At 43.0% G+C, this 104,689-nt stretch overlaps 1 protein-coding gene across 9 annotated transcripts; it reads left to right on the top strand.

Annotated features, from left to right (window-relative positions):
* Positions 1-4,022: 4,022 nt before the first annotated feature.
* MKX (mohawk homeobox) lies at positions 4,023-52,967 on the top strand. 9 transcript variants are annotated; one of them, XM_054060361.1, is made up of 8 exons: positions 4,023-4,337; positions 5,080-5,303; positions 7,651-7,810; positions 14,442-14,595; positions 15,775-16,110; positions 27,960-28,021; positions 50,199-50,232; positions 50,347-52,967. In XM_054060361.1, the coding sequence occupies exons 2-8, from the start codon at positions 5,122-5,124 to the stop codon at positions 50,526-50,528; spliced, it is 1,110 nt and encodes a 369-aa protein (XP_053916336.1). In that variant the 5' UTR covers positions 4,023-4,337; positions 5,080-5,121; the 3' UTR covers positions 50,529-52,967. The 9 variants fall into 9 exon arrangements, with proteins under 9 accessions (XP_053916336.1, XP_053916333.1, XP_053916339.1 ...); XM_054060358.1 differs by having other exon boundaries at positions 5,075-5,303; XM_054060364.1 differs by having other exon boundaries at positions 5,075-5,303; positions 50,342-52,967.
* The last annotated feature ends 51,722 nt before the right edge of the window (positions 52,968-104,689 follow it).

Raw genomic sequence — 104,689 nt, 5'->3', positions numbered from 1 at the left:
TCTCCATGTGCCGTGCTACAGCCCAGGCTCTGGGTTTCATTGCCAAGCTGAGCTAGTAGCCAGATGACAAAATATTATGCATCATAGTCCACTCTACCACCCACACCATGCCCTCAGTCTACTCTTTTCTACGCACAAACCATATGCAACCCCAGCTGTAGTTTTGTGGATGAGAAGAGCTAGCTAGACCTTTACACAACATGCTCTCCTGCATTTGTAGAGAATCTGGTGCAGTTCTCATTTTTGTTTTTCTCATCAAGCGATGTCTGTTCCACCTTTCTGCAGCATTCAGCAGCCTGCAGGCAGCAGACCAGGTCCCTTTATGAATGCCTTTCTTGGATGTAAATGATCCGAATTATGCTGACCACTATGCTGGAGTTACAGTCTATGATTTTGTCTCAGTCTACACTTGCTGGACCTGCAGGTGAAACCAAGATTTGGTTAATGGTCACATCTGCCAGGCTTCAAGACGTCCTCCTAACAGCCTCCCCACTCCACCTTCTGGTGTTGTTGCCCTCCTTGCTCCCCACAGTCTTTGGCCTTGTGGTTTGACGGTATTTCCTGTAGTAGTGCTACCAGCACCACCCGTCACAGCACCACCAGCCACCCTGCTTTGGAGGTGGTCACAGATGTTGGTGGTGTGTTTTCTTCCTGCATACGTTTCCATTTCAGCACACACTCAGACCAACTCCTCCAAACCAAATACCCATAAAGAAGAGAAATAAGCACACATTTTATCTTTCAGGTGCTCTTTCACTGCTGTTGAGAAACCTTCCAAAGCTCCTTTCTCCACAGCCGTTTGCATGCAAAAAGGCCTGTAATTAAGTGGCTACTTGAAAGCCTGTCTTTGCTTTCTAGTAGGCCCGACACAATTATCTCCTCTATTAGATGTCAGATGCACAGTATGATAACCCTGTTGCTTCCAAGGATGGAGCACTAAGTCCCTCTTGCTCTAAGCCAGGGGTTATTCTAGGCATTGGTCCTGTGAAATGTTCAGAGGGGAGAGTTCTTCCTCCTTCCTTAGGATCATACGTAACAATACTCCCTATTACAAGATTTAACTTCACTCCTACTTTATTTCACTCTAGTGCTTTGGGGGTTGCCAGGCTAAGCAGGAACATCCCTGCTAAGGCTGTGGCTCTGCCAGCTGTGCCTGCCCACAGAAGCAGAGCAAACCTCTTGAGGCATCATTTCAGAGAACATGGTTAAGCAGGTTCATCCTTGTCTATGTGTGCCTCAGGACTTTGCTTAGCACTGACCCAGCTACTGCCATGGGTGGCAACAGGTCTTTGCAGCTGCTCTCCCTGTGAGTGTAGTGGTTATTTTGTAGTAGAGATAACACTTCATTTTGCATAATCCTAAACAATTTCTCACCTACCCAGATTCTCAGGCCCTTCGACATACATGGCCGCAGTTATTTAGCCACCCAGCATGAGTGCAAAGTGTACCAGGGACGTGAGGAAATTCTTTGAATTTCAAACATATATGTTTACTGTGAAGGAATCTGCAGCTGGATGGGGGAGCTGTGAGAATGCAATGCCAAGGAAATGTTTGCTGAAAGCATTTAAAAAATAACCAGAGCACGAAGCATGAGACAAAAGCAACATTTTGCTGGGTGTTCAAATCAGAAATGAAGTCTGTATTTAGGAGCATAGATGGGACTCTACCAAACTGATTTTGGATGGCCGGGGAAGGAGGAGCAGGCTCCAGTCTGCCTCAGCAGTGCCAGCCAGGCTCTGCAGGCAGCTGCCCACCATGGGCAGCCAGGTTGGGGCTGCAGCCTCTCCACCAGCTGGAGTGGGGCTGGAACTGGGAAGCTCCATTGCTTGCAACCTCAGGAGCAAATTCTCCTCTCAGCCTGACAGTACAGTTGATTTTTTTCCTGCCTCCTCCAGTGAGACAGATTAGGCCCCAGAGCACCACTTTTAGGCTCGTTCTGCATGATATCCCTTGGAAGGGTGCCTTGCTGCCACTTTCTGGCATGCCAGCCTGGCCTGCTGGCTGTCTGAGGCTGGGCAAGCAGGCACAGCCTGAGAGAGGGATTTTGCAAGGACCAGCAAGAAGCTCTTTGCAGCTCCAGCCCAGCAGGTGCCCCATCTTTCCCTGCACCCCAAGCCCCTGACCCACTGCGGGATGAGTGGGAGCCTGGATGCTCCCATCAGCCGGTGCTGCATCATCCTCAGGAGAGCAGGCTGCAGGCTGCGGTATACAGCCAGCAGCTATTGACTTACTTACTTTTCTGTGCGTGGCTGGGTAAGTAACCTTAATTAAAAACATGAAGCCCACAGTTTGTATCACATTCACAATGTTAAACAAGCTCTGGAAATAGAAACCCTGTTTTCATTTAAGCTTTTCAACTGTGATCTAAGTAATAAAATATGGAGGGGGCGGGCATGTGTGAGATTTACATGTGATGATTTGGGAGTTCTCATTGCTTTAGAAGCTTGTAAGGTGCCGCAGTGCCAATTGCTCCTGCCGTTGCCTCACTGTGCTTGGCAGTGCCTGCCCCACACAGACTTTTGTTTTTTTCCAGAGCCGCTTTCCAAATGCTGATTTCTGCCCTCGGCTCTCGTTGTGATTTATTCTGGGTGTGGATGTGGGATCTGCCAGACCATCAGCAACTTGCTGCCCTGGATACCCAGGTCTGGTCAGCCAGGCAGCTGGGCACTGCGCACCCCTGCTGCTCCTGAGGATCATGGATGTGTCCTTGAGGAGAGGAACATACCCTGTCAATGCAAACAACAGTCCCGTAACCCCATAATCAAGCAACAGCATCACCAGAAGACAGAGAGGAGAATTACCTTTGCCTTCACAGTTTTTCCTGAGCCACCACGTAGGGGATGTACATCCATCCCATCACACCAGACAAGAGGGAGGGTTCTTCTGAGGGTACCTGCTCTGTACTGTGCCCGCGCATGGGCTGACCCTGCAGGGCCCACAGAAACCTGCCATGCTCCATCCCCTTTGGAGCTGGAGGCCAGAGCCTGCACCTGCCCAACCTGAAGGGATCAACGCTGCCATGCCAGAGGGACTAGGAGGGGAATGAGAAAACAGCAGGGCATATACTCATATGAGGCTGCGAAGGGTTGACATCACCTTCCTGTTTTGCTGAAGTGAGCAGGAGCCCTCAGGAGCTTGGTTTTGCTCAAACCCGTAGCTTTCTCAGTCTCATTTTGCTTGTAATATAATTCTAATAATAATTCCTCGATCACAAACAGTTCAGCAGGTCACGGCATTAATTACAGCTGCATGTTTTGCAGCAAGCCCCTAGTAAGCACATTAGCACAGACCAGGAGGTGTTTGTTTCACGGTGTCCCTCTATGTCCCCTTCCTCCTCTCCCCACCAGCTGTTTCTGAACTCTCCGGCCAGGGCACATACCGCAGGGGAGCATCTAACAGGCCTTTGCCCAAAGGCCAGCGGAAGCGCAGGATGCACAGGCTGCACAGAAGTCCTTTGCCCTTCCCAACTCCCCTCCTGGTTCCCTTCAGCAACCGGAGAAATTACATTCGGGTCGCTGCTCCCCGATGCCAGGGTGCTCGGCTTCCAGGGAGCCCTTCCCCAGCGCGTAGCTGCGTGACTTCGCGGAGCGGCCACGCCATCAGCGCCCGGGATGCAGGGATGCAGGGAGGGGTGAGGTCGCAGGAAGCACCCCACAGCGGGGCAGAAACAGTGCGGGACGGGGGCGCGGAGGGCGCGGGGGTGCCCAAGGCAGGAGAAGCAGCAGGTTCCTGCTCCCGCCCAGGCGCCGGGGACCTCAGCTCGTCTGGCCCCGCCGCTCCGTCGCCGCGGAGAACCGCGCACGCCCTCCGCGGTGTCCTCTCCGGCCCAGGAGGACGGGATGGGACGAGTCCCGGGTGACGGAGAGGTGAAGGGATAAAGCCGGCGGCGGCTATGGAGACTCGGGTCCTTTGCGCTCACGCTTGCGGGGACCAGGATGGGGCCAGGGAGCCGCCGGCGAAGCGAGGTGCCGCGGAGCGTGCGCGCACGGGGCCCGCGCCGCGCACGTCGCAGACGGCTGCTGCCCGTTCACCCGCGGCGGCCAAATAACGTCTGAATTACATCCTTGTAAATATTGACTGTGGCCATCTTCTTCGTTTCTGCGCACAGTAACCGGCCGGGCGGGCCGGGGCCGGGCTGGCTGCGCCGCAAGGCGGCGGGGGATGCGGGAGGCGTGGAGCGGCGGGGCCGGGGGGGCGAGGCACATCCCTGCGAGCGGCGGCACCCACCGGGATCGCAGCGACCGAGCATCGCCTCTCCGCGGGAGCGCGCCGAGGATGCTAAAAGGAGCGGGCTATCTCTCGGCTTGGACCGCGGTCTGATTTATCAACCTTGTAAGGTGGGGGCAAGACGGCGGGGCAGATGTTTCCTGGTCCAGCTTCATTAAACGCAGGCGCTAACGAGCGGCGGAGGGCTACAGCTGGGCACGACCGCGCCCCCGACGGGGGTCCCTCCCGCGGGCAGCGTGACCCCGAGCGGCGTCCTCAGCCGCCTTCCCCAGGGGGACGCCCCCCAGCACGCCGGGGACTGCCCAGCTCCGCGCTACCCTCCCCTTCGCCGTCCCTCCCCGCGCCGCCCTTGCGGGGCTGCCGGGTGCCCCGGTGCCCGCCCCGGGGACGGGGAACGGCGTCCCGGCAGCCTGAGTGGCTGCGCGGCGGCCGACCCTCCGGGCGCCGGCGCTGTGCGTTTGGTGGTCGTTAAAAACAATTTGTTTCCCTCCCCGTTTGGGGAGGGGGAAGGGGAAAATCGTTCCGGGGGAGGGGAGAGGAGGGAAAGGGAAAAGGGGGACAAAAAAAGGGAAGAGAGAGAGAGCGCAAGCGAGAGGGAAGCACCAAACACAACAGAAATCCCGCGCTCCCGACTATTGCGACACGGAGCGAGGAGCGCGGTGGAGGCTGGCGGCGAGGTGCAGAGGGGCCGGGCCGGGGCCGTGGGAGCGGATCGGGACCGGGGGCCGGGGGAGGGGCGGGCCGCCCCCCGCGGGTGGGCAGGCGGTGCCGGGGCTCGGGCTGCCCCCCCGCCCCGCCGGGCGGGTTTCGGCGCGGCTGCCCGGTGACCGCTGCCGCCTCCCCGCAGCGCAGAGCGAGCCCCCGCACCCCGGAGCCGGCGGCCAGCCCCCCACCATGAACACCATCGTCTTCAGCAAGCTCGGCGGCCAGGTGCTTTTCGAGGAGGACGCCAAGGAGCGGGAGCGGAGCGGACGGCCCTACGTGGGGGTGGTGGAGGGACCGCACCACGCCGAGGTGCTGCTCCCCGACAGCCCGTCCATCAAGGAGAGCCTCAGTCTGCGCAACCGGCGGACAGGGTATGCCCTGCGCGGAGCCCCTTCGGGGGGCGAGATGAGGTTCTGGATGGGTCCTCCCCCACGCCCCGGGTCCATACTCAGTGGGGACTTTGATTCCAGCTACGGTGCGAAATTCCGGCAATAGGTGATGGAGAGGCGTGCGATCGGGCTGGAATGTGCCGGACAGAGCGCTCCTGTCTTGCGGTATTTGACTTCCCCCCCTCCCTCTCCCCCTACAAACAAAAAGCGGAGAAGCGGGGCTTGTCCGTTTTGGCTGGGCGCTTCATGTAATTAAAACCCCCAAAACAGAGGCTGGAGGCGGAACGTGTGCAGCCCGGGCCGGTCCCGGTCCCCGCCGGCGGTGCCGGGGCAGCCGGTTCGCGGCTCGCAGCGCGCTGGGCGCAGGACGGGAAGGAGCTTCGCTGTCGGTGCTTTCCCTGGCATGGGATTTAAAATGGACTAGCTCGATGCCGGTCAAGGGCTGGGCAGGGTGATGCTAGGATCGGTTTTGCTAAAACGGCAGCTGAGGCTGAGCCGTCTGCGGCTGATTTTTTTTTGTGCCGGAGCAGGTGAAATAAGAGGTGATGAGAAAACGCGTTACCACCGGCGGGCGGTCAGTGTAGCTCGAAGGGTTCAGCTGGCGAGCGCGGATCAGACATTTCGGGTCAGTTTTACCAAGTAAAGACTTAAGGAGCACAGTCAGGCGACACCGAAACAGAGAAATCCCGAGGAGCTGTTGTTACTGCTGAATTTCCACCTTAACGATTGCATCAGCTCGTACTTTTAACGGCGGTGTTTGTAGGGCGCAGGTTATGTTCCATCGAAATGTCATTAGCCCATCACGGCAGAGCTGGATTGCCGAGGAGGCCCTGGACAAGCCCGTGGCCGCTCGGCGCGCCACATCCCGGATCTGCTCGGCTCGGCCCGGCTTTGCCCGGCACAGTTCGGCACGGCCCGGATCTGCCTGGCTTTGCCCGGCACGGCTCAGCATGGCCTGGATCTGCTCGGCTCGGCTTTGCTCGGCACAGCACGGCTCGGCCCGGCTTTTCCCGGCACAGCACGGCCCGGCTTTGCTCGGCACAGCACGGCATGGACCGGCCCGGCTCGGCTTTGTCCGGCACAGCACGGCCCGGATCTGCCTAGCTCGGCTTTGCTCGGCACAGCACGGCTCGGCCCGGCCCAGCTCAGCTTTTCCCGGCCCAGCACGGCCCGGATCTGCCTGGTTCGGCTTTGCTCGGCATAGGTCGGATCTGCCCGGCTTAGCCCGGCTCGGCTCGGCTCGGCCCGGCTTTGCCCGGCACAGCTGGGCTCGGCGCGGCGCCGTGGCGCCCCCTGCCGCCTCCGCCCGGAGCCTCCGCGCCGCCGGCCCCAGCCCGCCTCTAGGTTTTCCTTCTGATTCCCTTGAGGTTTTTCCCTCGCTTTTTATTTTTTAACCTTTTTTTTTTTTTTGTTTTAACAAACAAACCCCTCTTCACCCTCCCGTCCCCCCTGTCCCCCCAGCCGCGGGGCTCTGGGGACTGGCAAGCGGCACGCCCGCTCCTCCGGGAGCGCTCCTCGCCGCCGGCTCCGATCGGGAATCGACCCGGGAGCTGCTCGGTGCCGCGTATGCCTCTGAGCGTAACCAGCAGAGAAATCGGGGCGGAGGCGCCTGTCTCGGCTGGCCTCGGGGCAGCCCTGGCCCCTCTGGAAAGCCCCTCTGTAACCCACCGGCCGCTCGCCCCGCAGATGCCGAGCGCCGGGAGCATCGGGGCACTCGGCTGCTGCACCGACTGGAGTCCCCGCCCGCGGCATCATCGCGGCCAGCGAAGCCGGCTCCGAGCCCCGACCCGCTCTGCTGCCCCAGACCCTCAGCCGGGGAGTTCGGGGCCGGGGGCCGCAGCAATCCTCGAACACCGCGCGGGAAGGGTGCTCGACTCCCCCGGCAGGGACAGACCCGGGGCTGGGCGGGGTCTCCCCGGGATAGGGACAGACCCGGCAGGGACAGACCCGGGGCTGGTCAGGGTCCCCCGGGTAGAGATAGACCCGTCAGGGACAGACCCGGGGCTGGTCAGGGTCCCCCGGGTAGAGATAGACCCGTCAGGGACAGACCCGGGGCTGGTCAGGGTCCCCCGGGTAGAGATAGACCCGTCAGGGACAGACCCGGGGCTGGGCAGGGTCCCCCCGGATAGGGACAGACTCGTCAGGGACAGACCCGGGACTGGGCAGGGTCCCCCCGGGTAGAGATAGACCCGTCAGGGACAGACCCGGGGCTCGGTAGGGTCCCCCCGGCAGAGTCCCTCTTACCCGCAGCGGGGTCCCGGCGGTCGCGGTGCGGGCGGGGAGCCGGGCGGCTGCCGGCGCGGTGCTGAGCGCCCCTTCTCGGCGGCAGGGCGCGGCAGAGCGGCGGGAAGGTGCGGCACAAGCGGCAGGCGCTGCAGGACATGGCGCGGCCGCTCAAGCAGTGGCTCTACAAGCACCGCGACAACCCTTACCCCACCAAGACTGAGAAGATCCTGCTGGCCCTCGGCTCCCAGATGACCCTGGTGCAGGTAAGGGGCACCCGAACCTCCAGCGCCGGCGGCCGTTTTGGGGCGTTTCGTGAACGGGAGGGGCAGGGGCAGCATCAGCCGAGCTGAGGGGGCACCGGTGCAGCCGGCGAGTCCGGAGCTCGTCCTTCCCTCCCCAGGGAGCCCCTCCAGCGGGTCTGTGTTCCCCGAACAGGAATTCCCACGTGTGGGCTATCCTGGCTGGGGAATTGCTAAAGGCGATTGGCAAAAGGCGTGTGCTTTCCCTTCCCGGAAAAGAGGCCCTCGTCCTTTAATCTTGTTCAAAAAATACAGGGGAAATATTTTTGCTTAGTCTTTAAAAATATTCAGGTAAAAAAAAAAAACCCCAAGTAATACATTTCAGAGCAGAATAGGAATTGGTGAGGAAGTTGTTGGGAGCCAGAAAGGAAACAGTTTTATTGTTCTAATAATAATTGTCACCTGTTGCACAGACACAAGTGTTACCATGCACGCTGCGTACAGCGGCACAGCGTGCAGCAACTGTGCCTTTGCAGGAGTTACCATTACAGTGCAATTAGGCACCGGAGTAATTGTTTTGCTCTCCGGTAAAACTCCCCTGAAATGACTGGCAGTTTTGTTGCAGTAAGAGATGTAAAGTTGGCTGCAAACGTTTATAAATCTTACTTTTTTGTTCTCTTTGCCATCTGGCGCTCCATTGAAATAATGTGGTTAAATGCTGTCGGTTGTGAAGTGATGCTATCTCAGGTCTGGATGCTGCAAAGATTTATGCGTTGTGAATAATCTTATTTCCTTACTGGGAGCTACTGCTAGGTGCGTAAAATGAAATACATGTGTTTGCAGGATCGGGTTCTCAGCGCTCTGCCTAACAGATTATGTGTCGCTTTGCAAAGGACGTGAAAATATAAAAATAACATGAAGTATTAGAAAAAGAAGGTGGTAATTTAGCGTTATTATTTTGAGTGTTTCTTCAGAAAAGCCAATGCTATGAACTTCAATCTTAGTAACAGCAAAATGGGAAACTTTTACGCTTTAGTACCTCACTGTGAAACTATTGCACTAGAAAAAACACTTTAACTTTGACAAAAATAATATTAATGTCTCAGAAAATGCCAGTTATAACTGGAAGGTACAGTTAAAACAACTTCTCTTGCTTTTAAAAAATATACATGAAAGGTTTGCTCAGACTTTTAAAATACGATTACATAAACGCTGTCCATTCAATGCCACGATTCTGTGGGAGTAGTTTATTGGACTATGGCTTTTAAAATATTCCTGTATTTTTACATGATTTAAAACCTATATCCAGAATCCACATTGGGAGACTTTCATATTAATGATATCTTGAGGAGTTGTTCTCCTGTTCTTTTATAAATGCCACAGAATGGGCTAGGTGAAAAAATGTAGTGGGTTTTTGCATGGTTTCTCTTGTGGCAGCTTTGATAAATCCTGATGGGGACATGCTGTGTTAGCCTCTATAAAATCATCAAGTGAGCCATGGCCACTACTCCATAGAGTTTTACAATCTGCCTAAGGTGTAGAATAAAATTAAAAAGAACCATGGAGGGCTACATTTCTCTCTGTTAGATCCCCATGACTCCAGTGGATTTTCAGTGAAGCTGAACTTGACCAGCCTTATTTCCATGAACTGTAATATTTGACAGAGCTGTGCAAACCAGCACATCTATCTTTATTTACAGAAGCACAGCATCAAAAAGAAACCTCAGATGTTTCTTCCATGATTTGAGTGCATTGCTCTTTTAGTCCATGAATATGATAGCATCTGTACAACAGGTAAATACATATGTCTGGCACCAGCAGTCACTCCTCACCTCGGAAGAACAAAACAACACACACCCCACATCTACTTTTCAGATGCTCTGGAAGAAGACTGTAATCCAGATCAAAATTCTTTTTCTCTGAGAGTGCGAGAGAACGCGCCAGGCTGTGATCTGAGTCACACTGGGTACATCTGAAATAGCTTACCTGAAGGCTGTGCTCTTTTATCTGAGTGGGACAACGAAGAGCAGGCTCAGGACTGGGCTTCGGGCTCTGTTGGAAAACTTTTCTTCTGTCCCAGGAGAGGCACTTTGCAAAAGAGCATTAACTGGGGTCTCTTGTGATTGTTTTTCTAATCTAGTAACACCAGACGTTGTTGGAGAACCAGGAAACAGTCTATGATGTTTTTTCCGGGTTACATGCCTTCACATTTGCTGACCTGTCTCATATTTCCTACTCTTCTTCCATTTCTCAGTGCTGCCCTGCGGTGTTTGCTCTTGGTAGGAACATACGCTTGCCTCTCCTGTGGAGGCTGTTGTCTGCTGACAGCTATTACCTCTTCCCAGCATCCCTCATGTGCTGACACCTTGTCATTGGAAGCCCTAGGGAAGACAAAAGATACTGTTGAAAATCCCTTTGATTTTCCGCCAGAATGCCCTTTAGGGAATGAATGGTTGGGGGTTTTTTTTGGTTTTCACCTGACTGCTGACCTTAGAAAAAGTCTTCAGCAGCTGTCTGGAAGATGATGTTGGTCACAGTAATATTGATAATACAGCTGTAACTCTTCTCCATGTGCTTTTCTTTCATCTGATGAACCTTATTCCACCATCTACTGAAGGAGCTTTTGCAGTATTGTGCCATATATAAACCCAGTTCTCCCAGTTCTTATGTGAGGCAAGGAGATGAATGTCCAGCCCTGTTTTTCTACTGTAATTATTAGGACAGTATCTGCATGTTGCATCTTCCACAATTTTATTTTCATTAGTTTAAATGAATTTATTCTACCTCACTATTACTTTGGCTTAACTTCCTGTTCTTTGGTGCAATGGGACAGCAAAGAGGCTGTTGCAGCTGCATGTCCAACAGTACTGCAGAAGGAGCGTCAGTCTCTTTCAAGGAGGTAGGATTTCACAGAAATCATAAATCATCTTGTTTCTTAATAAGCAGTAGCAAAACCTGGGGCAGATTCTGAGCTGACTTATTCTTGAGCAGGCCAACAAGGTCTTCAAGAGTCCTCAAGGCAAATGTTATTGTAGCTTTCAATCCAACAGTCCAAAGTTTTCTGCTTCCACAACTGCCAAAGCAGGAAACTGAAAAAGCAATATAGTTTGAAAAGACATTTTATGTTTTACTTCAATTAGATTCCAATTCAGAATCCAATAATTTGTCCTATTAATGTGCTATAAATATGCTACATTTTTTGTTGTATTATTACTGCATTACTTGAGTTATTTTATTTTAAATTTTGGGTTAAATGTTATTGTGAAATAAAAAAGAAAAATGGCTGTATATTCCTTCCAGAAAGAATGGCCGTATTGTTGAATTTTTTTGCAGTACTAGAATTAATATATTGGTCGTGTGCTGCTGTGTATTTAGTAGTCTTCAGAATCATAAAGGCATATGTGGATTACTGGAGGAGGAGAGCTGCTTGGTTTCTGTCCCGTTTCTGAAACTTCGGCCACTCTGAAGCAGTGAAATGGAACAAATTACAATAAAATTGAAGAATCTCTTCAGAAGCAAAGCCACAGGATCAATATTTCATGATGCTGATCCAAGTACCTGATGCTCTCTGGGGATGACTGAGCTGCTGTAAAATACGAATGCTGGAAAGCACATCTATTGTCATTCTTATTGGATTTTGTCTTTTTTACTTCTTGAAGAACTACATGTTTGTTACTATACAAGAATCGTGAGGTTTATCATGAATTTTTTTCAAGATACTTAGTTCTTTGGGAGGTTTCTGAGATGAAGATTTTTCCCACTGGCTTGTATGCCAAGAATTATTTTTGAAGATTTTATTTTTTGAGGTCACAGTAGTGTAAGTTGGGTCCCTTGTAAAGGGTGGCTGGCTTTTGGCAGCTTAGGCTGCTTCTTTTTTGTAATAGCTTGACTGAGTGGTGGTGAAAACAGGCACTTGCAGTGAGTGGGATCTACAGCAGTAGGCATGCAACTTTTTAAAGACTTCATGAATACACAAGGTAACATTTGAGGCTTGTTGAAATTAGTGACAAAACTGTCCTTGGCTTAAAGGAGCCACGAACCGCCTGTAATAACCCAGGTGGTGGCTAGAGCTCAGTGAGCATGCTGTCTGGTGCAGCCTGTGGCCACACAGCCCCTTCCAGTCCACACTCCTGGAGGTTGGCCAAGACTGAAGAGTGGGAGAGATGTTAGATCTCTTTGTGTCTCAGAGATCAGAATTTTCCAGCAATATACACCAGTGCCTGAGAGCAGGTGAGCACCCAGAGATACCACACCATAGATTTAGCCTAAAAATCTCCCAAGTGGATTTACTTAACTTTTCCTTCAGCCTCAGTGTGCCTTGTAATTGCATTTGGGATAAGAGTTTCTGGAATGAGCGTGCTGCTTTGTGCTTCAGCAGAAAGCTTCTCTTGTAAATGCTGACTTCAGGTTCTTTCGTAATGATCAAATACTACTATTTCCTTCTCTCATAGCTGAAGACGTAAAATATGACTCATCTTTTCATATCGATATGCAGAAAGCAAAGCATTGGCAAGGGAAGAATGAGCCCAAAATAAACCAAAAGAACCATGCAAGAAATTAATTGCTTTTATGTATGAGTCACGTTATCTTTTCTGTACTTGGCATTTCACTGATGCAATATTTCAATGTGTAATGAAATAGAGCATAACGCAGTCTTTCTTGTGAGAGGCTGGAAAGCTGTCAGTTTTGTAAGATGCTGCAGTAACTGCTATAATATTCATTGGGACCTTGGACTGATCCATTTCTATTGTTACATACTTTGATATTTCAGAGTTGTACTAAATCACGCAGCAGCCAGGTGACTGCTGATTCAGCTGAGCAGTCTGGAGTGAGTTTGTTAACAGCAATAGAAAGTGGATGGATGCCAGCCCACCCTTTCTGGTTTACTATAATGATCACTGTGTCGATATGATGAATATAAACAAGTAACCTTGGAAGAGAATGGAAATTACTTACTCTTCTCTGCCAGCTACAGCTCTAGCCTGTCATAGTAAACTGCATGGTCTGTAAAGTTATGTCTTTGGCATCCGTGATCTGTATTTTCATTGGAACCCTGTTTGAAGTAAATGTGATTTTAAATAAAATCAAAGTTACAGGCTTAAGATACCACTGCTAAGTTCTAGGTGGGACTCTGAACTGAAGTTTTTCTTTTCCTTTAAGTAGTGTCAGTTAGTTTTGCTTTTCCTTTAAGTAGTGTCAGTTTTCTCATAGTCACCGTAGAAGAGATTATCAATCCAGAATAATTAGCCAAATACTTCTGTGCAATTTGTACAACCTTTGCTACATTAGAGAGATGGTAAAACTAGGTCCAAAATCCATCACTGAGGTCTAGAGTTTGGCTGTCTAGTAGGTGGGGTAGCATGTATTGATAAAGGATGTGTTAACTTGCTTTGCAGGTTAACGTAAATTAAATTGTATGATCATTCTCAGGTCGGAATATGACTGCAGTATTCTCCAGCTTCTTCTTTGTGCACTTTCACAACACAAATATGTGAGTGGGGCTATAGACTCCCAACATTCTTTACATTCTCCTTGGCAAGTAATGCTACTCTGCCTCCTTCTTGCAGAGGTCATGTCAAAATACACTTATTCCTGCGAGGAGTAGATAGCATTTTCAGACCTGATTTATCATTAAACAAATATTGTTAGAGTATAGGTAGCTTGCCTCTGCTCTTGCTTGTGTTAAGGTTATGGTAAGGCCACTCTGTCAGTATCAGTTTTTCCTATTTTATGTATATTTTAAGTTACAGTAGAATCAAGGCCGGTATTTTTGCAGGTATACTTTCTTGAAAAGTCGCTGCAAGCATATGCATCCTGTTCGGTGGTGTGATTAGCGCTCCTGGCACAGAAGACTGTACAGTGTCCTTCTGTTCCCGTGATACCTAAAGCACTGTGAAATCCTTGTCTTTGAGCTTGACTTTGTGATGACCCTGTATGCCAGAAGGACACTAATGTGTAACTGTTTTGCAGTGTCAAACTAGAAAATGCTCTGCAGCTGAGAAGGGAGCCAAGCTGCTTTCTTGTTTAGTAGTCACAGTGTGAGGAATCTGTATCTTCACTGCTTTTGAGGGTTTCAGCAAGAGAAGGAGTTCATAAAAGCTGCTGCTCTGTAGAGCAAGTGGTTGATTACTGCAGCAACTCAAAGTACATTTTATTCTATGTAAGACTTCACTTATCCCTACTGCCTGTCAGACTTGGAGTACCAATAATGCATGAGGGAGAGTTTGGACTTCCATGTGATCAAATTCAGAGTGGCTTTTTTCTGTTTAACAACCTTATTGTAAACTACATAAATGTCTCAGGTAAATTACCGAACATTAGCTCTATGTTTTAATATAGGGTGCAAGAGATGTATCAAAGGTTTGTATTGAAAGTTCAGGGCAGTACCTTAAAAAAAAAAATTCATATAAAATGAGTGCTTTGGGACACCTTAATAAAGACCTTGTTAGTAATGAGGGTTTCCTAAGACTTGGGAAGGGTGGAAAGCCTGAGCCCGCAACATTGTCTGAGGTTCCTTCTCTGCTGAGTGAAAATTTAGCATTTCCCTTGTTTGCCTGTTTTTGAGGGCATACATAAAACTCATGAAACCTTTGTGTGTTAGATTTGTTTATTTGTATATTTTTCAAGAGAAACTAATATGTTCATTTGCATGCAGGTGTCAAACTGGTTTGCCAATGCAAGACGCCGCCTGAAGAATACTGTCAGGCAACCAGATCTTAGCTGGGCTTTACGAATAAAACTGTACAACAAATACGTTCAGGGAAATGCTGAACGACTCAGTGTGAGCAGCGATGACTCATGCTCTGAAGGTTTGTTGATGCTCTTTGTATCAATTTTAAACTGATTTAAATAGGTTTAGAAAGTATCAGGTACCCTAAGTTAGCTCTGACTTCTCACTAAACACCCACAGTGGATCCACCTTTACTTTCTTGAATTAGGTGCTATTTTTGCTTCCCAGCTGCTGTGCAGCCTTGCAAAATGGGATTGTGTAATCAGGGTGATAGTCCGGCTGCATGTTATTTGGCTGTTTTGTATATCATTGTTACTAGAAAGAGAATTGTTAGTTCATTAGATTCTACAAGCCTATTAATTTAATCTGTATTCAAGTAAAAATTGATATTATTTGTTGATTTAAGGAAATGAGAAATCTCTTGGCTGTTACTTTCCTTGATGGAAGAGCTATAGCAATACCACATCATTAACAAGAGAATCCAATTAACTTCAGTGGGGCTTATTATATGTTAGACTGACCATTACTGTACTTATTTTATGTATTTTACCAGCAAGTATTTTCCTTAATATATGCACTGAAATTCTCTTTCTTATCAAAACTAACAAGTGTAGGATTTTTTTTTTCAATAGCACCCTATAATTTTTAATAGAATATTCGTAGTAACTATGTCTGTAGGTGCCTTCTTTTCAGTCAGTTGTGACATAGAGCTACATTGACAAGAACAAATCCTGCAGAATGCTGTCAGAAGTGTGTAGGTGAATTTTTAGAGGAACATGTTTCAATTTCTATTCAGTTTCAATTCTCATCATTCCAATTTTAGTTTGTACTCACTTTTCTTTGATTGGTTGCAGGACGATTAAAAGAATATAGTGTAAGCAAATACGCTTAAATGTGTCATAGTACTCAGAAAAAGCAAATTTCAAGTTATGATAGTAAAAATTCAGCTTATTCACACAGATTTTTAAAGGTTTGTCATTGATTTAAGGCTCTTCTCAGTTTCTTTCTACCTGACGTGTTGCTTATGAACAAATTAGACTCAGCAACTGTTTTTTGTAGTTTTGGAATAGCTGGAACATCCAAGAACCATGGGAACTACTGTGAGCAATGTGTGAAGAAAGTGAAAATCATTGTCTAATGTCTAAAGTTATTGTCTAGTTTTGGTCGTGTTTGTAGCAGTTTAAAACATATATAGAGAGCCTCTTGTTAAATATTAGTTATTCAATGTAGCACTGCGTCTTTGTTCTTTTGTTTCCAGATGGAGAAAATCCTCCAAGAAACCATATGAATGAAGGGGGATATAACAAACCAGTTCATCATACTGTAATCAAAACTGAAAGTTCAGTAATAAAACCAGGAGTGAGACCAGAAACAAGTGCCAATGAGGATTATGTGTCACCCCCCAAATACAAAAGCAGCTTATTGAATCGTTACCTAAATGACTCATTGAGACATGTCATGGCTACTAATGCAGCTATGATGGAAAAAACAAGGCAAAGGAATCACTCTGGTTCATTTAGTTCCAATGAATTTGAGGAGGAATTGGTGTCTCCTTCATCATCAGAGACAGAAGGCAACTTTGTCTACCGAACAGGTAAGGGATTCTTTCTGCATCATTACTAATACAGCCATCCTTGGTGGATGGTGTCACCTGGAGTGACTGTCACCTGACTGTTCCTTTTGTGAGAGTGGCTAACTCCTGTCCATACTTGCATTCACTGGGAAAGTTCTGCCTGCAGTATTGAAGTTAAATGCTGGTGCTGACTGCTGTTGAAGCTGGTTTGCTTTTTGAATGGAGCTGTGGGGCTGATTTTTAAATTACACCTACGGGTTGCTTTTGTCAGCACCAAGACAGGGCTAAAGAAGAGGAAAACTTGAGCATTTTATTACAACAAGAGAGAACTAGAGGAGGGCTAAAGCACTTCTTGGTCTCAGGCGAGAGGAAGAGGGGGGCTTTGAAATATTAAGGTGACTGTGGCACTTACATGAGCCATATGCTGCCCAATGAAGTGCACGTGAACACCTTCCCCTGTTGCATAGCATCTTTTCTGCCTCAAGTGTGCCTTCTGCAGTGAGAGGTCCTTTGGTGCTCATGCAGCTTTTGAGAATAAATGGATCAGTTCTGCATCACTCCAGATACAGTGTACTGAGCTAAGGGGCCACAGATGTGGCCATTAAATATCTTGGCTCTATTTTTTTGAAGACTTACGCATAATTTATTATTTTAATCTTATCAATAAAACCAGAAAAGCATGATTTACATAATCCACTGTGTTACTGGTCAGAGGAAGGCACATGGGACTGCCTGGATCATGCCAGTAAATTGCTGTAAATCAGGGCAAGATCAGGACTTACTCAGGTCCCTGTGGGGCAAGGAATGCTGAAAGGCTCATCTTGTGAACCTTGTTTTATATTTGTTTAGGGACATAAGGCAAAGGCTGTCCCCTTATCTGTGAAAAAAACCCCCGAAGTCTTGTGTCTGGAGCACTGAAGGTCTCCACCAGTGTCTCACAGTTTCCGCCCATCACAGCAGCCCTTTGCATTGTCCCAGGGCCTTTCTCAGGGGGGTGTTCTGCCAGGGACTGCGTGTGGGCAGCGTTGCATTTGGCATGGATAAATATTGATGTAAAGTACTGGAGGGCTTTGCACTAAAGTTAGTAGAGATTTAGATATTATACTTGGTTTCCCTTGGCTTCCCCAGCAGGCAGGTTCAGGTGTCCCTTGCCTCTGAACCCTCTCTAGTTTGTAACATTTGCCCTCTCCTTCCTGGTGCATTTCATGTGGGTTTTTTTATCCCTGTGGTGGGGCCACAAGGATTTCCGAAGGCTGAATGCTCTGGTTGGAGTAGAAGGACACTGGTGCATGCAGATTGTCAAGGGATGACCAAGGGGAGGAGTGAGGGCCCCATAGAGAAACGGGATCTCATGGAGAGCAAGAATAGTGCATGCACAATGAGTAAGTTTCAAAATTAACTCTCTCTGATCATTTAGCTTCTTTTCTTTTCAACATACCAAATGCGTTTGGTCTGCATTATGGGCGTGTTATCTGCCAAGTTTTATTTTTAAGTGAAAAGTTACTCAGGAACAGATGCAGCAGCTTTGATACGTAAACTTCTGTTTTTCTGTACTTTTATATCGTAACTTAAAAATGGACATAATGACTATTTAAAAATTGTAATGAATTTGTTACTGGATTAAATTCTTGTGAAGTTTCAAGCTGTACTGGAAAATATGGTCTTTAATGAGAAAGCTGAGACAGGCCCACTGGAACTGTGTGAGTTCAAAAGCTGGGCTGGAATGACTAAAAGTCTGTATATTTGTCCTTAAAGTTCATAACTGACATTCCTGGAACTCCTCTTGAGATCGTATTTAAGTCAGTTCTTAAGTATTTGTGTTAATGTTTTGAAATGTTGTGGCCTTAAATGAGAACACAGCAGCAGCTCTCAGCATATAGTTTTATTCTTTTTACACTGCAGACTAGCAGTATCCTGCTTATAGAAAGAAAAAGATATGTGCATGCATTACGTTATTTGGTATATCCTTATTATAAGTGTGCGCACAGTCAGGAAATAGTAAGTACAAACAGGTTTTTTTCAGCTGCAAGATTACAGTCACATTAATGATTTTCTGATAATGTTATAGCATGCAGGAATTGAACCAGTGACAAACAAAATAGTTTCAAGTTATCATCCATTCATGAAATCTGCTTACAAGTAGATGAAATTATCGAAATTATTGTTAGCTAGGAAGAGATAAATAAGGATATTTTGATTTTTACTGTCTTTTGCCTGTAATTTGAGTGTGCAAGATGGCAGTTATTAGTGCAGTCATGTAGCAGACCTGTATCTGTGTTCTCAAAAATAGCTGCAGTTCATTTTGCTTAAGCAGGATATGGCTGAGTGTATCACTCATACCTTCCTCAATGAAGCAAGTGTATTTTTAAGTGAGATTTCGCCACCTCCAAGGAGCTCCCCACTGCAGTTTTTTGTTAAGTAAAACAGCTATTTAGCACCAAGGGGTTGAAGCAGAATTGTGAAGTACCTACAAGACGTTTTAGTTTACAGAGACATTTTGAATAGTATTTCAAAAAGCACAGCATGAAAACTGATTGATATTTTGTTTTTGAGAAAGTTTGGCAAGATTGCTGTGCTCCTAGGAACACATAGTTATTCGTGTTGAATCAAATTCTTTATTATTCTTCCCTGGAAAAACAACTTTTTGTAGCAGATCATGAATAGAAAGCTTACTTACCACGTCTGGTTCATGTTGTGGGACAGACCCTGATTTCAGGTGCATCAGCGTGTTCGAAGTGACTTCACTCACCCAGTGCCCAGGTCAGCATGGCCATGAGTGTCTCAACACCTTTACCGAATTAACAGGGTACAAGTGCAGCATACAATGACAAAACCAAGAAATTGCAATTTAACGTTTGTAAGGAAAATGGGTTGTACAGTTTCCCATTTCAGCGATTAACATGCTTATAAACATGGGATCATATGCTGCTCTAGCTTCACGCAAGTGGGAAGTCCTGTGTACAGATTAAGGACAGGCTGTATAACTGACTGTCAGGAGAACAGCCTCACTTTATACCTCTGCATGATTATTATTGCAAGCTTGTGGGAAGCAGCTTTAGTGCTGGGGTGGGAGCAGCAAGCATCGATCCCAAGGCCCTCACAGGCACAGTGCCTGTGCTGCTCCATCCCACTCCAGCTGTGCAGCTCGGAGAGCCTGGGAGCTTCTACAAGCTGTGCGGCCCTCCAGCATGGGGAGGGATGGAGCAGCCAGAAAAGAGTACAGCCGCACTCGGATGTGTCACATATGTAAGCATTTCTGTCGTAAACTGATATGTGCGTGTATATAACGTGATATATGCGTATGTGTTATTTAAGGCAGAAAACTTCAGTTTGGATTAATCCTAGTGCAGGTATAATCTATAAATGTATGCAATTGGTCAAATATATATCTTAAACTGACCACTGAAAGGCTTGGTTCAGTGTTTTTGTTTACTTAAAAATCTGTGTTGGAGAACAAGTTCTTATTAACTCCTTGGCATGCTGTCATTCACAGCAGGTTCACTGTGTGACAGGAATAACTCAAACCAGACTCGCCTGTCTGTATTTGTTGTATGAACACATGCAGAAACAAGAGTCCAACTGCAACAAGCACTCCAGAAATCTGTAAGGAGAAGATCTAATAATGTTTACAGCAAGACTGGACTTAAATCTAAAGTGGTAATGTCAGCGTTTGGTTTACAGATCACTAAAATGCTGATTTTGTGATCACGCTGCACTGCTCTGCGAGCGCCCTGCTGTCAGTCACCTGTTGGAGCAAAATGTTCTGCATCAGTGTAGTACAAGGAAATGAAAAATCCCAGATTATTGGGATATTGCTGTGTGGTGAGCTGCATTTGGTGAACGAAAGCAGAAATTAAAATGAGAGAAAGAGAAATGAAATGGCAGGATGGAGTTTTCTAACTTTTTTCTGTAGGGAGGTTTCCATTGATTTCACTTTATATGTTACTTAGCACAGTACAAAAGCCAGAACAAATAAAAATAGTGAGGAAACTAAAGACTTGCAGGCCTGGAAAGGAGGGGGGCTTTTAAAATAACTCTTGAATGACTAGTTGATTTTTGAAAATGTTTGATCTCTATTCTCAGACGTTTATACTCTGGGCTGTGCTCTGTTTCTGATGTTTTCATTACTACTGCCTTTTTATTTCCCCTCACCTTCCTTTCTTTCTTTCATTTGGATCCTGCAAAGTTTGTGATTTATAAAGCATGGTCCTGGCTGTTGCAGCATACTGAGCACCTCTGATGACACCTTCAGCACACTGTAGGATCAGGCCCACGTTCATCCGAAGCACTAAAATGTGAGGCTATAGTAATGCACATGAGTATTATAGAGAGGCACGTGCAAGCTGCAGAACAGTGCTGTGATTTGTGTGGTCCTTGCCAACTTTTCCTCCCAATTTAACATTTTTAGAAATTAACATGTAATTTAAAAATGAGCTATAAAATTTAAAAGCATAATACGAACACAATGGAACCTGTTTTCAGAAACACCTCGAGGGACCTGCAAAAACTACCAGTACCTGTGACTTCTGCAAGTTTGATCTAAACAGTGCTGGAGACCTTGGGGATAGTTTAAAATAAATGGTAACCTGGGAGAGCTGAAGGAGGTCCTTGTTGCGGATCCAAATGTCGTCCAGAAGTGAAATGGAAAAGGGGAATGTCAAGTACAGTATTAAACACACACGGCAGCATAACTACAATTTGAAGGTTACACAGTTAAGATCATATTTCTGCAGGAATTTTATTATTACATGACCTGATTCATCAACACTGAAATAGCATGAATTCGAGAATTGAGGAGAGGATTGCATTTAATTTGCTGTTCTGTTGTTTTTTCTAAAGAAAGATTAAAAGGAAACGGCTTTATTACAGGGACAGTGTCAGGTTTAATATACCAGATGTGATAGACCAAAGTTGAGAATTTTTAAGATCGTGCCTGCTCCCTGCCAGTTAGGTTGGTTGTTCACTTTCTGCACATCTTTCAGTTTGAACTGCAAAAAGCAAATAAGCTGGTTTTTAGTTTCCTTTAGTTTCTTGGTTTCTCAGTATTTGAGCTGCGAAGGGAATGAGTCAGGATTATTTCTACGTGACCGTGGAAAACAATGCTTCATCAAAACTGAACCTTTTGTGGGAAGGCAGCAGTTTCAACCACTCTCAGGTAGGGGAATGATGGAAGAAGGTGTGGGTGGGCTGAGAGCATTGGTGGCACCCAGGGCACAGCGCCCTCCCAAAAGCCTGGCCACCCTGGAGCTGCCAGCGGTCAGGGAGGGCTTTGCCTGGAGCCAGCCCTGCCAGGAGGGGAAGTGGGACACCTGGCAATGTTGGCTTTTCTGAGCCATTTGTATCCACTCCCTGCTTCTAATGGTCAGTTCTGTGGGAAAAGAGAGTACTTGTTTTCTCACGGACGCAGGGTACAAACACTGTGCATCCTTGGTTTATCTGTTTGTTTTCAAATGCAAACGCCTATGAATGTTTGGGGCTTTTTTTTTTTAATCTCAAAATATTGAAGATTCCATAGATTGGGGTATACGCAGGTCAGTTGCGTTTCCAGTAGCAGTGTGTTTGTGGATATAATTTGAGTATAACTGTTATGGAGACCCCATGGAGCAGAGGAGGTGCATGTGAGCCTCTGCTGATTTTGCTTCTATTGATATGGCAAATTTTCTGTGTGTTTCACTAAAAACTAGCTCCGGCCATTTATTTGGGGGCAGAGGATTTTCTTCAAGTCAACTTGCTTCAGGGCAGTGTGTCTCGGGACTCCTAACAGCATTATCATCGCAGAAAATAAGACATTCTTTCATGAATGATTTGAAATGGGAAAGATGACAACATCTGACTGAAAAGTCAGAGACAAAAAAAAACAGGGAATCAGCCATTTTTCCATGGCCGCAGGTTGCTGCTGCCCGTGCCGGTGCAGCAACCCGCCTCTGTTCCTCCAAGACCATTAAAATTTTCCCAATGCAAATATTCACAACAGCAGCCAAAAAAGCAGTACACCTCTATGCTTGCCCAAGACCTCTCTCAGACACAGCAGGAAAAATGTATGGTGCTGTCACCAATCACTAACAACTATATATTTTAATACTCCTCTTCAGAGTTAGCCAATGCTGCGGGCCTCAGCAAGGGCTGTTCCCTGGCAAGCCTCGGGCCTCATTCATTTTAGAGAAGGTGTGTGTTCAAAGAGAAAGAAATATTTATCCCTATTTTCCCATTGTTCAAAATGTTTTCAGAATTATGCTTGGTCTTAAAACCTGGGGCCAGCCCAAATGTGAATGTTTCAGGAAATTATGTGCATGGAAAAGCACACCATCATAAATCAGACTGTTTTCCAGTTTTAGCTGTAGACTGCATGGCGAGTAATGAATATAATAGGGAAATTACTAAGAAAATTAGCAGTTAATTTTAGGAGTATTTAAAGAGTGTGTGAAATTCCAGATTGGGAAAACATTTAGTGAAATGGATGTGATTCGTTCTCCCCTTCCACTGCCTGAGCAGGATTTTCTCCATTAGCCAAATTTCTGTGCAGATCTCTTACAGCAGAAACATCAGACTTCCATGCTGTTTTGCAGCACTTCAGCTGGTGTGGCTTTTGCACTGATTCAGGGGATCTGCAGCCTTGAAAACAGTGACACCAGCACTGCAAGTAGTTTGTGTGTTGCAAAAGGAAGCACTACTCAAGCAAGGAGGACAGAGGAGGGCTCCAGGGGAGATAATGGAACACAATAACGCGGAAATCCACCAGCTTGAGTGGAGTAGCAGAAGGCCCTGGGCAGTGCAGCAGCCCGGTACGGAGCAGCGCAGCATCAGGCAAGAGCATGGGTGTGCATGGGTCATCCCATAGTCTGGCCACCCCACTCTGCGTTGTCGTGCATGCAGAGGGACACCTCCACTGCTGCCTTCCCCGATTACATTTCTTGGGGTACAGAGAAGGGTATGTCACTCTCTCCCCTACCTGGAGAACCCAACAGCAAAATGGAATTATCAGCTGTTTGTGCCAAAGAGAGGCCAGTGAGCATGAAAAATACGGTACAATTTTAAACACAAAAGAGAGAAAAAGAGGAATAAAACACAAGAGTATTTGCAAAGACAAGAAGTGCAGAGATGCTATCACCTTGTCAGGAGTGGCTTTGAAGTCACGCACCCAACGTCATGTATCACTGACTGGAAAGTACTTTTGAGTGCAAAGCTGTGGCTGGAGGCAGATCACCCCGGTGCTGGCTTTTGAGCAAGACTTGCATAGGCTCTGACACTGAAATGTGCCCATTCTGCTCCTCGGGGCTCACATGAGTCTCCAGCTGGCTCTGCCTCTGCAACAAGATGTCTACCCATGGCTCTTGCATAGAGGAGAAGGAGAAATTACAGGGGCAAAACCCTTCCTTTTCTTGCCCAGTGAATTGGTTTTTCAGATTAAATCTATGATCTCTTTCATGAGTAACCACTGCCTTTGGTGACATTTATTATCACACAAATCTCTGTAGTGCAGCAAAGTGTGACCAGGAGGGGAATGGGGTGCAGGAAAGTCGGGCACAGACGGGGCAGGGTAGTAGCAGGAAAGGGATGAGGGCTGGATTTTTCACATTATGAGGCAGTAAATTTAAAGGAATGGTGAGCCCATAAAAGTTTCACTTCTTTCTGGAAAAACATCTGAATTGAAACTTCATACCTGGCATGGGGTTCCTGTGTGTCCCTGTGTCCTTCCACTGCTGGGGAGAAATAATGCGACTTTGGGTAACATCGTGGTAGATTCTGCTTGCAGTGCAGTCTGTCGCCCATGCAGTGTTGCAGTGCTGCTGTTCGTGTTGCTGTAGTTAAGGCTGTACCTGTCTTTCCATTAGAATGCTTTTAATCCAAAGATTTATGACCCAGCTGTAAAAATTCAATCCAGACTGAAACTTGGCATCGGCAGTTTTCATTCTCCCATCTGTGGAAGGGATTTAAGCAGGTACATCCCAGTAATAACCATCCAAGTTAGGCTTGTAAATTTGGAGCATGATGACTGCTGAATAAAACTCAGTAGTCCAGGAGTTTCAAGTATTTTGTGCTCACGGTGAGACTAGTGGAAATTAGCTTGTTTGTATTCAGCCATGTAGCTCTAAATAAAGAAAATGTTTGGGCATTTTCTGTGTTTGCTTACATGTGCAAGCATATACATTTTCCTTATCATGACAATATTTTGATGTGGGTAGCAAACGCCTGAAACTGCAGGGTCTTGCTCCAAATCAGAGTTTGATCACTCCCACACTGGTGCAAACAGTAAAATTTATCTGTTGATCATAATAGAAAAAAAATAGGGAAATAAAAAGACCAGGTTGTTTTCTTTTGAGTGGGATTTTTGATTGGATCCTTCTTGAAAGATCTTCAGAACTTATTCAGTATTGAACTGCAGAATTAGTTTTATTCACTGTCACTTCCTCCCCTTTTAATTTTCTTCTCTAAAAAGCTACACACTGAATGTACCTGACCAGATAGACTAGTAATCTTATCTGATCCAGCAAATCCTATTTCCCTTTGCGGATTTGTGGTTTCTGAAAGTCATTCTGTAACTTAAAAAAATACTTTATGTGTTTAACTGACATTTTTTAGGACATTTGGTCATAATGTGAATACCAGAAACATAAAAGCAGTTTAGCAAGACCAGATTTCTGATCTTCTGTGCGTATTCACAGAGAAGCTTTTGGGAGGGTTTTGGCACAATCTGAGAGGTGGTCTGAAGGGATCTCCATGTGGACTAATGAGTTTATACCTAGCCACTCAGAAAACTTTATTCGGAAAATGTGGGGAACCTGTAGGTATTGTTTGTGTATGAGATTTTTGCCATCTTGATGGAGGAAGGGGAGTGCTCGTAAAAACACCTGTTCTGGAAAAACATCCCTCATCTCTGTCTGTAAAGTTCAATTTCTAATTATTCAAACCCAGAAAAGCAGAGTTGGATTCAGTTTTATTTAAACCACTTCACTCCAAACTTAAAAATTTGGGTCTGAAATACAACGGGGCAGATGTGGAAATTATCAGTGATTGCTAAAGACCATTTGAGATTTTCTATGCTTTATGGCATTAAATAGCCACTTTACGTCTGTTAAAGGAGAAATGTGTCCTAACAGTCAAAGCACACAGAAGGCTTGTGTAATATAAGTGAGTTTTATGTGAGCTACAAAAAAAAAAAAAAAAAAAAGGAGCAGGAGTTTAAAGCAGGAAAGTAAGTTGGAGAAGTAAACTGCAGTGTAGGAAATCTGGAAAAAGTAAAAACAATTCAAACAGAAAGAGATCAGATAAACAGCTACAGCCGGAACAGCTGTAAAGAAACACAAAAAGAGGTGAAGTGAAATTCCAACAAGCCATGAAATGTGTTTTCCTTAATTTTTCACAGTGGCCTTGGAACCTGGTGTTGGAGACTTTATCTCTGTTCTTTCACTGATGGCCAGAAGTTGAGGTTGTGATGACCAGATCGTTTGGTATGGCACTGACATTTAAAGTTAACAGGGATTGCCAAGACTCTCAGTTATGACACTAAAATATACCGCTATTTCTGGGGCCAATTTTCAGTCCCTCCCTCGTGTCTCCACATTGATTTAGGCAACAGATGCATGAAAAGCAAAGCAACATTCAAAATAATCCCTTAGCTGAAGCTGGGGGAAGGCTGGCTAGTGGGCTGTAGCCAAAATTCCTTAAATGTTACAATGTTTTACATTTCTAAATGTAAAAACTTTCTTTCCAGTGTGAGGTACCAGCCAAATGTCTTAGTTATGGTATCTCAGAGTGAAAACTGGCGTATGGCCTTGTGGTCATTTGTGGGTATTGACAGATTTACACCATTGAAGACCAAGTTCAATGTTGTCGGTTTCTCCATCTCTCCCTTACTTTGTCAGGCTCTTTTTCTCTGAGTTACTATTTGTCAGCTTAATTCCAGTTTGCTGGAAAAATGAAGGCTCGTCACGACCTGGCTCTTCAGGAGCAAATTGCCTCAAATTCTTCCTGCTAGCCAAGGTATTTTGTAATGCGTTGCAAAACAGCAGCAGGATTGCTCTCCTTGCACTAGATGTACTTTGTGGACTGGACACCGTGGGCAGTTATAATGAGCACTTGGTGTGCTGGAGAATTTGTCTCAGCCGTTGACTTCAGGGAGACTTTCATCCCAGGTCCCTGCTTTTCTGATTGCTCTTCCCACCCCAGGGAGTGGGGTCTGGCTTTGCCCCATTGTGGGCTGAGCTGTGAGGAGCCTGGACAGGAAGCAGATCCTGGAGCTCGTGTGCTAATTATGTGGTCTGCTTCCAAGTATTTATGACAGCTTTGCACAGGAGGGGTGGTGGATTCCCCTTGACATGGACACTGAAGGTCCACTGCTTTTCTCTCTGTCATGTTGTTTAGTTGGAATAGCTGTTGGTTGCTGCATTGCTAACTCATTTCCCCAGGATCGTCTTCAAATAAAAGCTTCTTCCACAAGGCAATGGCCTTTGTTCTTTTATCATGGCTACGGTGGTTGTAGCACTGTTGGTGCCAGCAGCGAAAGCAGTGTTGGTAAGAGCCTACTGTAGCCTGTGAGACCAACATAAGCTGGGGGATCATGGGTGCTAGGAGAATCCTGAAACCCTTTCCGGTGTACAATATCAGAATTGCAGTTGTTATGAGCTTCCTACATACTGAAATTCAGGAGTACAGGATGTTTAGAGACACTTTTTAAAGTGGGGAGAACCCCTGAAAAAAGCTGTCCTGCTCTGGCCACCTCCAGAGAGAGTAGTGGTATTTGTAAACCATACAGTCTTTTATTTATATATATATTCATATATACACACACATATACATATATTACTTCAGTGCTCTAGTACAATGTCTGGAATTCAAGCCTTCCCATTTTACAATTTACTTTACAAGTAAGTACTTGCTGTACTGCTTCAGCTCAGAGCTGTGCCGTAGTTCAGTATGACAGTAAACTTTGCAAAGATAAAGGAAAATGGGCTCCTAATTACATTGTCAAAAAATTATGAGGGATCTTTCTTTCAAATCCTCATTGAAGTGCTTACTCCAGCTTGCTCAGCAAAGCCCAAAATCCTGTTCATGGAGGCCAGCAGAGAAGGAGAGGATGACCTGCAGGTATTGATCCCAGTGATCTTTGGTTTATGCAAAGGCCTTTTTGGCTGGCTAAACCAAAGTGAAGACATGCTTGTTTAAATATTTTAAATTAATAAAAATGGCAGGTGACTTTATAAGCCTGTTTTCCTTTTAGCAGTCTCCCAGCATTTCTGCTGCTGTTTTTACTCGTTGACTAATGAGACTGTGAATGATAACGTCTCCTGGCTACAAGCACGCATGAGCATTAATTTGTGTTTTCTACATTTGTTATGGATCTATATAAAGAAAAAGTCATTAATATTTTTCAGTCCTTTGTACCTCATTCAATTTACTCACAGGTTCACATCCCTGATTCTCTGCCCTGTTACTTCAAAAGGGGCTAATAATTTTATCTGATGTCTGACTCAAAGTGTCTTAAGCTTCACCAGATAATCGATGGCCGGGCACTCAGATGTTTTCAAACCAAGCCTTTGGAAGTGCTTGGTGTAAGACAAAACAAAAATCCATTGTGCCAAAATCTGGTCTGTTTTTTGAGTGTTTTGGCCCCAGAGCACTTCATGGTTTGACACACAGTGTTCCTGTGTTTGCAAAGCTTTTCCAAACTTCATTTGGTGAACTCCAGCTGCTTTCAGTGGGATCTTTGCTCGCAGATCAAAGACTGTGACCCTCAGAGAATGTAAGTGCTCATACTTGGGTACTACTCTTCCTTCATTCCTTCCACAAAACAGGAAAAATACAGGCTTTATTCAGCCCCATGGTACTGCTGCACTTGCTGAGGTTTGAGAAACTCTGTCATCTGTCTGCAGGTGTCGTGGCCACTGGGAGAAACCCCTTCCCTGACCAGAGAAGCAGCAATACCCAGCCCAATGTAAGCCTGCCAAAACTCTCTCCTGCTTCGCGTCTGTGTCCTTTTTCTGTCCCATCCCAACAGCATCCAGGCAGCAGCTCCATGCTTCCCTTCCGGGACTGAAAATTCCTTAATGGACGGTGTGGGACATGGGTCTACCAGGGCAAACTTGGCCTGAGCTGGCGGCCTCTTCCCACGTTCACGCGTGGAGGGGCTGTGTCCCACCACATAACATCTGCTCCATATGAAAAAACAGCCCACAGCCTTGGCTGGGAAGAGGAGGTCTGGGTGAGCTGGGTGAAGGGGAGCAGAGGAGGGTTGGAGCAAGGTGTCTGAAATGGGTAGTGGGGAAAGGTGGGTTGCACTGCCCCTCAGTGTGCAAGGAATGTGTGTGCCGTGGGTTGTCCAGTAACAGGGCTCACCTTTGTCCTTGGCGAGCTCTGCTCCATCTGAGGATTTCATTCCTTCACCCCTGTATCTTTACAGATGGATTATGGGTTTAGGAAAGTCAAATGCCTCTAGATCACAGATATAGAGTAACTGTTTATAGAGGAGAGGAGGAGGGAGAAAATCAACAAATTCCTGTGATGTATTGTATGTCATCTGTGCGTGACACTCCAAGACCTTCAAATGCTTAAACTAAAGACCTAAATATAATTTAGTTAGTAAAAATATACCTTAGTTATATTAAAATGATAATAGTGGAACTTGGCAATAGAGCAGCTAATAAATACTACACTTCTGAAATGTGCCTGCAATCCAAGTACATGCTCTTTTACTGTGTAGTTAAAGCATGTGGCAGGACATGCTAGACCAAGATTTGCTTTTTGTCTTTCCAGTGGAAAACTAAAGTTCTTTGTTTAAGTGAAACCCATTGGGAATTTTTCTTAAGTAAAACAAGGAGCTGAAGATTTCCATTCCCTTTTGCCAACGTTTTTCCTCCTTCAAGCCAAATTATTGATTAACAGGGCATTAAATATCAAATACTGCCTTGTTATGTTCATACCCTTTTTTATTTAGGGTCCTTCAATACTTCCTCATTGGTGGTTCAAACAAAGCTGAATTAAAAGATAAGATACTTTATCAAGAAAACACTACCCCTTCTAAACCTTTTTGGCCTTGTAAAGATAACGGTCAATAATATGGAAGTCATTACATTTTCATAGTTAACCTACTCCTGATTTTTTAAAATAAAATATTATCTCTACTCCCTTAATATCTTTTTTCTTGAGCTTCGTTCTTTGCCTTCTTCATTAGCTGTCTCCATTTCGGTACCCTATAGCTTTGCCAGCAGAGCAGCCAAGTGAATGCTTGACCATATTTTTATCTGGCTCTAGCGAAACCGTGATCTGACAATAGAATACTTTTCTCTGGGTTTTCCTTCTTCCCTTGGGGAACCATACTTCAAGGGCAACCTGCTTGTCCAGCATATGAACATGTGGAAAATCCACTGCTATGCACTAATGATTTTCAGATGGGCAATTGTTGCTGAAAACCATCCCAAGAGCAGCAGCTTCTCCTTCGTAGCACCTAACCACTTTGGGATCGCATCGCTCATAGCTGATCTGAAATAAACCCTTTGCATTTATGTATAAGGTGGTGACATGTGCTGCATCACATATGTAGTAACAAATTTTCGGGAAAAAGGAGGGAAAAGTTACCATTGTGGTTCTTTTTTTGGCCATTGCAACACGCATCAATATCTGACACTTATTTTAGCTGGAAAACATAAATGTAGGAAAAAGTCAAGCTATGCCAAAGATCCACAACAGCAAGGCAGAAGCACCCTAAATATTGTCCACAAGTTAATGACTTTCAAACTCACATTTTAAATATTTACAAGGAGACTTGTCACGGTGCTGGGAGAAAGAAGAAGGAGTTTTAAATTTTAAATAATTTCTATTACGGTTCTTCTCAGAGCTGCATTCTTTTTAAACAGCTTTCACTTTTAATCTGTAATTAAAGCCAAAGTTTTCTTTTAATTTTAAAAGCTTGTCCTTGGACTAAAATAACGTGGAACATTTTTAAACATTGATCCAAGCTGCTGTAGATACATTTTATTTAAACCACAAAGCCTGCGGTTGTATTCCTTGCTTTGCCAGATCAGCCTACGAACTGTGAGTGTGGCAGTAGTGACTGTGAAGTCCTGGATGCTGCACTACCAGCGAGGAGGGTTGTTTTTCTGGAGTTGTTCCTCCCTTTGGGCCCTATTCATGAATGACTTAATCTCTGTGCATGATCAAATGTCATGCAAGTTACTGTGCACAGAAGAATTAAGGAATGCTTCTCTTCCCCACATTCTTTACACGGAATTGCTGTGCCTGCCCAGCAAGTAGTTGGAGAGTGGTAAGGTTGGGTAGCGAGCAGCAGTAAAACCACACACAAAAACCCACCAGAAGCAATACAAAAAGAAGGAGACAAAGAAAGCAGTAAACTTCGGAAGATTGGGTGCGCAAGTTGGATTGGGCTGTGCATAGGCAGTACCAGCTGCAGGGGGGAACCCGGCTTTTGACTTGGGGGTATTACAGGGATGATACATTCAACATAAAAACCAAAAGTTCTTCCCAGTATTTTCTCTGGAGCATTGACCATAAAGATGATTTCTAGTGTGTGTTTCCATTAGCTTGATATGTCTTGGAAAGCAAACATTTACTGGTTTGATGGGCAGATCTCAATAAGTTCGGGGAATCGGTGCTGCTTAGTCTTTTTGTCCTCTGGGCCTCATTGCTTCTGTGGTACAATTGTGTCTTTTCACAGGATATTAAACCACTTCCCTTCAACCAAGGTGGAGATTTCCCTTAGCTGTGATATTACTTACATGGGGCATGCAATACAAGGAACTTTTCTTGCAAATTTTTGTATTTTCTTAGAGATCCAGCAGAATACAGAGGGTGAAGCACTGTGTAACTGCCTCCCTATCTTTACCGACTTCTTCCTTGGCCTTTTAAGGTTCAACAGTGTTTTGTTTATATTAGGTGCCACTCAAGAGTGAAGAAAGGACTTATATTATCTGAGTTGTTTTTCTCATCACCGACACCCTGTGACCAACTGCAAGAAATTCTGTCTGTCTTTCCATTCCCTGGTGTGGGGACAGATTGCTATAGCAGGACCCTAATACAAAACAATGACTGGTAGCAAATGGGGAATAACTTGACTCAGGCCCTCAACTCCTCCAGCTGTCAGTGGAAGCTACACTTGTTTGTCCAAGGCAGTGACTGGAATAGTCATTTAGCTCTTTCTTGAGATGCTTTCCATCCCTTAAGTACTGACAGTGGACTTAAAAGATGCACCTTTCTTTTCAGGTAGGATATAGCTGGAGTATCATTCATTTTAGCTCTAGGAGGCGAGAGATAGTAGAAAGGATGTAGAGCAAAGGGAAAAAGGAAAACTCAGAGCCAGGTGGGAAAATAAGGAACAGGAAGTTTTGAAGACTGTATAGAGAAGAGAGTGCGGAGAGGGTGATCAAAGGGGAGCGCAGAATTGAGGACAAGAACAAAAAGGAAGAGAAAAGGGGAGAACAACAGAGGGGAAGGAAGAGCAAAGAAGAGAGATCCAGGGGGTGAAGATAAGAAAAGAAAAGGGAAAGCACAGAACGTTAGCATTTTTCACAGTTCAAAATGAGAAGTTTGACATTTCTCCCTTTCAAAGTGTTTGACAAACAAGGATAGATAAGCATTCAAGATATATATTTTACTGCTTTTCTTGGAAGGCACCTTTGAATCTAACCACTATGTCTTGGCATTTTTTTCCATGTTGCGCAGGCTAAGAGCAAATACACTTCCAGCAAAGGGTATGACCTTGCTTAGAATACAAAGCAAATTAATCCAAACTGTTGCTCACAACTCAGGGAAAACCAGAACTTAGTCTGGGACTGGGAAATACTCTTATTTCTGGAGGTGGGGGGTGTTTGTGGGGTGTGTGGTTATTAGTTTGCAAGTTTCTTGGTGCATCTGCAGTCCCTGACTAAGCTGGACACAAAAGTATAGAAGATTTTTATAGTTTGTCTTAATCATACCCAATCCAGACTTTGGTGAATCCCATCAAGATCTGTTTTGAAAACTGTAACTAGTTTTCAGGCTACTGTAAGACAGTTTGGTAAAATGTGGTAAAATGTAAACTTTACAGCACTCCTGGAAGTCTGAACTTCTGCCAGGTCTACTCCTTTCGGTAAATTTTGCAGATCAGATCTCCTATTTGAAAATTTTTCAAGTCATCATCTGTAAATTGCAGGCAGAAAGTCTTCATAGTTTATTGTAGGGTTGGCTGAGGGCAACGTTTGTGTGTGCCTCTGAGATGCGTGTCAGTCAGTAGCATAGAAAGGACATCACCTGGGATGGACCGATAATCTGATCCTGCATGGCAAATCATACATAAGGTTCGTATACATTATGCATATGGTTCATGATGTATATGAACCTTAAATATGTCATGCCAGATCAGATTATACATATAATTTTCAAGTTCAGCAAAAGGTTTTGTTTCTTTTCCCCCCATCATTTTTTAAAGAAACAGAATTTATCTGAATTAAAAACACGATTGGTGATGACGAGTGGGTGGTTCTGTTTACCCTGCCACATTATATAGTACCACTTTTACTCCTTGTTTGGATAGCAGTCACAAGACCCAGATATCAAGCTGTGAAAGTATTTTTCTTGCAGCAGCCTTTCTTTTTTTGGCAGGCAGTGGCTTTGGAGATGCCTTGCATTTTGTCATGTGATTGGACTGCTGATGAGGTTTCTGTGCTGCCTCATTTTCCTGGATTCCATCTCAATTAACTCTTTTTTGGGTTGCCATTGTTAGCGCACTTGTGAATGTGGAGGGGTTTGCATCATACTGTAATAAGCTCCTAGTACTTATTCTCTCTAAGAAAATAGCCCATAAAAGAGGAATTTGCTGTATTTGTTCCATGTGACTGAAATCTGTTTTCTGTACTGTCCACATCAAAACCAGGTTCTTTATTCACAGTAATATTCCCTCCTGCAACAAGGGAAAATGAGGGGAAATGACATCTAAAAATGTAAACACATAAACTAGTTCTTTGTAAACACATCTTAATTTTCTTTAAACTGAGTATTTAGATGTCAATGATAGAGAAGTTAGATATGTCTCACATATGGTTCCTATTGCATCAGAGGCTTTCTTAATTTTGGTATTCTAATTGAAAAGACATTTTAGAAAGCATGCTAACTTTACAGAAACTGTCTACCGTCTGACTCTGTCTGGTCTAGGTTTTATTCTTCCATCTATCACCATTCTCTGGAAACATCTTCCACTTTGAATGTATGGCAGTAACAATATCCCTCATGGGCTTTGAATTGCCCGTGATGATTCCAGTACTTGGTGTGGAAGTGTTCTTTGGGGTAGTTGATGTTAGGGAGCTGACAGGGGCTTAAACAGGAGAGAATTAGGAAGGGGGAAGGAAGGGGAATAGGGACTACGAATTATTGAAAGGTTTCTACCTTATTCCTGGATAATTTATAACACAAAATGCCTTCAGCTAAATAATACCTTTTAACTGGACAAAATTTTTATGCACATTAGACAAATGCTGCTTTAAAATGTAAGCTGTTTTATAAGCGTCATGAAATATATGCCTGCCTTGGATAAGGCAAAATTTGAGTTTGAAATCAAATATGTTTTCATTTTTCCTCCTATAAATAATAGACAGAAAACAATTCCATTTACATGAGAAATATGTACATTTGAAATAGAAAACACATTTGTATTTCAGGCAGTACCATTAGGTTTTCTCTCATTGTGGATATTAGCCGCAGGTGCATGCTCTACAGAGAGTTGAGCAGTACACATCTGCTTGCAGGTTGGGATGGGATGGGATATCTTGTGGAGCTAAGTTAGAGACCCTGCTCCAGCAGCACCCTGTGCCCTTTGCAGTGCAGGTGGTGGGCTCTGACCTGCTGCAGTCAGAGTACCAGATGTGCTACTGGCTTTGGTCTGAATTCTGTATAAATCCATGTTTCCAAGCATACAGAATATTTAACAATAAATTGCCTTTTTTTTTTAATTCACTAACGTATATAATGAAAAGTCCACAAAGGTCATAGAAGTCATTTATTAAATGCAAATACTTGGGTCCAAAAAACATTATGAATCATTTTGATGTTTTAAGTTTAGGATGCAGAGTAAGTTATTCCAAAAATAATAGTAGCCAAATGTCATTCCCTCCAAATGTTTGTGTAATATCTATTTATCTGTGGGCAGATGACTGCTATGTATAATCAGAGGCAGACTTTTGTCAAATTGAGACTAAGTAAACACAGCTGAACACAAGCAAGTTGGACTACAACTTTTTTTTTAGTTTTGCCAGCACTGTTATGACCTTGAAAATGAGTGTTCCTTCAGAGCAATCTGCTTTCAATACACAAGAGGTTTTAGTGTTTCAAATTAACAAGTGTTGATTAGAAATTTGTTCTGTTTAATATTTTTTTGTCTAAATAAATGAAAAATGTGTATTTGCCCAAAGGTGCAAAGCCCAGTGCTTTTTTTTTAAAAACGTACTGTGTGCATAAACATAGCATTTAGGCAGTTGATTATATACTACTACATATCTAGATACTGTTTTCATCATCCTTGGAAGAGTAGTACTTCATTTATAAATCCTGCCCATTTTCCTAAAACTTAATGTCCTACTGAACGTTTTCTACAGATTCTATTTTTCTCAGATGCAAAAAGAAATCCGTCTGATTTTATTGACAAACAAGAGTGCAATTTAAAACTTAGGGTTTTTTTACTGCCTTTACATTACCAGTCAATTGGAAAACATTTGCTCTTTTGAATTTAAAGGCAACAGCATTTGCTCTTTTCTTTAAAGGCATCATTTTGCTCTTTTGATTTTAAAGGCAAAAGCATTTTGCTTCTTGAGGAGGCTTTGGATGGAAGTCAAGTAGGAGTCCTGATCAAAAGTTTGTCTTTTAGCAATTGCAGTGAGTGAGTCCCATCCATGGGCAATATCTCTTGTTTCGAGGCACTTCTTTCAAAAGGTTTTTTTTTTTTCATTTTAAGTGCTGTACGTGGACCAACTTACATACCAGATTCAGGGGTAAGACACATGCACAGCATTGTGGTCAGGGAAGCTTTTCCAAAGTTGTGCCATGTACCCACAAGTCATACTTCCCAATTTTTCTTTTTTGGGGGCAGCAATTTCAGATTAACAAATTCTTAAAACAGAAGAATAGCAACAAGAATTAAGTGCTGGCAGCCAAGCACACACAGCACCTTGTACTTGATGGGTTGCTACAGCATAGCTTTGACTTCGCAAGCCAAGGAAGTTTTCTCTATCGTAGTAGCAAAAGTAAAATGAGGATGGAGTTAGAAATGGGGAGGAGGTGGCAGAGGAGGAAGATGATAGAAAAGAGGATGACATGACTGAGAAGCTGTTCTAATTGAGTATTGCAAACAGTGGATGTGCCTATACATTCCTGTATGTTCCTATACTTTCTTCTCTGTACCAAAATGCAGATTTCAGAAACAAAGCAGGAGATGCTGCTCCCAGGCCTGACTGAGCAGTGCAGCTTCTTAAAATTAACCAACATCACCTGGAGAAAGCTTTGATGGGTTTTTAGACAGTTTATTGCTTCCTCTGAGCAGCTCTTCCTTCGGGACTAAGGGTACAGACACTGCTGCTTCTTCTTCTGGGATTTCTGCTTCATCACAAAGGCTAATGAGGCTTGTAAAAATGAAAATAAAACCAGAATGTGCCAGGTGTCATCTAAGCCTACAGACTGGGCCTCGGGATGTTTGGAGAGTGCAAAGCAGGTACTAATTGCAAAGCTTAGGACCATCAAGCAGGACTTGGTGTGAGTTATAACAGCTTTACATTAGCCAGCTGTGTTTGAGTTGCGAGGGGAAGAAGAGAGCCTCACTGCACGGGTCCTACAGGTGGTCAACAGTCTTCAGAGTGCATTGAGCAGCCCTTAAGGTGCTCCTACCTGAGGTGGTAGTTGCCTAGGAACTGTTGTGAGGAGACTGTTTTTAAAAGGTCTGCTTAACCTTGAGTTGCGGTGGACGTTGTTGGTGTATGTCAGTGCTAGCTGAGTCCTGCCTATGGGTGAGCCACTTCTCAGCAGTGCTGTGAGGGGCTGGGTTTGTCAACACCTTGCTAGTTTGTTCATCTGAAGTAACATCGTTGGTGGCAGCCAACTAGGTAGCTTCTTGAATACCTCTAATACAATGTTTGCTGGTGGTGTAGTCTGCCCGCTGTGGCAGGAGGGTGGTGAGGAAAGCAGGCATTGTCCACTGGGATTTGTTGCATCTGCTTTGCAGACCATTTGCAGGTCTCCAGAAACTTAACAAACTGTGATGTATAGGCTGTTGCTCCACAAGAAAGCTTTGGCTCATAAGCAAAAGTAAAAACTCTTGCAAAATGAAACAAAAAGCTTTTATTGTTTTAAAAGTGGAAACAGAGGTAGTACTAATAATAGCAGCGAGTTAATTAGAGAACATGCAACATTTCAGTTCACAGAGCTTAAACCTTTATGTTGTGGCTGCCTGGCTTGTGTGGCTGCTCAGAGTCCTCCTCTCATCCTCTGTCCAAAGGCTCAAAACCTAGAGCTTGACTACGTTGGAGGGATCAGAGGATCTCAGTTCTTATTACTGTAATTATTCCCTAAAAAAAAAGGAATGTTGTCTATATCTGGAGCCATATCTTCCCATCTCATTGCTTCTCTCTACAGAAGGGGGAATTCAGGCTTTTATAATAATTCTTGAAAAGGAGATGGAGGTTACAAATCCATGATTGTTGCAGATGCTGCTTACCCATAGGAAAACATTTAAGCAGGTCAGGGATGACACAGAAGCAAATTACAGAAGTGTGAGTTACTCTGAGATAAAGTTAATGTAGTTGCTCCTTGAGTGAAAATTCCACAGTGATTTCGAACTGCATCTGTGTGAGGAATTGCATTTTATGAATGCAGCTATTTTCCATATTTTTATGCATATGTATGTAGCCGAATTTCCCACAACTGCAAATGCTGCTGAGTTAAGGGTTTGGGTTTTTTTTTTTTCAATTTATGGTAAGAGGCGGGAAGACTGGTTATTTATATGTGCTGTTAAAGCTTCTGAGTCTTTTTTTGACCTGCAGATGTTTCAAATTATTCAAAATTCACATTTTTGGAAGTGTGTCAGTTGATTTAGCCATAAATACCATATGGCTTTACCATAAATATGTATCTGTGTTTTAAGTCTGATATAGCAAACTGTTGGAGGAGAAAATTTCCTAATAGAAATCTCCTGACTTCCAGCAAAAGGTGAGCTAACGTAAAACAAATATGTAGTAAATATGACATTACTGTCTTCTGCACCTGTCTTACATATTTTTGAAGCACCCTATCTCTGCACCAACCCGACATTTTCATAGAAACATAGAATTATAAAAAGGTCAGAAGGGTCCTCCCTACCATGGGCAGGGACACCTATGTCTAGACCAGGCTGCTTAAGTCCCCATCCAACCTGGCCTTGAAGTCTCCGGTGGGGGGTTGGCATTTACAACTTCCCTTGGCAACCTATGCCAGTGTCTCACCACCTTCATCATGAAGATTTTCTTCCTAATGTCTAATCTAAATCTTCCCCCTTCCAATTTAAAGCCATTCCCCCTCGTCCTATCACTGCATGGCCTTGTAAGATGTCCCTCCCCAGCTTTCTTGTAGGCCCCCTTCAGATACTGGAAGACTGCTATAAGGTGTCCCCAGAGCCTTCTCTTCTCTCGGCCTGTCCTCACAGCAGAGGTGCTCCAGCCCTCCTCTTTGTAGCCCTCCTCTGGACCCGTTCCAACAGTTCCATATCCTTCTTATGTTGAGTATTCCAGAACTGGACACAGTACTCCAGGTGGGGTCTCATGAGAGCAGAGTAGAGGGGGAAAATCACCTCCCCCAACCTGCTGGTAACGCTTCTTTTGATGCATCCCAGGATACAGTTGGCTTTCTGGGATGCAGGCACACATTGCCAACTCATGTCAACCTTCTCACCTATCAGCACCCCGAAGCCCTTCTCTGCAGGGCTGCTCTCAATCACATCATCCCCCATCCTGTACTGAAACTGCAGATTGCCCTGACCCAGGTGTAAGACCATGCACTTCGCCTTGCTGATCCTCCTGAGGTTCACACAGTCCCACTTCTCCAGCTTGACCAGGTTCCACTGAGTGACATCCCATCCTTGTAGTGTGACAACTGTCATAAAAAGAAAAACTGTTTAAGCAAACAGTGTTTACCCTGTTTGAGGGGAAAATGTTACAAGTGGCTGCTTTAGATAATGTGGTCTTTAATCCTGGACACTGATAACCAGCAGTTCAGTTATGTTTTAGAGGAGGCTATTGACTTTAACCACTGTTAGATCATGTCTGTTGTTGTGAGTTGGGCTATACTGGTCAAGGTAATGAGTGCCTTTTGGGGAGAGATATGTTTAATAGTTCTGGATAATAGTTTTTTCCCTTGTAATAATACGTTGTGCTTCATTAATTTGTCTTTTTATTAATGCAAAGGCATGTATTACTTTTTATCACTCACTATTTAAAAGATAGGTGTTATTACTGTCACAATTATTATTACTACCTTTTTGGTGTAGTTGCTGTAATGTTTATGCATGGTTTCCAGTGGTCAGTGCAGCTTTTTCAGGTGAGAGCGGTTTGAAATGATCTCAGAGAATTGGCATCTTCACTCAGAGAAACAGCCTGGGCATGTTGCCCAGGGTTAGGATACTCTCTATTTGAAAGCAAATTTGTTTGGCTTGAAATATTGTGGCTTAGGGTCCTCTACAGCTCAGCAATTACCTCTCTGTGAACTACTCTTCCTGGGTGAATGGCAGAGGATTTGAATACGCCTCATCATTATGCGGCATGTCCTACAGTTAGAGGAGCCAAACAGAACAATAATAATCTCCACAGCGTCATGGAGTGGGTCCTACAGGGGCCCCAAAATTCATGCAATTATGCTACACCAAGAACAGTGCATCAAGGTCAGGACGAGCTTGTAAGGCCTGTCTCTCCACAGAAATCTTTGCTATGCTAGAGGTTCACTCATGTGGCAGAGCATTGCTGTCACAGCTCAGGCACAGTGGTATGCCACGTGGATACACAATGCCCCATTACGTGGTGCACATATACTCAGGCGTGCCTCATGTCTGACGCCCCGAATGCCGAGAAGTGAATTCAGTCCTGTGCTGTTACCAGCTGACGATGCTTCCCTGCTGGCTTCTTGAAAATCACTGTCTCCAAAAGCAGCAGTGTCTGTTGAATAACAAACCCCTTCACATTCAGACTTTTCAGGTTTGGGAACAGAGCCAACATTCTTGAAGAATGATTTAGTAGCCAATAAACATCTGCAAAGTCTGTAAGACTGTCAGAAGCAGTAACATTGAAAGTGAAGATCATATCAGTAGCAATTCCCCTGTCCTGACAAGGCATTCAGTGCAAATATTTGTTCAGTCATCCTTGCTCTCATTCCCTTTATCATAGACAGTTTCACATGTTTTGCCAGAAAAGCAATTCCATCTTCTTCCACAAAGCAGTTCACATCCAAGGCTTTTGCAGCACTAAATACCGGCTTACTGCTGTTTCAGGACCTCCCACACATGCTCCTTTGGAGTGCAGGAGCCTCATCTGTCTTATGCTAAGACTCAGCTGTGAAGGGCTCTTATAACTTTCAATTAGTGAGCATCTGCAGCATTAAGGTTTTGCTTCTCCTTCAGTATTCAAGCTCAGTCTGGCTGATTTATTACACTGCACCCATCTCCATGATAGTCAGGGTAGTCTTTGATTTCTTCTAAGTATTATTCTGCAGAGTCATTGAAATTGCACTGCACTGGCACTCAAGCCATTTGTAAACACGAGATGGTATTTGGAGAAGAAGGAGGTATTTCTGCTTCTTCAAAACCTCTTGGCAAATGGGTACAACTTCCTGAATAATTCTGTGCGCACAATTCTTCGGCTCCAAGAGGTTTCCCCCTTTTGCCTGGTTTGCTGTGCTGCCTCTTGCTTGATGAATAGGAAAACTGAAAACACAGCCCTTCTTGCGATACCTCCCAATTTACTAGAATCTCTGAGGGCCTGTTCAGAAGGTGTCTGGGAATATTTAGGTTTGGGAAGAAATTCTGTAATGGAAATAATAACAGTGTAGGTTGCGGTGAGCAGAAAACTGAAGTAGCTTCACAAGGGAAAGCAAATGGAGCAGAATTAAAAACTTGACTCAAAAAAATGCAATCAAACACTAAAATAATTTTTGTGTAACTGGAGGTGAGAATAATCTGCAGGCAGCTGTTCCTCCTGCAGTTCACTCAACAGTGTTTCTTTCTACTGGTTATTTTGAATACAGTCGGACAGGTGTGTAACTACAGCTTTCTGCGTAGGTTCGTCTGATTCCTCACGATGCAGAGTAAAGAGGTCCCAATCACTAGATGTGGCAAGAGATACTTTTGTGATGTATGTGAACTAAGCCAGTTCAAAAGAAGCCTCAAAACCCCGCTCATGTCCTTATTAGGTGCTCGCTGGTTCTCTACTGGCAAAGGACTAACGTGAACACAGCTAGGCATCCCTGAGGATGGGACGATTAATTGCATGATGTGCTGTTCTGTGTCATTTGGTATGCTTCATCTGGTCCTTCACAAAATTTATAATAAAGTTGTTTTCATAAGGCATCTGTAGGATTTCACAAATGGGGAATCGAGGCACTGAAGAATTACGGTCTGAAGTAATTTTAGATACCCAAGAGCTGTGGATGCTTGTGATTTCATGGCTCTAAATATGCATTCAAAGCACAGTTCTGGTTGACCTCATTTGCACCCGTGAGTGCTCAGCACTGTTGAAGATGAGAGCCCAGGCTCTTGAGTTGGAGTCCAGAGACTGGAGAATGTACAGTGGCATCTGTGAAAAGGCTGGTCTTATCAAGCCCAGCACAAGCCAAGGGACTGTCCATCACTAACCTAATTTACTTGGTGGTGTTAAATCCATCTGATTGTCTTTTATCTCTTGTGATCCCCTCCTGGAACAGCCTTGAAGCTGCTGTGCCTTGATGCTAAGGTTGTGTAGGGAAAGGTCTCATCTGCTGCTCCAGGTTAAGCCCTGGAGCAAGTCCATTCTGCATGTCTGGGGAGGTGGTGACCACAGAAAGTACCACATGCAACTGTACTGCTGTATCTCACAGTACACTTAGTGGGAAATCAGACTGCTTAGCATTCCCAGTTTTATGCACACATAATGTGGAAGCAGATACAGATATGTATATATATTAATATGTCTGTATCTCCTTATAAATAATATTTAAAATTTCATATAAGTTCCTTGATTTGTAGGATCTGTTGTGCAATAGTTGTCTGGAGCTACCATGAGGCCCTTTTGCAACTCGCAGCTGTTTTTACAGTTCTTTGACTGTTGGAGCCCTGTATGTGCTTATGCACTTCCTTACAAGCTGCTTGAAATTTTATGCTTGTGATTGCACAGAGCGCAATAAGTTGGAACATAATTTAGGTCCCTGGTGTTTAGTATTTGGATATAAGCATTGTGCACATCCCAGTACCCCATGCAGTGGATGGCTGTAGCTATGTTTAAAAAGATCCTATTTGTCAGTCTTTTCTTTATCTTACAGGCAAGTGAAAGAAACAGTGAATTTCCTCTCCCTGACAGATTTAGCCATTCTTTACTTCATGCTGCTGGCTAAATACACTCTGGAAATCAGTTCTGGCATTCACTTAGAAGTTCCTTCACTGGCCTGAAAATACAGCACCTTGTAATTTAAATTGCCTTTGAGTAGCGTATGCCATGTCTGAGCCCGCTTGGCTCCCTGTGGCAGGAGAGGAACCGGCTCCTGCGAGCAGGGCTGAAGGAACTGGGGGGCACGTTTCTCTGAATTCTGCAGGAGGCTTCTGAAAATATCCTGTGTGCACACATTCATATCATAACGTTACACCGCATATGTAAGGTCTGCTCCCAAACCACAGCCAACTAATATAACAAAAGCAGATTTTACTGCTGTAGTGTCAGCCTAGGGTTGAAATATGGCTTTGAAACCCTCCCTTTCACCCTGCCTTTTTAATGAAAAACAATTGGTCTGGAGTGTAATAGTGCTTACCCTGGCTGCATTTGACTTTAGCTTTTTACTTTTAAAGCCTTATTTTAGGCTTTAAGAGCTCCCAATTAAACTTCTTAGATCCAGAGTGAAAGCCTGAACGTGCCTGCCTGCACAAGCATGAGATTCCTGGGTGGGAAAAGGATATTTTTATATTAACAATTAAGAAAATGAACGCAGCGGTATATTTTTTCACTTAATACTCCTTACTCTTCTTTTTCCTAATGAATCTTTGTCATTTTCTCATTTAGCTTTTTTTTTTACATCTCTCATGCCTGTTCCTTTTTTGTTTTCTCTTTTCCTTTCTCCCTTTTTCTCTGTTTCACCCTCCCCTTTCCCTGCTGCCTAACTTGGTGTTCACTGTTAGCCCATAATGGTTTGCAATAGGAGAGCCAGCTAATTCATCCTTCCAGTCAGCACAGCACATGCTGTAAATCCCTTTCTAAATAACACACAAAAAAATGAAGCCTAGGTCAGATATTTGCTTATTCATTATGAAGTGCATGCGAGAGACTATCACCAAGTAATCTGACAACATTACACTATCAATTACGTGCCTACTCAATGAGGAAAGAATTTATTTCAGTCAGTTTTGTGGTAAACTTGAAAAGAACATAATACCATATAACGGTCAGTTTGTTAACAACTCGCCTCCAACACTACACAGCCCCAGCTCCCATTATAAGTTCTGCTAAAGTCTGGCTAAGAAAACAAGTCTCACACGGTGTCCTGCATCTCACTACGGAGAACACACTGTCACTGGTCAGGGGAAATTTAGAGCCAACTGTGACAGCCCGAACAATGAAGTGATTTACATTAGGTTTGTGTCTGGTTTGCTAACTCATAAATTCTTACATGCAGGTGCATAGCCCAAGACTGTAAGGCCATTTGCACCATGCCTACTGTTATGTGGGGCTTTCACTGCACTTATTAATGTGAATGTTATGATAGACCTGCAAACTCAATTCTCTTTTATGGTTTATAAAATACACCTATCCCAGTCTCTATGGACATGTACACTCATTTTATAAAAATCACATGTATTAAAATGTAACTAGATGCCTAATTCCACATCGTCAGGCTTCAGGCAATAGGGAAAAAAAGTCTACAAGTTCCCAGGTATTAGGGAAAACAACTTGAATAGTACCAGTTCCTCACAGTTAAAGGCTATATCTGAGATTTTGGTGCAAGAAGCAAATTTCAAAGAAATATTTCCCTAAAAAGACTTGGTCTGAGGTGTGATGGTAAAGGGACATTTCCAACATTGGCAATACTCAAGCTATGGGTCTTAATAGAGGAGGTCAGACCAAGGCTAAAGCCATCCCTGGGAAAAAAAACAGTGGGAGAAAATACTCCTGTAGCTGTCACTGTGAACATAAATTGTCATTGTGAAGTTGGTTCATCTGAAAGGACATAACAGCTGATGACAGGTCAGTTGTTACACTGGGTGTCACTGTGAAGCCAAAGGAGTGAGGTAACAGGGTTGCGGGTGACTTCATTACAAGCTGCTCCATAACCTCCTCCTGGAAGAAAGGGAGAGCTGTGGTAAATGAAAGCTTTGCTGAAAAGGAGTTTTCTCTAGAGCCTGGGCCCAGACCTCATTCCTGCAAGTTTCTTGACAGCTTTCCTCCTCCCACACAGCAGAAGGACATGGTAATAAATCTTTGTCAGTAGAAATCTGGTACCCCCCTGAGATCGGACCAGCTGCAGCTGGTATTGCATGCACTCCCAGGTCATAGTGCCTCACTGTCTGCTGCCACGGGTCATCTGAAACTCGAATGGGGACTTTCATCCCTCCACTGAAAGGCTCTGCTGTACAGTACTGCCAGCACCAACCAAGCAGTTTCATGTGGACCTGCACAGTCCAGGATCTGCTCTGGGCAGGAGTGGCTTCATGAGGGACAATGCTGAGCAGATCCCATGTGGAGGTGGCCCAGGGTCTGCAGGAGATCAGGCACCAAGGCAAGTTTGGGGAACATTCTTGTGCGAAACTCAGCAGTTTGGAGACTTATCCATAAGTCTGATGTCCCTGAGGAAAGCTGGGAGGATGCAAAAGGAAAAGACCTTTAAGAGTTGGCGTGCTAGATCAGATGAGTCCTGTCTATGTATGAAAAGCCTTTGGTAGTGGGAGTCTCTGGCTGAGCAGTATCCGTGTTCAGACGCTCATTTATCTGTTCACATCGTGCTCAAAATGGGAGCACTGTGAGTGTAAGCCTGCAAGTGTAAGGGCCAACTCCTGCTTCTTCCAATCCAAACTGAAGGAGATGAGGTTTGCTGTGCTTGGAATTTCGAAAAGGTGCTACAGTCTTTGCACCAAGATTAAATGACATTTCTTGTAAGAGGAAGGGGCCTGGCCTGGAGCTCTGGGCTACAATTTCCCCTTCCTTGCACTGCTGAGTAGCCTATGCTAAGCCAGCTTTCCTCCCCAGATGTGGGTCAACGTTAGTGATGTAGTGTGATTCATGGTTTAGTTTGGGATCCTTTGTGAGGAAAGGAGCTGTGTCAATGCAGAAGAGTACAGGAGTAATAACTCCAGTTAACTTAATTTTGCTGGAGAATAAGAACTAAAAGTTGCATGTGCCCAGTTTGGAAAATACTACAGTCAAGGTATGTTTGACTTACAGAAGAAATACCTCATCTCACCACTAATTTACTCACACATGTCAACTTCATTTTTTCTTCAGCTGCCTCAATTTATTTCCTGTTCTTCCCTCTTTTTCCTCCTCTTGCTTGTTTTGAAAATGCTGGTCAACAGATGTTAAGCCAGAGTCTGTAAAACTAACAAAAGAAAGTTCAGGGGAGGCAAAGAGAGAAATAGTTGAATAACATTGCCAATTTTAAAATTAAGATAAGTTATACAGGAGACCTTTTATTGAACCAACAAATATTTTATAGTGTTCACCATTTGGGGCCAGCAGTTCTTTTTTCCCCTCCCTTCTGAGCTGGAATAGAAGGTGTGTAATTCATCAGGAAACTGTAGATGTTTAAGCAACTTCAAGAAATATGACGGTCATCTGGGACTGACCTACTGTGTCTTGACTTCCATGTCCTTTTTTCCACACTACATAATGTTCTGTACCCTTTCCTCTCTGTCTCATTCCCTCATTCACACATTATTTCCACTGTTGGTTTCAAGCCATCTTTGCTTTGTCAGTGTTACCTGATAACACAAAGCAGGGGTTTAAGCTGGTTGTTGCAGTCTGGCTTGAGCTGTATATAACACCACGCAGGGAAGCAATGTGGATGCTTCTTGGTCCTATGTAAGTGGCTGGTCTTTACTTTCCTGTTCCCGGTAGGACCTTTAGGTGAAGTCAGTTCTTCACCACACAAGTGTTATATTCTTAGGTCAGAATTCTTAGATCCAAAGAATAAAATGCAGCTTATATTAACATTATTTAGCACACCCCTGAAGTCATCCGAATATATAGAAGTTATTAGTCTGGACTCTGGCAAACGGTAAGGGTCTGAATTGTTCTGCAATATTTCAATGTGCTGTGAGCACCACATAACCAGAGAGCCTTTGTATGTTGTAGATTCAAGTAGGCATATGTGCTATGGCATTTACACTCTGGCTTACTTCTCTAATACTGGATGCAATATGTAAAAGGGCACTGTTTATGTACTTAGACATATATCTTCTTGTGAATTATTTGTGTGTTGTTTTGACAACATTCAGCTGTAATGGCAGTGTACTGGAGATAAGTTATACTATTGTCTAGTTTAAGGATGGTTTCCCTGCAGGTACCCAGGGGTTTAATTCCTTTTTGTGAGTCTTTCAGATAGCAGAAGAACAAAAGAAAACAGCTTAAATATAGGAGAAATCCTGGAAAATTCTGTTCTTAAATGCTTTTGAAATGGTCAAAATATCGCCTAGGCATGTTGTCTTTGGATTTCTGAGACTCATTTCCATGTCTGCTAAAATGGGACTGCAGGCTACCTTGCAAGAGAGCTGTCAGGATCAGCCAGTGAATATTTATGAAGAAATTTAATGATGAAAAAAAAAATATGCTACATATATTATTAATAATTATGTGACTCTTGAAAAATACCATACTGTATCACAAAGCTGGTATTGTCCAGTGACTACACTCTTGGCACTGCGTGCTACAGTAAACTGTATACTGAAAACTCATACTGATGGAAAGGTATACAGGATTCCATTGGTAAGTGATTTATAGTGACTTCCTATTATAAACAAGTGGGAACAAATATCCGCCTTGCTGGTTTCTTTGAGCGGATGGTGAAAGCAGAATGAGGCATTCCTGACCAGGCAAAAGCTGATTCTCTGAGTGCTTGCAACTGGGAGCAGAGTGAAGCACCAAAAAGAAAAGTGAGGTATAAATGACAATCCCTAATTATATATTATTGAGTTTCCATGTTCATGGGGCTAAAAAAAATTCCAGTTGTAGAGCATATGACCACTGATTTAAGTGCTTTCAAAACTTGTAACAGTAAGATATTTCTTATATTTAACAATAAATAGATTTACTATAGGATCTCAATATATGCTGAAAGCCTACCAACATGCTTTCACAAGAAGCTCATTGCTTTCTGAGACAGAACAAACCACCTTCGGCAGCAGCTTCTTTTTGGGCTTCAATTAAGAAGTATGCTGTTGATAAACTCCATTGTACACCGTATTAAATAAGTCTTGGGAACAGTGTGTCATGTAATAATGCATCAGTATTGGCTTTCTCTGGAGTCATTTGTTACATTGGTCTGAGCTTAACAAATCTGTAGGGGGTTGAAATTTGTGTGACAGTCTGCCTTGATCCAAGTAGTGAGAGGACCACGCCTTTTCAGGAAGGACCAGAGGTGGCTTTAAAGTTAACCACAGTGCTTGGAGAGGACAGCTATGGTGCATCCTTGGTACGTTATGCAAAGTGCTGCCTCTTGTTACAAGAGAGTGCTCATGAGTGAAGTGTGAGATCTGCCTGTCAGAATTTGCTCCGGGGTGAGTCCTTGGCTGAGGCTACTCGATGAGATTCAGTATGCTGCATCATTTTTCCATTCTCTCTGTCACCATTTCCAGAGATGTTAGCCAGTCCCAGTGCCATTTCCTCATTGCCTCAGAAAAGAAACTTAAGAACATGTTGTGTGATACTCAAGACATTGAACGCTTTCTGTATTAAGAATGCCATTCTTCAATTATATTCATTAAACAGTCTCACCAAAATGTTGCTTTTACAATTGAAATATACTGTTGCAATTGTTGTGCAGATATTTCAAATGTCAAAAGCTTTAATTATCAGAAGTTGTAATTAGTGGAGGTAGAGTAGGCAGATTGCGAAAGATGAAGAAAAGGCTAAATATTGGACAAGATTCACAAGATTTTTCAAATTAAAAAAATGATATATTTCTGTCTTCGCTGTTCTCTCTTTTGTCAGTGAAGAATCAGACATGGTCAGACTCTTTACTTCAGGCTGAGCTGAGCAGTTACGGCTGTAGTTACACCACCATTTTGATGTCTATCGGAGAGCTGTGGTCTGCCCCTCATCCAACTCACAGCATATCCACATGAATGATAATGCTGCCCAAAAGGAAGCAGTGGGAGGAGGTGGGCGTAGAAGAGGGCTTCATAGTCTGGTTTAGCAGCAGTGCTCAGGGATGTTGGACTGCAGTGTTAGATGGGTGCGTGGGCAGGCTGAAACCACTTCTTGGAGGAGACATCTGCTGTTTGTTAGTGGAGTCTGGACAACTAGCCTGGATAAAGATATGTGACTGAGATGGTAGGTTCATGGAAAGTGAGGTGAACCCTCCTCTTCCTTTTGAGTTGGATCAAGTTGGTTTAACCAGCAAGATGTCAAGAAGAGCGTGGGGAATGATCTTTGTCTCTCTCAGTACGGTTACCCCCATCCAAAAATGATGGTAGTACTTGCTTTCTTCACTAAGGGCTGTTCAGACAGCTGTGAGCTGCTTGGATGCAATGGTAGAGCAGACTGGGATATGCTGTCAGTGGATTTTTGGCAAGAAAAAGGGGGCCCGTACTTTGAAATTATGGATTTTCAGAATTTATTGTACTAACATGCTTTACAGCAGTTATTAGCAAGAACTTTGCAAATTATCGGTGATGGTTTTATTGTAACCTAGTTTCTAGTTTCTTTGACATGAATTATTTGTTTGAAAAAACATAAAATCTGAATGGAATAAAAAAAAGACATGTATTTCAGGAAAAAACTTCACAAAAGGTAAAGAATGGGTGGGTCTTCACTCCGGGGTTTTGTTTTTCAGCTTTGCTAATGCTTTACATACCATGGGCAAGCCGCTTTCTTTTAGAGCTGGCTAAGCACCAGTAAAAAATATTTGCAATTACTCCTTCAAATAAACGCTGGAATTGGAATGTCTGTCGCCATTCACACCTACTTTCCTCAGAAGTTTGTACAAGCAATTTTTTTGTTCATAGGAAATATTTTCCAGCAGCAAGAGACTGACAGATGCTTGAGAGAGGTATATTTATATCCAGGTTTGCTCTGGCAACGACATTCACTATTACTTGCCGTTTCCATTTCTATACCTACTGACCTATTCAGTCCTAAACTTCCTCTTTAAAAATGTTTCTGTTAAAAAAAAATGAAAAAATTAAGCAGGGCCGAAAAATTATTTGCACAAGTATAGCATGAAGAGGGACACATGTCATTCAGTTCCTTTCTCTGGATCAGATGTTTGTTTATTCATTGATTCCCTCTGCTCTGCACAGGTTGAGCTTCCCGCTCTTGAATCCTATTTGGGCATTGATCTGGGAGAGCTTAAAAGATACTGATTTAAGATGTGCTCTTTTGCAACAAAATGTAAACCTTGGTCACTTGTGGACATTTATTTATAAAGCTGTGTTGCAAAAGGATGGCAAACATCTGACCTCTGAAATTAGAGCTGGTCTCCTTGCATTTTTTTGGTGAGACTGGTCTTCAGTAGACCTCTCCAAGTGCTGGGGAGTGTGGCTTGACTGAGCTGTTCGACGCAGGTTGGCTGCAGGAGGAAACAGGCTGCTGGTCGGTGGTGGGCACAGTTGCTCGTAAGTGGAGAGCTACCAAGGATTGCTATGTGCTTTGAAACCTATTCCACTGGAAGCTCTGTTTAAAGAAAAGATCAACTTTTAATCAATAATCTGATAGAAATCTAGCGATAGGATTGATTTTTAGTTGGGAATCTAGCCTTGTAAAGAGGTGAATTATTTTATGAGATTTATGCTGTGTTTAGGGGCTTTTTGTATCCTAGAGCCCACGCCACTGCCGTTTTTTTTGTTTGACTTTTCTCCATAGATATTGCAGTTAGGCAATGGCTTCTCACTCCTTTATAAAGTTTCTGTTTCAGGATAGCAAGCCCACTGAATGAAGTTTATACATTTCTGCTTGGTAAATATTTCTGGCTTCTCTGCAATGTGGGGCCTTAATGAATGAACAAATGTGACTCTTGATGGGGAAGTGTAGTTTCGCCTGTGATGCATTTTCATCTTTGAAGGCTGTTAACCAGGTGTGCTTGTTACTTGTACGCTTCTCAGCCTGCCTTTGTGACTCAGTTGCAGCCTGGGCAAGAGGCTCGTTAAAAACCACACACACCGTGAATGTATGGGTGAAAGTCCTATTTTTAGTGCATACAAGAAGGCATTCACTGAAGGGCAAAGAAGCTGATTTTTATTTTTAGGTTTTGAAATTCCTTATGTCTTTGGAATTTATGTTTCGAAAAACTAGCTCTATCACCCTGCAAAATGTAGGTGAAGCTCCAAAAGCAGCTTTATTCTGCCTATTGCCAAAGTATCCTTTTCCCAGATGTAGCCTGGTGTGGGATGTGCTGGGCAGAGTTCAGCACCAGTTCTGCCAGTGCAGTTCTGGTGAGGCTCAGTGAAGTTCTGGCTCACCAGAGCCTGTTTCTGTAAGGTCATGCATCAGGAACCTCCTCGCAGCATTTTTGGACGTGTGCCTTGCTCCAAGGTGAGCGTGGATTTCTCCAGGTAGATGCTTGCATGAAGCTGGCCTTCTATATGTGTTGGAACAAATATTTTATTTGGAAATCTGGTATCAATTTTGGGATTAATCTTGAGTTATTTTTCCATGTACCTATTCCATGAACTTGCTTGTTTTAAAATCTGCTGAAAGAAGATAGACAACTTTTTTTTTTTTTTCTGTTTTCAGAAACTCTGGAGAATGGACCAAATAAGTGTGAAAGGTGAGTAAGGGACTTCACAGTTTTCCAAAATTATTATTACTGTGGTTTTCCTGGTATCACATAGGTATGTAAGCTGTATGTGTAAATATTTGTTGTTGCTTGAATCTAGCGCAGCTAACAAAACAGGATCCAGCAAAGATGAAACATACTGGAAAGAGATCAACGCAGCTATGGCCCTAACGAACCTTGCCCAGGGGAAGGATAAACTACAGGGAACTACCAGCTGCATCATTCAGAAATCATCACATATATCAGAAGTAAAGACTGTTAAAGTGCCATTAGTTCAGCAGTTTTAAGAGATGGGTTCTTGTGTTCTTTTTCTTTTCCCTGTCAGACGGACATTTTCCTTGCAGGATTGGTTTTCAGCAAAATTGGTTTCACAGATATGAGGCAAATGTGGAAAATAGGCACCCTTTTACAGTATGGTCAGTTTTAAAAAATAATGTTCCTCTGACTCAGTCATTTTCATTGTATTAAATGAAATGTTCAATTGCTTCTATAAAAGGCATGTAAATTATAAATCCCCCTGTTTTTATCAAAACATTAACTTATTTTATGTTAATCAAAGTGCGCATAAGATGTTTGCATTGCTATTACAGTAAGTGCCTTGCTTTCAAAAAATAAGCTATAACGTGGGCATAGTACAACAGTATTATGCCTCAAAATGTCAATGCCATAATGCTTAAACTTTGTGTATTATTCCAAGTGGGCTTAGGCAGCCTAGGGCTAAACACATTACTGCTGGAGGCCCTGGAGAGTTGTGCTTATTTGACTTGTACAAATTGACAAGTCTTAATGAAATTGTTATATCATTTTCTCTCTCTCTTTTTTTTTAATCAACAGTGTTATAAAAATTGTACAGTATGTTTTTGTCAAAGTGACAATGAGGTTGTTATGCATGTTTCTTACCTGTATATGCAGTATATTAAAATACCAAAATCATTCCTTTGAAAAGTGCAATACTCTAGAATACACAAATTTAGGAAATAAGTTAATTGTTCAGATTATTTTGAACTTATACATATGCTCCCAGCTGTGTTGCTCATTAAAATTTTCTAGTTGAGAAAGTTCTAGGCAGAGTAGCTGTAAATTCAAGTTGAATTTCTGTAATTTTAAAGCTTTGCTAGGGACTTACTGAAGTTTTGATAGAAGTAAAACTCATTTCTTCTTGTACAAAATTAAATCTATAGTTCCATGTATTATTTGCAATGGGGCTCAAAAAAGTTTCCATGGTGGAACTTACTGCTTTAATGTGGTTTAAACATTTCTATTTTGTAGGCACTGCATATAGGAGGACAGTTTGACAGTTCGCATTTCAGTGAGAAAAAGCTATAATATATACTATCAAATCCCGAACTAAAAACACAAATGGGAAATGAAACATTGAAAATCTCAGCATTTAAGGTGGGAGGGTTTTAAGTAGATACTAAACCATCTATTAAATGTTACGTCTCTAAACTTGACTGCTATTGAGTGTAATAACTAACCAGGTTTACTTTTAAGTTTTATTGGGAGGTGTACAAGTTATTCTTAGGTCATATAACAATAGTCTGATGAGGTTTACAGTGCTTGAATAAACAGTGGCAAAGCCAAAACCAATTTAAACTGAATCAGTTACAGAAAACTGGAAAAGAGCTGATTGTTGCTAGGATTTGGATTTTTTTCCTGTGGGTATCCTGTCAGGTTTTTTCCTACTCATCCCTTTCCTTGTTTATTATTTTTGGTGAGCCATCCAATATGAGACTTTAGTCTTGCTCCCACTGAATTTAATGGCAGAACTCTCACTTCAATGGAAGCAGGACTGTGCTGACGATGAAACTAGCGTGCAAGTAGAGGCTGTTCCAGTTGCACTAAAATAGTCAAGATACATTGCAAATATCAGCCTTGATGTGACTTCTTAGGAAACTTCCTGATGTAACATAACATGTTGTTGGGTTTATTTAGTGTACAATGAAAATTATTTGATATGAAAATATTTTGTACATATATATTTTTACTTTGTTTTCTAAATTGCTGATTTGCATTGACTTAAAGTGCCAAGCAAGAACTGTATGTCATGACTGTATGAACAGTTGAAGTATGTGTTTTACTGACTTACATCATTTTATGTCTAAGATTCCATGACATTAATTTTTGATACTTTACTGAATTTTGACATAATAATGTGAGTTTGTAACTAATAGGAGACAGTTAGTACTTCACTTTTGTTCATACTATTATAAGTTATTCTGGTATTAAATATTTTGTGACAACAAATTGATGGTTTTGACTAGCTTTTCTTTTAGAAGTATTCACAGTGGTTTTGTCTGTATAAACTACAACAAAATTAGTCACATAAAAAAGGTACTTTTCAGAACTTCTCTGGAGTAAAACTGGAGAAGACAAGCCATTGTATAAACAACATGTTCATGGTTCTTTTTTTAAATGATTAAAGCACAAAAAATAATCTGCAGAACACATCAAGTGGGTTTTAATTTTAAGAAATACTTGGCATAATTTCTTGTTATCATTTCCTTTAATTTATTTTTTTTTCTACTGCTGCTTTAGAGTTTTCTGAAAACACAAATTCTAATGAACTACGTGTCTGTCTTTTTTGAATAATAAAAAACACGATCAGTGCTGAGCCAACAGCTAATGAAGACTCCATAATTATTTATGATATTGGAAAAACAAACATTATTACTATTGCTCTTCTTTGTTTCAACATATGTAACCATTTTAGTAAAATAAATAACTGCAAACAACATCTTGCTGGCTTGAATTAAATATTAATTTGTCTGTCCTTAGTTATTTGCATTTCTGGTATCCTGTTATAGTCAGGGGTTCTCTGAATGGGTTACAAACATGCGATAGCACAGAACAGGAATGCTGGACTTTCTATTAATAAACCTTGTGATGTACAGTTATGTGAAGTAGTTTAGCACATTCGTGATGAAAATGTCTGTTCAGCAACGTTAGGCTAATGATTGCTAAAGATAAGGTGGCATGATGCTTATAAATACTCCACATCGGAGGAGCGCAGAGGGAAGCTGTAGCTAATAACTGTCCTGAATCACTGGGGAAGGCCCATGAGCTGGGAAAGACCTGATTGGTCAGGGTTTTTTTATGAGTGCAGGCTACATTTATCTATAGGATCATATATAGATACGCTGATGTGGAGCCTTGGTGGAGAAGGAGATGCAGTCAGCCCATCTAGAAGTTCAGTACTTATTGTCCAGTGCAACTGACTGATCTCCTAGCTTTTGTTCCTCCAATTGCATGGAGGGTTGATAACTATGATTTTGGCGGGCAATTGGTACTTTCAGGTTTTATGTCCTGCTTATCTGTGATACATGTGTACTGCTGTAACATCTGTGGCCGTTCAACATGTCAATAGGGTTTTGGATAATCAGGTGGCATGTGAATTCCCGAGTCCATGTGTACAGCCTGACTGTTGCTCCTGGGAATGCATAGGAACACTCACATCCTGATGATGCTGAGCTTCTTGGCATCTGCTTTATACCTGAGTGACAGCAAGAGCTGAGTACTCCCAACCTGTCAAAAACCATTGAGAGTAAGGGGAGCTCCAGTTCTGCCAGGTTGCTTAATAATGAGAATATACACTGGGATCAGGACTGTGGTCTCCTCTTCCAGCATCATATGACAGCTAAAACCACTGAGCTATAGTTCTCACTTTCTGGCCTCACATTCTCATTTGGCGACCTAATGTATAAATATGTACTCCAGTTGAATCACTGGCACCAGGGGGACTAAAAGCAAGATCTGGGACAACACATAGGCCACTTTGATGACATTTAATAACTTGGTGGCTTAAGTTTTAACTTGGAGTTTAGCAAAGGATAACAGCTAGACTTGGATGCCTACATGCAAGTGCATGAAGAAATCACTGTAGCAGAAGTTAGAAGGAGAAGATGGAGAAAGGAGGTTGATAGCACTACTGTACTATGCAAGGAAGAATATATTTAGCTTAGGCTAGGAGAAAGTCTATGGGAGTTTAAACCTGTTTCTTCATCATTACTTTACTCTGCTAGTTTCTCATTATGTTCCCTGGCTTTGATGAATCATGTTTTTATCCACCTAAACTATCCATCAGTGGAAATCCACAACGCCAAATATAAGATGCTATTGCAGAAAGCAGCCTTGATGATAAAAATCAGTGGGATCTCCAATAATCACGAGCATCTGGAACTCGGTGTACTCTTAACGCCTAGACGGTCCTTTCTACACTCTATGATGTTCCCAGCAGTAGGAGAGTGGGGGAATTGTTTTCTGTTAGTCAAAAGGGGACCTGCACTGGGGAGAGGGGTTTGTGGCTGCCCTGGGAGTGCTCTGGAGTACTAGGGAACTATAGCAGGTGAATACTGACACAAGAAATTGGTCAGGGCACACTGCACCCTGCCCACCAAGGCACTACCAAGCAGGGGAGCTGCGGGAATTCTTGCAGATGTTTTCAGGCTCAGTGATGCCTCTGTTTCTTTTCGTCTTGAGGAAGCCCTGAGCCATATTCCGCTGCATGGTTTCCAAGGGCTGGAGGAGACAGGTGTATCTGCTGGTGAGTCCCCTGTATGGGGTAGAAGATGAGAGTAAGCGTGACTACTCACCTAACCTCCCAGAGCTGCAATGAAGCTCCTATAAATTGAGCTTCATCAGGGCTATGCAAGTCTCATTCATGATTTCCACATTCAAAAGAGCACTGAGAACCTCAGAGCAGCCATGCAAAGCCAGGATCTCAGTTCTGCCAGGAGAGAAAAGCTTGTCTTTACTCCTTGGGCTCAATACTGCCTCAGATGCCCACTCACATGTGGCAAAGGGAAGGGTGCAATTCTTTTATCATGGCTGACTTTCTCACAGATACAAAAGTTTTTTGCTGTGAAATCTCGCACTCTTCCGCAAAGCCTTGAACTCAAGTTCTGCTTCCACTCAGTCCTTAGTGTGACTACATTTTCTTAAATCCTGGTCTGTTATTTGCAGGAAAATTGAGCCTGGATTCCACACAAACTGAGGACATCAAACCCTGCAGTACTCCACAAGCAGCTCTGAAGTCCAATGGGCAACAATTCAGTGGTCATAGCGGAATCTTCAAGCATGACAGATCCCCTGGTTTGTTCCTGTGTTACTATGAACAATCTGTGAGGCTTGGAGAATCAGAAAGAACCTAAAGGGATCCAGGCTCCTAACTTAAATCCAAATATATCTGAAGGTCTGAGAGCTAAGGCATGTTTCCATGGCCAACTGCAGAGAGTTTCATGTCTGCCTTCAACCAGCTGCTGAGCCAGTGTTTAGTTTTGGGCCCCATCTTGAAACTCATGTTGTTTAACAAGAAGGAAGGGGGTTGGCTAAAAATACAAGTACCTTGTTAAAAAAAAATAAAAAAAGAGAAGAAAAAAAAACGTGGAAAAGAGACATGAATGCCTAACGCAACAGAAAAAATAAATCCCAGCCTCCTTCATGTTGCTGTTATGTCAGCTTGGGTTATTGGCAGTGGAAGTGGTTATTGGCAGCGGAAGTTAGACCTGGCTCGAGGCTAATATAACTCACACACCTGACTTTTTAAAAGGAGTCGAGATCTGGTTTCTTTATGGATGGGCTTTTTTCATTTGTGGTGCTGGTTCATTCTTCAGATTTTCTTAACTTTCCTTTCAGCCTGTTTTGGACTTGACTCTCCTATCTCTCTTCCTGCCCAAAAAGTCTCTTGTTACACGCAGAGAGCAATGGGATCCTACATGCCAAAGCTTATTCTTCTGGCTTTTCTGTTTCTGGGGCCATATAGGTAAAGGATGCATGATTCAACAAGCTGGTATTCAGTGACAAAATCTGGTATCTCCCTTCTCCCAGTCCAGGGCCAGTGAACATATGGAGTTTCAGGGATGTGCAATAGAGGGTCTTCAACCAAAAAGCTCCACCATCACTTCACTCCTGACTACTACTGCTTTTGGCTATCTTAACTCCCAAAAGGACTGTCAATTTAACCATAACTACCTAAGAACTGCCAAGTCTCATTTTATGAGCTGCTGTTGAGAGTTTTAGCTATTTAAGGCTGATTTTAAACAATTTTTATTGGTACTTCGTGGCATGTGCCTGATTTACAGTGCTGTAAATAACCACAAATTAGGGACATTTCTTTCTTTATGGTAAAGGCACATTATCTTGAGCATAAGAAAGATAGTTTGTTGGTGAAGAATTGGAGTGCAGGCCCTTTTCTGCCACAGGCTTCCTGTGTGAGCACAGGCAAGCCTAGTCCTGGGTTTGGTCTATGCAGAGGAGCTGTCTCTCTCCCCTGAGGATGCTGTAAGCACTAGGGAATGTGGGGTGTGTATCTATGTGACATCCCTCACTGCTCACCCTGCTGCAATGAGGATCTGAAAGTAGAAGAGAGCAGTGCTGTTTTATAAGGGGCACATGCAATCTGATGCACTTAAGGAACTGTAAGTATTTGATGTTAAGCATAACTTAAAATCACATCTTGGGCACAAGTTCCAAAGCACGCATCACCTTCTGCAGCACTCTCAGCTCTTCACTGACTGCAGCAGGAGAATAAGCTACTAACAGATCACATGACCCAATCTGACACAGCTGAAATCAGGGAAGACAAAACACACTTCTGAGAAACAAGACATTAGGTCCCACACCGTGGTAGTGTGTCCACCAGACCTGGTGGGCTCAGGCCACTGCTGTTTACCTTCCTTGGCAATATTAACTGAGGAGCACAATGAAGCACCTGGAAAACCTCATCCTAGGAAGGGAGAAATGTGTCTTTCCAGCTTAAAAAAGACTTCTTGCAGCCCAAGAATTTGTGGACATAGAAGCTCAGGTGATGTTTCACTCAGGACCATCCCCGTGACTTGGGGACTTTCAGCAAAGCTGTCCAATCTTCTTCATATAGACTGGCATGAGGATGAGAATTTTCATTGTATGGGTTTTAAGCTCCTTTTTCACATCCTTTTGACAAATGGCCAACCAGATCTGAAAAGTGGAGTGTGCTCACCACATTCAGAAGAAATCCAGAAGTAATGCAGCAAAAGACAGCCCTGGCTTTCCACAAGGAAGAAAAGGCAAATCATAGTTGTAGGAGACTCCCTGCTGAGGGGAACAGAGGGTCCTATATGTTGAGCAGACCCTACTCATGGGGAAGGAGCCTGGGTTAGGGATATCACTAGGAAACTCCCCAATCCGTTACAGCCCTCAGACTACTGCCTGTTACTGCTCTTCCACGTGAGAGGGGATGAAGTGCAGTACATAGCCCAAGGATGATCAAAAGTGACTTCAGGGCCTTGGGGCAGCTAGTGAGGGAATCTGGGGCCCAGGTGATTTTTTTCTCCCTCCTTCCAGTTGCAGGCAGTGACATTGGAAGGAACAGATGGGCCCAGTCTATTAATACATTGCTCCATGGCTGGTGTGACCATAACGACTTCAATTTTTTTGATAATGGGATGGCCTACACAGCACCAGGCTTAGAGGCATCAAATGGGAGCCACCTTTCTCAAAAGGGGAGAAGAGTCCTTGCTCGGGAGCTTGCAGGGCTCATTGCAGGACTTTAAACTATCAGGTTTGCCTATGACAAGCTGTGGGAAGGCACACTATGGTTAGAAGGACAGGATGCTAGTGTGGTCCCTCCACCTGTTGCACCGGGCATGCTGGGGATGATGTGGCACAGTTGAAGTCTTGTAGAGATGGGGGGATGCTCCTGAGGTAGTAGAAGCCAACAAGGAAACTTCCATGGGACACCTTAAGGGAAATAAGGGCTGTTCCACTAAGAAGGTGATGTAGCCAACAGCCCAGCTGAAGTGGCTCTACATAAATGCAGGAAGCTTGGGCAACAAACAGAAGGAGTTGGACATTACCCTGCTGCTAGAAAGCTATGACGTGATTGTTGTTACTGAAACTTGGTGGGACAAATCCCATGACTGGAGTGTGGCTATCGATGGCTACACGCTGTTCAGAAGGCACAGACCAGGAAGTAGGGGCAGAGGCATTTTCCTCTAAATCAGGACATGGATAGAGTGTGGAGAGCTGTGCCTCAAGAACAGCCATGAACAAGTTGAAAGCTTGTCCATGGTGAGACTAAAAGACTGAGGCAACAAAAGGAACCTTGTGGTTGGTGTCTACTACAGGCCATCTGATCAAGGGGAGCCTACTAATGAAGTCTTCTTCCTCCAGCTACAGGAGGCTTCATGCTCGCAAGATCCCATCCTACAGGGGGACTTCAACCACTCTGACGTCTGCTGAAAAAGTAGCACAGCAAGATTAGGCAATCCAGCAGACTCTTCTGAGTGCATCAAAGATAACTTCTTAACCTAGGTAATAGACACCCCTACCCAAGGGGATGCAATACTGGACCTGATGGTCACCAGAGCAAGTCAGCTTATTAGTGATGTCAAGATCAGAGGCAGTCTAGGCTTCAGCGATCACACATTGGTGGAGTTCAAGGTCCTGAGGGATATGGGACAGGCGAGGAGTATAGTCAGGACCCTAAATTTTAAGAAAGCAAAATTCCAGCTCTTCAAGGAGTTACTCAGCAGAACCACCTGGGACACAGTCCTCAAGGACAAGGGAGCAGAACAGAGCTGGCAGATAATTAAGGATGCTTTCCATAAAGTGCAAGAGCGCTCAGTCCTCACGTGTAGGAAACCAGGCAGGGGAGGGAAGAGACCAGCATGGCTGAGTTGAGACCAGCTGGTCAAAATGAAGAACAAGAGGGAACTGCACAGGCTGTGCAGGCAAGGATAGGGAACCTCGGAAGAGTATAGGAATGCTGCCCTGTTGTGTGGGTATGGCATTAGGAAAGCCAAGGCGCAGCTGGAGCTGAACTTGGCAAGAGAAGCAAAGAATAACAAGAAGGGTTTCTATAGGTATGTCAACCAGAAAAGGAAGGTTAAAGAAAGCGTACCTCTCCAAAGAACAAAAATGGTGACCTCGTATCAATAGATAAGGAGAAGGCTGAGGTACTCAACAACTTTTTTGCCTCAGTCTTCACTGACAACAACTCTTCTCACCCCTCCTGGGTCAATGAATAGGGTAGACCAGGGGGTATAGCCCCTCACACTGTGGGGGAAGATCAGGTTCATGACCACCTGAGGAACCTGAACATATGTAAGTCTATGGGATCTGATGAGATGCATCGCAGAGTCCTGAGGGAATTGGCTGATACAGTTGCCAAGCCTCTTTCCATGATATTTGAAAAGTCACGGCAGTCAGGAGAAGTCCCTGGTGACTGGAAGAAGGGTAACGTGCCTATTTTTTTAAAAAGGGTAGAAAAGATGACCCTGGGACCTACTGACCTGTCAGCCTCACCTCTGTGCATGGGAAGACCAGGGAACAGACCCTCCTAGAAGTTGTACTAAAGCACATGGAGGACAGGGATGTGATGTGAGACAGCCAGCTTCACCAAGGGCAAGTCCTGTCTGACCAACCTTGTGGCTTCTGTGATATCGTGAACACATCAGTGGACACAGGAAAAGCAATGGATGTGTTCTGCCTGGATTTCTGTAAAGTCTTTGACACAGTCCCACACAGTACCCTACTTTCTAAATTGGAGAGACAGAGATTTGATGGATGGACTATTTGGTGGATAAGGAATTGGTGGATGGTCACACTCAGCAAGTAGTTATCAACAGCTCGATGTCCAGATGGAGATCCATAACAAGAGGTGTCCCTCAGGGGTCCATACTGGGACCAGTGCTGTTTAATATTTTCATCAATGCTATAGACAGCGAGATTGAGTGCACCCTCAGCAAGTTTGCAGATGACACCAAGCTGAGTGGTGCAGTTGTCACCCCACAAGGACAGGATGTGATCCAGAGGGACTTGGACACCAGAGAAGGGGGACTGTGTGAACCTAAGGAGGTTTCAACAAGGCCAAGTGCAAGGTCCTACACCTGGGTGAGGGCAATATGCAATTTCAATACAGGATGGAGGGCAATGTGATTGAGCACAGCCCTGTGGAGAAGGACTTGAGGGTGCTGGTCGACAAGAAGCTCAATATTAGCAGGCAACGTGCACTTGCAACCCAGAAGGCCAACCATATCCTGCAATGCATCAAAAGAAGCATGGCCAGCAGGTCGAGGGAGGTGGTTCTCCCCCTCTACTCTACTCTCATGAGACCTCATCTGGAGTACTGTGTCCAGTTTTAGAATTCCCAACATAAGAAGGATATGGAACTGTTGGAACGGCTACGCAGGAGAGTTAAAGGATGATCAGAGGGCTGGAACACATCTGCTATGAGGAGAGACTGGGAGACTTGGGGTTGTTCAGCCTGTAGAAGATAAGGCTCTCAGAGACCATATAGAAACCTTCCAGTACCTGAAGGGGGCCTACAAGAAAGCTGGGAAGCTTCTTTTTACAAAGGCATGTAGTGATAGGACGTGGAGGTTGGCTTGAAGTTGGAAGGGGAAGGATTTAGATTAGATATTAGGAAGAATTTCTTCTCTATGAGGGTGGTGAGGCACTGACACGGTTGCCCAGGGAAGTTGTGGATTCACATTTCCTGGAAGTATTCATGGTCAGGTTGGATGGGGCCTTGAGCAGCCTGGTCTAGTGGGACGTGTCCCTGCCCATGGCAGGGGGTTGGAACTGGATGGGCTTTAAGGTTCCTTCCAACGCAAACCATTCTATGATTCTATGACTGTGACTGTGCTGATGCGTCAGGGGAAGACAGCAGAAACATAGACACCATGCCGAGGCCTTCAGTGCCTTCACTGCACTGCACAGATTGGTTCCTCCTCAAGAGTACATTTCCCATCCGTGTTTACCGTCTTCACATACAGAGATATATGAAGTTAGCCTTCTGTTCCCAGGGATGAGTGAAGGCGTATAACTAAAATACATGGTTAAATACTCTGGGCAGCAGTTAAAATGTGAATCTAACTTTGGGGATCTTGTGAAATGGCCACAAAATATATGGCCGGATTTTAAAGTGTTCCAAGTACTCAAGAGCAGCCAGCACAGTCACATAAAGTGGTGAACAGCGCTTCAGCTAGATCTTTGCAAATTAAATGCCAGGTCAGCAAAATGAAAACATTTTGTGGAGCAGGACAACTGCATTTAGTTTCTCTGGATTTCTTTTAAGAAAGCTTGGAGATTATCAACCTCCCAATTTTATTTATTTTTAAATGGAATAGTGTAGCTTTTCAGATTAGTTTTTTTCTTGAAGTGTAAGACAATTATAGCAAAAAAAGATCAAAATCAAAGCCAAAATACAGATCATAGAAACTTATCAAAATATTGAGGTTACCAAATTATGTTTACTGACTTTTTAAAAATGTTCTTTTTGATATTTGTGTTCATTTGTTTATATATTTACACTCTCCAACCCAGTTTAGAACAAAGTTTAAACATCTCAAAAATTTCCACAGGATGGAAAAATACAACCCCAGAGTTGCACGGAAGAATTTTTAATGCCTAGTGATTTCAAAATGAGAGTAGTTTTGCACGGTGATCTGTGGATAGTAGAAGTCTATATCTCAGTACTTCATTTTGAGAGTATTATTTTTATGCTGAGTCCTTTCAGCAAGCACAGTTCTGCTTTTGATGTAGGTCACTTTTGTATCAGTGTCTTGCTGCCTTCAAAAAAATAGGGTTTCAAGGAAACTGTTAGACTTTTGCTGCTCTCTGGGATGACAAAATGAATTTGCCCTTGGCCAGAAAACGAAGACAGTGGGCATAGCATTTGCTGGTTCTCCTCAGGCTTGGAAAGCATATACCCAGTGTGGTAGTAGAAGAACCTATGCGATGTTAGTTCATGCCTGTTGATTATAAACAATAAAGATAGCAAGGAGAAAGCAGAGGTATCAGACTAAAATGGCACCCCCATCACTTAAAAAGAGATGGCAACAGCAATAATAAATTAATTCCTCAGATGGTATTGAGCAGCAAAATGGCAACCAGAAAATTCGAAGTGGTCCAAGATTTCTACAACACTTCACTGGCAGAGAAACCACGTACAAAAAAAATGTGTGAAAAAAAATAAACAGCCGGCAGTGACAATCCACATTTCAAGATGTAGAGCAAAGAAAATCTTAGTCATTTCCGGTCCTTTAAACTCCTGACTACACTCCTAAATGTGACATCTGCTGAGCAGGGTGCCTGTAAGTGGACAGCAGAAAGGTCATCTTGAAAGTAGCTCGCCCAGGCTGGCATAACTCCATCAGGCCACATCTACAGCCAAACTGAAGGAGATCCTGTCTGGAAAGTCTGGTGCTTTTATCACTTTCAAGTGTGTAAATTGTTACACAGTTACAAGTTATGTTTACCCACTCTCGCTCATCTTTTAAATAAAAACTTTCCTTTATGGACTTAGTTCTCAAAAAAACCACATTTCTATTACTGCTATTTCAAGCAAGGCTACTTGCAATAAAAGTGTTCACTATGAGAATAACTCTATATGCATCTCTATATAATGCAGTCAACATCAAACATCATCTAAGAAGCCTCAACCAGATTCCCTTTCAGGAATAAAAATACAAGAAGGTTGCAATCCTTTTGCAATTTCCTAATGGGCAGCTGAGGTGGGAACTCTATACCCAATTTTCAATATTAAATATTCACTGTATCCGTTTCACAAGGACATGCACCAGCATCAGAAGGGGATTTGGTGGGGCCTGGATTTACAACTGGAAGTTAAACACAGACATGTGGAATCATTACTATGTAAACTAATACTTAGCTACTTCTTGCTGCATTCCCTCAACAGCAACAAAATGGTATCACAGAAACCAAATGCCAAGTGTAATTTTTTAAAACCTGTTCTGTGAGAATGAAAAGAAAAATAATCCCATGTAGAGCCAGGTGGACTCATTACTTCTTCATCTGTGAAGTCTTAAATGTCACAGCCCCTGGACCTGAGTACTCCTTTCATCAAACCCTATGGAGCTTTGATATTGGTTTCCACTTGAGCACAAAAGATCACAGAGAATCTGTTTTTCACCTTTTCCTGAGAATCCTGGCAACATACTTCAATGTCTTGCTTTCAGTAGTTTGTTTTGGTGGCTTCCATTGCTTGGGTAGGAAGTACACTTTGGAGAGGCTGCAGCTCAGAGACATGCAGTTTAGCAAGCCTGCAGGTGCTGGTGATTCAGCATTGCTATAGCCTGAGGTCCTGCTGCACCAACCCAGACATCTCAGGGAACTGCAAGAGCAGGCGGTCAAGCTGTGCATAAGCTCCTAGAGGATCACAAAGTGTTAGAAGTAGCAGTCAGTATGGGCTTCTCATAAACAAATCACGTCAATCCAACTTGATTGTCTTCTGTGACAGTAGAGCAAATCATGTGTATGGAAGATTTGCAGTAGATCAGACAGCTACTGGGATTCTAGTTAGGCTTTGGCAACACCTTACGTGACATCCTTACAAATAAGCAGAGGAAATATTGTGGAGCTGACATTACCATTACAAGTGTATAAAAGAAGTCAAAAAAATTACACTCAGAGAAGTTATCAGGGGTTCATTGTCAAAATTGAAGTATGCATCAACACTTTTACAGAGGTCTGTCCTTGGCTGTTTGTGTTCAGTATTTTCATGAATAGCTTGGCGAAAGGAATAAAGCAGAAGTTCACCAGCTGCGGGATATGTGCTATTACTTTTATACAATCGGTTCCTAGGGAGCCTGTAGCCCAGAAAAGGCCTCTGGCTGCAGCTGCCAGGGCATGATCCCTCTGCCTCTGCTATTCTTCATGGTGGCCTTCAGCAGAAAAAAAGTGCAGTGCAGAATCTTGTTACATTTTTCATTGTCAACTTCGTGTTTCTTTCAAGTTCCTTACAAGCCTTACCAGGCTTAGAATTCAAAACTACCTTGATACAGCATAGAAATGGCCTGAAAAATAACAGAATGAATCGACTGTATTGCGAGGACCTGTGAATCAAAGTGGTGAACTGCACAGAGCATGGGGAGGTAGCTAGGAGTTCTACAAGAGAAGATGAGGGCTGATCACACAAGGTGAAGATGATCCAAAAGCATCCGTCTGTTATGAAAAAATAAATTACACGACGGATTGTATATTAAGGTGTTGGACTATACGACATGTAAGTGAATGTCATCTGCTCTGCTGAGCTCTGTTGAGGCTCACTTAAAGGAGATAGAGGCAAATATGATCCAGAAGGAAAGACTGATTGATCTAGAGTTATTAACTGTAGAGAAGACAACAACCTTCAGGTATATGTGACCAGAAGAGAAACGAAGGAAATAAGCTGTTCATTGTACTATAGTAGAGTCATGTATCAATGGGTTTTAATTGCAGCAAAAGAGGAGGCAGGTGAGTTAATGGGTAGAACACACCAACGGAAGAAGGGGGATCTGATGAGAAAGCACTGGAGTATGTTGCCTGTGTGGGTGGTATACTTTCCGTCACTGAAGATTTTTTAAGAACAAGTTAGAGACATATTAATCAGGAATTAAACAGGTGTAATTGATCCTGCTTTGAGGCAGGATGGCCTCTTGAGGTCACTACCCCACCCTTTTTTCCATTTCAGCAGTCTGCCTTATAAACATGGCATGGAGGTCTGTTGCTCAATAGATGGTTAAAAGAGTGAATAGCAGCTGGTTTATTCCTCTGTTTTTGGGAGGTGTGTTTACATTCCAGGCATAAGAGTGGAGGGGAAGGACAGCTAGTTCTGATCCCACCAGCCAGCCAGCAAAGGAGACCGGGCAGACATCCATCGGAGGCTGTTTAACTTTCCTAGCCTTTCAGAGCCTAACGAAAAGGAACAAAGGTGGCTCCCAGATGGAAGACAACAGACTTGAAAAACATGGAAGCTGACAGAGAGGGATGTACATTTAACATGAAAGTTAAAATTGTCAGAATAATGCAAGGAAATTTCCAGTTAGGTGCAATGAGAACGACTCCTGAAGGATCTATAAGTGGTTTTGGCCTCCATAGAAAATATTTGGGCAGAAAACCTCCAGAAGGTATGTTTGTTTTGAGCAGAATCTGGAGTTCCTGCACCAAGCTTTCTGAAGGCTGCATTGCAGGATTAACCTATATTCCCTCTACTCAATGTTATGGAAGACTGAACATTTTCAGTGTGTTCTGGAGCCTGACACAGGCAGACAGACCACAAAGAAAAACATGGGAACAGATCCTACAAGCTGCTTCAAATAACACTTGCTCCAAAGCCTCTGGTGATTGCTGAGAAGTTCTAGTTTCACAAAAGATGCCAACAGGGGAAGAAATTATTTCACAGTCTGCCTCAAGCTTCAAAAGGGGTTCCTGAACATGTTAACTGACACCCTTTCTGACAGACTGGTTTGCGGTCAATGCCACTAACTAACAGGAAAACAAATGCCTGTAGTCCAAGTGGGGAATCGCACTCTATGCCACAAAGCCAAGAAAATTGCTGCTACAGAATCCCCAGAGCTGCTCTGCAAGAGTGTGCAGGCTGGCAGTAAGTGTAAATAACATCAGGAATGTTCCTTAAGTGACAAAATGGATCATTCAGAAGGAAGGCTCTGCTGGGTATGAACAGACTGGGTATATTGCCTCAGAGGGACAATTTGAATATGTTTCTACATCTGAGCAGCTCACTTCAGAAAGAAACTGGTGGATAGGGAAATGGAGAGGCGGGAGTAGGAGGCAAAGAGAAGTCAAGCTATGTACAAAGGTCGGAACTAAGCCAAAAATACAGAGGGGGAAGTAAATCAGGATTTAAGAGTCTTGCACACATTTATTACAATAATTTTTTTTTTTGCAAGCAGCAGCAATTCCATCAGCCAAAGAGATACACAATCACTTGATACAAAAAAGAGAAGAATTTTATTACCATTGTATCAGATCCAGTGCATAAGCAAATTCAATGCTCTTCCTTTGCCAGCTACATGATTCACAAGGTGTTCGCTGCACAGACTGACAATCTGTTTGTGTGTGCCGAATGAACGATTCTTGAGTCAAAGGACTCACATAAGAGGTCAGAAATGTTCAGAAGGATGATGAAAGCTGAAAATGATCCAACTACAGCATGATAGAAATAAGCTCTGGCTCTCAAGGCAGGAAAGAGGAATTCCACAGATACTGCTAATGGGAGCTGGTTATTAAACTAAACTGCTGATCACTGGAAGATGTAAACCAGTCAGATGTCCTAGATCTGAAAGATTTGACCAACGTGGGACATAATCTATTAGCAATAAAGCATGGATTCCTCCCTCTGCTGGCACCTGGTGCCAGTGATGAAAGAGACCCTGATTGCGACTTGCAAATATTTCAAAGAGACTACAAGTCTATTTCTTTATTTAGGCCAACATCTATTTTCTTGAATTAAAATTCCACTCCTTAAACAACAGTTGCAGAAAAAAAACTTGTGAAAACATTCTTACAGAAATAGCAGAAATGTCTCATGAGATTCTCACAGGAGAAGTGCATAATACTGATACTGTTGGCTATCTCTGGGCACCAGCTTTCTATCAAATGTTTTGTGAGAGGTCTACCTGGAGAATATAGTATTAACTCCATAGTAAGAATGGAAGACAGTGAATTACAGTCTGGCTGTTTGTAATGGCAACTTTCTTCATTTTCTCTATTTCTTAGAATTACTGGTCTACCTACCTTTCAAATTACCAGCAGAAGCAACACAGCAGTGAATGTTCTAGTTCCTGTCAATCGTTATTGTTATTAATTGTTTAATTACTTTCTCAGGACTACTGAATTAAAGTAGTTTATTCCTCACTTATTCACAGGCCTAAATTAACTCTGTCCTTTAGACCAAAGGAAAGTGTAAAGCTCTGAATCATCACAATACATTTGTCTACAACTTTTTTCCCTCCCTGTTGCACTTCCTAATATATGGTTGCCATCTCTAGAGGAAGCTTTTCAGCATGGGTTGACTTTCACAGAGACTGGTTTAATAGGGTACGGTACTGAATGATGACTTTTTTGTGGCAATGTTTACTACTGAAGGAGAATAAGCCACTCAGAATAATCTCATAGTATCTAAGCACACTTTGGTCTTGATTTAACAGGGCGCTGACTATATAATTAATTTCCATTGAGTGCAATCTGTATTTAATGATTGGCGGGGGAGGGGGGAGTTGAAAGAGAAAAAGCTATGAGCATGTGAATAAGATAACTTGCATTTTGAGTGCTGCTAAATGTGTAGACAAAAAGCTAGTGCTTTTAAGATGACACTGGAGCTGCACAGAAGGCCTGAAAACGTAAAAACCAGCAGTGAACAGAGCCTTGAAACACAAATCCAAAACCACAACCAGTATTCATGATCTAGCTGAGAGGCTTTTTATTTACTTTTCCATGCCATTGAGTGCAACAATTCATTTACTCCTCCTATGTAAATACATACACACAACACTAAGTGATACCCTGCTGATCCAAAATGATCCCCAGGCCTCAAAATCTCTTCAACAGCAATCCGCCTCCTAGCCAGCTCTGCAACAGCACAGCCCTAGGGTACATACATAACTGAGAAATCTCTGCTTCAGAGAAGGGAGAAAGCTTCATGAATCACCAAACAATACTTCTCAGGTGGGAAAAGCACATTCTTTGTACCTCTACAAAGAATTAGAAAAATATGTGTAAAAGTCCTGAGAGCCCCAGGAGAGCAATTGGTTTGTTTCTCTTTCTGTTTTGGTTTCGTTGAGCTTGGGAGTTTTGGGGTGGTTTAATTAAAGGCCTTAAAAATTCTTTAAGGCTAACATTCAAATGGTCCACATTTTTACCCCAGACTTGCAGAGTTCCCATCTTCCTCCTCTTTCTCTTGTGTCAGTTTTACTCTGCAATAAAACAATTGAATCACACGCTGGTACATAAATATTGGCAGATTTTTAGGTTTGCTGGTTTTTTTCACTCAGCCTATTGGGCACAGAGCCTAGAAAGGCTAAGTTTTTTGCCAGACTTCGGATTTCTGGCAAACAGTGCAGATCCAGTACAAATCTCAAATCATATTTCAGGAATGCAGTTCTTCTACCGCACCTTTCCAACCTTCTCTCTGTGCACTAATGACTATTATGGGGAAATGCCTTCCAGAAATGTGAAAATCAATGTAGTGGGAAATGTACCAAAACCACCTTTCCACTCATACAATCTCAGTTGTCCAAGAAACACAATTAATTAGTGTTATTGAGCTGTTTAGCTCCCCAATAAAAGCTTTTTTGAGTGATTATATGAAGAACCATTGGTACTGGAGACTTCATACTGAAGTAATTAATGGAAGTTGATTATATTCTGACAGGTTAAACACAAGTTTGTTTGATATTACACACACATGGAAAACACATGCACTATTGAGCTCACTACCTAGGAGTTTAGATTAATGGTGTTGATGAATTATGTGGAGATTATATACTTTGCAGACACATAATGGACCTGATTTTGAAAAGCAGGCTCACATTTTGCTCCTGCAGTTTTGAGGGTGTGAATAATTGCAGATGATTTTCTAGCAGCTAGACATCTCACTGCCTGGTTGAATTCCTTCAGGCAGAGGTCATGCCTGGTTTTGTGCAAGGCACCAGAAGACACTGTAAGAGCCCACGCAAATTGTGAAGAACAAACCTACACACTAGGACCACAGTGAGTAGCAAAGATAACTGGCCTCACGCACAGCTTTGGTGGCTGAGTTGGGACTTTCAATAAATACCTTCTAAGTTCAGGGGTATATTGTGAACTTGAGGGTCATCCTGAAGAGGAGAAGGATGCCTTCATTAGGCTTTCTCCTGCCACCAGGCAGAGGCCTGTGAAGACCCGACACTTTGCCCTGACACCAACTGTTGAAGCTGTCTCTCTGTGACATTACTCAGCTTCAGCCTAATATCTAAGCCCACCACTCAGCACCTTTTTATTGAGGCTCTATCTAATTGCAAGTGAATGTCACTGGGATGAGGACAGAAGTAGCAACTGGTGTCAGGGTTTAAGGGTTGCAGGAGATAGCCAGGAGGTAGAAGGTCAGGTATAAATGAGTCGCTTGATTCAGGCATGGAAAGGACTCAGATTTTGGTCTTAGTGGCATCAGTCTGCCAAGCAGAGCAGTCTGCACAGAACAGTCAAGCCCAGATCTGATGCCTCCCCACGTTGCTTACCCACAGGAACATGAGGGGGTGCCTCTGGGATGCCATTGCATTTACTGAGTGTTTAGAGCACTATCTGGGCATACTCTTTCTAGGTTGTCCATGGAAAGTTCCCAGAAAGAGCTGAGACTGCAGACATTCCAAATGCAAGCTACAAAGGCAAGATGACTGCAAGCTGTGGAGAGCAGCCTGGCTTTCAGAGCACTCCCGAGGTTGGCTTCCAGGTCCATGAGCAAGCCCAGTTCTGGGTGAGTGTCTCCCCTTGAGAGCAGATCCTGATGAGCTCCCCTGCAAGGCATAATTCAGTTTGAGACACCAAATCTGGGTATCAAAATGCAGGTTTCCATGAGAGCCAAACATTTAAACTCCTACTGACATGCTGGAGATCTCATTGAACCTGCCGGCAAAGCATGCTGAGGGACTCTGTCCCCCCAGTACACGATTTCTGTCTGAGCTGCCCACACATACCCTGTACCTCGGACACTGTTGGACACCTATCTTCAGAAAATCCTATTTAGGTATCAGTCATCCAGTGAAAACCTGCTCTTAGAGGTGCATAACCATTACAACGCAGCAGCACCAGGCTGTTTCCAGCACCAGTGTAATCACAGCCCTACTATGGCCGCTCTGCCTAGTTCTCTTCTGTACCCTGGACAGAACATGCCTAGTGCCCTGCAAGAGTGGATCATCAGCACTGCCCAACTCACACCAACAAGGAGAGTCAGTCCTCTGAGGACTGCTGGCTGCAGAAGCAAAGGATAACATTAACACCCAGGGCTGGTCATGAAGGAGCAGCCACTCTTTCTCCTGGGACTAGCACACCTTCCTCAAGATTTTGATATGTTCAGAGCTAGAAAGTGAATTTGTTTCAGCCATTTCAGGTCACCCTGGTTGAGAAATGAGTTAAGATGCATCAGACTCCACATTCAGACTTCTTTTAGGCTATAGCTTAAGATACATTACATAGAGAGAGAAAGGGGAAAGATATACAGGCCCCTTCTGACTTGGATCTTAAAGGCATTTGAGGAACAAACACAGCACACCAGCATGTGCCTACAGAAATACAGTAAGTGGAAAGCGGAGGGCAACACACCTCTCTTCTCTGGAAGAAGCCAACACTTGGGTCTCTATCTGTGCATCATTAAAAGTTAAGCACTACTATGGTCTATAAACAAATACAGAGCATGCATCAATCATTACAAAAATGAGATCACAAACATAAATCCCAAAAGAGGCCCGTGGCCCCCAGGTAGTCAAGTTCCAGGTCCACCTGAGATGGCTTATGTTGCATCCCATGGCGATGAGACAAGCTGCGTGGCTGGCACCCTACCAGTGGTGGCTCTCCAGTCTTCAGTGGAGATTTCATCATACTTTCCAACTTGCCTGATCCTGGGGAATCCCTGGGTATGGATGCAGTGGGATAAGCAGGGCAAATAAGGGCAGTAAGTGGTGAAGTCAGTGGGAAATGACCATTGCCAGTGCCTGGAGGTGTTGAAAGACCTTGCAGTACGTGGCAGCCCATGGATGCTCCGGCCAGTGCAGGTTTGATGGAGGAACTGAGTCCCAGAGGGCCATGGAGATTCGCTGTGTGGACAAGGGCAAGCTGCTCCATCTTTGTCTCTCCATATGGAAGTAGAAATCCTAACACAACAGCACTGGTGTGGACTGGACCAGTTTAGTTGGCTGTATAGATACCTAACCTTTTCTTAAGAGTGTTGCTGCTTTGATCTCTTACCTACCTGCAGCCCTACAGGAAAGACAGAATTAGGGCCTAATTCTGCAATTATGAGCTGCCTCCAGGAAAGATCAGTAACTGCTGGGAAAGGGCACCTAACTGCTGTTCTCCCCCCTGTGCTGGCCATCTGCTGGAGGTAGTGAATAACCACAGAAGCAAGCTCCAAATCTAACTGTGCCAGTGAACAAGGAAGCCATCCTTCTGAGGAAAAGGAAAGATCTGGCTTCAGCCGCTGCTTCTTAATTAGCAGCTGCAGGTGCAGAGCTGTGCAAGTCCCTCACATTGCTTTTATAACTGTCACATCTTTATGTGGCTGAACTGGTTTGTTTCCACTGTAACTTGGCTGGTTTTTTGAATAGAAATATTTTGGGTCACATTATCAATTTCCACCCCACCCCCCCCCGGAAAGCAAATCGATGCGAGGAAAAAAGTTAGCAGAAATGTGTTCAAATGGAAAATCTTCAAAGGATTTGAGCTCATTCCATTTGAATTACAAAGGAAGAGCTTCAGTCCAGCCATCCTTGGGTTTTCTACCACTCTTCCCTACCCATGCTGCTTTGCACCACACTTGAACAGGTCCCCAGCGAGTGCTTTTTTCCTAATGACTGAATTTAGTATTGGCAGACGTTCCCTGATAGACTGTTCTTGAGGTTGAAGAATCCATTTGCTGCCCAGGGCAGGCACAAGAAGACACTGAGCTGCTTTTCTGATGGTGATGTGCTAATCTGTCTCAGATGGACAGAGGAGTGTACTCCTTCTCCCAGACCTACCCATTTCTGTTAATGGTCCCAAGATAGTTCTCAGCTACTACAGCAGTTTGTCTGCAGACATCAATCTAACTGGGCTAGACTAAGGCCACCAGATAGTCAGATACCTGACTTCATAGTAATGTTGTACGGTTATAAATAATGACAAAGAAATTTAGTTACACTGAGGCTATCTGGCTGATAATAACCTATAAAAACACGACCTTGCCCTTTCTTTAAAGTGAGATGCCAATTGCGTGTCCAGGTGAGCAATGAGATTGTCCTCAGAGGAGTCAAGGAAGACTATCGTGGGCATGGTCCCTTTGGGCTAAATACAAGAAATAAAATCCTTCGAGATGCTTTGTGGAACCAGAAAAAAATAAAGCCACTTCCACACAGAGACATGCATTCCTGCATAAATAATATAAATAAATTACCTTTGCTTAGAGGTGTCTCATATCTTGATGGTTATTGGTTTTGTGTGTTTATGAAAAGAAGGCAGAGCAGATCAGAGAAGCTGAGGACACAGCCTAAACAAACATTAATATTGTTGTTCCATGAACAGAGTGAGAGAGAGAGAGGGAAAGAGAGATTTTGGCTGAACTGATTCAGAGACAATTGTAACATGAAAAAAGAGCTCCTAATATCTCCTATGTTTGGAGACACCACACATTGTATACTCCTTGTAAACAGAGGGCCATAGTAAAGAATCATAGAATCATAGAATGGTTTGGGGCAGAAGGGACCTTGAAGATCATCTAATTCCAACACCCCTGCCATGGGCAGGGCCACCTCCCACTGAATCAGGTTGCTCAAAGCCTCATCACCTCAACATAGCACTCTGAATTTTGGTGAGTGACCTGGAGTGTGGAGCGTTACTGCATCCGTCAGAAGCAAGAGCCAAGTTCCAGGAGGAGAGACTAAGGAACTGTATGTCTGCAAGCTGAAGAGAGACAGAATAATGGAGATGTCACCAAAATTAACCATGTTAGGAAAGAAATCTGATGGCCAAGTGGGAATCATGGAGCTCACAGGCTACATCTGATATGCAGCTGGATCCTACAGAGCCTGTGGGCAACCAAAGACCTTGCTCTACCTCCATCCCTCCTGCATCTCACCCTCTGTGGTGCTCCTGCCTCTTCCTCTGCCCAGTGTTCCTCTTCCCTGCCACTCTCAACTCCTCTTGACTCCACAGTTTTGACTAGGGGGAGGAAAGAGCTGTCCCACATCAGCCATGTGGCTGTCAATGTTACCTGTGTTGCTGGGAAAGTATTGGGACAACCCTCAGCACATTCGAGCTCATCCAAGCTCCCCAGCAAAAAGGTATTCCTTGAACTACAGTCTGCAGTATGAGATTATTAAAGAAGAAAGTGCCAAATAAAGAATGAAGTGGGATCCAGAAGTCTCTTGATAATGGTGGAGAGCTGACTTGTAGATGAAGACAAAAATGCTTTTGGACCAGCAGCTACAGCGTCTAGACAGACTGGAAAGCCCCATACCTGGGAGCAGACACCCGTCTGCTCTGATCAAGGGGGATTTCCATGGAGGCAGGAAGACCCAAAGGTATCTTGACAATCCAAAACCTGTTAATAGACATGAGCAGCAGCAAGGAATGACAGATCTCAGAAACTGTGTTGAGAAAGCAATGAAAAGGGCAGAGGTCAGAGTAGACCCCATTCAGCCACCTGGCTGCACTAGTGGGTTAGCCAAATGACCTCAGTAAAACTATTTTCTACCCCATTTGTAACCCTTGGAGGCCAATAAAGGACAGGAGAAATTGTCCAGTTCAAATAATGCAAAACTTGATTTCTTTGAGGGAAAATCCCTGACAGGTTTCTTGGCTCTGCTCAGCGTCTCACCAAAGTGAGTGGCTAGGAAGAGGAATAGGAGTTTTCCAGCAGCCAGCCCACGCACGCCAGCTCTGTCCGTGCTACAGAGAAGCCCACGACAGACAACAGAGTGCTCCAAGTTTTTAGGAGTTGTTGAGATGTGGCGTGCAGGCAGTCATCAGGTAGAATGAGCCAGATCGAGAATAAGCAGCAAGGGGAAAGCTGAATCCTCTGGCCTGGCTGAGGACCAGGCAAGACCTGTTCTTGGCATAATGCGGTGCAAACAAGGACTCCCAGGATAAACGCACAGTGGAACAACTTAGACACATTTAGCTGGACTTCAACTTGCAGGGCCAGATTAGCAAAACGAAATCAGACACCCGAAGGGCTTGGGGAATTTGCCCCACCATTTGAGTTTTTCTCTGCAGCAGCCAACCAGGAAAGGAAGCAGCTGCTAGCAAGAAAGATAGACATTAATTGCCATGAGCTCCATAAGCACAGATGCGTCAAATGGAAAAGGTGAGTCTAGTCTGGTCTGTGGCATTTTTGAACAATTATAAAAAGTGATAGATTTGGTTTGTAAAACAAGAGAAGCTGGCAATAACATAAAAACTAAAGAAAGCAGCTGAGTTAAGTGCTGGTACAGTGAAAAAGTTCGCTATAAAACGTCAACTTGTTATAATAGGAGAGTGGGCCAGAACAAAACATCATAAGAGTCTAGTAAAAAGTTTCTTTCCCAGTCTGAGGTTTGCAAGGACACCACATTATGTCAGTGAAGCCCAGAGGCACACAATTGAGACCCCCACATTTTTGTTTAGATCCTCACAGTTGAACAACAGGAAGAGACTGGCTACAAATCATCTGCTGTTATCTGCGAAATGCATAGAAAAAGTGGACACTGCCTCAAGGATAACAGTTAATAGATACTAAAATCAGTAAGGAGTAGATTGTCCAAAAGTGAACCAACTAATTGGTCTCAAATGGAGACAGTGATAGGGAAATGTGCATTCATCCAACAGTTGGGAAAGTTGGGTTTGCAAATTGGACATCTGGAATTTGAGCTAGATTTCTGGATAGCCGAGATAGTGGATGAGCTAATAAACAGTTTGGATTTCATTATTTCTAACAGCTGAGCAAATGCCAGGAAACCACATCTTACAGACCCTGCCTGTAAAAATTATTTCTAAATATGTGGCACAGGTGAGCAAAATTATTTGTAGACAACGGGTTTGCAGAGAATGGGGTACGGCACTTTTATAAATGACATGCTAGGAGCTTTCCAGCCAAAGAAATCACTTCCGAGAGGTTGAAATCTGTTCTGAGACCTAGGATCTCAAAGGGATTTTAGCTGTTCAAGCACTGGTATATTGGAAGTAGGAATCTGTTCCCCCTTGTATGCTAGATATTTCTGATGAGAAGCAAATAAAAGGGATGGAAGGAGAATGAGAGTCAGAAAACATAATGAAGTAAACAGATGTAGTAAATATACAGAAGAAAACTAGCAGGGAATGAAGAGTGGAGATAAAGGCAAGGAGTTTGGTATTTGGTACTGAGGATGGCTCACAAACCTTTGCTGCTAGGTTGTTGGAGTAGTCCGCCCTTTCATTGCCAAAGAAGCACAGGACCGAAACATAGGAAGGTGGCCACAGAGCAGCCACTTCACTACTTAACTGAAGCAAAGTTCAGGAGATATTCTGGACAGCTGGGAATTTCAGGAAGGCAAGTCTGAGCTCTGACATCAGCTCATCTTCACTGATTGTTCAGAGGAAGGAGGGCAGCCCCACATCCTGTTCAAGGCTGCAAGGCCAACTGCAGTCTAGTTTTCTATTCTGGATCTGACAAACAGCTGTAGACCTCAACAGAAACATCTGCTTCACAGTGGCAGGACAAAGCCCTCAGTGACCACTGAATACAGCTGCTTACCCCTGCCATGGGGCAAGGGGTTATATGTCAATCACACCTGAAGAGACACAGCCAAACTGTTTTTAAGCACCTCCACATGACACTGGTGCATCCGTCCTGTGGACATCCCAATTCACCCAGGGAGCATTGATATGACCAGAGGGAGCCATCTCCTCTGTGGATCCTCAGCAGGGCATGCATCAAAAGCTGTATCCTCTACCTGGTGGGTTTACAGATAGTCTGAGACAAGTTCAAGTCTGCCAGCCTGCAATAAAACTGCAAAGAAAGAGTATTTCCTAACAAAAAAAAAAAGCAGTTTGCTTTGAGTAGATGGGGAGTGACGGAGGAATTTCTCCTGACAGAATTGACAGTGGAGCTGTCCAGAAACAGACGCTCCTACAGGGTGTGCAGGATCAGGGAGGACCTTGTTTCTGAACAAGAGATTTACTACTGAGCTTACAGATACTGCCCAGCACCAGCTAGGTCAGGTGAGCCTGTGACAGAAAATCATTGCAATGGCCACCAGAACACAATTTAGCATTTGTGGAGTTACAAAGGCTCTTCTGCATTTTAAAACGTCTTTCATATCGAAAATAGATGCTAACAGATACTGGACTCATAGCTTAGGGACAGTATTGCTACAGCAACATAAAGGATTCGAAAATTCCCTGATTGCAGCAAAAGTTTTGGGCCTCTAAGAGGATTTATTGTATTACTGACGCACACTTTAGGGTAAAAGGTCAATTTATTTATCTTCACTACTGCTGGGATGGGAATAAAATCGTTGTGGGACGGCAAAATGAAAATGCTTTGACAAGAGGGCAATGCACAATTATATAATAATTTATTATTTAACAATAGCCAGTTAATATTACAATAGAGACCATTTTTCTTTTTGTCTAGAATATACTATTTAGACGACCACACTGCTAGACTCACAACATCAGTGAGAATGAAACAAAGGTGCTTTTATGGACTGAACATAGCTTCTCCTTTTCAATGGTGAAGCACTCACTTTGGGGCACTCAACATCAATTGTCAATAGCCTTCATATAAAATATGGACATCACTACACACACATATATGGAAAGACAAGTCTCTCTAGGTCTTATTTTGTGAGACTTGGATGTCTGATGTAGGAACAGGATGTAAAAGAAGAGCATGAAATTAAGAATCTTGACCAACAAGGTTGGTGCATTGTTAAGAAAAGAAAAAAAAAAAATTTGGCAAAGTATCTTGCAAAAGAGACAAGAAACTATGAGGATAATGCCAAGCATTGATAATGCTGTTCAGTTCCTCCTGTGTTGAGGAGAGAACACTTTGGATGATCACTGTGAATAAAGAGGCTAGCCTTTATCACATTATTTAGCGAGCAATTCCGCTCCCTATCAGAACCTACCTACAGGTCTATGACTTGTGACCACTCAGTCCAAAAAGGCATATATTTTTCTTAGATCTTTTGAGAGTATGATTAACATACATGAACTTTGGATGTACGTATTCAGCAGACTTATTTATAACTTTTTTTGTAATAGACTCTCTTCACCTACATACCCCAATGTCAGATTCCCTCAAACCAATTAATCTACATTATAAAATCAACTGGTTGCTGATGGTACTACCACTCACTTTTTTCCCATCAAAAAGAACTGTCAAACCTGTTTTCAAAAGCGCTAACAGAGGCAAGGCAGGAACCAGTTCTTTTCCAAAATGAGGTGACATGCACCTGTGTGCTAGCAGTAACTGTGTTATCTAGAAATTCTTTCAAACCACTGAAATTCTTTCAATAAACTCTTTAAGTCATATTTTATTTCCAGCTTCACCTCCTTTACCCTGCAACAAAACACAAAATGTCAGAGTTATCTTAAAAAAACCCCAAATGCATAGTTACATATTACCATTGCACCTCTGAGAACTATGGTTGTGTGCTATAAGATGAGGTAAGCTTGTAGTAAAACAAAAGGACTCTCTCTCCATGGCGTATTCATTATTGTCTCCTACTGAGTAACTGTATCACCTGCCTTCTATAGATCCTTTATGCTTCAACAGAGACGGAATTTCTGGCCAGAGCAGCTTCAGTATAGAGTCTTAGCTCTCATGGATGTGTAATCATTTACACCAGTGCAAAGTAGATGTAAACTCACTTTGCACTCACTTTACATAGGTGCAAATGATTGCACAAGCTGAGAAGCAGTGGAGAATCAAGCCCATAAAGACTGCAAAGTGCTTAAGCAGGGTTTGATGGAGACCAACAGGGGCACAAGGAATATAGTTATCAGGAGGCAAGCAAACATTAGCAGCAGTTTGGGAGTCTATTTTCCCTCATTGTGCAAGCAGCTTCTATTGTTAGCAATGGAAGTCATGCGTGTGTGCCTGGAGGATAATAAATCAGCTGCTGTGTGAATGCCTCAGGCGTGCCTGCTCCAGCTCCTCTGGCACCACTGTAAGTGTCAGGCTGCAGCAGGAAACCTGTGTTGCCACCCAGGCTGGAAGATGCCAGGTGGCTGTGTCATCGTGAGACCAGTTCACTTGGAGATTCAGGATAAACCTAGGAGCTCTGGTTTGGTTTAGGGCATGTTTCTTGTGAGTCAAACAGATTATCCCAAAACCTGGCTCAATCACTACTGAAATAGTACAGGTGCTCCTAGACATTTTTGTTATATTGCCTCCTAAAACTGCCTGAAATCTGGGCAGCTTTCAAAGGAAATTTTACTTTTTATGAGCTGTTGGATAGGACACAGTAGATAGATCTCCAATTAATCTGCTGCCCTTTGTCAGAGCTCTCTGACTCTAACGTTAAAGGCAGTAATTACCACAATGGGCTTTTGAGGAGAGGTTAGAGGAGAAGAGAGATCTTTTCATGCTGACTTTTTTAACCTGAAGATTAGGGTTTATATAACAACTTTGTCTGGTAGTTTCAAAAAGACCTTCTGACATGTGTTCCTATTATGTCTTATGTCTGCCAACTTTCTTCACTCTTCTTTCCCTCGCCTACTAATAGCGATGGTAAATGCATCCAGAGAAATACAGTTGTTACAAAGTACTGAAGTTTCTGTGTAGCGTGACATAAAATTACTGAATCTGAAATAAAGTATGTGTGACATTTTTCCAAGGGACTTTTAAAATGTGCCTCTCGATATCTGTTAAATTATAAAATACTGCTCACAAAAAATTAAGGCAGAAAGCATAGGTTCATGCAGGAAAACTGCTTCATTTGTTAAGCTATCTTTTTAAGGCAGAGCAGTCACTCCTTGTGCATGGCAGCTGGCAATCTATGTGTCCCCACTGATTTTGTTCTGTTTGCAGAACCTGGTGTGGGAGAGGGCTGGCCACGAGTGCAGAAGCGTTTTCTCATGGCCACGAAGCTCTGCAGAGCCAGTGCTGAAGTCAAGCCCAACATTCATTAACATCCCATGATGGTCAGGCTTAATCTGACTGACAAGCAAGATGATGACAGCTAGGACAAGGGATCATTTTCAGTTTTAAAATAAGCAATTTTGAACACGTGATTGTGGCAAATAATCCAAATGGTTTCTTTTTTAATGAAAGCACTTAGCAATGACAGCATCAAATATGTGGTGTCAAGAGAGGGCGGGTGAAGCCTGGTACAGACCTGTTGTGGGCCCCTGTGGGCGGGGAAAATCAGACCGTAGAGAAGGAGGACTGTCTCAACACTTTGATGAACAACAGAGTGAAAGAGGCCTTTATTTTCAACAACAGGGTTTAAGCAAAGGACTTTTACCTTCTGTTGCTGTTTTTCCAGTGAGTTATGAAAGGTTTATTTTACTCTATATCATGTACACCCAGTGGCTTCCTCTATAATGTCATCTTTTAGTGTCTTTTCAGCATGAGCTACAATTAATAGAAAGAACGTGTTTTCTGTAGGTAGAGCAGAAGTGTAAGGGCTGTCCCAGGGACTCCTTCCCTTGAGTAACACCAGTGCGATGCAGTGCTACCTGAGCTGGATTTCCAACCGTGTAGCTCATGAAGCCAAGAGCAATCCCCTGCTCTGCCCTGGTACTCAGCGCCTTGAGCCTGCCAGCAGGATCCCACTATGATACTTCTCCCACGGATGTTGCTTATGCTGAAGCCAAAGTCATAAATATGCTGCAATAATGGGAGAACATGGGGGAGAAGATTCAGCTTCACTGTGACTGTCACATTCTGCTCCTACCTATCCCAGTGGTTAGAACCCTTTGCTGGGGACTAGAAGACCTGACTTCATCGACAATGCTGACTGAAGGGGATTAGACACAGTACCCTGTGAGCACGCAGGGCCATCCAGCAGCACTGTTTTGTCACCCCACTGGGAGTGCTGCTCTGCTCCTTTTGCTGAAAAGCAACTCTTTTGAGAGGAAGGTATGGATGGCTGTCTGGGAAGGAGAGATGGAGACAAGGAGGAGGAAATAGGAGCAGGGGACAAGGAGAAGCTCTGAGTGAAGGAGGGTCGCATCCGGTCCCTAGCAGCTTCTTGCAAGGGAAGGGTGAGAAGCCCACGTGCCCTTCTCCGAGCAGTGTCCCAGTCAGTGTCAGCAGTCCGCAACTTCTCAACAAATGCTGTAGAAAGGACATGGTGCCTGCAGTTCACCATGAAGTTTCTTGTGTCTGAGCTATCTGACAGCCTCTTCTGAACTCCTTATGCTGCTGGGAAGCTGCTCACTGCAACTGCCTTCTGCAGTGCAACGTCATTATTTACTTTATCATCTATGCACTTGTGTACATTCCTCACATTTTACTTATGGAAGCAGAACAAACTGAACACGTTAACCTTCCTTCCTTCCCTCCTCTCATCCAATTTGCTTTCCACACGTGAAGGCTGCTATATCATGTTAGCAGATCAGTCTTCAAGTGTTTCCATTTATATCTTTTTCCTCTCGGTTACAGACTTAGCAATCTATAGGGAACGCATCCAGCATGCCTTAATAAAAAGAGTATAGTGGACAACATTGCTTCTATGACCAACTCATGTATAAGAACACATGTACTTAGTCTGTTGTCATCAACATTGATTGCGAGCCCAGCACGCACAACCCACCACATACCTTTGCTTGTCTATGCCTGCAAAAATCCTGCCTATCTAAGATTTTTTATTGCTCTGTCAAGCCTCCTGCCTTCCTCTTGCTCTACTCCAGAGAGACACTGAGCGTGAACAGTCTTTTCTTTCTCGATGGATTCCAATGCCACCTTTCCAGTTTACAACTTCTGAAGTGCCTTCATAAGCCTGAAGCTGAGCAGATCAAATAGAGACCACTGAACTCTAATGTGCTCATCAGTCAAAAGGGCACTTCTTTTTCACCAGGCTTTTCTCTGCCTTAAAATATGTTTTTACAAACAAGTGCATAAAAGCACATGTGGGTGCAAAGGCAAATATGCAGCCTGAGACAAATCAGCTAATTTGGTACCCGGCTGCCCATCCACCTGGCTGCACCTGCGCTGCCTGGTTCTGGTCCTGCCTGTGACCCAAGCAGGTCTGAAAATGCTGCCCTTTACATTTTTAAACAAAACTACTGCTAAAGTCCAGCAATCACTGACATCCAGTGGTGGCTGAGGATAATTACAAATGTTTATTTTCTGACAGTCTTGTTTGTTACCTGGGGAAACCCAAATTAAGATGAAGGCTTACTTTTGAGCTCTACAAAAGGATGACAAGACAATTGAAACACAGCATTGCTTTTGTTAGACAGGAGATGGCAGGTACCCGAGAACTGTTAATGAAAGACATTGTGTTCCCTGCATGAAGGGGCTCTAAGTATGACTGTGCTCCTCTATAGTTTGGGAGTAGTCCCAGGAGGCATGTCGAGTTCTGCCTTTCGGAAACTGCCAAGAGATCAGATCTGAAGTTTCCTGCTCCAAGGAGTTTTGAGTGGGATAAAATTAAGACTTGAGCAACAGTGACCCTACTATGTTGGTCTAATAAAAACACCATGCTGCAGGGTAAGCCCTTCAGATTCCCCCAGTAAGGCTCAAATATCAATTAAATCCTCCAATGGGTGATCCTGCCTGAAGAAAACAACATCGAAATTCCAGTTTTGGCTTAATTCCATTCAGCACAAATAATTAACCACTTCTTTTTTTTAGGGGGACTGGGTGTGGGAGGGCATTATATACCTTTTTTATCCCAATGCAAACACCATTTTTTCTTAAGTCCTTGCATATTCTTATCTTTCTTCTATATGGGCTATGGTGCAACTGCTGAGAGAGTTATCTGGCTTTTTTTTTCTTTCATTTTTTTCTTCACATAAAATACTACCAGTGCAGCAAACTTTAATGGTTGCTGACACCAACATAATTTAAACCTTGAGCCTTTGTAAACAGTTTGCACAGAATGCCCTGTAAGCAATCTGAACTCATTGCAAGTGCTCCAGCTCTTTCTGAATGCAGGAATTCATTTGTCTTTTCGCCTTCAGCTTCCAGTCCTTTCTGTTCTGTTTTTATTCCATCTGATACCCCTTGCAGGGAGATTTTTGCTTCCTCCAACTTATTTGCCAGTTACCACAGGCCCCTTTGCACTGACATGTATTACAGTAGTACCTCTTAAAGCTTTCACCATAAACAACACCCCATTACAGGGCATTACCTGTGTAAGAGTTGCCTCCTGCTGCAAGGGCTTCAGACATGAAGGATGTTCTCGGCAAAAAAGGGACTGAGAGTTCATGCTGGGATTTGAAGCCCCTTTCATTCAGATATCCTGCTCCAAGTGAGATGCTGCCCTTATCAGCAGAGGGGCTTAAAAGAGGAGAAGCAGTACGCACCTTTAAGTGGCAGATCTAAATGTAATGAAAAGGAGGAATATTACTTCCCTCCTGCTTTTACTTCCACAGATTATGCTCGTTATGCACTGTATGGAGGGACAAACAGAAGATGCATGGCTGACAAAGTGGAAGAAAGGAGTGACAACTCCTTCCTTCCAAAGCACAAGACCACCCTCCCTTGATCATCTTGGTTGATCATGCTGGGATGCAAGTAAGGGATCTTGTCTTCCCCTGCTCTATCTTGCCGACAGCAAGAGCAATTTCATGCTCACAGAGAACATTAGGAGAAAATGGCAATGAATCAGGACATGCTCAAGAATCTGAAGGAGCTGTGTTTGCTCCAAGGCTGATACAGGTCGCCACACAGCATCACTAATGAAGGATCGCTCTGCCTGCAACTGGACAGAAAGCTAGAATCTCTTTTCTGAAACTGAAATAAAGCAGCCCCCTTTTAGACCAGTCAGGAAAGTAATTGTTCATTCCTTAGGTTGAGCAGCACAAATGCAACCTCTTTGTTAAGTAGCTTTCTAAATTTTTGTTCCTTGGCTCCTGCAGTCACAGTCTGTGCGATTGCCAGCCCTGAATGCCGGCCAGGAAACCCCACTCCCAGTCCAGAAGGGGCTAACACAGCATACGGCACTTACAACTCAGACAGAGCTATAAATGGGCTGCTGGTTGCAGCCAGTGGAGAAGGAGGGAAGGGGAGGAAGTCTACCCTTCCCAAATGGAACTTCTAAAATTCAGTACAGGTCCTCTGGTTACAAAGCATGCAGAAAACTTAACTAAAAGAGAGGACCAGTGTGTGGAAGAGGAGGGGGAGCCTTAGTGGCTGCCACTGGCAAAGGTAAAGATGTGACAGATGAGCTGGAAACACTTTTTCTTACAAATTCTATCAGCCACAATGTCAGCATGCTTTGGGTAAACATGCCCAGGGGAAAACCCAACAGTGAGATAGAACAGGGTAACTAGTTCAGATAGGAGGGAATTAAATGAGTGGCAAGCTGAAACCAAAGCCAGATCTCTTTGTGGTATTGAAATAACTTTGCTACTCCCTTGAACACTATCCTTCAGCATGGAGGGACTGGAGCATACCATGGGGGAGACTGGGTAACAGATGTCTTGCAGATACCTGTCCCTGTTCTACATGGCCAGGTCTGCAAGGTGTTAGTCTGTTTCTAGGATCTGTAAGTGTTGTTTAAGTAACCAAAATATGGTTCTTACCTAGCTTACAACTTGCAAAGGCACCATCTATCTGTGCAGTTTTGCTACGAAACACCACCATGCCAGCAAAATAACATTTTAACCTGGTTTGTACAGGCATAAGGGCTTCATGGATTTAGGCTGAGAAGTAATGAGGGATAAGGAGTCATCTCCCGTATCACAAGTAGTTTGTTAAGAGTCTTAAACTGAAGGCTGGCAAATATCATTGCTCAATTCATTTCCATTAGAAAATGAATGTGCTTCCACATTTCTGGACAGCAAATGACAGGAGGCATTTTTTCATAAGGAGCTAGTCTGTGATTTTTCCATGACTGACAGGAGGACTTAGAAATAAGAAGCGGTTTTCCCTGTGAGCCCTACTGAAAAGTGCCCTACTGAAAAGTGATCCTCGAAGTTTCTCCAGCCAATAGCTGGTGTTCATACGTTTCTTTATGTACCTGTATTTCTTGGTCCTTCCAAAGGTGAGTATCTGCCTGCTTCATAGCTTTAAGGCTAGAGAAGGCCTTGGCTGAATCATAGAATCATAGAATCACTAGGTTGGAAAGGACTCACTGGGTCATCGAGTCCAACCATTCCTAACAATCCCTAAACCATGCACCTCAGCACCTCATCCACCCATCCCTTAAACACCTCCAGTGAAGGTGACTCAACCACCTCCCTGGGCAGCCTCTGCCAGTGCCCAATGACCCTTTCCGTGAAAAATTTTTTCCTGATGTCCGGCCTGAACCTCCCCTGGCGGAGCTTGAGGCCATTCCCTCTTGTCCTGTCCCCTGTCACTTGGGAGAAGAGGCCAGCTCCCTCCTCTCTACAACCTCCTTTCAGGTAGTTGTAGAGAGCAATAAGGTCTCCCCTCAGCCTCCTCTTCTCCAGGCTAAACAACCCCAGCTCTCTCAGCCGTTCCTCGTAAGACTTGTTCTCCAGCCCCTTCACCAGCTTCGTTGCTCTTCTCTGCACACGCTCCAGAGCTTCAACATCCTTCTTGTGGTGAGGGGCCCAGAACTGAACACAGTACTCAAGGTGTGGTCTCACCAGTGCTGAGTACAGAGGGAGAATAACCTCCCTGGACCTCCTGGTCACGCCATTTCTGATACAAGCCAAGATGCCATTGGCCTTCTCGGGCCACCTGGGCACACTGCTGGCTCATGTTCAGTCGGCTGTAAACCAGCACCCCCAGGTCCCGCTCGTCTAGGCAGCTTTCTAGCCAGACTTCTCCTAGTCTGTAGCACTGCAGCTCAAGGCCAAGCTGAGGGGATCTGCCTGAAAGCATATCGTAATAACGGAGTTAAGAAACAGGCAATCTTTGATGCTGGTTGCAACAACCTCTGATTGCACGAGTGATCTCATCCTCTGTTGAATGTACCAGGCTGCTAGGCACCAAACTCAGGACTGGCAGGAGGGGCCAGAGATAACTTTTCTGTAATGTTCTTTTTCCCAACATAGTGTATGATTTGTTTGTATCTTCTGTGACCACAAAAATCCCCACCTAGATTCCCAGCTACTTTGTACTGTGCTACTTTGGGGAGATGTAAAAATATCTTCCTCAGAATGAAACAATGGTTATTTCACCTTTTTACGTAGAATCAGAAAGAGTGAATCTGCAAGATCCCTGATCCAGAACACCAGTTTTGAGCCTGTTTGTCTGCTTAGGGGGAAGGTTCAAGTCCCTCTTCTTTACCAAATGAAGGATTTAGAAATCTCCTACTAGGCAAAAGAATTGCCGCTTGCTGGCTAGTGACTGTTGTGAACAGATCCACAAACAGACGCTCAGATTGCAGATGAGTGGTTTGATTTTAATCTTTACTCTGGTTGATGCTTAGAAAATGCAGAACAGTTCTAACTCCTTCGTGTTTTAAATGAGTACTATGGCTTGCTGGGCTCTTCTGAAACACAGCCACCTCTCTCTGACCAGAAATATTGTCATGGCTCTAAGAAGGTAACCCATGCAGTCAGTACTTTTCTCTTGCTTTGACCCAGCACTGCTAGTCTGGGTGAGCAGTGTTAGTATGTCAAGACTTGGTAGCAGAGAACATTCCATTCCTGCTGTCCTTGTCAGGCCCACAAAACCGGAATGATAATTTAAAAAATTACTTTGGCTCAGACCTGAAGTTTCAATAGTTCTCAAATTTTCAGGAAACCAGGGACCCTGCCCCTGCATGAATGGGTCATCCTGTTTCCCTATGATTTTTTTTTAAAAAGCACCATTGATTTGCCCATAGATCCATGCACTCTTCACTGCATAGGGAAGGGTGTCTCTCCTCCACCAGCCTCCAAGACAGAAGCCAGGGGCTTGTATTGGAAGGGGAGGTGGGATTATACATCCCCATGTCTAACTTAAAACAGGGTTTCTGACCAAAGCAGGTCTGTGCACAGGGTACCTTAGCCATGTACCATATGATGAGTGGGGGTAGAGCACTTCCAGCACCTCCCCCTTGTATTTGACAATATATCATTACATATCTGTTGGAGGAGGAAGAAACTGCCTTTCTCATTCCCAGGCTTTTGGATTGCTGTTTGGTGGAACAAACCAGCACACCAGCTAGCACACCTCTGATGTCCTCAATTCCCTCTGAATAAAATTTACTTTGGAAAGGTAAAACAACTATTTCATCACTTGCAAAATTTTCACTTCATATTGTTAATTCTTTTGGGTTGACAAAGACTACTATGTTGCTGCTTCTTTCTTTTTTATTTCTTCTTCTCGGCAAATAAATGAGGGGGGAAAGGGGCAGGAAATCACTCAGCCTTCTATTTATGACTTTACACATGAGGCTAGGGTAAGATTTTGAGGACAAGCAGTGAGAAAGACCATTTCCACTGACACACATTAATGGAGATTGTGCATACACGTGACTGAAGGCAGGCTTTCTGTTTCATTATTTCCTTTCTGACTCTTCTCAGTCCTTTATATTAGGCTGTGTTTGGGAGGACGGAAAGAAAGCAAAAGGTTCCTTGGTCTAAGGTTTGGGATTGGGAAGCAGCTCGGGGGTTCAGTGGGCTTGAGCTATGAGTGGTGACCAATACTGCCTTCAAGAGATCTTTGTGGCTTTGTGTGCTCAGCTCCTTCAGCTCACTAATCTGTGCCCGCTGGCTAGTCTTTATGAGGCATTTAATTCTGTAGTTTTAGGGCTGTTGAAAAAGCTAAGGGAAGATTTATAACAACATTTGTTAACTCTAGGCCAACTGGTTTGGCACAGGAAAGAACTGTGTTTTTCAGAACAGCTTTTCAACATTCCACTGTTAGCTAAAATGTATGAAAATTACTGTTCTGAATTGACCAGATGTTTTTGCCGAGAAAGAAATAGATGACCTGAAAGGAGAAGATGAGGCCTGAACTCAGGCTTCTATGCTACAACTGTCAACTTTTCAGCTAATGGATGACCTACTACCATCTAAAACTACTAAATTTGTGTGATTAATGCTGCTAAATTGCAGCCACAGTATATTTATCATTTTCTCCATCAGCTTGATACCATTTGTGCAGCATCACTATAAAAGGTGAAGGAGAGAAAAGGCGATTAATCTGATGTCCTTGTACAGAACAATATGGCATAGCTCTCCTCAAAGCAGAAGCTTTCAAGTGAAATAAACTAGTGGTTTCATCTGTTTCATTTCCAGCTCTGTTTTTTTTAAAACCAAGAGCAGCGGCAGATCCTTTCTGTATCGTCTGCTTTTCTAGACAGAAATTGAGACTAGAAACTTTCTTGCTTTCAGCTTCAAATTGCTCACTACAACATGATCATCCAGAACTTTATTCATGTGTCTTATCAAGAGCACTGGGACCTTATTTTGACAATCCAAAATAGTCAAATTGGATTGGTCTGTGTTAAAAGTCTGTACTAGCTGAAGGGATACTTCAAATGCTTTTCCTGTCAATCTGTTGAGCAGGTACCAGTCAAATGAGATGAAAAACAAAGAGAAAGACTCTGGAGAGAGATGTGGTAGTGTTGGGTGGCAGTCTGCCTCCTCTACTTTATAGCCATTGTTTAAGATGCCCTGAAAAAATCCTGTAATAAAAAAGCTTGTTTTTCAAAGCAGACATCTGTAAGGGGAGAATTAAATGAAGCTGAAGATGTGGAAGAATTACTAAAATTATAAATGTTGCTGTGCAGTGTTGTCCTTCAGTAAAAAGGAGCCAGTCCTTTTGCAAGGCCCAGCTGGATGCCCCTGTGGCCAATTACCAGGAGTTCTTGTGTTGCCACCATTGTACTATTAGTGAGAGCAGGAGCACCTTGGAGCTTTATTTACCATCCCCTTGAGAGACCCTGAACCACAAGGTGCAGCTTTACCTCAGTCCAGGCAACAGCAGAAGAAGCCAGGGGCAGTCAGTACCTTGGGGATCAAGCTCAGAAAGCCTCTGCTTCTGCTCCTGAAAAAAGTATCATCTGCTGGCTCTGCTCCTCTTTCAAGAGAACTGAAAATAAGCTATTTTAAAATCTGTTTAAAATTACTTATTCTCTGCTTTAGGGTTTGCTAAGCTCATTATAGAAGTGGAATGAAATATGACAGCACGTTTAACATTGTTATTGTTCTTATTTTCTGAGCTTTTCCAGCCTAATAGAGAATGACTGATCCCACTGGTGATCCAGAGGGGACGAGGTGTAGGAATTGCAGCAGCCTGAGCACCATAGCAATACTGTGACTACCAGTCTGGCTACTCCATTGTGCAGGCTGATCCAAGGAGGGATTAAGAGGATTTTGTTTTCCGTTTTTTAACTTGAATGGGCTGGGATGAAAGCCTTTCACTGCATTTCTGAACAAGTCAGGGTACTTAGAAAAGCAGTAAAAATGGACTGCACCAGAGCTGGACTTTGAGCTATATAAAATAATTTACCACAGGAGATTGATTGTATGAAACCACCCAGCTTCCCCTTTTTTGATCCTTTAGTGGTCACTGATGACCTCCCATCTTTCTCCATTCCTCCCAGCCTTCTGCAGGAAGCCACTCAGCCGCTGTCTGGCAAGTAACGGGAAAACAAAGCCCTGGAACACCTGATTGCCAGGATGTTTTAAAGTCCGAGGAGTGTATGGTGGCTCAGATCAAATAAGAATCAAATATAAACCACAGCTTAAATTCAAGTTGACCTTCACCTTCTGATAGGTTTGAAAATGATTTGTTATTTTTCATTTGCTTCCCCCCGCCTTTCCCAACAGATTCCTAATTAAGGGCAGAAGCAAAAGGAACAACTAATTGTTATCACCAGTTTGGATTTCCAGCCTAAGAAGCTTCAGTTCGGGGAAATGTTGTCCAAATGTTATGTTAAAGTGGCCCACAGCCAGGAATTTTCAACACCACATTCATTGTTAATCTATATGCATCAAATCATGCACATTTTTCCCTTTTAGCACCTACCACTTGTGCCTGAAGACCGTTCAGCTCTTGACAAAAGCTTCGGCAGAAAAAGCAGCACTCACATTTTCCACTATCAAGAAAAGGCAGTGCGGGTGAGGAGGGAGTGAGCCTCATGTTTAATAAGTGACATCTCATTTTGAATTACGGAGTTGTAGTACCTGCCACTGCAACCAGCTGGAGGCTTTGTTGACGTTTTTGTGAAAACGAGGCCTCAATACTTCAAAGGAATTAGCTTCTGTGACCTTTTGAAGGCTCCTGCTACCTTATTTAGATAACTTCACCCACACACCTGCTGGTTGATAGGTACTTGCTCTATGCAGTTAAAACAATGCAACTACAAAGCTCTTGATCAGCGCATTTTATAGAAACTGAGGAACAAGGCTGTACAAATAGCTGGCAATACCGAACACACTTCTGGCTAAGCAGGCACTCAGCTGAGCAGATCACAAAGGGAAAATGAACCCTTTGATTCAGACCAAGCAAAATTGTGTTCAACTTGTGATTAAACAGCTATTGAAATTCCTGGCAATTTACATGGTAGTATGGGCATATGTGGAAGAGAAGGTTCATCAACTGGCTCCAGGAAGGGAGGAGAAAATGGGTTTATCTTCTTTACCTCCCTTCCCCTTGTGTGTAGCCTAGCGATCATCTCAGCTGGCTTATGTTATAAAAGATATAACCTCAAATCTTGCCTGCATGATTCAGAAGGCTCCATAGGGTTATCCCAACTGTTAGTGTCTCTCACAAGTGATACCAGACATCTATATCAAGCAACTTTTTTATATAGCTTCATTTCAGGTAATCTTGCAGTAGACTGTTTCTCCTGCTTGTGGCCCACCTTGGGAATCACTCCATTCCTAGCACAAGGGGACTCTCAACAGGCCGACACACTGAAGTGGTGTTTCTGCTTTAGGCACTAACAGCAAGAACCTGGGCCAATGAATCTTCTATCCCTTACAGATGCAAAATAGTCCAGTAAAATCTGTATGAAATCCAAGCTCAAAGTAGGTCACTGCTAGGTTGATGATCAGATGTACTAAAGACCATTTTTGTGCCTAGTTGTACTAATCAGAAATGTACCAGATTAAATAAACATAAAGTTCTTCTTAATATGTAGATGGGAAAGGTGTCAGAAAGACAATCGATATTGCCAGCAATCACATGTTATAGTTTGGAAGCACATTACGCCTCTAAATGAAGCATGTCTATTAGTGTTCATACACATAACAGTGTCTGAGTTCATAATTAAAGATAACGAATCATTATATAACCCAAGTAATAAAGTACATGCAGGCTACTAACCTAGAGACAACATGACTATACCAGTCCTAATTGTCAGGTATAATTTACGACTTTGCAAAATTTTGGAAACAAAGTCTGTGAAAACTGGCTATCCACAAGCAGCAGGAATTTCTTCTGCTGGCTGAGATCAAGCATTTAACTAAATCACATATGTGTATTTGTGTGTGTATCGACACATAAAGCTTTATACAGATATACATGCATGTGTACATATGTATAAATCCAATCCACTTAAGACATTTTAGAAATTTTAACACTTTGTAAAATTAGATTTTTCCCAACTGATGTAATGAATGAGAAATAAAGCAGTTTAAATCATTATCATGATAATCCATTAATGTTCAATATTTTGAATACTATCCATGGTTTTCAAAAATATTTAGCATATTATGACTGAAACATTTAAGTTCAGCCTATTGTTCAGTACATATGGAAGTTAACATTTAATAATACCAATATCATATAAATTAATTCCAATGGAAGAGTTAGTGTAGTTAAGATACTGTGGCAATGAGAGTATAAAAACATATGGATACTGTACATATAGTTAAAAGACTATATACAAATTAATCTCAATAAATTGTGTCAAAATCTAAATCTACTTCATATATTTGGAAAAACCCACATGAATTTCAGCTGTGAGTTTGATAACATCCAATAGAAGAGATTTGTTAATACCCAAGGGTAGCCAGTTTTTGCAGTTTTCTTTTCCAAACATCTGCAAATTAATATCTCACAGATGACAATTACTACTCATTTGCTGTATCTAAAAATTACTTTGTTTAAAAATCCAATTAAACATGTGAAGTGATAACAACAGTACTTTGTCATTAGTTCAGATTACAGTTTTCATGGAGGGCATATCTAGATGGCTGTTTTGGGGGATCATTGTTTTTTAATTGTATGCATGATAAATAAAATCAACCAGATCCACAATGAACTGTGATTCTCCTGAAGACAGAAGAGCTCCCTCCACCAGTCAGTGGAAGGACCAGGATATTTGTGGGCAGACAATGTAAAGTTAATGATAAATTTATGGGTAATTCCTTGACATTTAAGTGGTTGGGTTGTGTAAAACATACAATAATTATGCCTATCCTCAATATTAATTTTAATCTTTTAGAATATTTTTTAAATACACATATGTGTGCTTGCTGGTTTCAGTTTCCCTCGTTTTGCATTTGAAGTTCTCAGTTGAGACATTGGGGAAGAAGATTCATTCCCATGACGTATCAGGTTCTTTTTTTCCAGCCAAAGGACAAAATCTCTGTTGCTCTCAGATCACTGAAAGTTTGATTTCTAGGCCAGAATCTTTGGAGCAGTGTGTTTGCTGTTATTCACTACCTATTGGATCTTTGTGTTGTTTTGTTTTCAGTTGTAGGCGAGGGGACGGTAATAAATCAGAGGCTCACACGGTGCTGTCCAAGGTAACCGCGTCCTCCCACCGCTCAGCTGCGCCGAAGGCAACGCGGTGACACAACACGGGTTTGTGCTACACCGCTAACGCAGCCAGAGAGAGCATCACTTACTCAGCAAAACCCTCAAGTGTTTGTGGGACACAAGTATCAAAGTCATGACTGGAACTTATTCTTCAGTCCTAAAGGCAAGACAACATGTGTGGATCGAAGAACCTCCTTCTGAACATCTGAATTTCAATAGAGCTCCTCAAAAAAACCAAAACCAAACAAAGGTTTGTATTTGAAAAAACTATGCCATTTTGGTCACTGTCAAATCACAGTAAGTTAAAATGTAATATTTTAAACTTTCCAGAAACATACAACTTTGCTGCCTCAGTAAATCTGGCTTGTTTGAAAGCAGAGACAAAATTACAGGGACACAAAAGTTGCATTTTTAACTGCATGCAGCCACAGAGATCTGTTTGGAAAGAAAAGAGATCTGTGTGTATGCTTGCATACACCTACACTGTTTCAGGCAATGTATAATAATTTCCCTTGTGAATAGCTATAAAGTTATTGCAGTATTAAAGCTGGATAGACCTACAGTAATGGTATTTCCTGACATTTCCAATGTTAAAAGGTCAACAAAACAGTATGTATGGAAACAATCTCTTGTCATTACATTCTATAGCATGAATTAAATAAATATTTCTTTTTTCTCCCTTCTCCTGTCACTCAATATAAAGATATGAACTATGACACCAAATTAGCTTGAAACCAGTAAGAGCTTTAATTAAAGAATTCAATAAAAACAATCTACTGTTTTAGTCAGATCCATTTTTTTCTTCACTCACTGAGAAGTTAATGAAATTCCAGCAGTAACTACTGACTCAAACATCAATCTGTCCAGAGACAGTCTTCCTCAAAAGGAAGCTTCTGGTAGCAAGTACCACCCACCACTAACCGGTGTACAGACTGGTGCCTCCCAAGAGAGTAATGTTTACTGCCTTTGCTTTATACCTTGTGCAAGAGCACAGCTCCCAGCAAGCTCAGCCATTTCCTCGTACAAGCTAACAAGCCCATCAACAATAACATTTCAGCTGCTTTTAAAATCAGGCTTAGGTCCAGCTGCTCCTAACACCAGCTTTAAACTGTACAGGTCACACATTAACAGAGAGTAACTGTAGCTGAGTGCTGCCCATGGGCAATGTCACAGCCTACTTAACTGGCCCAGGACTGAAATGCAGCTATTTTAGCAGCATGGATCTGAGACTCCAGTTCTGCAGAGCGGTTGCCCTTTCTTAATAGCTTCTTGTACTGCCAGACACCATGGATTACTTTTCCAGTGCTTTAAGCTGCAAATGCTATTTCATGCAATATCTTGCTGGGCATGGTAATGATCTGCCAGAGGATGACTGGGCTAAAACTGCAAAGGTGTGATTTAGCTGACCCAATATTGTAGTCCTCAGTCATCTGGGAGGCTGAAACAAGGAGAACAACTACTGCGACAGATTGAATGAAGAGCTGTCAATAAAGTTTGAACCAGACTGTTGGCAGCAACGTGCACCACAAATGCCATGGCACAGCAATTTTCCCTTCTGCCAGGTGAAAAACAGTACTCTTCTGCATGACGAAACTAAAGGACTTTGGACAGAAGACAACCCCTACAGCTGCAGAAGAAATGGAGATACGTATTGGCTAAAGAGAATGAGGGACTGACCTGCTGCACCATGCAGGATACACTGCTATGTTCACAAACACATAAATGTAATGTGCAGCCTGCGTCAAAAACTACATAACAAGAAGAGGTGACGGAGAGCATACTTTTATGAAAGCTCCTCAGCTTGGGCTGTTGATATCACTATTGTTTGGGTTCACTGAAGCTCAGGGTGGAAAGGCCAGACTTCATCTGGGTCAATTTCAGAAGCCACTTAACTCCTTTAAGACACACGTAGATAAACCCATCCCCATCACTCCTCTATTGTTCTGGACCGACACTTTGACATCCTTTTCTGGTTGTCTCTACGCCGGTTTTCCATCTTTCACCCTTGATTGACCTTGGTTCATCTGAAGATGGTTACAATATTCAGGAAAACACATCAGTAACATTTGCATTAAGGGCAGGTACTCAGTCCTATGAATGAGGCCACCAACAGGACTGAAAGTAGTGATTTGTTTTGAGAACAGTGGGATAAGGGCCCCAGGATTGTCAATTCCATGTTGCAATGACATCTGACAATCACAATGACATAGAGGTATGTGATTTCCTGACAGAAACAAAGAGAGCAAACCAAACCTCCAGACAGAATCATCGCTAAGAGAGCCCTAAAAAGAAAGTCTGAGGGAGCAGGCAGTTCTGCTAAAGTCAGTGAGTGAGAGAGAATCGGACATGTCTTCTGTTGCCAATTCCTGAAAGAATTTCCTGTGTTTTCTCTGCATTTAAATTAACAAATACGTAAATAAATTGAGCTGCAGCAAAGATGGTCCTCATTCTATCACCAGTTTCTTTCTTCTGCAGCCAATAACCTGGTGGAGACCAAGTCAAAAGGGAGATTTCTAAAATGGCACTACCATATCTATGCTGTCCAAAGTGTGCCTCCTTCAGGCAGTACAACTACACAAATAAGTTATATTCCAAAAATAACATATAGCTGTGTCTGCTGAGGAATACCACAAGTGTTATTGCTCAGCTTTGATTCTGTTGGGGGGCCTGTTTATTATCAGCACCTCAGAGCACTGGGTGCAGATCACAAACCACATCTGGAGAACAGCCTATTCAATACTGAAATTTTACTTTGATCTCACCTTTTGTGTGGGTGTGCCAATAATACACCATTAGTGCTGCTCCTTTTGTCCCAAATCTGAAATAGCACCTGCAAACTTGTACTCTTCCTAAACAGAAGTTATTTGCCACTTCTTGGCCTTCTAGACACCTGACAAGTTATGTTCAAATTGTTTTCCGTACACAGAAAATACACAAACCCATGCACTGGCTGCACTGTGCAGTGTTACCTCTGTCACCTTCTCTGTCCTAGGGTAAATGTTTCCTCTAGAGGACAAATTACCCTCTCAAAATTCTGAAATTAGGCACTCCTACTATTTAGACTCACTACATTCAGCTGCACAGTAGCCCACACCTAATATGTGTGCAGAGGATGACACTTCCCACATTTCACCAGACAGGTAGCCTCACACACATTATGGAAAAAGGCAAGTCTGGTAATGTAACAGTGCAGAGCATAAATTGTTAGTTAGATCTTCAAACACACCCAATTTTCCCCAGTTTAGAGGAGGTATGTGAGGCTCTGAGGACAGATTAAGGTCAGTTAAAGGAAGTTTCATCCCAAACGTTCTTTCCAGAACCTGGAAATGAATATGTTAGGAAAAGCCTCCCTAATAAGTCAAACTCTTCTTTCACTAAATAAACCAAACATTTTTCTAACCTGTATTGTTTCTGGCTCTGCTCACCACTCAGCCCCTTGCTATAGCTTATTCAAAATTCCTTACTGGGTGTTTGGCAGAGGGAGTATGATCTATAGCATGACCTTGCAATTCAGTGCACTGCTGTCATTCTGTATAATGCGCTGTAAAGCATAGCTTTTATTGGAAATGAAACAGCATAAATAAACACTCTTACTTTAATGTGAAGTAGAACATTTTGCATTACAAATGTGCAGATTCAGGTTGGGAGGAATTAGTTACCAGAGAGCCAAAAATCAAGCAGCAATGTGCCTATACTATTTTGATCTCTTTAAAATGTAGCCAGTGTCTAATAAATTCTGTTTCAGTTTTGTTAGTCTTTCATTAGGGGAAAGATTCATCTGCGTACTATAGAGAGCTGAATGGGATTACACCCTGGTCAGGGGCTCTCTTTGTCCATGTGAGCTCCAGCCCTCTGCTCCACCACAGTGACTATGAACAGCCACTGGTTGCATAAAGTGAGGAAAAAGTGCAGTAAATCCAGTTTTGCAAATCTGATCAAAGATGAGTTGGGCTCTTGTTATCTAAGTGGAATCTCTTTGTTTCTACCATGGTAGTTCTACTTTTCTTACACACACAGTCTGGCAGCTTGTTGAAAAAACATCCAGCTAATGCATGCACTCTAATGCATGTTTTAATTTTTTGCTTTTTCAGTGCATGACTAGTTGAGCCAGCACTATTTGATCAGAATTCAAGGCTGACTGCGTCCAGTGGTCTTCAGAAGCAGACAGGCAAAATTTGTAGGCATCAGCTTCACATACCACACAGCACGAAAGGTGACAGTAACAATTACGTGTCTGGAAGGAGATGCCCCAACCATGCTATGGATAGTAGCTAATATTATTCCAATGCGTTACTTTGAGAGAGGAAAAACCTGTCCTGGTCATCAGCTATGTCAAACACTTGAATCATCAGGCTAACTCCGGCAGTATTTTGCTGGTTGGGTTGTTTTTTTCAGTAACATACTCACAATAGTTCAGTCAAACATTTGTGCCAGAACTTTAACCCACAGAAAAAGCTACTTCGCCCTTCTGAGAACCTCAGTACTTTGCTTAACAGGTTGCAGTGTCACAGCTGACACCCCTCAGAGAGTCAGTACTATACCCCTAACCTGCTGTCTGTAGCAGACCAGACCCAGGAAAGTTCTTTGCTCCAGAAAATATACCTCAAAACTAAAAAAAGAGAGAACGTAATGAAAAACACAAAGCAGGATAGCAAATACAGCTGCTTTTTCCTTCCTCCATTACTTCAAGGCCATCCCTACAATATGGATTTTATTAATGGTTCAGAGAAAACATTGCAGAATTACAAGTTCAAGATGTTATTGGGAAAGCCACCCCATGACTGGCTTGGGTTTCGTTTTTTTTTTTTAAATATCATCTTTAAAACCAACTTTGAAATAGTGATTATTTGGGGTGTTGTAACACTGCCAGTGATTAGGCTGGAAGTGAGTACATGCAAATGCACTGAGACTGTAACCAACAGCAAAGACTTTCTTTTTAGTTTTTCCCAAAATAGAAGAAAAAAAGGCAAATGTATGATGCCTAAGCTGGGTTTGAGCAGTGACAGAGTTCAGCTCTTGATTCTGCTCAACTGAAAGGTCTCTGGATCAGCATCAGTCACTTCATCTGTGCTTATACACAGATTGATAGAGCCCCAATCCTCTGTTCATAGTTTTCTGCTAAACCACACATATGATTATTTCATAGTACCCTCGTATTTGAAAGTCACCTACTATAACAATAAAGTGTAATATTGTCAGACAGCCTGATGTTAGTGAACTATTAAAACACAGCCTTTTCGTCAAGAAATATATGGATTTCACTTTAAAGAAAGTTTTCAACTTGGCCAGTTATCAAAAGTTTCAAATACATAAAGCAACTACATTAAACCAAAGCAATAACAAGACATTGCAGTTCTGAAACAAGCTATAAGACACCAAAGTAATAAGTACTCGAGGCTGCAGTAGAGGCAGCCTCGCCACTGACCTTGCAGCCCAAATAACTGCCGCATCCATCGCAGCTGAGGCTGGCTGTGGAGGCAGAGGTGGGTCTTCTGCATGGCACCAGTGCCAGGCTCAGTTTATCCCTTTGATCGAGTAGCCTTAAATGTTACTGTGCCCCACTGCACACCCAGTGCTCCAGGACAACCAGAGCTCCATAACTAAAACAGGTGGATTTTTCATGGCTAGCAAAAGAAAATAATTTTACAAAGCCTGAATTTGCTAGTTACAAAGAAAAATCCCCAGTGTGTGACAGGATACCGTGTCCTCAGCTGCTCACAGTCTGCTTCAGCCCAGCTACCCTCGATCTCACTGGGACTACCAAGCTTCTCTCATCGAGCAAGCAGGAAAGTAAGAAAGTTCATAAAACAATGCTACTGGACACATCACCTGAAATGGAGAACAACAAGAAATGTTTCAAATTGCATTTGGACAAATTCAGTTGGACAGCACTGCTGCAGACATCCCACGCTGAGACAGCAGAGGACCTGCCTGCTAAATGCAGGCTGTCCAATCTATTGCATTACATCTAGAAAACTACAGAAGACAACTAAGAGGCCTCTACTCTAGAGTACATTTACATATAAACCCTCTAGATTTCATAGAGTCTATACACACATGCCATAACAGGTTTCCTGCATTATTTGCAATGAGCTGTCCTCAGCTGTCCTGGCAGTGCCTGTTAAAGAAAACATTGACCATTTAAAGTCTGTTTAGGTCTCCTCACACAGCACTGGTGTAAGAATATTAAACTCATCCCCTCAGTCTTGTATTATATATTGTTTCCCAGATCATTTTTTAATTGTTTTTGTGTGTGTGCACAAGTCCCAAGGCATATGTGCAAATTAGGATTCCTGTCCCACGCCAGTCTGGGCACATGCCTTGTTTACATGCTCATTTAAAAATGTGAGTCTTGTCATTTCAATCTGCTACAGTAATTTAGCTCTAATGTTGAACTGGTGCCAGGGTTTTGAGCGGTTATTTTTCCTCTCCGTGGACAAACTGCTAAATTGTAGTGGTTACATTCCTACTTAATGGCATGAAGCCACTTAAAAGAGTTAACCTCCTTTATGCAAATGTTAACAATTTTCTGGTAATATCATTCTACTTAGAGTAAAATAGAAAATCCACTGCTACTGTTACAGAAAAACACAGGTACTCCGAACCGTGGCATGATGGGAGAGAGAACTCTTCAGCTCGCATCTATGTCACAGAAAAAAAGCTGGGCATAAGCTCTCAAATAACCAGATTGCTGTGGATATGTTTGCAAGTAAAATGAGCTTTACTGTTAGGTCCATGTAATTGTCTCTCACAGCGTTACCCATTCTTTTCCCTTTGCATAGTATTACAGAGAGCAACACAGGAATCCAGTTTATCTACCATGGCTAAAAGAGCATCAACAGCAGTCTAAGAGGCACGTAGACAGCTTTGAGGCTGAAACAGAGGCCTAAAACATACCAGAGGGGAAGAAATGTGCTGGCAACTTGGTGCCACGTCTGGAAACCTTAATTCTGAGATGTATAACTTCATCTTGCAGATGGTGAGCTGAGTGGCCAGAGCAGTTGTCTTCAATTAAGATGAGAGCCAAAGGGTGGAGAGAAACAAAGAAGGTAACGAGAACTAGATGCCGTTCTGCCAGCTCCTGAAAGCTTATATGTTTATTCATTTCGTTAGTTACCAAAACACCAAGATTTTTCAAGAGAAATCCAAACTTTGTATATTTCTGTGTGCAACACAAGTGCACAAACTAATCTGCATCCAAGATGGTAGTTAGCTCCAGTGGATGGCAACGATACTGATGTTTATTATTTATAATATCGTCTTGGTCAAAATCCAAGAATCTGGCATATGTACTGACGCATTCTGATTTTCCTAAAAACTATCATCACATGTAACTCGGAGATTATTATCTGCAGAGCACCCAAGTATGTACTTTGTAGCACACATTGTCCCTGTCCTAAATGTCAATATTCCAGTTCTTGAGTGTCACTCATCAGGAGAGGGGACATCTGGGCAGGGTCAGAAACGCAATGATTTATGGCACAAAGACCATACTTCTGCTCAGTAGACATTGGCACTTCTTCAGGAAATATTGATTAGATGTTGAAAAGCTTGGCCTTTTCTTTGTGGAACAATTCACGCTAGCTGGGCTCTTCACGCTGAAACATACTGTATATGAAGCAAATGACAGGCGGAGAATGTTGACTCAGACTCAGAGGAGACTGTTAACTCACCCACATCCTCATCATCTCCTGCTTTCAGCATTGCCTTAAACCACACAAAACATCCCTGAATTCAAAGCATGGGCAGTGCCACTGCAAACAAAAAGTTAGACTGGTTTTATCTCTCTTTCTTTGAGCCTCTGCATCTGATGCCATTCATAGCTCCCCTTTCTACAACGCATCAGGTTTAAGCATAACTTGTATCCAAGACTGTCTCTCCCCATTGGCAGATCTTCTGTCACAGGGTATCATCCCTCCCTCTTGTCCATCACCTGGTCTGGGTCTGAGCCACCCTTCCAGAGGTGCTCTGCCATCATCTTCCTCGGTGCAGCATTACCAGAAGGCCATCTGCTGCTCAAAGCATACTGAGGAGTCAGACCAAAACAAAGCTGCATCAGCCCATATGATTTGTCTTGCCTTGCAAGGGCAAGTCCAACTGCTGGCACTTAAGTATCTTGGGATTGAGGTTTGCTCTTTACTGTATCAGGTCTGGTTTAAGTTGTAGATGTTAATAGTTGACACTGCCTTTTTACTTATACTCTAAGCCACCTTGAAAACTCTTGGTGGCATTAAATAAAGCATGTGCAATAAAATAAATGCATTGTATATACCAGTGGGATAACGTTCTTTAAACGGCTGGAATCCCAAATAAAGCATCAATAAGGAGCAGCATAACACCTTCAGAGAGAACAAATCTGAAACAGCCAGACTATGGGTTCTTGGCTTTTCAGCATGTAACAAATCAGTAATTTCATTTGCCATAACTTACAACAGATTTTTAATGTTTTTCTCCTTCCACGACTAAAAGAATAAATCAGAGAAATTCATGGTCTGATATGCAAACGCAGATACAACCAGTTCAAAACAGAGGAAATACATCTTAAGGCCTGTGTCTCTGAAATTTTAAACTTTTAAATAAGGGGGGAAAAAAAGGACTGGTGTGACTAATTTTGCTACCAGTTCCAGACAAAAGAAAAAAAAAGTGGAGGTGACAGAATACAGCAAAAGAGAAATCTATTGAGTTTATATCTGGATATCCAACAATAAGCAGCAGCACTGAAAATTGTGCCCATAAGATCACACCCTTCTGGTGGATTAAGGGTCTTTTGTTAAGCCTTCAAAGTTTCAAAACATGCTGTTCTGGAGCTTTTTGAATCAATGGTTCATGAAAAAAATTCACTGACATACACAATCGTTCAAACACTATGGTATATAACACAGAGCACAGGCTTGCAGTAGTCATATTCCTGGTGTTCAGGACACTGTGGGTTTAAGCATTAATTGTTTACCAAGGAGAACTTACCTGGAAAGAAAGGAGGTTGCATAGATTAAAATTTTTCTTCCAAATGCCTTACATTTGAAGATTACTACTACCACCAAATTGCTCACATTTGCAGGGCTACATTATAAAAAAGAAAACACCAGACTTCAAAAGCAACAGAAAAAAAATCTAGCCAAAAAGATATTTTATCTTTTTCAAGACAGAATTCAGTAAAACAAGTTTCACGTTTTCCTCAACTAATTTCTACTCCTGATCAAATATGCAGATGATAAAAACCACAACAGATTCTTCAACAGTTGTCAAAAATTCTTACTTTTCTGCAAACATAAATACAGTCTGTGATTTGGCAAAAGAACACAATGTTTTTATGTTTTTAAGGTAAATTTTTCTAACTCCGACCATGATGAAAACTTTGAGCAACAAATACTGCTTAACATAAGGGTGATATGCTGGAACAAGAAATGTTATCTAGAAACTTATTCCTCCCTCTAGCTCCGCCCTATCCTAGTTACAATCTGATAATATGGTTTAGAATAGTTTATAGATTTATGAGAGTCATATATGGTTAAAGAACACACCCTTTAAAATATATATTTGAAGTATAGTCCCAAAATAATAAGTTATGTTTATTTACCTAAAATCTGTCTCACACATGCGAAGTATCAAGAGTCATTTGAAACTTAAAAGTTTATAATAAAGTTCTGAACAAGAAAAATAAAGGCTATGAACATAGGCTTCATCCTCCCTATAATTATCAACAAGGCTTTCTTTATGAAACTCTTGTTTCTCTTAGTTGCTGATTTAGTTAAATCCACAGAGACTACAGAAAGGGAAACATCTCAGTTCCTGTATAAAATACAATCTTTTCCCTCAAAGGCAAGAGGAGAATCATGATGCATAAGAATTCTTTAATATATTTACCTTTAGAGTTTATTGACTTTACTTCTACTGGAACTTTATCATGTAGGGATAACATTTAGTTACCAAAGCTGAATCCTTGTTGACCTAAAAACCTATCCATTCAACTACATTTTTTAAAAAATTGTATTAATTTAGGCAGCGTGCAGCTACCTGGGCAGAGAGAGCTAGGTCAACTAGCTATAATTTAAAGGTTTTCTTTCTTTAGAAAAAAATCAAGCCTAAAAATTTGTACCATAAATCAGGATTCAGTGACATAAAGGTGGAGCAAACATCCCTCTGGGATAATAAATCAAGTTAGTACTTGAATTTGCATCATATTAGAACATCTTTCAAATTTATTTATTAGGTAGCTGAATGATTTTATCTTACCCATGTGTAGCCATCTAGTTCTGCCTGTATCAAGCTGTTCCAGAAGGCATCTCTCCGAGCAGTAGCCTGTGCCGTGCTGGAAAGAGGCTACCATTGATGGATATGGTTTTGATTTTGGAAAAGTGAGCTGTCTGTCTTTATCATGGATTAAGGTATCATTCGAAGGTACAGAGTACACTCAGCTCTGAGCGGGCCAAGGTAGTCTCCATCCCCGCCAGCCCTCTAGCCAGGCTTTCCATCTGGTTCTCATAACGCTCCCCAGCTATATTTCATCTCATAAGCTAAAGAGAAGACTTTAGATTAAAAGCAGGTCCAGCAGCAATAGGTTTCAGAAGTCGGGGCAGGTATTCTAATTATGTAACACATGTAGCCATTTCTGGTACATGAATTGGCTTCTTACCGTTACGTATTTTATTGGTACTGATATCTGCAAGAACGGGCACTTCAAGGTAAACGGCATCAGCCTGTACCAATGCACTGGGTTAAGGAAAACATCTGTTTGTATTCTGTCTCTTTAGTCTGCATTTAACTACCTTAAAACACTAGAAGATTAGGAAATAGCAAGCTGCTTAAACCCATGCTGTCATAAAGACATCATTCCCTGGGCAGGAGATGCTGCGAGAGGACTCACATTTTCTGAACTCTATTGTGTCACTGCATTTTCAACACCACAGCCTCTACCTTACAACAAAATTCAGCCCAGCACAGACCCTCAAGCTCACACAAAGCCCCCCTGAGTACAGTGGGATTCAGAGGCTGCAAGCTTCCTAACTGGCACATCCTACTGCAGCACTCAGAACAATTGTACCAAAAAAAAATCCGATCTACAGTTGCCATAGGTACTATTTCAAGAGCAGCATATAAAGCCATATAGCAAGCATTACACTTGCTCAGTGATATCCTTTGAGTACTGGTTGAAGTTATTTCCATTGTTCTTGAAATGAAAATTATTTATTTAGGCCCATGTTCAGGAAAGCATTCAAGTAGAAGTTTAAATAAATTAAGCTCGAAGTAGAATAAAATAAATTGTCTAAAGTACACTGAAATATCTGGCATGGAAATTTTCTGAACCCTTTTTATTAGGTTTCTGACATAGTTAAAACAGAGCAGAATTAATGAACATCTTAATGCAAAGAATCATGTGGTTTCTCTAGTAAATAAAAGGCAAATAGCCTCTCCAAACTGAAATATGACAATTTTAAAATATCCAAGCCCTCCAAAAAAATAAAAAATAAAGTCAGTTTGCTAAAAGTGGTGTGAGCCAGGGGTGACTGTGCAAGTCATTCCTCTACCCTAATGAAACAAGCATCAACCCTTTATGTGGTCCAGCAGATAATGGGGCCTATGAAGACAAACACTGAGTTTCTGTTGATTTTGCTGTTACACAAGCCAGCACCTAGTGCTAGTGTCACCTCAGGATTTTGCCACAGGAACAGTCATATTTGTAGCAAGTTCCAGCTTAGGCTGGGCATGCACTACCGCAGGTCAACCTATATAAAAGCTATTGATGAGTTCCATGACTTCCTTTTGCCCCAGACTGCGAACTAGCAAAGTGAACTAGCAAACTGTTTGTTTTGATACAAGGCAGACTTGAAACCTTCCCAAGTTTCCTACACCTACTAGGGAGATTTTAGCAGTTTTCTTGGATTTCTCATTCTTACTTAAACCAGTATGTCAATAAACAGAATACCTTCATGCCTGGTATGAATCTCATATTTCTCATGAACTGTCCTGGAATCCTGAACTTCCACCTGTCCAACATGAAAGGAGCATTTCACAGAATTCTCTGGTTAGTGGAATTTACCCGTCAGGATGCCTTTTTTTTCTTATCCCATGGGAGCGTAAAGCTCCAAGACGTTAAAAAAGTTCAGTGGGGGACAGCATTATACAACCTCTGTGTGTGTTGTAGACCTATATTTAAGAACACGTTTTGTTACAGTTTATTTCCATGGCCTGTTTTCTTTTTCAGCAGCCTGTGTAAATTCTTTCAAGATGACATTAAATCATTCAGCTGCACCCATTGTGTGGGATTCAATATAGAGTGGACCAAAGAATGTATAGGCTAAACGCCACTCTGTCTCTCAGGAATTACATGCCTGCTAGAAGTAAATTATGGTGTATTATAATACAAAAATATTTTCATGAGTTATTCGTGGCTAAACACCAAAACAAAGTAATATGTGGCAACATCTGATACACCATTGACTTAGAGCCACTTCCTCCAAGGAATTAGTAACTAACCAAAATTATTGCCATTAACTTGTTCTGTAACAAAACTTTGCACAAAAGAAAAGCAAAAGCCATGGAAATCCCTGTGCTTAGGTTAACACTTAGCTAGATGTTAGGCCATCCCTCTCAGCCCCTCACTTCACTTAAACTGAATAAACCAGACACATTACTTTGAACTTGGTCCTCCCCATCCAGGCTCCAGCTCTGTGTTGATCTGTTCCTGCCCTCCATGCCACAAGCCAACTTCACACACCCAGTATTCCCCACATGCTCAGAACTGTTCTCATTTACTTTTCATTTCACCCAGTTTGTTTCCCCAAGCCCTCTGGAGTCATCCTGACTAGAGTCTCTGGATGCTGTCACAATACAAATAATTTGAGGTGAAAAAGGCTCCATTCTGAAAATGGAAGAAAGCAGACTCTTGGAAAGAATTTGAACCTTTCTAGAACAAATATAAGATTTTAAATGCTATTCAAATAACTTGCTTTCATCTCTCTTTTTATTTCCTTAAAGTTAATTGAAATGAAAGACAGAAGTCACTAAGACACACATTCCAGGAGTCTCCTTGGTATAAATCAGGCAGCACACACACTGCACACCAGAAACAATGAAATGATCCCTTAAAACACTGCATTTCTTGCCAAGCATAACTTCTTAGACTTTAAACTTCATCACTGGTCAAAATTTGGGAGCTCGAAGTCCTTTTTTCCCTAGTTGAAGCTG

This window comes from Cuculus canorus, chromosome 2 (genome assembly GCF_017976375.1).
Source record: "Cuculus canorus isolate bCucCan1 chromosome 2, bCucCan1.pri, whole genome shotgun sequence".
Taxonomy (NCBI): Eukaryota; Metazoa; Chordata; class Aves; order Cuculiformes; family Cuculidae; genus Cuculus; species Cuculus canorus.
The sequence above is the reverse complement of the archived record's forward strand: the minus strand, read 5'-3'. Positions and strand labels throughout refer to the sequence as shown.

Bases quoted from the DNA above. Each gene is read 5' to 3' on its own strand.
- MKX (XM_054060361.1), top strand. From the start codon at position 5,122: ATGAACACCATCGTCTTCAGCAAGCTCGGCGGCCAGGTGCTTTTCGAG. The intron at 14,596-15,774 runs GTTTGTTGATGC...TTTTGTTTCCAG, and splicing joins CGATGACTCATGCTCTGAAG to ATGGAGAAAATCCTCCAAGA. The intron at 50,233-50,346 runs GTGAGTAAGGGA...AATCTAGCGCAG, and splicing joins GGACCAAATAAGTGTGAAAG to CTAACAAAACAGGATCCAGC.